This window comes from Corvus moneduloides, chromosome W (assembly GCF_009650955.1).
Source record: "Corvus moneduloides isolate bCorMon1 chromosome W, bCorMon1.pri, whole genome shotgun sequence".
Classification (NCBI taxonomy): domain Eukaryota; kingdom Metazoa; phylum Chordata; class Aves; order Passeriformes; family Corvidae; genus Corvus; species Corvus moneduloides.
In genome coordinates, this window is record NC_045510.1 from 20977664 (window position 1) to 21119855 (window position 142192).

General features: G+C 50.0%; 2 protein-coding genes, 3 long non-coding RNA genes and 1 pseudogene across 5 annotated transcripts; 3 read left to right on the forward strand and 3 right to left on the reverse strand.

Moving 5' to 3' along the window:
- Positions 1 to 393: 393 nt before the first annotated feature.
- On the reverse strand, positions 394 to 1382 carry LOC116437416 (olfactory receptor 14J1-like). Its single transcript, XM_032095074.1, has one exon. It carries the CDS (start codon positions 1374 to 1376, stop codon positions 414 to 416), a length of 963 nt encoding a protein of 320 aa, XP_031950965.1. The 5' UTR covers positions 1377 to 1382; the 3' UTR covers positions 394 to 413.
- Positions 1383 to 15890: 14508 nt separating this feature from the next.
- LOC116437418 lies at positions 15891 to 18888 on the forward strand. The gene is made up of 3 exons (XR_004237287.1): positions 15891 to 15909; positions 16249 to 16409; positions 18011 to 18888. It is a non-coding gene; the product is annotated as an uncharacterized LOC116437418 (long non-coding RNA).
- A 41097-nt stretch (positions 18889 to 59985) lies between these two features.
- On the reverse strand, positions 59986 to 66747 carry LOC116437420. Its single transcript, XR_004237289.1, has 3 exons — positions 66712 to 66747; positions 60485 to 60494; positions 59986 to 60066 (listed from the first exon to the last, which is right to left on the reverse strand). It is a non-coding gene; the product is annotated as an uncharacterized LOC116437420 (long non-coding RNA).
- A 20535-nt stretch (positions 66748 to 87282) lies between these two features.
- LOC116437417 lies at positions 87283 to 88524 on the forward strand (annotated as a pseudogene).
- A 37772-nt stretch (positions 88525 to 126296) lies between these two features.
- On the forward strand, positions 126297 to 129010 carry LOC116437419. Its single transcript, XR_004237288.1, has 3 exons — positions 126297 to 126414; positions 128045 to 128047; positions 128704 to 129010. It is a non-coding gene; the product is annotated as an uncharacterized LOC116437419 (long non-coding RNA).
- Positions 129011 to 133332: 4322 nt separating this feature from the next.
- LOC116437395 (serine/threonine-protein kinase pim-1-like) lies at positions 133333 to 136446 on the reverse strand. Its single transcript, XM_032095061.1, is given in 7 exon segments — positions 133333 to 133436; positions 133761 to 133937; positions 134340 to 134706; positions 135033 to 135083; positions 135175 to 135445; positions 135753 to 135936; positions 136203 to 136446. Coding segments are annotated over 7 exon segments (1398 nt in total).
- Between the last annotated feature and the right edge of the window lie 5746 nt (positions 136447 to 142192).

Genomic DNA, 142192 nt, shown 5'->3' on the forward strand with positions numbered 1-142192 from the left:
CTGAAAGCACTGAGTGCTGCTGCTCCCTGGCCCTGCTGCTGTGCTGGGACTCAGCTTCTCTCCCCCTCTGCACACAGGCACTGCCCTGCCAGATTCAGATGAGGTTTCAAAGGAAGCATTTTTGACAAAGAAGTTGCTGCAGGATCCTTTCTTTTGCTAAAGTGCACAGAGGAGGCAATTCCTCATTTCCATTGTCTGTGGGTAAAATTTGAGGTGTAAGCAGTGAATTCTAAATAGGATGAATGATCCCAGTAATGGGATGATGATGGGATAAATAAAGTTTCATTGTGCACAACATTATCACAAAATGAAAAAGGAAACCCTGCACACACACAACCACTATGAAAAACTTGAGCAAACAGGCTGGGCCTGCACTGAGTTACACTGCAGCTGTGGAGAACAAAACCGGCACTTTATTGCTGCTGAAAAAATCCAGTCATCATTTTCCTCAGGGCATCCCTGAGCTCCTGGTTCCTCAGGCTGTAGATGAGGGGGTTCAGGGCTGGAGGCACCACCGAGTACAGAACTGACAGTGCCACATCCAGGGATGGGGAGGAGATGGAGGGGGGCTTCAGGTGGGCAAACATGGCAGTGCTGACAAACAGAGAGAGCACAGCCAGGTGAGGGAGGCACGTGGAAAAGGTTTTGTGCCGGCCCTGCTCAGAGGGGATCCTCAGCATGGCCCTGAAGATCTGCACATAGGAGAAAACAATGAACACAAAACAGCCAAAGAGCAAACAGACACTGACAGCGATGAGCCCAAGTTCCCTGAGGTGGGATTTGGAGCAGGAGAGCTTGAGGATGTGTGGGATTTCACAGAAGAACTGGCCCAGGGCATTGCCCTGGCCCAGGGGCAGGGAAAATGTATTGGCCGTGTGCATGAGAGGGTAGAGAAAGGCACTGGCCCAGGCAGCTGCTGCCATGTGGGCACAAGCTCTGCTGCCCAGGAGGGTCCCATAGTGCAGGGGTTTGCAGATGGACACGTAGCGGTCGTAGCACATGACGGTGAGGAGGGAAACCTCTACTCCCATAAAGAAGACAAACAGAAACACCTGAGCAGCACATCCTGAGTAGGAGATGTGCCTGATGCCCCAGAGGGAATTGTGCATGGCCTTGGGGAGAGTGGTACAGATGGAGCCCAGGTCGGTGAGGGCCAGGCTGAGCAGGAAGAAGAACATGGGGCTGTGCAGGTGTTGGCTGCAGGCTCCGGCGCTGATGATGAGGCCGTTGCCCAGGAGGGCAGCCAGGGAGATGCTCAGGAAGAGGCAGAAGTGCAGGAGCTGCAGCTGCCGCGTGTCTGCCAATGCCAGCAGGAGGAAGTGGCTGATGGAGCTGCTGTTGGACATTGGCTGTCTCTGGGCATTGGGTTCTGCCATGGACAAAAAGACAGTGAACAGTTAGAGGAGATATGTAACCACAATCAAAGCCATTTCCCATCCACCCTCCCTGGAACACACACAGACACCCTTTTGTGTTTAAGAATTCTGAGGTTTTTGTTTTTAAGCTCCCCCCATATCTCTCCTGGTATTCTTGGATATCAGAAGCACTCAGCATTTCTGCTGCCCTCAGGGAGAACAGAGCAACTTTTGCAAGGCAAGATGATGAGTGGAGACTCAGGGGAGGTGCTCTGTCGTTATGACCTGTTCAGAGTTTCTCTGGGCTTTCACTTTTCTCAAATGCAGAATGTTCACCCTCCCATGTTTCCCTTAAAGATCACCAGGTGCTGCTGGGAGCAGATGGATCCACCACAGACCCCCAAATGTCCGTCCCTCTCTCAAGGTCTCAGCACCACATTCGTAGCCGAGGACACCTGTCTTGGGGTGACCTTATGATGTGTATCCCATATCGCTGCCTATGCCCAGAAATTAATTATTGGCCTTTCTATGCCTCTGAACTGAGCCTGAGAGGGGGAAGAAAAAACTGAGCAAAACTTTCTCAAAGCAGTTTGAAACTTGTTCAAGGTCACATAAAGATAGCAGGTTTTTTTTTCCAGCTGGGGCAGGGGGGGAGCGAGGAAGCACCCGGCTGGCAGTTTTTTTTCCAGTCAGCTTTTGGCCAGTTTTGTTCCAGTTCCTTGTTCTCTGGAGAGAGGCTGAGAGCTGAACTTTTCCTTCTCTGGAATTTCGGATTTTCTCCCTTTTCTACTGGACTGCCTGATTGCTGTAACGTCAGAGCACATCGGGAGGACTTTCCACCGGGCACAGAGGGCCTGGCCCTGGGCCAAGCCCCAGCTCCGAGGAGACCAAAGGGAGGACTCGAACACTTTCCCAGGTTTTTCCTCTACAGCGAAAGATTTTACCATTTAACATTATTTTCCTTTCCCGTGTGCTTGTTAAATAAATAGTTTTATCTTCTTCACTTTCCTTCGAGGAAAATTTATTTTTTTTTCCCGAACCTGGTGGGGGGAGGGGTGGTTGTGCCTTCTCTCAGAGTATATATACATTTCTAAATTTGGCCAAACCGGAACAACACCCCTGGCTCATTTCACCAACCCAACAGCATTTTCACACTTGTAGCATCTCTGCTTTTCTCCTCTATCTGGGCCTTTCAGATAACACAAAGATGCTACAGGACAGATTTGCATCCTGGAGGAAACTCCCAGCTTGGAAGGAAACCTTGGGGAGAGAGCCAAGAGTCCCAGAGCTGGCACTGGATGAAGGGAGATTGAGCTGCTGCCCTGGCTGCACTGACAGCCCTGCCCACAGCCGGGCACTGGGGCCAGCGTCACCCTGAGCCAGCTGTGCCCTCTCCAAGAGCCCCCAGTGCCGGGTAGCTGCTCCCAGCCCTGTGCTCTGCAGAGGAAACTGGGCCCGGGGCTGCAGAGCTGCCCCACGGCTCTGCTGCAGCTCTGCCTGCCCAGGAGGGGCTTCACGCCTTGGACCCCCGGCCCTGAGGGCAGAGGCTTGGCTGGGGGGCACAGGAGGGAGGGGGCTTGTTCAGAGGGAAGGGCTGCACTGGAGGGGATCCTGTGGGAATCTCTAAACTCTCCCTGACACATTTCTGGGTTTGTTTTCTCTCCTTCCCTGATCTCATCTCTGCTTCCTGGGGATTTTCCTCCTGAAGCTGTTTCCCTGTGCCTGATCTCTCCCTGCCAGCACTCACAGACCCCAAATCTCTGTGCACTCTCCTTGGCCCTACAGAAACCTGCCTGTGTGCAGGGCACTGGCTGGGGGCAGGTTCTGTTTGCAGCTTGGAGAAAGGACAGCTCAGACTGAGCCTGATGGGTCCAGCCAAGGTGATGTTGGTGCTGTCCATGGGCACAGGAGTGGCTGAAAGCACATGAGGGATCTCCTGTGCACCTGCTGATCACTAAAAGTAACAGTTCGGATGTCCCAGGGACCTGACAAAATTCATAACACCTTTAATATTTATCCTCCCTCCCCACCATTTTCCAATGGTAGGAAACTGAAAACAAAGTCTCAGGAAATTTCCTCATTCCGATCAAAATCCTTGTATTGGAAATATTCTGGGAGTGATCAGAAACGCTCAGCACATCAGAGCCTCATGAGCATTTCACCTCCCCTGCACTCGAGATGCTCTGAGTTGTACTCACAGAATCCCAGGCACTGGGATGTTGCAGCTTTAGGAGATCCCTCCAGGGGCTGCAGCTGCCGCGTCCTGCAGCCAGAGGCTTCCTGTGCCAGGAGCTGGGAGTGATTCTCCTGCAGTCACTTCTCAGCCCCTTCCCAGCCTGTAGGAGACGGTCCGAAGATCCCTCATCTGCCTCACGATCATTGCCAAGGACAGAGACTGAGCACAGGAGTCCTGGCCTGGCTGAGGTGGGATGTCTGCCAAGTGTTGCCTGCAGGTGTGCCCGTTGGGAACTGGTACGCATTCCTGAGGAAATTAGTGCAGGTCCCAATGGACTGCGCCGTTCTTGCTGCCCAGGCGGGAAGGACTGCGCTGAAGTGGAAAGGAATGACCTGTCCTGTACACCTGTCCTGTACGCCTGTCCTGTGCCTGTTTTCCCAAAGCATCGAGCCCCATAACAACGGCTGTAGATTTCCCCCACCTCTTGGCCAGTTGCCCCTCGCTTCTGAAAAGGACTATAAAGGGACTTTCTGAAATAACCGAGTCCGAGATCTCCCCATGGAAAGAAGACGAATCTATTGGCGGAAGACCACGAGGACTTCGTCTCATCCGTTGGTAGCTATTCCCCCCCATTTTCTTCCTCTCTATTCTTTTTACTTTTTTTTTCTTTACCTCTCTCTCTCTTTCTCTCCTCTATCACATTACCGTGTTGTGGGCACTTAATAAAGGTGCACTGTTCTGATTAAAACTGAAATCCCTTGTGTCCTTTTGCACTCTGAGATCGATAAACGAACCATCACGACCCCCGCTTGTATTAGCGGATCGTGACATTAAACTGGCGTCACGGACAGGATTTCTGACAGACAGAAGGGGTTGCAATGTTGTGTGTAGTCTGTAATAGGGGAAGGACGTTTCACTCCAGCCGCACCTAGCCCGACATCCCGAAAAGGGTGAGCGGTGTCTAGAAAGCAAGGGGGGTGACTCGAATTTCCTGCAAACTGCACACGCCTGGGTAAAAAGCACCCCATACTCAGCTGAGGGCTCTGTCTTCAGATGTTTCACAAAAAGATCTCTTAGTGTAAAAGGGGGAACTGTTTTGGTGGGCGTGTGTGAATTTGGACTGCTTGGTGTAACGAAGAGACAACCATAAGTAACTGAAGGAGTACCTCCCAGGCAGATTTGGTCTCTTCACCCACCCAGGGAAGCGAAGGGGGACATGGCGAAGCTGTTTGTGTCGCAGCGTATAATTAAGTTTTACCTCCCTGTGGTGATTTTGATCCCTTCATAAAATGACTGAAAACCCCAGTGCAAAAGTTAAAGCTGCATTTTATGCTCTGCTAGCAAAACATAATGCCCGGCCCTCTCCGGGAGGGGAAGAATGGGCTCAAAATAACTGGTTTAATTTGGAGAGTGTGACTGATAGAATATGTTCATTACAACATGAGACAAAGTTTAAATTTGGCCAAAATAAAACCATAATCTGCTCTGTTTTAGGAGCATGCCTTACAGCAGCTATAGATCACCGCTTTAAGCGATGTAGTGAAGAGAAAGCAATCATAGATTCCCTTCAAAATCTAGTGGAGATTTTACAGAAACAATTAGATGAGGAAAGGAATGGAAATCATTTGCTGTGGGCTGCTTTAAAAGAAGAATATTTTAAGAATTCAAAGAATGCTGACTCACCAAAAGAGACAGAGGAAAAGGAAGCTCCTCACATTAACCAAATATACCCCCAGGAAGAACTAGTGCTAGTGAAAAATTGTGGGGAAAACTGCTGCCCTCGTATGAGACCTCTGATTAAAACAGAATATAATTAGAGCAATGATGAAGATTTTGAACCCCATATCACCACTAAACAAATACCATACACTGCTACTGAATTGGCTAAGTTAAAAAAGGAGTACGGGCAGCTCCCCCATGAATCTGAGACTGAATATGTTTTCCGAGTGTCTCTCACTGGAGGAGACCAAATCCTATTAACTGAACAGGAGGCCAGTGGATATTGGGGACATGGAGTTTTCTTAACAACAGGAGACAAACGTAACACATGGTCCCTGACTCAGCGCGCGGCTTTCTGGGCCGGGGGACTCAATCCTTTAGAAAGGGGAGAGACCCTTTTGCTATAGTTGGTACCCCTGATCAACTTCTAGAAAGCGTCCACAAAGCCGCCTGTCTGCAAATGATCCATGAAAGGAAATTAACTCCTGGATATGAATCCCCCATGCAATTACCTGTTAAACCTGAACTGATGACCCCTTTAATTCGAGGCCTTCCAGAATCACTCAAACCTACAGCAATTGTCCTTCAAAAAACTATAGCTGCTGTAGGTCCTGTAGAGAAGTTGGATAGATTCCTTGGAAACCTGAGCAACCAAACTGCATCTACAGATCCTGGGTTTACTCCATATTCAACCCCCTCTCAGCCGCCAGGTTCACAATCGAATTCACCTGCCGGTGATCACAAAGTTTGGACATGGAGTGAGGTTGCAGAAGATCTGATTAATTACAGTAGAAAATATGGACCTATAAAAATCCCAGAGGAAAAATCAGACAAAACAAAAGGTGTCAGGTACATTAGGGCTCCTCATAGCGAAAAGCCAGAGAATGTAAAACAGATCCCTGACCGTCAGCATTGGTGGTTATTAGGTATCAAAAAGGGGGTCCCCAGAAATGTGATGGATGGCTTACCCCTTGATAAATTGAGTAAGGTAGTGTCTAACTGGCACTGCCGAAAACCCATTCTACCGAATCCGTCACTTCAACCCAGTGCACTCCTCCTCCCTCAGAATCAGTGCAGTGAGCCAAAGCAACTTCTTCCTCAAAACCAGGGAAACTAGACCCTCCGTCTCTTGTCAGTGGGCGAAGAGACGGAGCATAGGTATACCTGAGAACGCTCACTAAAAATAAAACAGGAGATATAATGATCACAGCTATTAGAGGCCCTAAATGGGCACCTGTAACATTTCTGATTGACACTGGGGCACAAATTTCTGCGCTGACAAAGAAAGATGCCCAGAGGTGTGGAATTGTTCCAACAAAGAACCGATATTGTGTTTTAAGTGCCTTGGGAACAACAGAATCTATGAATGTGGCCTTAGTCAAGCTCACTTTGCCTGGAGAGGAAAACCAACTCTCTATTAATATGGTGATTGGAGATATTCCAACCAATTTATTAGGGATGAATGCCCTTGCTAGGAGGCAGTGGGAGGACTCAGAGGGTCTTTTGTGGTCTTTTGGCACACCACATTTTAACATCAGACTGCTCCAAGCTACAGCCTCCCTACCATTCAGCAAAGTAACTAATGTGAAACAATACCTCCTTCCCCTGGGTGCCAAAGAGGGTATCAAGCCAGTGATACAGGAGCTACGACAACAAGGAGTAATACTTAATGTCCATTCTCCTTTCAATTCTCCGGTGTGGCCAGTGCGAAATCCTAATGGGAAGTGGAGGCTGACAATAGATTTTCGCAGGCTAAATGCTAACACAGACCCTCTTACAGCAGCAGTCCCAAATCTGGCAGAATTGATAACATTGATTCAAGAAAAGGCTCATTCAATCATGCCACCTATAGATGTCAAAGACATGTTTTTTATGATACCTTTACAGCCAGAAGATATGGACCATTTTGCGTTCACATGGGAAGGTCAGCAACACACTTTCACTAGGCTTCCCCAAGGGTACAAACATTCCCCCATCATGGCTCATCACGCTTTAGCCCAAGAGTTAGAAAAAGTACCCAAAGCTGACAATGTGGCTGTTTATCAATACATTGATGATATCCTTGTGGGAGGAGATGAAATAGAAGAAGTGAGAGATACCCAACAGAAAATAATCTCCCACTTAGAAAGCCTTGATTTGAAAATTCCCTCAGAAAAAATCCAAAACCCTTCACATGAAGTGAAATTTTTGGGAATTTGGTGGAAAGGAGGTATGACATGTATCCCACCTGATACCCTAACCTCTTTAGATCAGATTAAAATGCCTGAATCCAAAAAAGATCTCCAACATGCTTTAGGATTATTAGTGTTCTGGAGAAAACACATCCCAGATTTTCCATAATTGCCAGACCTCTTTATAACTTGTTAAGAAAAGGGGTAAAATGGGAATGGACTGCTTCTCAAGAAGAAGCATTGCAATTGTTGGGTTTTGAAGCAACAGCTCACCAAGCCCTGGGCCCTATTCATCCTACAGATGCTTTTCACGTGGAATGGGGATTTGCCTCCTCAGGGTTGTCAGTACACATATGGCAGCGGGGTCCTGAGGGTCCGATGAAGCCTGTTGGTTTTTACTCCCGTGGCTTCAAAGATGCTGAAAAAAGGTACACTACCTGGGAAAAAAGATTGTTTGTGGTTAGCTTAGCTCTCATAGAAGTGGAGAAGATTGCACGACAACAACCAATTGCTTTGAGAGGCCCTTTCAAAGTTATTAAGACAGTCTCTACCAGCATCACCCCCACCTGACGGGGTGGCCCAGAGGGCCTCAGTAAGGAAGTGGTATGCTCAGATTGAACATTATTGTAGCGTCTTCTCAGTAACTGAAGGAGCTGTAAAAGATCTGGCAATCCAAGAAACTGAAAACTTGGGTAGCAGCCAGGACAAACCTGCCTCAGTCATTAAAGTAGCCCCTCCTTTTTCCCCCAAACAGTCAGCAAATTCTTGGTTTACGGATGCTTCTGCCAAGCGAGAAGGAAAGGTGTGGAAATACAAGGCTGTAGCCCTCCACACTTCCTCAGGTGAACGAATTATCACAGAGGGGGAAGGCAGTGCCCAAGTTGGCAAGCTGATAGCTGTTTGGAGTGTTTTCCAACGTGAGGCACAGAATACTTCTGTCTGTATCTACACCGATTCCTATGCTGTGTTTAAGAGATGGACTGAGTGGCTTCCTTTTTGGCAGCAAAATGATTGGGAAGTTAACAGAATCCCAGTATGACAAAAGGAAAAGTAGCAAGAAATTCTAAATATTGCAAGTCAAGGGAATTTTGCCATGGGGTGGGTAGCCTCTCACCAGACAGATGGAAATCCAGCAGGAGAGTGGAACAATAAAGCTGATGAATTAGCAAGACTAAGTCCTATGAAAAAGATCAGATTCCAGAGGACTGGGAGCACTTCTTAGAATGGTTGCATGTAAAAAGACAACGCACAGGTGCAAAAGATTTGTACAAAGAAGCCCTTGCTCGCGGTTGGTCTGTTACCAGAGAAATGTGTAAAACATGCATATCAGCCTGTGAACAACGTTGCAGACGGCTAGAAAGACACCCTTTGGAAGATGACCCTCTGCATTTAAGAAAGGGTAAAGGCTTATGGGATGCGTGGCAGGTAGATTATATCGGCCCCTTTAAAAAGTCAGGAGGTAAACACTTTGGGCTGGTAGGAGTAGAGATTATATCTGGGTTAGTCCAGGCCGATGCCTTTAAAAGAGCTACAGGAGATAATACTGTTAAAGCATTGCAGGGATGGTTTGGAACTTTCCCAAAACCACAAGAAATTCAATCTGATAATGGGTCTCACTTTACTGCCAAAGTTGTACAGGACTGGGCAAAAGGTGAAGGGATCAAATGGACTTTTCACACCCCTTACTACCCTCAAGCTAATGGCATTGTAAAAAGGACCAATGGTCTCTTGAAACGACTTTTGAAACCACAGGAGGGAAATTGGGATGTTCGGCTATGGGAAGCTGTGAAAGGTGTGAATGATAGATGGGGGGTAAACGGGTGTCCCAAAATCACTGCCTTTTGCCCAACAGCTCCAAGCATAATTCCCTCACTACGGGACCAAATGATCCTAAGAATCCTGCACACTACCCTGGACAACCTGTTTTGGTAGACCTCCCTACCGTAGGAGAAGTACCACTAGTGCTAAAACCCCCTCTGAATAAATATCCATGGGTAGCCTCTGATGCCCTCGGGAGAGAGCATCGGATACATACACGCTGCATAATTCCATCATTCTAATTTTCTGCCTTTTGGTGGCAAACTCTGTTGTGTTTACTTTTCACAGAAGAACTCCGAGGGACATGAAGAAGACCACATAAACCATGATAAGACTAGTGATACTTTTCTGCATCCTACCACAACACCAGGGCCAAAAACCAGCTGCGTGGCCATGGTCTGAAGCTACCATTAGGTACACCAGTGCTCTGGGATCCTATCCCAGAGATCATTGCCCGAACCCAGCCACTGTAGTACTGCACGACTCTGAGGTATACCGTCCAAGTGAATGGGGATGGGACTTGAAGGATTGGACTAGAATCCTAAAAGGAACAATTGGTGAAAAAATTAAGGTAGGATGCAGAAAAGTAGAAGGATCTCTTTACGAGAAAGTTTCCACCATTGCAATTGCCGGAAATTTTCTAAAACCAGATGGGAAAAGTGATTTGCACCCCAACATTACGGCCAAACTCTGCTCTACAATGGAGTGGGCTTGTGACAAACAAACCCCCTTCATCCTGTATTGTTGCCAGAAGAATGTCGGTAACTACACCTTAGACCCCAGTACCAACAATGTTGAAATCACAAAGCTTTGCAAAAACGAACCGACTGCTGGTATAACTTTACTCTAACCAAACCAACCTATGTAACATGCAATTGGCAAAATAACCCGGCAGATCAGCCAAGTCTGAAAGGTTTAACTTATAAATTCAAAATAAATGCCGTAGCAAAGCCCATACTGAGTGCAGTAATCACATACCACGGTATAAGTAACCTCCCTTGTGTTAAATGACAAGAATAAAGTTTTTCCACCCTTTATGGTAACCCGAGGTGACGATGTTACAATACGATGTGGATTAATTGCTGAATTTTTTACCGAACCTATACACAGTTATAGCATTGGACCTCATGGCCGTGTTTTGTTTTGTGAAATTCAAAATCAAGATTGTTGGCTAAACTTAATTGCTGTACAATTTTCCCATAAAGTCACGTGTGGTAAAAACAATACAAAATACTGGGGGGAACTCAAAGTCGATGTTGCAATACCTACCACCCAACCACCGGTTACGCTAAGCCCAAGAATTTTTGAAATTGGACCATGTATAATCACAAAAACAGGCCAACAACAAATATTGTTCAATCCGGCATGGTCCCTTAAACAAGTTAAATTGCTGCTGCAAAACAATGTCTCAGAAATTCAGCCAGCTTGTTCACCTTTCTTGCAAACTTCCTTCGAGGGGTGGACAACCTGGTTGCGAAAGCGGAACCCTTCTAAGAAACGAACGCAAAGAGACATAACCGGTGTTGTGGGAACAGGATTGGGAATTTTAAATAGTATTGATTCAGAAGTACTAATGAATAAATTGGCTGCCACAACTAGAGATTTGACTAAAATGCAACAACCACTGCAGTCGTCCTTATTAGCCTTGGGAACCCATCAGTGGTTGTTATCAAACATATTACCAAATTGGGAAAAGGTAAATGTGAATGACCACAAATTGATAATTGGCATGCTCGGTGCTACACAAAACATTTCTTTGGCTCTCAGCTGTGTCCAGGCTCAATTGTGGATGCAGTCAGTTGCTGCCTCAATTATGAGAGAAGGCGAAGAAGGCACTTTTCCTACTGAAATTCGGAAAATAATCTGGGACCGTGCCACTGATTTTGAAAGAGAATTCCAATCCTGGTGGAATTTAGTGAATTTTACCTACAATCCCATCACAAACACAGCCACAGCCTTTGTACTAACCATACGTAATGCTTCAGTGCATTTGATATTCCCTATCATTGCATTAGGGCTGAACCATGATGCAGCTATTCTCTACCCTTTCCAGCATAGAGAATGGGCCCGTCAAATTGGTGTGAAGTGGCAAACTGTTAATTTGGAAACTTGTATTGTCCGAGAACAACAAGGGTTCATCTGTGAAAGTAGTGCAATTAGAGCTCAAGACATTTGTTTGGACACAGAACAAAATATCTGTCATTTTGAAATTCATCCTAACAAGATTCCTGAAACAGTGCTTGTGTATATAGGCAATGGATGTGCATGCTTAAGAACTGCTTGTGATAAGGTATTTATAGAAAATTTAGTAGTAGATACTAAAACATTCAAATTTTTGTGTTTGTAACTTTACTAAAAGCACAGGATGTGATTTCTCTTATTTAGCCCCACTTACTTCTTATTGTATTTTACAGCCCAATTACACACTGATCCACCAATTATTGCCTATCCCCACTGGGATGAACCTTACTTTGGTAAAGCACTTGTTGCTTCACCAAGATTTCATTGAAATTTTGGAAAAGATCAAGAAAAATGGACAGAAAACCTTGGTAACTGTTCATCACAATGTGAAAGAAACACATTGTGTTCTAGAAAGAGGAAAGAAAGATGCTGAACGCAGGTGGTGGGATACTCCTTTTGGGTGGTCACCTACTGCTACAGGTGTCCTGAACAAATTGTGTCATCCCATCATTGTTCTCTTGATTTTAGTTTTGATGGGTTTTATCAGCAATTTTATACATCATGAATTGCAGAATGATGAAACGGTTAACACAATTGACATCTGTAATAGATGTGCACAATTTGGACAATATCCCATCCACTGTGGACACCCCTAAGGTTATTGACACGAGACAAACTACACGAGTATTAAAATAAGATGTGATAAGAAAATTAGAGGTGTATTTTGATTAAAAAATTACATGTGTATTCTAATTTAAAAAATTACTTATTCCTTCTTTTGTTTCCTTCTTTTTTCTTTTCTTTTCTTTTTCTTCCTTTCTTATTTTCTCTACCCTTTTCTGGGATATGCTACCAAGATTGACGAGTCCTGAAGACTTTGCAACAACACTATGAAATCGTGCTGATGGAGCTCTCTTGACGACAATCATGAGTCACGGGGTGGTGTAAGAGACGGTCCGAAGATCCCTCATCTGCCTCACGATCATTGCCGAGGACAGAGACTGAGCACAGGAGACCTGGCCTGGCTGAGGTGGGATGTCCGCCAAGTGTTGCCTGCAGGTGTGCCCGCTGGGAACTGGTACGCATTCCTGAGGAAATTAGTGCAGGTCACAATAGACTGCACAAACACCCGCTTCTTGGACTTTGTCTGGGAAGTGTCTCTTGGCCCGGTTTGGGGCGAATCATAGAGCTGCCGGAGGGGCCTTTTTGGTTCAGCTGAGAGCAGTCCTGCTGCAAGGCTGTCCTCGAGCTGCTTGGGCTGCACATGTGCCCAGGGAATGCTCATTGCTTGCAGTCTCAGGCGCTGTGGGTGTGCAGGTGTAACTACTGCAGGAGGGAACAGCTCTGCTGGGGGCAGTTCTCTTTTTCTTGGTGGTTTTTCTGTTTAATGAACGTTCCCTGTCAGCCCTGGGCAGAGCTCTGTACCTGTATGTGACACTTGTCTGTGGCACTGTGGCTCAGGAGGTGGCCAAGGGGAGCTTGGCCGAGGTGTGGGCAGAGGAATGGCCATCAGGCCAGGCTGGGGGGTCAGCGGCCGGTCAGTTCCGTTGCCTGGCCGCGGCTCTGGACGCTTCTGTGGGAGCGTCTCCAGGGATGGAAGGCTGGGGCTGCCGCCGCTGTGTCCCAGAGCCGGGAAGGCCGAGGCTGGCCCAGCCCTGGCCCGGCCCCGCCAGCTCTGCCAGCTGCCGGCAGGGACACAAAGGGCAGCTCCGAGCTCCATCCACTGTGCTGCGGCCACAATAACGCAGCGCCCGCAGAGCTCCAGGGCAAGGTCCTGGCCCTGGCTCAGGGCTGGGCCGGGGCCAGCGGCAGAAAATCAACTTGCAGCTTGGGCCCCGCAGCAGGGAGGAGCAGCAATTGCTGGGTGAGAGAGACTCTTGCCAAGGGCCTGCGGGGCCGGGCCCCAGGGAACGGCTTCCCGCTGCCCGAGGGCAGGCTGAGATGGGATGTGGGGCAGCAATGGTTCCCTGGCAGGGCGCTCAGGGCCTGGCACAGGCTGGCCCGAGAAGCTGCAGCTGCCCCCGGATCCCTGGAAGTGTCCCAGGCCGGCTCGGCCATTGGGGCTTCCTGCCCAGGAGGGCTGGGCTGGAGCTGCTGAGGGCAGGATGGGCTCTGGCTGAGAGAGCTGAAGGCTGGGCATGATGATGCTGGGGGGACCCCGTTCCTGAGTGGGTTCTGGGGTATCCCACATTCCTGAAGGGATTTCAGGGTATGTCCTGTTCCTGAGGCAGTTTTGGGGTGCCCCAATGCTTAGGGAGGGATTTTGAGAGGGGGGCTCTGGTACTTGGAAGGGGGACCTATTGGCAGGGAGCCGGGGAGCCCATTTTGGGAAGGATGCTGCTGTTTCTGGCAATGTTGAGAGGTTCTGAGTGGGCTGTGGGGCCCTGGCTCTCATTTTCGGACTTGGGGTGAGCTCATGGGCACAGCAAGGGCAGAGGAGAGGTTCCAAGCTCCCATTTGGGATGGAGGGATTGAGCGGGTGCCTCCAATAAACTCAATGCCAGCCCCAATGTGTCGATGGCAGCCCCAAATGGCTCGATCCGTCAGCCCCAAGGCCCGGGTGTGGGGAGTCTGGAACCACAGAAGGGGAATTGGTGTCCAGGAGGGGTGGGATGGGATGGGATGGGATGGGATGGGATGGGGGTGGGGTGGGATGGGGTGGGGTGGGATGGGGTGGGATGGGGTGGGTGTGGGATGGGGTGGGTGTGGGATGCGATGGGATGCGATGGGATGCGATGGGATGCGATGCAATGGCGTGGGGTTGGGATGAAGTTTGGGAGGGATGGGGTTGTTTTGGGCACGTGGAGTGGGGCACTCCAGGGAGGGAAACCAGGAGCTGCTTTTGGGGAGGCTCCCTCTGCTTTTTGACAATTTTGGGGCCTCTAAGTGGCTTCTGGGACATTGCAGTGAATTTGGGGAAGGTGCCATAAACTCCCCGCAATTTGGGGGGCTGAGGTGATGTCCCCACATTTTGGGAGGGTGAGGTAACCCCAATATGGAAGGGATCCTGCTGCTTTGCACCCCTTCAATGGGGTGAGAAGCAGCTTATGAAGGAAGGATTCCAGGAAGGATTCCAGGAAGGATTCCAGGAAGGAAGGTTTCCAGGAAGGAAGGATTCCAGGAAGGAAGGAAGGAAAAACTCCAGGAAGAAATCCAGGATTCCATGATTCCAGGAAGGAAGGAAGGAGTCCCGGAAGGAAGGATTCCAGGAAGGATTCCAGGAAGGATTCCAGGAAGGAAGGATGCCAGGAAGGAAGGATGCCAGGAAGGAAGGAATAAAGGAAGGATTCCAGGGATTCCAGGACGGAAGGATTCCAGGAAGGACGGATTCCAGGAAGGAAGGAAGGAAGGAAGGAAGGAAGGGAGGAAGGATTCCAGGAAGGATTCCAGGAAGGATTCAAGGAAGGAAGGAAGGATTCCGGGTAGGATTCCCGGGAGGAAGGAAGGAAGGATACCCGGAAGGATTACAGGAAGGATTCCAGGGAGGAAGGAAGGATGCCAGGAAGGAAGAAATAAAGGAAGGATTCCAGGGATTCCAGGACGGAAGGATTCAAGGAAGGAAGGATTCCAGGAAGGAAGGGAGGATTCCAGGAAGGAAGGAAGGAAGGAAGGAAGGAAGGATGGATTCCAGGAAGGATTCCACGAAGGAAGGAAGGATGCCAGGAAAGAAGGAAGGAACAAACGATTCCAGGAAGGAAGGAAGGAAGGATTCCAGGAAAGAAGGATTCCAGGAAGGAAGGAAGGATTCCAGGAAGGAAGGATTCCAGGAAGGATTCCCGGAAGGATTTCAGGAAGGAAGGAAGGATTCCAGGGAGGAACGAAGGAATGAAGGATTCCAGGAAGGAAGAATTCCAGGAAGGAAGGAAGGAAGGATTCCAGGAATGAAGGAAGGATTCCAGGAAGGAAGGAAGGAAGGGATCCTAAATAATGTGTAACAAATGCGAAAATCGAAAATATAAAAAAGAATGAAATAAAGGAGGAAAGAAGAAAAGAAGTCAGAATACAACAAGAAATAAAAAAACCAAAGATTTGAAGCAGAAATCTAGAATTGAAAAATAAAAAAGAAAGAAAGAAAGCAACAAGTAACAGAAAAAGAAAACAAAAACAAACAAAGCAAAAAGATAAAAAAATTTAAGAGCAGAAGAAAGAAAGAGAAAAAGAAAGAGCGAATGAAAGCAAGAAAGAAAGAAGGAAAGAAAAAGCAAGCAAGCAGCAAGTAATGGAAAGAGAACAGAAAAAACGGAAAGGAAAAAGGAAAGCAGAATAAAAGTAAGACTAAAAAGAAAGAAATCAATAAGATAGAAATATGAAAGAAAGAAATGGGGAGAGAAAGCGAGAAAGGGAGAGAAAGAGAGAAAGACAGGAAGAAAGGCAGAAAGAAAGAAAAGCAAAAAGAGAAAAGTGGGATAGGCGGGTGACCTCAAGGATGACAAGCTCTTCCTCAGCCTGACTACCTTCTTCAGAGACACGCTCCACGGCCAGTGTGCAGGTGAGTCCAGAGCCAGGGGGATGCTGCCAGAGCTGGGCATGGCACGGCCTGGCCGGGCACCAAAGGTTCCCCCTTTGCTGGGGCGGCTGCAGGGAATTCTTCAGTGGCTGCCAAGCTGCTTTTGGGCTCTGGGCAGCTGCTGAGGAGGTGGATGTGCCATGGCTGGCTGCAGGCTGGGCACATGTCCTGCCCTCCTGCTCTGCTCCCAAAGGCAGCAATGCTGGGCAGCTTTGGGCCCAGCTCTGAGCACGGCCAGCACGGCCTGGGCACTGCGGGCGGCTGGGACAAGGGGACAGGAGGCTTCAGCTGACGGGCGGGTTCTGGTTTCTCTCCTCACAGCCGGGCTCTGCGGATGCTGAGGCTGCTCCGGGCTCTGCCAGGGCTCTTCTGGGGCTCAGCCCCGGGCACGGCTGGGCCCGCTCTCCCCTCACAGGGCTCTGACAGCTTTGCATCAGACGAGCCCCTTGCGAGCACAGCGACGGAGCTTTCTGCTTTTGCAGGTGAGTGAGACTCTCGTGCAGGCCAAGAGATTGCAGTCAGGGACACACATCCCACTGGCAAGAACCCAAACTCTCCACAGTCCCAGCTGAATGCCTGGATCTGCACAGGGTGTTCTCTGTCCCACTCTTCCTTCCTTTTGGGCTGGAATTGTGCCATTGCACTTTCTTCCTCCTCTGGAAGTGCCACGAGCAGGCCCAACCTGGCGAGTGGGCCGTGTTCCTGAGGCAGTGCAGTCTGGAGCTGATGGATGAAGAATTGCCCTTCTCCACTGCCAAACCAGAGCAAAAAGCCCTGAGTGGGACTTTGCGTCTTTAAGAACCCCCTGACAATTTCCAAGGGAATGTGCAGCTCATTGCAGGGTGAGAAGGAAGGGCATCTTCTCCATGAGTTGGGGTGGGACAGAGTTTAGATTGCCAGTCCTGCTCGGAGCTGGCAGGGCACAATCAATTTCCTATTGCTTCAACCACAATTTAAAATAACAGTGTTGGAAACAAAGCCCAAAATCTTTAAAAAAGGGCTGCTGAGGTCAGTAAGATGGATCAATGCCATCAGCATATTTACAAATACCTGAGTTGTCTTTTTGAAAAGATCAGTTACCTCTTAATCCAGAGTTACAAAAGATTTTTCACTCCACATTTGGGTTTTGGGTTTATGTTTCATAATTTTTTCTAGGTTTTTTCTTTTTTGTTTTTCTATTAATTTTAACAGAAAACACGTCCTAAATGATGGAGCAGCACTGCTGAACACGGAGACATGCAGAGGGAGCAGAAGCAGCTGCCTTTGTCCCCCTGCAGCTCCAAGGCCCAATCTCTGAGCAGACAAGGCTGGCAGAGACTCGCAGGCTCCCTGTTTGCTGTGCTGCCCCACTTGTGAGCGGCCCAGCTTTGCGTGAGGCACAGGGAGAACAAGGGGCAGCTCCCTGCCAGCCCCGCAGCCCAGGCACCCTTCGGGCCCCGGGGCTTGGGGCACTGTCAGCACCTGCTGCTCCAGTGCCCGCTCCTGCTGGCACTGACAGCAACACCCAAACTGTGGCTGATCCCGAGGGAGCAGCAGCAGGGCCTGGATCTGATCCCTGACTCTGGGGCAGGGCTGGACAAATGACCCCCACAGCAGCAGCAGCAGCAGCAAATGGAGCTGACTTTCAGCACAGCCCCTGCCACTGTTCCCTCCCGTTGGCAGCGGTGTCACAGCAGCCTGGGGCACCTGGGAGCCCTCAGTGCCAGCAGGGACTGGAGATGGCAGCCCTGGGCTCCTGGAGGGTGTGCAAGGAGCAGAGGTGGGCACTCCCTGTCCATGTGGAGCTTCCAGGTGGAAAAGGCTGCTGTGAGCAGGCAGCTCTAAGGGCAGAGAAAAAGGGTCTCGAGCACTGGATCTGTGCCAGCGCCACAGCCCTGGGCAGCAGCCACCAAGCCCCGGGGGCACAGAGGGCACAGCAAGAGGGACAAAAGCAGTCAAGGGCAGAGACTGGGAAGGGCGAGAGCTGGGAGCAGGAATAGCTGCTTCATTGCACTCCTGGAGAAAGCTCTTGGCTGTTTCAAAGCACTGAAAGGCGTGAAGGGCACAGAGGAGGCCACAGCAAACAATGCTCCTGTTTTCACAGCCTCCCCTCTCCGTGTCCCAGAAGGAATTGGATGAACTGTATTCTTCTCTCCGAGTCATCTCGTTCAGCTTGAGCAGCTCAGCACCAGGAGCTGAAGGAGCTGAAGCCTTAGGCCACAAGAGCTGAGCAAGAGGAGAATTTTGGGCAAAGTAATGCTGCTACCATGGACCTGGCTGAATGCAGCAGACAGAATCCTGGAATTACAGAATCCTTTCTGTTGGAAAAGGCCTCTGAGCTCATCGAGTCCAACCATTAACCCAGCACAGTCAAGCCCAGCACTAAAACGCATCCCTGAAGTGCCAAGGCCTGAACAAGAGGCCCTGAGCCAAAGGTGACTTCTGGATGAACCTTCCAACCAAAGGTTATCTTTGTATCTGCTCATTACCGAAATTTGCATGATCATTAGCGTTGTGATAGATGTATCCCCTCATTAGTGAAACGTGTATTGACCTTTCTGTGTTTAGAAGCCGGACAAGGCCATGAAATCCGACATCTGGCCTTGTTTGGGGCTGTATGGTCAAAGTCAGCTCCCTTGGCTCCTCCTTGAGCCCTGGCCAGGCTTAGGAGGAACCCAAGAGGAGGATGAAAGCAGATGTTCCCGCACTAGAAGTGCTGTCAGTTTGTTTCTCCAGCACTGTCAAAGCTGGGCCCTCTCCCAGCGGGGTTGGAGCCTCAGCTGTGGCTGGAGGCAGCTGCAGGAATTCCCAGTGTCCGCGAGTGGCTCTCCAGTCCTTGGCTGGGACAGCTTCCCCCAGCTGATGGGTGGCTCTGGGTGATGGTAAAGTCTGAGGGGAACTGGGGCTGGATCTTGGTTAATCACTGCAGGCAATCTTTGGCAGTGATGATTGGGGGCATTGCTGAGCTGCTCCTTCTGTGATTCTTTGCCAATGATTATGTGCTTTGCTGAACTTTTGCTTTTGTAATTCATTGCAAATTTGCATTTTGTAAATTACACAATTCCTTCAGTTGGTGTTTGTGTCTTTGGTGCTGACCCTGCCCACTGGCAGAACAGGGCCCCATCCTGCCTAAGTGTTACCTGGGAAGACAAAAACCCTCACTCCAAATATCCCCCCTTCCTCCTTGTTCCCCCCACTTTATACACTGAGCATGATGTCCTGTGGTCTGGGATATGCCTGAGGTCAGTTGGGGTCAGCTGTCCTGGCTGTGACCCCTGCCAAGCTCCCCCGCACCCCCAGCCCCTCCCCAGCATGGCCGGACGAGGGGCAGGAAAGGCCTTGGCTCTGTGCAAGCTCAGCAAGAACAAAACCATCTCTGTGTGAGCAATGCTGTGCTCAGCACAGAGCCAAACACAGCCCCAGAGAAAGGCCTGGCAAGGAAATTCCCTCTGCCCCAGCCCACAGCAGCACCCCATGGCCATCCACCATCACCACGGCTCCACGGGTTCCTTTCCATGCCCCTGGCCCTGGCCACGGGACCTTGGGCTGGTTGCCATGGCAGCCGACTGTGGCACAGGGCTCCGTGCCCATGTCCATGGCAGCAGTGCCCGGTCACGGGCCCTGAGTGCAGGTGACTGTGCCAATGCCCATGGCAGCAGGGCCAAGCGTTGGTGTCCGTGGCACCAAAGTGAGGAATGGGTCCCTGTGGCCGCTGCCGTGGCACCTGAGGGCATCAGCGAGTGTCACTGCAATTGTAGCTGGCACCAGCCCCAGCACCGCTCTGTCCTGAGGGCTGCCATGGCAGTCGAGGGCAGCCACAGGTCTGCGGGCAAGTGGCCATGGACCCTGACTGCAGCAATGGGTCCAGGGGGGGTTTCCAAGGGAACTGGAACTGATGAGGGTTGCCATGGCATCCAACCCCCTGGGATGTCACAACCACTCAGTGATGTCACAGTCTGCTCTATGATGTCAGACCTCTGCCCTGTGATATCACAGCCATATCTGTGATGTCACAGCTCAGTCTGTGATGTCACACAGCCACCCTGTGATGTCATAGCCACTCTGTGATGTCACACCACCAAACTGTGATGTCACAGTCCTCTCTGTGATGTCACAGCTGACTCTATGATATCATACAGCCACCCTGTGATGTCACGATTGCTCTGTGATGTCACAGCCTGTTCTGTCATGTCACATGGCCACTCTGTGATGTCACAGAAGTGCCCTATGATGTAACAGCCCTATCTGTGATGTCACAACTCTGCACTGTGATGTCACAGCCTCCTCTATGATGTCACAATTGCTCTGTGATGTCATAGTCTGCTAGATGATATCTGACCTCTGCCTTGTGATTTCAGAGCCCAAGCTGTGATGTCACAGCCCACTCTTTCATGTCACAGCACCACTCTGTGATGTCACACAGCCCCTTCCTGACATCACAGCTGCTTTGTGGTCTGTGACACAGAGGTGTTTCCAAAACTTCAGTGAAACAAAACCTCCTTAGCACCAGCGCAGCACGAAACAGCAGCATTCTTTATTGGGCTGGATGCACGAGGGGAGAGACCCTCCCAAAGTCGTGTGTGCCGAGTTCAGGAATGTTCCTGTTTGCAGACTGTGTTTCACAGACACATTCCCAGATTGTCCCACAAGAAACACACACATGATCATCATTGCCCCAAAATCATTGCATATTTCCCCACCCCTTTGCACATCTGTTCTTCTGCCCTGGGGGTCTCTTTGGGGGTCCCTGGTGGTCGCTGACCCCAAAGCCAGCCCTGACTGCCCGGTGAACTGGTGAAAGTTGGCACACCTGGGCTGGTTGCTGCCTACAGAATCAGCCTTGGGCAGTTCCATGGCCAGTGGCTTTTGGAGAACAAGCATTGTATGAACCCACCAGGTGCAAACGGTTTTTCATCTGGCAAATTTCCCCCCCTTGGAGGGTTGGGAAACTTCTCTTCCCTTCAAGCCTTCCTAAGCCTCACTCTGCTCCTTTACTCACATCCCACGAGTTCCTCAGCTGCTTTCACAACCATGTTCTTTACACAGCTCAAAGCAAGTGTCATAAGCACAAGTATTGCTGTGATCCCAGTTAAACTTTGCAAAAGTGAGGCCAACCATCAGTCAGGGAAAATCCAAGTCCTTTAAATATTTTATCCAAACAGTTACCCGTTTTATTTTAATAAAAGGAGAATGAAAACAACTGGATAAACATAACAAGAACAGTTTCAAGACAAAACAAGCCACCCTCCTGAGTCCTTAAATGTCCAAAGAGATTCTGTGGAACATCTTAGGGCTGACAGAAGGGAGACAGAACTCTCCAGGCATGCTTTGTGGGGAAACTGAGGCAGGAGAGGGTTTAATTTCTTCCCTCCCCCTTTTCATCCCCCCCTCGGCATCGGAGAGGAATTGTAGGGAAAGGGAATTGTATAGGGAAGCCATGGGGTGAAAAACGGATTAGGAATAAACTGGGGATAGGGTAAACTTAGGAAGGGGTTCATATTGGGTATAGGATAAAAGGGGAAAGTAGGCTGTGGGCAGGGAAGTTGCTGGGATGGATATTGTTTATAATTTTGTGCATAACGGCTGCCTTTGACTGGAATACCCCCAGGCCCAGTAACATTTGCTGCTTGTAAACCCTTCTTTCCTTGCACTATATCAAACTGTACAACTTCTCCATCTCCTACACTTTGCAGGTAATTTTTAGGGTTATTCCTTTTAATGGCAGTTCTATGGATGAATAGATCTTCCCCTGTATCATCTCGTGTTATAAACCCATAGATGTTTTTGACATTGTGCCATTTCACAGTTCCTGTGACTTTCGTGGCTACAACTCCTCCTATCACGTGCTTGCGTGTTTGTCGTGGCTGCTGGTCCCGCGTGGCCGCCGCCTCGCCGACTCCGACGTCTCGGCCGGGCCCCCGCATTGCGGCTGCTCCGCGCTCTCCGAGGGGCGCTGCTCCGGCGCGTCTGGGCTCTGCGCGGCCCTGCGTTGCCATCGCCGCTGGCTCCGTGCCCTGTGAGTGGTTCCGCTCCGCAAACTCCACGCTGCTTTGAGTACGGCCCTGTTTCTGCTCAGTGCTGCGCTGCGCGCCTTCTCGTGTTGCTGTGGAAACCGCCGCTTCTCCCTCCGCAGGGCTCTCCGAGCCGTGTGCTCAGAGTGGCCTGCCACGCCGATCTCCGGTTCCTGGCTGCTCGTGGCCCACGGCACCCGCGGTGCCTGCGGCATCTCTCCCTCACTCGCGGCCGCGTGGCCGGGGACCCCGAGACAGGGATGGGATCTGCCATACGGCGCGCGCTCCCGAGGGGGCCGGGCGCATCCAGCGCAGGCACCTCCGCCGGCGTGTGCCACAGGGATGGCGGCCGCGCGGCCTCGACCGTGGGACTATGGCCATCCTTTGCTTTAATAGGACCATATAAATGCTCCTGAATAGCTTCACTGACCACCATGGATCCACGCAAGGGTTCAATCACTAATACATGTTCTGTTTCATCTTTCATCTCCCGCAAGATCTCGTCCCAAAAACACCCCTGACAAGATCCAGGAGGTTCAATATCAAAAAGTAAGTCTCGAGAAATATAGGAGAAATTTTTGAAAAGCCAGTTAAAAAAAAGTTCTAGATCTCCCGGTTCCATTACTTTTTTTGTTTTGTTGTTCAAGGATTCCTTTAACTTCTAGGTACATTTCTTTCTGTGGCTCAGAGAGCCCCATTTCCCACGATTCTTCCATAGTCCAGAGAGAATATCCAAACCGAGAAGAGAGAGGTGGTTATTTTACTCACGAATTTTCGTCAGGGATTGGTATCTTGCATTCCTCCACCAGTTTGTCGCAGCGGGGATTACTGCAACGCATATATCAAACCAGGAGTCTCGTAGAAACGAAGTATATATGGACAGATTCGTGGTAGATGTTTCAGAGATGTTTATTTCTCCAGCCGCATGGCCGGGGCTCAGCTCAGGAACTCCGCAGTCACGGGACCCCAGGGTCCTTGGCCACACCAGGGAACACAAACCAACCAATGGGGAATGAAGCTGACCAGGGGCAGGGAAACCCCGTGTCTCCCCCCAGGGCCCCTCTCCCAGGGTTCCATGGCAGGGGGAGGGACCCCAACATCTACCCCCCCACTAGGTTGAGACTTATCAGGGTAATTCATAACAACAACTGAAAGGGAGATAACTGAATCTCTCTTCTGGGTCGGGCCCTCATTCTCGCCAAAGCCAATGTCCAAAGCCCTACCCATGGCATCTTGGTTTCTATTAGCAGCTTCAAAAGGTGTTTATTTCTCTATTCATTGTTTTCTACCCGAGCTGAGCTCTGGGGGTGCCAGGGCCTATGGAGGTTCCATTGTGTTCCTAAAGAAGCCAAAACCCCTTGAAGGATCTTTCCTGTAAAATGAGTTCCCCTATCTGAGTCTATTGCTTCTACAATGCTGTATCTTGGAATGATTTGTTCCAAAGATGCCTTAATAACTGATCCTGTCGTTGCTGAAGCAGTTGGAAATGCTTCTGGCCACCTTGCTAGCTGACATACCATTACCAGAAGATATTAAGCCTTCCCACTTGGGGCATCTCAGGAAAATCCACCTGGCATTTTGGAAGAGACATGCAGCCCAAGGCCTCCCTCCCCTGGCAAGTTACTTTGTAACTTGGCTGTTTGCTTTAGCACAGATCGAGCAACCTTCAACTGCTCATTTTGCCAGTCTAAAAAGACCCCCAGCAACATGAGGAAGGCTTCTGCCAATCCTCAGGAAGTGCAAGGACTCTCTTCACGGAGTTCTTTTAATATTGGTAGGGTCAAAGCTTCTGGTATCTCTTGTTTGCCATCCCTTGTAAACCAATTATTGTCTTTTTTCTCTGCCACACGGCTTTTAACTGTATCTCGAACTCCTCTGGTAGAAAAGACAGCTTCCCGGGCAGTGATGGAGTCGCTGGGAGCAAAGGGGGCATCTTGGAGAGTTCTGGCAGAAGTGTTGCTTTCTGAATTTCTTCATCCACCAAAAAGGAGACAGAGGAGTCCTGTAACATTCTTCAACTACAGGGAGAGGCCATGGGGCTTTTGCCATGGAGTCTCTCAAATGATTGCAGGATGCAGTCCCCTTTTTATGCTAAGTTCCTGGCAACAGCACCCTCTGTGGTACTCGGGAATTACAGACTTCCGGAACTGCCTACTCTATGCCCCCCTCTAATATGCACCCCCATCTTGGTATGGATAAGGAAGAAAATGGAACTATTCCTAATGCTATTAAGTCTTTGCTGCCTTGCTCTAGGTTCAGGAATTTAATGCAGCCTTGATTAATCAACAGTCTCGATTGATTAGTAGCAGTTTCTAGAACTAATACTTTCTTCTGTTACTTCCCTCCCTGTAAATTCCGAGCCTTGTCTAAGGACGGATTCACACGGTCTCTTTGTAAAGACACATCTATGTTACTCCTTTCACTCCCACACCTTCTTGGCGATAGGACGGCTCCCCCCGGCACAGCACCTGGCACAAAACCCCGTATGCACACACACACACCTGCACTTACCCTGCACTCCGCTGCACACACACACACACACACACCTCCCGCACACTAACACCCCCCTCCACATCCCCACCATGCTACTTGCAGTGGCCCTGCCCCTGCCATCCCGGCCGGCTGGCAGCGCTCACTCCTCACATGCTTCCCCATGCCTTGCATTTCCTTGCTGCCCCCTCTGTAGCCTTCCGTCAACCTGCCTTTTCTCCTCTGCCTTGCATTGACTTGCTCACCCATCCCCCACCTGACTTCCTTTCACATTCGTCTAGGTCTGGCCTCACCTTTCCTTTTCCTTCTAGGACCCTCATTGCCTTGCCTCGCCTCACCTCGCAAAGCCACCACTTGCCTTGCCCTGCCCTTGAACCCCTCCCTTGCCTTGCATGACCTTGCTCACCCCTCCCCCACCTGGAATTCAAGACCCCTTTTCAATGACATTTCATGGCCTTGCCCTGCCCTTTCTGCTCCTCCTAGGAATCTCAAAGCTCTCAAGCATCTCCGGTGTTTCAGGCTCACAGGAGAGGAAGACCAGGGGAGGACGCATGTTGCCACACTCATCTGTATGGGCAGCCTTTGTCTGGGAGCAATCCTTGCATGTCTTGAATCTTGGAAGGGCAATTCACATTTTGCCCTTGAGCTCCAGGACCAGAATGAGAGTTCTTTTGCATACAAAGGAAAGCAGGTAGCTCAAGTCTTTTAGGTGCAGAGGAGACATGACCCACGCGGGATGAAGGCCACACAGAGCACTGGGTCCTGGCCACTTTTGTGTACCAGCAGTCCTTGAATGTACTTCTCACCTGCCTTGCCTTGCCTTGCCTTGCCTTGGCAACACAACAGTTTACTTGCCTTGCCCTGCTAGCCCTCTGTAGGTCTCTGTAGCCTTGCATTCCTTTGCATGGCCATGCCCCGCCCTTGACCTGCCTACTGCTTTCCTCCAGGGCCTTGGCTTGCCGAACCCTTCCTGTTTCTGCCTGGCCTTCCCATCAGTGGACTTTCCTTCCTACGGCCAGCCTTGCCTCTAACTTCTGGGCCTTCTCTTGCCTACCACTCCATTTGCTTTCCCCTCACTGCTCTGGCCTTGCCTACCTCTCGCTTGACTTGCCCACAATTGCCTGCACTTGGTTTGCAGCGCCTTGCCTGCATGGAAGGCAAGGGCAAGAGTGGTAGGCAGGGCAAAGCAAAGCCAGCAAGTTGTAGGTAGTGCGAGGCAAGGCAGACGTAGGCAAAGGAAGCAGAGCAAGGGTAGCTTAAGAAGAACTAGACAAGGTACTGAAGGCAAGGCAAGGCCAAGAGACTCGGAGTGCCAGTGTTGCTGGAGCAGATGTTAAGGTACCATGGGGAGGAATAGTCCAGCAAGACATTTCTCTTCTGGCCCCTGGGCGAGTAGGGGCAATTGTTGGACATATTCAATACTGGAGGTGGATCAGTGGCTGGATGTGTTGTATTTTGGAGGAGGGGATGCCGTTTCTTTGGAGATGGGCTTGTAGTTGCTCTCTTTGGCAAGGAAAGCAGGTTTGGATGTGCACATCAGGTGCTCTTAGGGATTTTAAAGGCTTTTCCCAACAAGCAGTTCTCTGGGTTAGAGCTCTTGAGCTGTTAGTGGGAATGCAAAGGCCAAGCTCATGAGCCTTTTGTCCTGGTGCCTTTAGTGTGTGAGCAGTCCCTGGTGCCGTTGTCTTTGGATCCTTACTCTGGGAGAGGGAAGGCTTAGGATGGTATGTAGAGCTGAGAAGGAAAGTGCTGAGAGCAGCGTGTGTGCTTCAAGTTTGAGGGGTGTGGTTGAAGTTGTAGGCAGCAAGAGGTTTCACAGCTGGCACTGTTGTGAGCTCTGTTTTTGCCAGATGGTTTCAAGTTGGTGGGCAGACTCTGCGAGAGGGAAAAGATTTGTTTGGGCCAAAGAGGTTTGTCTGGCTCTTGGAGTGTGGTGTAAAGAAGAGTCTGCTCTTGGAAGGGGAAGATGAGGGAAATCTTTTTGTCCTGACACCGTTGATTTGAGTGCAGGGACGTTTCCAACTTGCCTCTGCCCTTGGGGTGGTTTCGAGCAGCGTCAGGTGCTTGGCCTTCTTTTGCAAGTCGTCAGCGCCATCGTGTGGTTGTTTCGATGAGCGCTGACAGTGCCCGGCAAAAAGCCAAGCGCTTCGCTGGCGCGGCCCCAGTCGTGTGCGAGCAGTTGGTGGAAGAGCTCCGCTGTGCATCCTGCCTCTTGGAGACATAAAAGGATGTGATCCTGCGCGTAGCGGGGAAGCAAGAGGAATCTTTTCATTGTTGGCTGTGCAGTTTCTAAGCGGCAAAAGTCAAGGCAGTTCCAGCACGGCCTCTTTCTTTCAGAACCTTTTCTGTGCCATCATGAACATGCACAACGTGTAACTTGCACCCACTGAACTGCATCAAAGGTCCTGGAGATACGCACTTTCCTTCAAGCTCTATGTAGCATCCCAAAGCCTTTCCAAACATCGAGCAGCTGCACGCAGAGAACAAGTGCTAGAACAAGGTGTTGACATTCATAGGCCCTCTAAAGTCTGTAAACTAGGCGAAACATTGCAGTGACCAGCACTTTCCTTCGCAACTATCTATAGAGCGTCATCACATTCTCTCAGAGTGGCTAAGTCCACCCTTGCAGCCCAGCGTTTCCAGCCACAGTTCGGACTGAGAGATGGGCCAGGTGAGAAAGCATTTGTTGACTATCCCTCGTCTCTGGAAGACTTGATACTCGCAGCGCAATCACGTCCACACACCTTCAGTGTGGCCAAGTTCAAGCAGCTAGAGCTCACAGAGATGGGAGAGTCAAGGACAGAAGATGTTCCAAAAGTACCGTGTAGTGACAGCAGCATTAAAACTGTGCACAGCAGTCTGCAGCACTGTAGACCACGGCTTCTCCGACAGACATGCCATCCCATTGTTGGCTCTCGCAGCTCGGTTGCTAGCTGCTCTCCTGAAGAAAAGAACTAGAAGGAAAAGCCAATGCTGGGCTGCACCTTCCCCTTGCCTCACGTAAAGCCACTTCAACTCCCCGCTGCACTCTCTACTTCCCCTCTCCTTGGCATCGACCACTGTGTTTTCTGCATCTCAGAGCCGAAAGGTAAGCGCCAGTGTGTCCAGGGATGGTTGGAAGAGGAATAAGTAGTAGCACAAGTAGCTGTCGTTGAACTTCCTCCTTCTCAATGGTAACGTGAATTCGGCAGGCAGGTGAGTGCCAGCTATGCTCCATTCTCAGTTTGGACGCTGCGGACACAAGCCCGGTGCTCTGCGCCTTCGTTCGGCCTCTTTAGAACCCATGTCGCGCTTTCATTCTGCCAGAGTCGAACCGTCGTCTACCTCTTGCAGAGAGAGCACTGTGCCGGCAGTGAAATGCTCCAGCCAACTGCTGCTGGTGAAACACGCCTGGGCTATGCACTTTCCCTCGCAGTGCTAGGTAGCACCACATTCTGTTTGCGTTGTAGCCTGAATCTTAACGGAAAGAGTCTCAGCTACGTCTCGCACAGAGAACAGTTTTAGGTCAACAAGCTCACCCAGAGCTTACCCTAGACACGTGGAAACCTGTATTTGCACCACATTCCAGTGGCAGCCCTCTTTCCTTTACAGCCGGCACAGCGCAGTCAGATCGTGGTGCTCTCTGCACCTTCCTACTCAGTTCCAAGTACCACCGCGAACCTTACAGCCTTGCAGGAAGCAAAGACGCGGGTAATCGCTTCGCAGAGAAGAACGTGCCAGGACGAAAAGATGTTCTTCCTTTGTCCTCCCCGACACCCAGATTGTGGCGCTGTGCTGAAAGTCTTGGCCAGCGAAAGGCCAATCCAGCAAGTGTTTCTCTCCTGACACATTTCGCTGAGCGAGGGCTACATGGACAGTTTAGACACTATGAAACAGCAAGAAAATGATTGTACATCGAGCTGAGGAAAATCCATGCACCTAACCCTAGACGTAACCATTACCCTAAACATAAACAAAATCCCAGTTTGAGTCAGAAATCCCCCATTTGGCTGTGGTGAGTTCCGAGCAGAAAGAAGAGGGAGCAAGGTTTTGGCTGTGCCGTGCTCAACTTGGCCTGCCTTTTGCATGGTGAGTATCCCTGGAGCTCCTGGCTTTGTGGTTTTCTAAACCCTAACGCTAGGCGTAACCCTAACCCTAGCTTGAGGGCGAAACACAGCAGTGGGCTGTGGTGAGTTCTGAACAGAAAGAAGAAGACGGAGCAAAGTTTTGGCGTTGCCCTGCTCAACTTGGCTGGCTTTTGCATGGCCAGTGTCCCTGGAGCTCCTGGCTTTGTGGTTTTCTCAATCCTAACACTAGGCGTAACCCTAACCCCAACCCTAGTTTGAGAAAGAAATCGAGCATTGGGTTGTGGTGAGTTCCGAGCAGAAAGAAGAAGAGGGAGCAAGGTTTTGGCTGTGCTGTGCTCAACTTGGCCTGCCTTTTGCATGGTTAGTGTCGCTGGAGCTCCAAGCTTTGTGGTTTTGCTAAACCCTAACCCTAGGCGTAACCTTTACCCTAACTCAAGTATGAGTCAGAAATCCCCCATTGTCTGTGTTGAGTTCCAATGGGAAAGAAGAAGACGGTGCAAGGTTTTGTCGTTGCTGTGCCAATTTTGGACTGCCTTTCGCATGGTCAGTGTGCCTGGGGGTCCTGGATTTGTGGTTTTCTCAACCCTAACCCTAGGCGTAACCCTAACCGTAACCCTAAGCCTTCCTTGAGTCAGATATCCAGCATTGGGCTGTGACTAGTTCCGAGCAGAGAGAAGAAAAGGGAGCCAGGTTCGAACTGTGCTGCGCTCATCTTGGCATTCCTGTAACATGGCGAGTGTCCCTGGAGCTCCGGGCTTTGTGGTTGTCTAAACTTTAACCTCACGCGTAACCCTAACCCTAACCCTACTTTGAGCCAGAATTCGAGCATTGGGCTGTGGTGAGTTCTGAGCAGAATGACGAAGAGGGAGTAAGGTTTTGGATGAGCTGCACTCACCTTGGCATGCCTTTCACATGGTGAGTTTCCCGGGAGCTCCTGGCTTTGTGGTTTTCTCAATCCTAACCCTACGCGTAACCCTAACCCTAACCCTAACCCTAGCTTGAGCGTGAAACACGGCAGTGGGCTGTGGTGAGTTCCGAACAGAAAGAAGAAGAGGGAGCAAGGTTTTGGCTGTGCCCTGCTCACCTTGGCATGCCTTGCGCATGGTGAGTATCCCTGGAACTCCTGGCTATGTGGTTTTCTCAACCCTAACTCTAGGCGTGACCCTAACCCTAACCCCAGTTTGAGTCAGAAATCGAGCATTGGATTGTGGTGAGTTCCAAGAAGAAAGAAGAGGGAGCAAGGTTTTGGTTGTGCCGTGCTCAACTTGGCCTGCCTTTCGCATGGTCAGTATCCCTGGGGCTTTGTGGTTTTCTCAACCCTGACTCTAGGCGTAACGCTAACACTAACCCTAGCTTGAGCCAGAAATCAGGCAGAGGGGTTTGACGAGTTCTGGACAGAAAGAAGAAGAGGCAGCAAGGTTTTGGCTGTGCCCTCCTCACCTTGGTATGCCCTTCGCATGACGAGTATCCACAGAGCTCCTGGCTTTCTGGTATTCGCAATCCTAACCCCAAGAGTACGCCTAACCCTAACCCTAGATTGAGTCAGAAATTGGGAATTGGGCTACGGCGTGTTCCGAGCAGAAAGAAGAAGAGGGAGAAGGTTTTGGCTGTGCCGTGCCCAACTTGGCCTGCCTTTCGCATGGTCAGTGTCCCAGGAGCTCCTGGCTTTGGGGTTTTCTCAACCCTAACCCTAGGTGTAAACCTAACCCTAACCCTAGCTGGAGCGTGAAACACGGCAGTGGGCTGTGGCGAGTTCCCAACAGAAAGAAGAAGAGGGAGCAAGGTTATGGCTTTGCTGCACTCATCTTGGCATGCCTGTAACATGGCGAGTGTCCCTGGAGCTCCTAGCTTTCGGGTTTTCTCAACCCTAACCCTAGGCGTGACCCTAACCGAAACCCAAATTTGAGTCAGAAATCTCCCATGGGGCTGTGGTGAGTTCTGAGCAGAAAGAAGAAAAGGGAGGAAGGTTTTGGCTGTGCCGTGCCCAACTTGGCCTGCCTTTTGCACGGCCAGTGTGCCTGCAACTCCTGGCTTTGCGTTTTTCTCAATCCTAACCCTAGGCGTAACCCTAAACCCAACCCTAATTTGAGTTGGAAACCAAGCATTGGGCTGTGGAGAGTGCCGAGCAGAAAGAAGAAAAGGGAGCAAGGTTTTGGCTGTGCCGTGCTCAACTTGGCCTGCCTTTTACGTGGTAAGTGTCCCTGCGGCTCCTGGCTTTGTGTTCTTCTCAACCCTAAACCCACGCGTAACCCTAACCCTAACCCTAACCCTAACCCTAGCTTGAGCCAGAAATCAGGCAGAGGGCTTTGGCGAGTTCTGATCAGAAAGAAGTAGAGGGAGCAAGGTTTCAGCTGTGCCCTCCTCACCTTGGTATGCCTTTCGCATGGACATATCCAGAGAGCTCCGGGCTTTGTGGTTTTCTCAATCCTAACCCCAAGAGTACGCCTAACCCTAACCCTAGATTGAGTCAGAAATTGGGAATTGGGCTACGGCGTGTTCCGAGCAGAAAGAAGAAGAGGGAGAAGGTTTTGGCTGTGCCGTGCCCAACTTGGCCTGCCTTTCGCATGGTCAGTGTCCCAGGAGCTCCTGGCTTTGTGGTTTCCTCAACCCTAACCCTAGGCGTAACCCTAACCCTGACCATAACCCTAACCCTAAACCTAAATGGAGCCAGAAATCAAGCATTGGTTTGTGGGGAGTTCCCAGCAGAAAGAAGAAGAGAGAGCAAGGTTTTGGCTTTGCCGTGCTCAACTTGGCCCGCCTTTCGCATGGTGAGCATGCCTGCAGCTACTGGCTTTGTGTTTTTCTAAACCCTAACCCTAGGCGTAACCCTAACCCTAACCCTAGCTTGAGGGTGAAACACGGCAGCGGGCTGTGGCGAGTTCCGAACAGAAAGAAGAAGAGGGAGCAAGGTTTTGGCGTTGCCCTGCTGAAGTTGGCTTGCCTTTCGCATGGTTAGTGTCCCTGGGGCTCCTGGCTTTCTGGTTTTCTCAATCCTTATCCTAGGCATAACGCTAACCCTAACCCTACCCCTAGCTTGAGCCATAAATCCGGCAGAGGACTGTGGCGAGTTCCGAACAGAATGAAGAAGACGAAGCAAGGTTTTGGCTGTGCCCTGAACACCTTGGTATGCCTTTCACATGGCGAGTATCCCTAGAACTCCTGGCTTTGTGGTTTTCTCAGCCCTAACCCGAGGAGAACGCCTAACCCAAACCCTAACCCAAATCCTAACGCTAGTTTGAGCCAGAAATCGAGCATTGGGCTGTGGCTAGTTCCAAGCAGAAAGAAAAAGAGGGAGCAAGGTGTGGGCTGTGCTGTGCTCACGTTGGCATGCCTTTCGCATGGTGAGTATCCCTGGAGCTCCTGGCTTTGTCGTTTTCTCAACCCTAACCCTAGGCGTGACCCCAACCCTAACCCCAGTTTGAGTCAGAAATCGAGCACTGGGTTGTGATGAGTGCCAAGAAGAAAGAAGAGGGAGCAAGGTTTTGGCTGTGCCGTGCTCAACTTGGCCTGCCTTTTGCATGGTGAGTATCCCTGGAGCGCCTGGCATTGTGGTTTTCTCAACCCTAACCCTAGGCGTGACCCTAACCCAAACCCAAATTTGAGTCAGAAATCGAGAATTGAGTTGTGGCGAGTTCTGAACAGAAAGAAGAAGAGGGAGCAAAGTTTGGCGTTGTCAAGCTAAACATGGCCTGCCTTTTGCATGGCCAGTGTCCCTAAAGCTCCTGGCTTTGTGGTTTTCTAAACTCTGACCCTACGCGTAACCCTAACCCTAACGCTAACCCTAACCCTACTTTGAGCAAGAAATTGAGCATTGGGCTGTGGCGAGTTCTGAGCAGAGTGACGAAGAGGGAGTAAGGTTTTGGATGTGCGGCACACATCTTGGCATGCCTTTCGCATGGCAACTTTCCCTGGAGCTCCTGGCTTTGTGGTTTTCTCAACCCTAACCATAGGCGAAACCCTAGCCCTGACCCTAACCCTATCCCTAACCTTAATCCTTATCCTAAATTGAGCCAGAAATAGAGCATTGGGCTGTGGAAGTTCCGAGCAGAATGACGAAGAGGGAGCAAGATTTTGGATGTGCTGCGCTCTCCTTGGGAGGCCTTTCGCATGCTGACTATCCCTTGAGCTCCTCACTTTGTGCTTTTCTAAACCCTAATCCAAAGCATAACCCTAACCGAAAATCAAATTTGAGTCAGAAATCCCCCATGGGACTGTGGTGAGTTCTGAGCAGAAAGAAGAAAAGGGAGCAAGGTTTTGGCTGTGCCGTGCTCAACTTGACATGCCTTTCGCATGGTTAGTGTCCCTGGGGCTCCTGGCTTTGTGTTCTTCTCAACCCGGAACCCACACGTAACCCTAACCCTAACCCTAACCCTAGCTTGAGCCAGGAATTGGGCATTGGGCTGTGGTGAACTCTGAGCAGAAAGAAGAAGACGGAGCAAGGTTTTGGCTGGGCCGTGCTCTACTTGGCCTGCCTTTCACATGGTCAGTGTCCCTGGAGCTCCTGGCTTTGTGTTTTTCTAAACCCTAACCCGAGGCGTAACCCTAACACTAACCCTAGCTTGAGCCAGAAATCCGGCAGAGGGCTTTGGCGAGTTCCGAACAGAAAAAACAAGAGGGAGCAAGGTTTCGGCTGTGCCGTGCTACACTTGGCCGGTCTTTTGCAATGTGAGTGTCCCAGGGCCTCCTGGCGTTGGGGTTTTCTCAACCCTGACCCTAGGCGCAACCTTTACATTGACCCTTAACCTTGTTTGTGTCATAAATCCCTCATTGGGCTGTGGTGAGTGCCGAGCAGAAAGAAGAAGAGGCAGCAAGGTTTTGGCTGTGCCGCGCTCACCTTTGCGTGCCTCCTGCATGGTGAGTATCCCTGGAGCTCCTGGCTTTGTGGTTTTCTCAACCCTAACCCTAGGCGTAACCCTAACCCTAGGCTGAGCCAATAATCGGGCATGGGTCTGTGACGAGTTCCAAGCAGAAAGGAGAAGAGGGAGCAAGGTTTTGGCTGTGCCCGGCTTAACTGCCTGCCTTTCGCATGGTTAGTGTCCCAGGAGCTCCTTGTCTTGGTGGTTTTCTCAACCCTACCCCTAGGCGCAACCCTAACCCTAGTTTGCGGCAGAAATTGATCATTGGGCTGTGACGAGTTCCGAGCAGAATGAAGAAGAGGGAGCAAGGTTTTGGCTGTGCCGTGCTCAACTAGGCTTGCCTTTCGCATGGTTGTAAGAGACGGTGCGAAGATCCCTCATCTGTCTCTCGATCATCGCCGAAGACAGACAGCAGTCCTGGCCTGGCTGAGGTGGGATGTCTGCCAAGAGTTGCCTACGGGTGTGCCCACTGGGAACTGGTACGCATTCCTGAGGACACCTGTCCTGTACACCTGTCCTGTACGTCTGTCCTGTACCTGTTTCCCGAAGCAACGGACCCCGTAACAACGGCTGTAGATTTCCCAACCTCTTGGCCAGTTGCCCCTCGCTTCTGAAAAGGACAATAAAGGGACTTTCTGAAATAACCGAGTCCGAGATCTCCCCATGGAAAGAAGACGAATCTATTGGCGGAAGACCACGAGGACTTCATCTCATCCGTTTGTAGCTATTGCCCCTCTTTTTCCCCCTCTCTACTTTGTTTTTCTCTCTCTCTCTCTCTCTTACTCTCTTCTATTGCATTACTGTGTTGTGGGCACTTAATAAAGGTGCATTGTTTTGATTAAAACCTAAATCTCTTGTGTCCTTTTACACTCTGAGATCGATAAACGAACCATCACGACCCCTGCTTGCATTAGCGGATCGTGACATTAAACTGGCATCACGGACAGGATCTGACAGACAGAAGGGGTTGCAAGGTTGTGTGTAGTCTGTAATAGGGGAAGGACATTTCACTCCAGCCGCACCTAGCCCGACACCCCGAAAAGGGTGAGCGGTGTCTAGAAAGCAAGGGGGGTGACTTGAATTTCCCGCAAACTGCACACGCCTGGGTAAAAAGCACCCCATACTCAGTTGAGGGCTCTGTCTTCAGATTTTTCGCAAAAGATCTCTTAGTGTAAAAGGGGGAACTGTGTTTTTTGCTGTGTGTGTGAATTTGGACTGCTTGGTGTAGTGAAGAGACAACCATAAGTAACTTAAGGAGTACCTCCCAAGCAGATTTGGTCTCTTCACCCACCCAGGGAAGTGAAGGGAGACACAGCGAAGCTGTGTGTGTCGCAGTGCGTAATTAACTTTTACCTCCTTGTGGTGGTTTTGATCCCTTCATAAAATGACTGAAAACCCCAGTGCAAAAGTTAAAGCTGTATTTTATGCTCTGCTAGCAAAACATAATGCCCGGCCCTCTCCGGGAGGGGAAGAATGGGCTCAAAATAACTGGTTTAATTTGGATAATGTAACTGATAGAGTATGTTCTTTACAACATGAGACTAGATTTAAATAAAACCATAATCTGCTCTGTTTTAGGGGCATGCCTTGTGGCAGCTATAGATCACCGCTTAAAGCGATGTACTGAGGAGAAAGCAATCATAGATTCCCTTCAAAACCTAGTGGAGATTTTACAGAAACAATTAGATGAAGAGAAGAATAAAAATCATTTGCTAGAGGCTGCTTTAAAAGAGGAATATTTTAAGAATTCAAAGAATATTGACTCACCAAAAGAGACAGAGGAAAAGGAAACTCCTCACATTAACCAAATATACCCCCAGAAAGAACTAATGCTAGTGAAAAATTGTGGGGAAAACTGCTGCCCTTGTATGAGACCTCTGATTAAAACAGAATATAATTATATCAATGATGAAGATTTTGAACCGCATATTACCACTAAACAAATACCATACACGGCTGTTGAATTGGCTAAGTTAAAAAAGGAGTACGGGCAGCTCCCGCACGAATCTGAGACTGAATATGTTTTCCGAGTGTCTCTCACTGGAGGAGACCAAATTCTATTAACTGAACAGGAGGCCAGTGGATATTGGGGACATGGAGTTTTCTTAACAACAGGAGACAAACGTGGCACATGGTCGCTGACTCAGCGTGCAGCTTTCTGGGCCGGGGGACTCAATCCTTTAGAAAGGAGAGACCCTTTAGCTATAGTTGGTACCACCGATCAACTTCTAGAAAGCGTCCACAAAGTCGCCTGTTTGCAAATGACCCATGAAAGGAAATTAACTCCTGGATATGAATCTCCAATGCAATTACCTGTTAAACCTGAACTGATGACCCCTTTAATTCGAGGCCTTCCAGAATCACTCAAAACTACAGCAATTGTCCTTCAAAAAACCATAGCAGCTGTAGGTCCCGTAGAAAGGCTGAATAGATTCCTTGGAAACCCGAGCGACCAAACTGGATCTACCGATCCTGGGTTTACTCCATATTCAACCCCCTCTCAGCCGCCAGGTTCACAATCGAATTCAGCTGCTGGTGATCGCAAAGTTTGGACATGGAGTGAGGTTGCAGAAGATCTGATTAATTACAGTAGAAAATATGGACCTATAAAAATCCCAGAGGAAAAATCAGACAAAACAAAAGGTGTCAGGTACATTAGGGCTCCTCATAGTGAAAAACCAGAGAATGTAAAACAGATCCCTAACCATCAGCATTGGTGGTTATTAGGTATCAAAAAGGGGGTCCCCAGAGATGTGATGGATGGCTTACCCCTTGATAAATTGAGTAAGGTAGTGTCTAACTGGCACTGCCAAAACCCCATTCTACCGAATCCGTCAATTCAATCCAGTGCACCCATCCTCCCTCAGAATCTGGGCAGTGAGTCAAAGCAACTTCTTCCTCAAAGTCTGTGCAGTGAGCCAAAACAACCTCTCCCTCAAAACCAGGGAAACTAGACCCTCCGTCTCTTGTCAGTGGGCGAAGAGATGGAGCATGGGTATACCTGTGAATGCTCACTAAAAATAAAACAGGAGATCTAATGATCACAGCTATTACAGGCCCTAAACGGGCACCTGTAACTTTTCTGATTGACACTGGAGCACAAATTTCAGTGCTGACAAAGAAAGATGCCCACAGGTGCGGAATTGTTCCAACAAAGAACCGATATTGTGTTTTAATTGCCTTGGGAACGCTCTCACTACAGGGACCAAATGATCCTAAGAATCCTGCACACTACCCTGGACAACCTGTTTTGGTACACCTCCCTACTGTAGGAGAAGTACCACTAGTGCTAAAACCCCTCTGAATAAATATGCATGGGTAGCCTCTAATGCCCTAGGGAGAGAGCATCGGATACATACACGCTGGATAATTCCATCATTCTAATTTTCTGCCTTTGGCGGCAGACTCTGTTGTGTTTACTTTTCACAGAAGAACTCCGAGGGACATGAAGAGTCCGGCATGGTCCCTCAAACAAGTTAAATTGCTGATGCAAAACAATGTCGCAGAAATTCAGCCAGCTTGTTCACCTTTCTTGCAAACTTCCTTCGAGGGGTGGACAACCTGGTTGCGAAAGTGGAACCCTTCTAAGAAACGAACGCAAAGAGACATAACCGGTGTTGTGGGAACAGGATTGGGAATCTTAAATAGTATTGATTCAGAAGTACTAATGAATAAATTGGCTGCCACAACTACAGATTTGACTAAAATACAAAAACCACTGCAGTCATCCCCATTAGCTTTGGGAAGCCATCAGTGGTTGTTATCAAACATATTACCAAATTGGGAAAAGGTAAATGTGAATGACCTCAAACTGATAATCGACGCACTCGATGCTACACAAAACAACATTTCTTTGGCTCTCTGCTGCATCCAGGCTCAATTATGGATGCAGTCAGTTGCTGCCTCAATCATAAGAGAAGGCGAAGAAGGCACTTTTCTTACTGAAATTCAGAAAATAATCTTGGACACTGCCACTGATTTTGAAAGACAATTCCAATCCTGGTGAAATTTAGTAAATTTTACCTACGACCCCATCACAAACACAGCCACAGCCGTTGCACTAACCATACGTAATGCTTCAGTGCATTTGATTGTCTGTGGTGAGTTCTGAGCAGAAAGAAGAAGACAGAGCAAGGTTTGGCTGTGCCGTCCCCAGCTTGGCCTGCCTTTCGCATGGTCAGTGCGCCTGGGGCTCCTGGCTTTGTAGTTTGCTCAACCCTAACCCTAGGCATAACCCTAACCCTAACCCTAGCTCGAGCCAGAAATCCGGCAGAGGGCGGTGGCGAGTTCCGAACAGAAAGAAGAAGAGGGAGCAAGGTTTCGGCTGTGCCATGCTCCACTTGGCTGGGCTTTCGCATGGTCAGTGTCCCTGGGGATCCTGACTTTGTGGTTTTCTCAATCCTAACCCTACGGGTAACCCTAACCCTAACCCTAACCCTAAATTCAGTTGGAAATCGAGCATAAGGCTGTAGCGAGTGTCAAGCAGAAAGAAGAAGAAGGAGCAAGGTTTTGGCTGCGCTGTGCTGAACTTGGCATGCCTTTCGCATGATGAGTATCCCTGGAGCAACGGGCTTGGTCGTTTTCTCAACCCTAACCCTAGGCGTAACCCTAACCCCAACCCTAGCTTCAGCGTGAAACACGGCAGCGTGCTGTGGCGAGTTCCGAACAGAAAGAAGAAGAGGGAACAAGGTTTTGGCTGCGCCGCGCACAACTTGGCCTTCCTTTCGCATGGTGAGTATCCCTGGAACTCCTGGCTTTGTGGTTTTCTCAATCTTAACCCTAGGTGAACGCCTAATCCTAACCCTAGATTGAGCCAGTAATCGGACACTAGGCTGTGGCGAGTTCTGAGCAGAAAGAAGAAAAGGGAGCAAGGTTCCGGCTGTGACCAGGTCAACTTGACATGCCCTTCTCATGGTGAAAGTCCCTGGAGGGCCTGGCTTTGTGGTTTTCTCAACCCTAACCCTGCACGTAACTCTAACCATTAGCCTAGTTTGACTCAGAAATCCCACATTACGCTATGGCGAGTTCCGAACCCAAAGTAGAAGAGGGAGCAAGGTTTTGGCTGTGCCCTGCTCACCTAGGCATGCCTTTCGCATGGTGAGTATCACTGGACCTTTTGGATTTGTGGTTTTCTAAATCTTAACCCTAGGAGAACGCCTAACCCTAACCCTAACCCTAACCCTAGCTTGTGCCAGAAATCCGGCAGAGGGCTTTGGCGAGTTCTGAGCAGAAAGAAGAAGAGGGAGCAAGGTTTTGGCTGTGCCCTGGTCATCTTGGCACGCCTTTCGCATGGTGAGTGTCCCTGGAGCTCCTGGTTTGGTGGTTTTCTCAACCCTAACCCTAGGCGTAACCCTAACCCTACACTGAGCCAGTAATCGGGAACTGGGCTGTGGCGTGTTCCGAGCAGAAAGAAGAAGAGAGAGTGTTGGGGTCTCCTCCCCTGCCATGGAGCCTGGGAGAGGGGCCCTGAGGGGACAGACACGGGGTTTCCCTGCCCCTGCTCAGCCTCGTTCCCATTGGTTGGTTTGTGTTCCCCTGCGCGGGCAGAAGGACCCTTGGTCCCGTGACTGAAACAGTTCCTCGGCAGAGCTCCGGCCATGCGGCTGGAGAAATAAATCTCTCTGAAACAGCTATCAAGAATTTGTCTGTCCATATATATTTCCTTTCCACGTGACTCCTGTTTGATATATGCGTGTTGCAGTATCCCCACTGCAACATAATGGTGGACAATTGTGAGCAGAACAATCCCTGATCCCTAAGCGACTGATTTGTGTGAGTAAACCCTGGAAACTTTGGATTCCTCTTCTTGGTTTTGCTTTGCTATTCCGTATCTAAACTATGGCGGAACCGTGGGAAGACTCTTGGCTCTCAGAGCCGCATATGGACATTTATCTTAAAATGATTCTTGAACAACGATTTGTAAATTTTAGCTTGATTCAAGCTCAAAAAGAACTGAAACACTTCCTGGCATGGTTGTTTAAGAACTTTTTCTATGTTTCTTGGGATTTAATTCTTACGAAGGGCTTTTGGAAAACCCTTTGGACACAGTTAATATTGGTGTCAAAATACATGCCGATGGAAGAATATTTTCGTGAATATTATTTAATTACCGAGACTGTTGAGCAATGTCAGCTGTGTCTTGGCGAAGGGAAGCCTGGCGCAGGGACTGTGCGACCCAGGCCACGTGCACCGAGTGCTCTGCGAGCAGCAGCGAGGCAGTTCCCGCGTGCGGGTGGAGCCGCGCGAGCCGCAGTGTCGGCAGCAGAGCGAGGCGTGGCGGGAGGGGCGGGACCCGGCGGTGCCCACCCGGCCCCGTGCAGCGCATGGTGGAGCTAGCCCCATGAACGCCCGACCGAGAGGGGCGGCGCGCGGGCAGCGGCTGGCAGCGGTGGCGGTGGAGCAGAGCCGCGCCCAGCCGAAGCGCGCGCTGGAGCAGAGTGCAGGGGGGCTGCCGCTCGGGGGCCCGGCCGAGACGTGGGTACAGCGGCTGGCATCAGCAGCGAAGCTGAGACCAGAGGAGGCGACGCACGGAGAACTGAGCGGCGCGGCCAGGCCGGGCCCGCGCAGCCTTGAACGCAACCCCGGGAAGAGCACGCAGGCACGAGAAGCCCCGACAATTCCAACACGGGAGCTACCGAAAGAGAGAGCAAAGATGCAGCGAGACAGAAAACAGCAGCCACTTGAAAAAAGGAAAAAATCATAGTAGCTAAGATCGTAGGGATAGTGAAATGGTATAATGTTAAGCAAAATTATGGTTTTATAACAAGGTGTGACAACCAGCAAGACATATTCGTGCATAGAACTGCTATTAAAAAGAATAACCCTGAAAAATGCATCCCAAGCTTGGGAGATGGAGAGGTGGTGGAATTCAAAATTATACAAGGTAGAAAAGGGTTACAAGCATCGCAGGTCACTGGGCCTGATGGTGTTTCTGTAAAAGGCAGTATATATGCAAAAAATCGTAGTCATGTTAGACAGTATCTCCATTGTAAACCCCCCCTACAGTCTCCCTTTCCTAATCCCACCTTTCCCTTTTACCCTATGTCCTATTATCCCCAGTGTATTCCAAATCCGTTTTTTCATCCATGGTTTCCCTCACAAAACCATGCTTTTGCCAATTGTTTCCCCAAAAATCCCTTTCCAATGCCGAGTGGGGGATGAAAAGGGGGAGGGAAGAAGTTAAACCCTCTCCTGCCTCAGTTTCCCCACAAAGCATGCGCAGAGAGTTCTGTCTCCCTTCTGTCAGCCCGAAGATGTTCCACAGAATCCGTTTGGGCATTTAAAGACTCAGGAGGGTGGCTTGTTTTGGTTTGAAACTGTTCTTGTTATGTTTATCCAGTTGTTTTCATTCTCCTTCTATTAAAATAAAACGGGTGAGGTGTTGGGGTCTCCTCCCCTGCCATGGAGCCCTGGGAGAGGGGCCCTGAGGGGACAGACACAGGGTTTCCCTGCCCCTGCTCAGCCTCGTTCCCATTGGTTGGTTTGTGTTCCCCTGCGCGGGCAGAAGGACCCTTGGTCCCATGACTGGAACAGTTCCTCAGCAGAGCTCCGGCCATGCGGCTGGAGAAATAAACATCTCTGAAACAGCTATCAAGAATTTGTCTGTCCATATATATTTCCTTTCCACGGGACTCCTGGTTTGATATATGCATGTTGCAGTATCCCCACTGCAACAAGGGAGCAAGGTTTTGGCTGTGCCGTGCCCGAATTGGCCTGCTTTTGCATGGTCAGTGCCCCAGGAGCTCCTGGCTTTGGGGTTTTCTCAACCCTAACCCAAGGAGAACGCCTAACCCTAACCCTAACCCTCGTTTCAGCCAGAAATCGAGAATTGGGCTGTGGCGAGTTCTGAGCAGAATGACGAAGATGGAGTAAGGTTTTGGATGTGCTGCACTCACCGTAGCATGCCTTTCACATGGTGAGTTTCCCTGGAGCTACTGGCTCTGTGGTTTTCTCAATCCAAACCCTATGCGTAACCCAAACCCTAACCCTAACCCTAGCTTGAGCGTGAAACACGGCAGTGGGCTGTGGTGAGTTCCGAACAGAAAGAAGAAGACGGAGCAAGGTTTTGGCTGTTCCCTGCCCACCTTGGCATGCCTTGCGCATGGTGAGTAACCCTGGAACTCCTGGCTTTGTGGTTTTCTCAACCCTAACCAGAGGAGAACGCCTAAACCTAACCCTAACCCTAACCCTCACCCTAGATCGAGCCAGAAATTGAGCATTGGGCTGTGGCTAGTTCCAAGCAGAAAGAAGAGGGAGCAAGATGTGAGCTGTGCTGCACTTACGTTGGCATGTCTTTCGCATGGTGAGTATCCCTGAAGATCCTGGCTTTGTGGTTTTCTCAACCCTAACCCTAGGCGTAACCCAAACCCTAATCCTAAGCCTATCCAGCATTGGGCTGTGACGAGTTCCGAGCAGAGAGAAGAAAAGGGAGCCAGGTTTTGACTGTGCTGCAATCATCTTGGCATTCCTGTCACATAGTGAGTGTCCCTGGAGCTCCGGGCTTTGTGGTTGTCTAAACACTAACCTCACGTGTAACCCTAACCCTAACCCTAACCCTAGCTTGAGCGTGAAACACGACAGTGGGCAGTGGTGAGTCCCGAACATAAAGAAGAAGAGGCAGCAAGGTTTTGGCGTTGCCCTCCACACCTTGGCATGCCTTTCGCATGGCGAGTATCCACAGGGCTCCGGGCTTTCTGGTTTTTGCAATCCTAACCCCAGGAGTACGCCTAACCCTAACCCTAGATTGAGCCAGTAATTGAGCACTGGGCTGTGGTGAGTTCCGAGCAGAAAGAAGAAGAGGGAGCAAGGTTTTGGCTGTGCCCTGGTCATCTTGGCATGCCTTTTGCATGGTCAGTGTCCCTGGAGCTCCTGGCTTGGTGGTTTTCTCAACCCTAAGCCTAGGCCTAACCCTAACCCTACACTGAGCCAGTAATCGGGAACTGGGCTGTGGCGTGTTCATAGCAGAAAGAAGAAGAGGGAGCAAGGTTTTGGCTGTGCCGTGCCCAACTTGGCCTGCTTTCGCATGGCCCGTGTCCCAGGAGCTCCTGGCTTTGGGGTTTTCTCAACCCAAACCCTAGGCGTAACCCTAACTGAAACCCAAATTTGCATCAGAAATCCCCCATTGGGCTGTGGTGAGTTCTGAGCAGAAAAAAGAATAGGAAGCAAGGTTTTGGCCGTGCCCTGCTCACCTAGGCATGCCTTTCGCATGGTGAGTATCGCTGGAGCATTTGGCATTGTGGTTTTCTCAATCTTAACCATAGGAGAACGCCTAACCCTAACCCTAACCCTAACCCTAGCTTGTGCCAGAAATCCGGCAGAGGGCTTTGGCGAGTTCCGAGCGGAAAGAAGAAGAGGGAGCAAGATGTGGGCTGTGCCGTGCTGAACGTGGCATGCTTTTCACATGAGGAGTATCCCTGGAGCTCCTGGCTTTGTGGTTTTCTCAACCCTAATCCTAGGCGTAACCCTAACCCTAGCTTTAGCGTGAAACGCAGCAGTGGTCTGTGGCGCGTTCCGAACAGAACGAAGAAGAGGGAGCAAGGTTTTGGCGTTGCCCTGTTAAACTTGGCATGCCTTTCGCTTGGTGAGGGTCCCAGGGCCTCCTGGCTTTGTGGTCTTCTCAACCCTAACCCTAGGCATAACCCGAACCATAACGCTAAGCCTAGATTGAGTCAGAAATCGAGCATTGGGCTGTGACGAGTTTTGACCAGAATGACGAAGAGGGAGGAAGGTTTTGGATTTGCTGCACTCACCTTGGCATGCCTTTCGCATGGTGAGTTTCCCTGGAGCTCCTGGCTTTGTGGTTTTCTCAACCCTAACCCTAGGCGGAACCCAAACCCTAACCCTAAGCCTAGCTTGAGTCAGAAATCCAGCATTGGGCTGTGACGAGCTCCGAGCAGAGAGAAGAAAAGGGAGCAAGGTTTGGACTCTGCTGTGCTCATCTTGGCATGCCTGTAACATGGCGAGCGTCCCGGGAGCTCCAGGCTTTGTGGTTTTCTAAACTCTAACCCTACACGAAACCCTAACCCTAACCCTAACCCTAACCCTACTTTGAGCCAGAAATCGAGCATTGGGCTGTGGCGAGTTCTGAGCAGAATGATGAAGAGGGAGAACGATTTTGGATGTGCTGCACTTACCTTGGCATGCCTTTCGCATGGTAAGAGTGCCTGGGGTTCCTGCCTTTGTGGTTTTCTCAATCCTAACCCTACGTGTAACCCTAACTCTTGCTTGAGCATGAAACGCGGCAGTGGGCTGCGGCGAGTTTCGAACAGAAAGAAGAAGAGGGAGAAAGGTTTAGGCTATGCCCTGCTCAACTTGGCCTGCCTTTTGCATGGTCACTGTCCCTTGAGCTTTTGGCTTTGTGGTTTTCTCAACCCTAACCCGAGGAGAAAGCCTAACCCTAACCCAAGTTGGAATCAGAAATCCCCCACAGGGCTGTGGTGAGTTTCGCGCAGAAAGAAGAAGGGGGAGCAAGGTTTTGGCGTTGCCGTGCTCCTCTTGGCCTGCCTTTCGCATGGTCAGGGTCCCTGGAGCTCCTCGCCATGTGGTTTTCTCAACCCTAAGCCTGGGCGTAACCTAACCCTAACTCTAACCCTAACCCTGGACTAAGCCAGAAATCGGGTATTCAGCTGTGGCGAGTTCCAAGCAGAAAGAAGAAGACAGAGCAAGGTTTTGGCTGTGCTGAGCTCACCTTGGCCTGCCTTTCGCATGGTCAGTGTCCCTGGAGCTCCTGGCTTTGTGGTTTTCTCAACCCTAACCCTAGGCGTAACCCAAACCCTAACCCTAACGCTAACCTATTACCGCAGGCCTGGTTCCTACGGCATATCACCGTGTCCCGCAGCCATAGGGAGGAGGAGGAGGAAAAGATCCAGCAGGCAGGAATTGTGCAGCAAGATTGATTTATTTAATTATTTTACAAACCTTTTATAGACTTTTTTCTTCATAGTCTAATTGGACAAAGGACCAGCCACCCCTTGGGGGTGATTGGCCAAAATCCTAAAACATCCATTATCCAAATATTTGCTACTATACCATAAACAAGACTTTTCAAGGTTGCAGGTGGCTTGGTTGTTTACATTCCCTGCTACCTCTTCTGTGAGAGAGAAAAGTCTCTCACGGACTTAGAAAATAGCAAGAAAATCCTCGCTAGCAGCATTTTTGTACCTACAATTCCCACTTTTGTTTTATAAGATAACAGCTCTACTATTCATCCTAAATAGAAATCTACATCAGTTATTAATTCTAAATATGTCCTTAAGGCTTTAACTATCTGACTCCATGACAAGAAATTTAAAGTTCAGTATCTGCTTGTGGAAGGACCAACCCAGTCTCTGTTTGTAGAAGGACCATCCGCCTGATGGTTGACATCCTGGTCATCATCAGAAGAGTCATTAGGCTGATGATCTACATTCTGGTTGCCATTTGGATGGTTGGCATTCTGGTCATCATTTGGAGGTTGCCTGTTCTGCCTCTGGTGCCGTAGGTCAGGGCGAACACATTTTGCAGGTAGCCACCGTACCCCAGTATCTGTAGAAACGCAAGCATACCCACGACCCCAAACGATAAGCTCATGTGGGCCTTCCCACTGGTTAGTGAGTAAATTCTGTACCCAGACTTTTGCCCAGGGCAGTTGTATGTCGCCTGCAGACTGCAATGAGAGAAAATAATTCAGTATAACAGGATTATTTGAATTTTGTGGTACTGTAAGGTGATTAATTGTATACAAAGCTTTTGCTAGCCGGCTCTGTGGGGTTTCCCCATGCATTCCCCTTTTCTGTTTGTCCAAAACACGCTTCAAGGTACCATGAGCGCGTTCGACAATGGCTTGGCCAGTAGGAGAATGTGGGATACCAAAGGTATGGTCTACACCCCATAGGTGTAAAAACTGCCGCGTCTTCTCCGAGGCGTAGGCAAGACCATTATCGGTTTGCACAGAAGCTGGCACGTCCAGGACTGAGAAAGCCAATTTCCAATGGGCAATGACATCACGGCCCTTCTCTCCAGTGTGAGCAGTAGCCCACATAGCCAAGGAGAAAGTGTCAATAGACACGTGCACATATTTCAGCCGACCAAATTCTGGGACATGAGTTACATCCGTTTGCCAAATCTGCAAGGCTTTTAGCCCTCTGGGGTTTACCCCCGCTGGCAAAGGCGCAGCGAGTCCGTGACAGCACAAGCGCTGACAATGTCGCGCGCCTCGTTTGGCGTTAAATGAAACTGCTTCTGCAGGGTACGTGCACTTTGATGGAAGAAACCGTGCGATGCCTTGGCTTGTGCAGTTTTGTCAGGCTGAGGCCCTACCCACGCAGGGTTGGCCAGCATGTCAGCCCTGGCATTGCCTTCTGTTAGAAACCCTGGTAAATTGGTGTGGCTTCGAATGTGCAGAATGTAATACGGATGCACTCGAGCCTGAATCGCAGACCACAAGGTTTGCAACAGCGAAAACAGAGCCGCATTGTTCACCTCCTTCAGAAGTGAACAACCTAAGCGTTGGGTTATATCTGCTACATAAGCAGAGTCAGTAACCAAATTCAAAGGTTCCTGTGAGAATCGCTGAAAAGCCATGGTAACAGCCCTTAATTCAACTAACTGAGCAGAGCCTGACTCATGTTCCTTCAGCACCTGCCATTCCGACCCCTCCTTCCAGGCAACAATGGCTTTCCCAGTTTCCCCTGAACCATCCGTAAAGACGGTGGGTCCTTGCACCGGCACTCGGCTATTTCTTTGCCGCGAGGAAAGTACGGTTGATTTTGCCAACTGCAGTAATTTATGGCTGGGCAGATGGTAAGTGATCTGCCCTGAAAAATTTTGCAGCGCGCTTTGCAAAGGAGCACTATGGATGAGGCTCCACTCAAAGTATTCCTTTGAGATCGGAATGACAATTACTGCAGGATCCGCAGCCATCAGTTGCAAACACCGTTGACGGCATTTGATTATCAGAGAAGCGACCAATTCAAACACTGTGGTCACAGTCCTTTTTGGCTGGTGAGGCAAAAAGACCCATTCTAGGATATGCAAAGGATCAGGCCATTGTGCATTCCACTGGCCAATGATACTTGTAGGATGGAGGTCTGGAATAGTAATGAAAACAGTGATAGCAATGGAGGGATCCCCTCGATAAACCTGACTAGCGGAAACAGCCCGTTGGACCTCCTGCAGCGCTTGCCGCGCTTCAGGAGTCAACTCCCGAGGTGAATTCAGGTCAGGATCCCCTTTTAATGTACTAAAAAGAGGGGAAAGCTGCTTTGCAGTTAGACCTAAATAAGGTCGTAACCAATTGATGACACCCAACAGCTTCTGAGCATCATTCAAGGTTTTAATCGAATCCGGGAATTGCACCTCTTGGCGTTGGATAGTTTGGTCCAAAATTTTCACTCCTAAATATTTCCAAGGAGGATGCTGTTGAACTTTCTCCAGAGCTACCTCTAATCCATAGGCATGCAGAGCAGCGAGCAGCTGAGGCTGTATTCTCAGCAGCTCGTCCCGAGTGGATGCTGCCACCAGGATATCATCCATGTAGTGGTAGCAGCGTGCATCAGGAAACTGCTTGCGAACTCCGGCTAAAGCTTGGGCGACATACTACTGACAGATAATTGGGCTGTTCCTCATCCCTTGAAGGAGGACCTTCCATTGGTATCTCTTAGCAGGTTCAGCATTGTTAATGGCAGGCACAGTAAAGGCAAATTTTGGTTTGTCATCAGGATGCAAAGGAATTGTGAAAAAACAATCCTTTAAATCAATGATCAGGATGTCCCACCCCGTAGGAATCATGGTGGGAGAGGGCATGCCAGGCTGCAATGCCCCCATACCTTCCATTACTGCATTAACTTTCCGGAGGTCCTGCAATAATCTCCATTTCCCTGATTTCTTCTTAATTACGAAAACAGGAGTGTTCCAGGGGCTAGTAGAAGGTTCAAGGTGCCCCTGTTGAAACTGATCCTGAACCTGCTGATGAAGGGTGTCTAACTTCTCTTTTGGTAGGGGCCACTGCGGCTCAAAGACTGGTGTGTTAGTCAGCCACCGCAAAGGCAGTGTAGGATGCTGTGCGCCCTTACACACAGTAACCCCTGCTAAAAATTTGTCCCAATCCGTACGCCCCAAGCTGCCAACACATCCCGTCCCCAAAGGTTAAGGGAAGTGGTAGCAACATAAGACCTAATTGTACCTGGGTGCCCCTCTGAGTCCTTCACCGTCACAGGCCGTTCGCTTAAATAGCTCTGTGTGGTTCCTCCTAATCCTGCGATGGCCGATCCCACCGGGGCTAAAGGCCATGAGGGAGGCCATGCAGGAAAGGAGATGATCGTTACATCAGCACCAGTATCAATCAAACCTCGAAGCTGAGTCCGGGGTGGACGGGCGTTCGGCAGGACCAGGGTACATGTCATCTGTGGCCTTTGGTCAGAGATGTCTGCAGTCCAGAAGACCTGCAGAAGTCCCGTAGATCCACTGCCGTTATCTTCATGAGTTTGTTGTTCTATCCTGGGGACACAAGACTTAAAAGGCACTAATTTAGCAAGGCAGGTCTTTTCAGGAATAGTTACAGGGGGTTTTTGCGTGGAAACCATAGCGCAAATCTGACCTTTAAAGTCAGCATCAATAACTCCTGAGTGCACTAAGATTCCTTGATGGGCAACATCAGGTTTTCCCACCAGCATCGCACTGGATCCTTGGGCTAAGGGTCCATGTGCGTCCAAGGGAACCTTATAAATACCGCTAGAGTCTAAGACGACTGCGGCTGTGGTGTGGACGTCAAACCCGTCTGATCCCTGGGTGCTGTCTCTAGGGTGGCTGGGTAGGCCTGTGCCTGTACCTGTGCCACTCTCTGGGGGAGCGACTGCATCGGAGAGCAATTCCTCCTCCTTGCACCCCGGCGGAAGTTTCCCGGCAACAGCCGACCATCAGCATGAGTCCGGGATCTACAGTAGCCCGTGCAATGCCCTGGCCTGCCACGCCTCTTGCACTGGGGGATCGGTGTGTTCTCTTTTTGGCTCGGCTTAGGCCGCTTCCGTTTCTTCACCTGTTTTGGTTGCTTTGGTTCACGACCAGAAGATGTGTGAACAGGCTGCAGGAACGCAGCCAAAGCAGACCTTTTCTGGTTCCCAGATCCCACCTTAGCGCAGGCTTCGACCATGTCTGTTACCTCAGGATCCCCTGGTAAGGCATCTATGATTTTTCTGCACTCCTCGTTTGCGTTATGTCTCACTAACTGCCTTAACAACAACTGTCTTAACCCGTCATCCTCAACCTGCTTCTCGAGAGAAGCAGCGACTTTCTCTACAAAAGAAAGGAATGACTGATTTGCCTTGAACTATTTCAGCATATCGCTTTCTGGGTGCTGACAACTCTATGGTTTTCAACAGGGCAGCCATGTCGACCTGTTGAGCTTGCAGCAGGACACTAGAGGACAAGTTACCCTGTAGACTGGGATCAGAGAAGGGACCAGTCCCCATCAAAGCATCCACTCCGGCTGTCTGTCTAGGATCAGCAGCAGGGAGCTGCATATTCGCTAATGCAGCCTTGTTGGCCAGCTTTCTCCAGGTTTTCTCAAAAACTGTAAATTGTACAGGTTGAAATAGAATTTGACCTAAGTGTCTGATATCAAATGGAGAAAGCAAATCTGTATTTATCACCCTTATTATCTGCATAACCTCAGCAGAACCTAGCCCATATTGTGCCACCTTGGATTGGAGGTCCTGGGCAACTTTCCAAGCAATTACCTCATGCTTATCACGCTCGCCAGAATCTGGGAGAGCCTTATACACTGGGAAAGCTTGGATCTCTCCTTTTGGGGAACCAGTACCATCCTGAACTTCTGGCACAGCCTGCTGATGGAGTGTAACAGCTCCCCAGTTATCCCCAGAATCCTCAGATCAATTTGGCATTCCAAGCATTTCTAATAACCTCCAGTCACCCTCCTCCAATGCTCGCATCTTAATAGACTCTTGGAAGCGATTATAGTGCGTCGGATGTACTGTTACGGTGCAGTCCGGAAAGGTCCAGGGGCGAGACCGGCGCAGCCTTTTTCTTCGCTACAGCCGCCTGACGACCTGGGGCCAGAACCTCATCTGCCTCACTTCCTGACGAGGAATCATCAGGCAAAGGCAACTTTGGGGTGCTGGGAGTGAACAGAAATGTGCGGGGAGGAGTGGCACTTTGGCTAAGTTGGCCAGAGCCAGAACAGACAGCACAGACTGCAGCTGGCTGTGCGGCAGTTTTTACAGCAGTTTCTTTACGGGAGGCCGTCTCGGCCAGTTCCAACGGAGCCGGTACTGAAGCTGCAGCCACCGTCTCTTGGGCTATGGCTGCTCCCTGCGCCGCGGCTGGCACTGCGGCCGGCACTGCGGCCGCGGCTGCACTCGTCTCTCGCACAGCAGCCGCGTTCGGTGCGGTTGCTGCTTCCGCTGCAGTTTCGCGCTCCCCGGGCGCGCTCGGCGCTACTGTCTCTGGCCCGCGCTCTGCGGACGCGCCCGTGGAGCCGGGGGGGTTATTCCGAATCCACCATCATTTGCCCTGGAAGCCCAGTCAGCGCGGCCCCCCTCGGACATTCCTCCATCACTCATCACCGAGATAGGCGATCCAGCCCTGCTATCACAGTCAAGTTCTGTGAGCTGCTGTTCGCCATTTTTCAGTTCTGTCAGACCTCCCGGTCCCGGGGGGGGGAAAAGGAACAGCGTATCTCTAGAGGAATTCGGCGTGGCTCGCAGCAGCAGGACATGTCAGAGAGTGCAGAATCACGTCAGGCAGCACCAAATATTACCGCAGGCCTGGTTCCTGCGGTATATCACTGTGTCCAGCAGCCATAGGGAGGAGGAGGAGGAGGAGGAGATCCAGAAGGCAGGAATTGTGCAGCAAGATTGATTTATTTAATTATTTTACAAACCTTTTATAGACTTTTTTCTTCAAAGTCTAATTGGACAAAGGACCAGCCACCCCTTGGGGGTGATTGGCCAAAATCCTAAAACATCCATTATCAAAATACTTTCTACTATACCATAAACAAGACTTTCCAAGGTTGCAGATGGCTTGGTTGTTTACATTCCCTGCTACCTCTTCTGCGAGAGAGAAAAATCTCTCACGGACTTAGAAAATAGCAAGAAAATGCTCGCTAGCAGCATTTTTGTACCTACACTAACCCTAACCCTAGTTTGAGCCGGAAATAGAGCATTGAGCTGTGGCAAGTTCCAAGCAGAAAGAAGAAGAGGGAGCAAGATGTGGGCTGTGCTGCGCTCACCTTGGCATGCCATTTCCATGGTGAGTATCCCTGGAGCTCCTGGCTTTGCGGTTTTGCCAGCCTGTACTAGTTTGAAAACAAACCAGTGGGAGGCACCAAGTCAGAATAACAATTTAATGGGGAAGTTAAAGAAAAGGAAAGAAAAAAACTAAAAGAAAACACTGGTTCAAACTGACAGAGTCAAGATACAACCTGAGTCCCTGTTAGGCAGGGTGGTGGTAGCAGTGTGGTAGAATGGTGGCTGCAGTCCTCTGAAGCAGTGATCCTGTAGAAAAAAAGGGTCTGCTCTTCCTCAGAAGGTCCAGTGGTTGCTGTGTAGCTCCTGTCCTCTGGAAATCCAGTGGAAAGGCGTTGTCTCTGGTGTTCAGCCTCAGCTTATATCCACGATGGGATGCTTGGTTCCTCCCTCTGGGTGGAGCATCTCACAATGGGGTAATGAGTCATGAGGCCAAGTGTTGATTAGGCTCATTAACAGAAGATAGTCCAGAGGGAGTTATCTATGAGTCATGCGGCAGGACAATGATGGGCCATTAACAGCAAGATGGTCTGGGGGGAGGAGGCAAGGAAACACTGCCCCTCCTGATTTCAACACCTCATGAGGATGGTGATAGAATACACTGCAACCCAGGACATTATCCACCCCTTATTCTATTACCATCTACATCATCCCAAATCAATACCTTCTTTAAACTCTACACACACATACATATATATACAATGAAACCCTACACACAGTTCTCACCTAAGATTAGGTCTCCTTGTGGTACACAATGGGTTTCCCCATCTTTTTGCATTACCCACCAAGTGCAACCAGGTCCTTGAGCAAAGACAATCCCACGGATGGGTTTGCCTTTGCCTGAGGTGGGATTAAACCAAACAGTCTTTCCTAAAATACCTCTCAGGTGTACCACAGGGACTCTATCTCCATCCACTGTGTGCAAGGGTTCAGACTCGGCGGGACCAGCTCGATTGATGGACCCTCGGGTATTGACCATCCAGGTGGCCTTTGCTAAGTTTACTTCCCAATTTTTGAAGGTCCCCCCACCAAGTGCCTTTAGGGTAGTTTTAAGTAGTCCATTGGAGCGTTCAACTTTTTCGGCAGCTGGTGCATGATAAGGAATATGATATATCCATTCGATACCGTGTTCTTTGGCCCAGGTGTTGATGAGGCTGTTCTTAAAATGAGTCCCGTTGTCTGACTCGATCCTGTCAGGGGTGCCATGTCTCCACAGGACTTGCTTTTCCAGGCCCAGGATGGTGTTCCGGGCTATAGCATGAGGCACAGGGTAGGTCTCCAGCCATCCAGTTGTCGCTTCAACCATGGTCAACACGTAGCGCTTGCCTTGGCGGGTTTGGGGAAGGGTGATGTAATCAACCTGCCAGGCTTCCCCATACCTGACCATCGTCCACCATACCACAGAGGCTTCACCCGCTTGGCCTGTTTGATTGCAGCACAGGTCTCACAACTGTGGATGACCTGTGAGATGCTGTCCATGGAAAGGTCCACCCCTCGGTCACGGGCCCATCGGTATGTTGCATCTCTCCCCTGATGACCAGAGGCATCATGGGCCCAACGAGCTAGGAATAATCCTCCCTTGTGCTGCCAGTCCAGATCCACCTGTGATAGCTCCTTGGCAGCTTGGCAGCTCGGTCCACCTGCTCGTTGTTGCGATGCTCTTCATTAGCCCGACTCTTGGGTACGTGCGCATCCACATGCCGAACCTTCACGGTCAGCTTCTCTACTCGGGCAGCAATGTCCTGCCAAATCTCAGCGGCCCAGATGGGTTTCCCTCTGCGCTGCCAGTTGGCCTTTCTCCAGCGATCCAGCCATCCCCACAGAGCATTAGCTACCATCCACGAGTCGGTGTAGAGATAGAGCCTCGGCCACTTCTCTCGTTCAGCAATATCCAAAGCCAGCTGGACGGCTTTAAGCTCTGCAACCTGACTCGATCCACCTTGTCCCTCGGTAGCTTGTGCAATTCGTCGTGTGGGGCTCCATACTGCAGCTTTCCACTTTCGGTTAGCGCCTACAATTCGGCAGGAACCATCAGTGAAGAGGGCATAACGTCTTTCAGTCTCCGGTAGCTCATTATATGGTGGGGCTTCCTCAGCACGAGTCACTTGCTCTTCCTCTTCTTCAGAAGATAATCCAAAAGTCTCACCTTCAGGCCAGTTTGTTATAATTTCTAGAATCCCAGGGCGATTCGGGTTTCCAATACGGGCACGCTGTGTGATGAGGGCGATCCATTTGCTCCATGTGGTGTCGGTGGCATGATGCGTGGAAGGAACCTTTCCCTTGAACATCCAACCCAGCACCGGTAGTTGGGGTGCCAGAAGCAACTGTGCTTCAGTGCCGATTACCTCTGAGGCAGCTTGGACTCCTTCATAGGCTGCCAAGATTTCCTTCTCTGTGGGAGTGTAGTTGGCTTCAGATCCTCTGTAGCTTCGGCTCCTGAATCCCAGTGGTCGGCCCTGAGTCTCACCAGGCACCTTCTGCCAGAGGCTCCAGGACAGACCATTGTTCCCGGCTGCAGAGTAGAGCACGTTCTTCACCTCTGGTCCTGTCCTGACTGGGCCAAGGGCTACCGCATGAGCGATTTCCTGCTTGATCTGGGCAAAGGCTTGCTGCTGTTCGGGGCCCCAGTGGAAATCATTCTTCTTGCGGGTAACCAGGTAGAGAGGGCTCACGATCTGGCTGTACTCGGGAATGTGCATCCTCCAGAAACCTATGGCGCCTAGGAAAGCTTGTGTTTCCTTCTTGCTGGTCGGTGGAGACATCGCAGTGATCTTATTGATGACCTCGGTGGGAATCTGACGTCGTCCATCTTGCCACTTTACTCCCAGGAACTGGATCTCTTGGGCAGGTCCCTTGACTTTGCTCCTTTTGATGGCAAAGCCAGCTTCCAGGAGAATCTGGATGATTTTCTCTCCTTTCTCAAACACTTCCTTTGCTGTGTTTCCCCACACAATGATGTCATCGATGTACTGCAGATGTTCTGGAGCCTCACCCTTTTCCAGTGCAGTCTGGATCAGTCCGTGGCTAATGGTGGGACTGTGCTTCCACCCCTGGGGCAGTCGGTTCCAGGTGTATTGCACACCCTTCCAGGTAAAAGCAAACTGGGGCCTGCATTCTGCTGCCAAAGGAATGGAGAAGAAGGCATTGGCAATGTCAATAGTGGCGTACCACTTCGCTGCTTTGGACTCCAGCTCGTACTGAAGTTCCAACATGTCCGGCACAGCGGCGCTCAATGGTGGCGTGACCTCATTCAGGCCACGGTAGTCCACCGTCAGCCTCCATTCTCCACTGGACTTACGCACTGGCCATATTGGGCTGTTGAAAGGTGAATGGGCCTTGCTGACCACCCCTTGGCTCTCCAGTTTGCGAATCATCTCATGGATGGGAACCACAGAGTCTCTGTCGGTGCGGTATTGCCGATGGTGCACTGTTGCTGTGGCGATTGGCACCTGTTGTTCTGCAACTCTTAGCAGTCCCACGGCAGAGGGGTCATCTGAGAGGCCAGGCAATGTACTCAGTTGTCTGATATCTTCTGTCTCCACAGCAGCTATCCCAAAAGCCCAACGATGTCCTTTTGGGTCCTTGAAATACCCATTTCTGAGATAGTCTATGCCGAGAATGCACGGGGCCTCCGGGCCAGTCACGATGGGGTGTTTCTGCCACTCGTTCCCAGTTAAACTCACTTCAGCTTCCAGTACAGTCAGCTGCTGGGATCCTCCTGTCACCCCAGAAATAGAAATGGGTTCTGCTCCCACATACCTTGATGGCATCAAAGTACATTGAGCACCGGTGTCAACCAAAGCCGTGTATTTTTGTGGGTCAGATGTGCCAGGCCATCGGACCCACACAGTCCAAAAGACCCGATTCTCCCTTTCCTCTACCTGGCTAGAGGCAGGGCCCCTCTATTCCTGGTCATGTTGCATGTTGCTCCCTTCCGGTGAATACATTCCTGAGGTCCCTTCAAGAGGATCGGTCATATTATCATTCCGGTACCGTCTGGAGTTCTGTGTGCGAGAGACCGGAGCAATGTTGACTCTAGATGCGCTTCTTGTGGTAGTTGCCCCTTTTTAGTTCACGTACCCGAGCTGCTAAGGAGGAGGTGGGTTTTCCATCCCACTTACTCATGTCTTCTCCATGTTCCTGAAGGAAAAACCAGAGGTTACCTCGTGGGGTGTATCCTCTCTCCCTGGTTGGGGGACGCCGGCTCCTAATGGCAGAGACTCTTGTTGGTTCTGGCGAGATCGGGTAAACCTTAAGTTCCTTTTTCAATTTCTGATGGCCTTCTTCAATCAAGCTTCCGGACTTGCTCAGCCAAAAGACTTGTTTCCACGGATGAGACATGGGTGCGAAACGGGGCTGTGACGGTGTCCTCGTAAATCCTCAGTTTGTTCACCAAGACGCCCACCCTGTCCTCGCCTTCCCTCCATTGCAGCGTTGCCAGGTAACGGGAGTATATCTCTGGTCCAAGGCGTGCGAACCTCAACCACATCTGTGACGTGCACTGGACGCCATCTGGGCTCTTAGGAAATCTCTCGTCTTCTGAGAAAATGATCTCCAGCACAGCCAATTCCCTCAGACACCGGATACCTTGTTCCATTGTGCTCCATTTTCCTTGGTGCACCTGGAGGTCTTCTTTACAAAGGTACCTGTCCCTTACACTTGTAAGCAGTCACCGCCAGAGGCTGAGAGCTTCTTGGGTTCTCCCGATCCCCTGGTCAATGACCACATCCCGGGACAGAGATCCCAGTTGCCTGGCCTCACTTCCGTCCAGAATGGTGTCATTGGCTGCAGCGTCCCAGATGCGAAGCAGCCAGGTCAGGATAGACTCGTTTGTCTGGCGGGTGAATTCCCTCCGCAGGTCTCGCAGCTCACCCAGGGATAGCGACCGAGTGATGATCTCTGGCTCTGCCTCTTCTGCTGGGTGCGAAGGTCCTGCTGCATCCTCGTCAGTCACTATGCGGACTGATTTGCTTTTTGATTTCTTCTTCTGAACGGGGGCAACTGCAATCGGTTTAGGCTGTTCTGGTTCAGTGATGGTTTGCATGGGGACACTGACAGTGTTTTTGGTTCCCTTCTCCTCTGTGTCAGTCTGCGTGGACATGGACGCTGTTGTCTTGCATCTGGGTTCTTTCTCCTCGGTGACAGTCTGCGTAGACATGGATGCTGTTGCTTTGCATTTGGTTCCTTTCTCCTCTGTGTCAGTCTGCGTAGCCATGGTGTTTGTTGCTCTGCTCTTTTTCCCTCCCTCATCCTGAGGATGCTGTGCCATAGCTCTGATTCTAAGCATGGTGTACATGGTGCAGGCTGTACAGAGAAGACAAAGCAGAACTGACAGCAAGTTTATGCCGTCTTTGACATCCAGAGGGAATTCAATATTTTCAAAAACTGCTGTGCCTGGCCTGAAAGGCTGGAAGAAACCACTCTCTACTCCTCCCACCAGGGGCTGGGTGCGATTGTTGAGGAGATCCCAGACATAGGAGCCCAGACTAGGACAGCCAAACAAAACTGAGTATATACTCCGAATGGTATTCATCGCCTCACAGGTTATTATGCTATAGACATAATAAACCATTAAAGCAATACTCATACCATTCCCTGGTTTTAACAGGAGTAATACTACAGGCAGGTAGTTCCCCATGTGAGGAAAAATATAGAGAGCAAGATACAGTACCCACGTAGACAAGCTGAGCACCATGGTGAATAGGTTTCCGTTAACACAAAATTGTAATTCTGACTTTCTCTCAGAGCCGCCCCACATTGGGCGCCAAATTATGTACTAGTTTGAAAACAAACCAGTGGGAGGCACCAAGTCAGAATAACAATTTAATGGGGAAGTTAAAGAAAAGGAAAGAAAAAAACTAAAAGAAAACACTGGTTCAAACTGACAGAGTCAAGATACAACCTGAGTCCCTGTTAGGCAGGGTGGTGGTAGCAGTGTGGTAGAATGGTGGCTGCAGTCCTCTGAAGCGGTGATCCTGTAGAAAAAAAGGGTCTGCTCTTCCTCAGAAGGTCCAGTGGTTGCTGTGTAGCTCCTGTCCTCTGGAAATCCAGTGGAAAGGCGTTGTCTCTGGTGTTCAGCCTCAGCTTATATCCACGATGGGATGCTTGGTTCCTCCCTCTGGGTGGAGCATCTCACAATGGGGTAATGAGTCATGAGGCCAAGTGTTGATTAGGCTCATTAACAGAAGATAGTCCAGAGGGAGTTATCTATGAGTCATGCGGCAGGACAATGATGGGCCATTAACAGCAAGATGGTCTGGGGGGAGGAGGCAAGGAAACACTGCCCCTCCTGATTTCAACACCTCATGAGGATGGTGATAGAATACACTGCAACCCAGAACACAGCCCTAACCCTAGGCGCAACCCTAACCCCAGTTTGAGTCAGAAATCCCTCATTGGGCTGTGGCAAGTTCCGAGCACAAAGAAGAAGGGGGAGCAAGGTTTTGTCTGTGATGAGCTCGACTTGGCCTGCCTTTCACATGGTCAGTGTGCCTGGAGCTCCGGGCTTTGTGGTTTTCTCAACCCTAACCCAAGGCGTAACCCTAAACCTAACCCTAACCCTAACCCTAACCCTAACCCTAGTTTGAGCCGGAAATCGAGCATAGGGTTGTGGCGACTTCCAAACAGAAAGAAGAAGTGGGAGCAAGATGTGGGCTGTGCCGTGCTGAACTTGGCATGCCTTTCACATGATGAGTATCCCTGATGCTCCTGGCTTTGCGGCTTTCTCAACCCTAACCCTAGGCGTAACCCTAACCCTAGATTGAACCAATAATCGGGCATTGGGCTGTGGCGAGTTCCGAGGAAAACGAAGAAGAGGGAGCAAGGTTTTGGCTGTGCCGTGCTCAACTTGGCCTGATTTTCGCATGATGAGTATGGCTGGAGCACCTGGCTTTATGGTTATCACAACCCTTACCCTAGGCATAACCCTAACCCTAGCTTTAGGGTGAAACACGGCAGTGGGCTGCGGTGAGTTCCGTACAGAAAGAAGAAGAGGAAGCCAGGTTTTGGCTGTGCTGGGCTCACCTTGGCCGGGCTTTTCCATGGTCAGTGTCCCTGGAGCTACTGGCTTTGTGGTTTTCTCAATCCTGAGCCGAGGCGTATCTTTAACCCTGACCCTAGCCTGAGCCAGAAATCTGGCAGAGGTCTGTGGCGAGTTCTGAACACAGAGAAGAAGGAGCCAGGTTTGGGCTGTGCTGCGCTGCGCTCACCTTGGCATGCCTTTCACATGGTGAGGGTCCCTGGAGCACCTGGCTTTATGATTTTCTGAACCCTAATGCTAGGCGTAACCTTAATCCTGACTCCATTTTGAGACAGAAATCCCCCATTGGGTTGTGGTGAGTTCCAAGAAGATAGAAAAGGGAGCAATGTTTTGGCTGTGCCGTTCTCAACTTGGCCTGCCTTTTGCACGGTCAGTGGCCCTGGAGCTCCTGGCTCTGTGGTTTTCTAAACCCTAAACTTAGGCGTAACCCTAACCCTAACCCAAGTTCGTAGGAAATCCCCCATTGGGCTGTGGTAAGTTCCAAGAAGAAAGAAGAAGGGGGAGCAAGGTTTTGGCTTTGCCGCGCTCAACTTGGCCTGTGTTTCGCATGGTCTCTGTGCCTGGTGCTCCTGGCTTTGTGGTTTTCTCAATCCTAACCCTACGTGTAACCCGAACCCTATCCCTAACTGTAGTTTCAGCAAGAAATCGAGCATTGGGTTGTGGCGAGTGTGAAGCAGGAAGAAGAAGAGGGAGCGAGATGTGGGCTGTGCCGTGCTTAACTGGGCATGCCTTTTGCATGGTGAGTATCCCTGGAGCGTCTGGCTTTGTGGTTTCATCAACCCTAAGCCTAGGCATAACCCTAACCCCAACCTCAGTTTGAGTCAGAAATCCGGCATTGGGCTGTGGTGAGGTCTTAGAAGAAAGAAGAAGAGGGAGCAAGGTTTTGGCTGTGCCGTGCTCAACTTGGCCTGATTTTCGCATGGTGAGTATGGCTGGAGCACCTGGATGTATGGTTTTCTCAACCCTAACCCTAGGCATGACCCTAGCCCTAGCTTTAGGGTGAAATACGGCAGTGGGCTGCGGCGAATTCCGTACAGAAAGACGAAGAGGAAGCAAAGTTTTGGTGTTGCGCTGCTCACCTTGGCATGCCTTTTGCATGGTGAGTATCCCTGGAACTCCTGGCTTTGTGGTTTTCCCAACTCTAAACCAAGGAGAACGCCTAACCCTAACCCCAACCCAAACCCTAACCCTAGTTTGAGCCAGATAATGAGCATTGGGCTGTGGCGAGTTCCAAGCAGAAAGAAGAAGGGGGAGCAAGGTTTTGGCTGTGACGTGCTCAACTTGGCCTGCCTTTCGCATGGTCAATGTGCCTGGAGCTCCTGGCTTTGTGGTTTTCTCAACCCTTACCATAGGCGTAACCCTAACCCTAACCCAATTTCGAGTCAGAAATTCCCCATTAGGCTGTGGTGAGTTCCGAGCACAAAGAAGAAGACGGAGCAAGGTTTTGGCATTGCCCTGCTCAACTTGGCATGCCTTTCGCATGGTCGGTGTCACTAAAGCTCCTGGCTTTGTGGTTTTCTAAACCCGAACCCTAGGCAGAACCCTAACCCTAACCCAATTTCGAGTCAGAAATCCCACATTTGGGTGTTGTGAGTTCCGTGCAGAAAGAAGAAGAGGGAGCACGGTTTTGGCGGTGACGAGCTCAACTTGGCCCGCCTTTCGCATGGTCAATGTGCCTGGAGCTCCTGGGTTTGTGCTTTCCTCAACCCTAACCCTATGCGTAACCCTAACCCTAACCCTAACCCAAACCCTAGTTTGAGCCGGAAATCGAGCATTGGGTTGTGGTGAGTTCCAAGCGGAAAGAAGATGTGGGAGCAAGATGTGGGCTGTGCCGTGCTGAACTTGGCATGCCTTTCACATGATGAGTATCCCTGAAGCTCGTGGCTTTGTGGTTTTCTCAACACAAACCCTAGGCATATCCCTAACCCTAGATTGAGCCAATATTCAGGCATTGGGCAGTGGCAAGTTCCGAACAGAAATAAGAAGAGGAAGGAAGGTTTTGGCCTTGCCCTGCTGAAGTTGGCTTGCCTTTCACATGGTTAGGGTCCCTGGGGCTCCTTGCTTTGTGGTTTTCTCAATCCTCAGCCGAGGCGCAACCTTAACCCTAACACTAGCTTGAGGCAGAAATCTGGCAGAGGGCTGTGGCGAGTTCCGAACACAAAGAAGAAGAAGGAGCCAGGTTTGGGCTGCGCTGCGCTCACCGTGGCATGCCTTTCGCATGGTGAGTATCCCTGGAGCCCCTGGCTGTGTGATTTTCTGAACTCTAACCCAAGGCGTAACCCTAACCCTAACTCCAGTTTGAGACAGAAATCCCCCATTGGGTTGTGGTGAGTTCCAAGAAGATAGAAAAGGGAGCATGGTTTTGGCTGTGCCGTGCTCAAGTCGGCCTGCCTTTTGCACGGTCAGTGTCCCCGGAGATCCTGGCTTTGTGGTTTTCTCTACCCTAACCCTGGGCTTAACGCTAACCCTAGCTTGAGCGTGAAACACGGCATTGGGCTGTGGCGAGTTCCAAACAGAAAGAAGAAGACGGAGCAAGGTTTTGGCGTTGCCCTGCACAATTTGGCATGCCGTTCGCATGGTGAATGTCCCTGGGCCTCCTGGCAGGGTGGTTTTCTATACCCTAACCCTAGGCGCAACCCTAACCATAACCCAAGTTTGCCAAAAATCCCCCATTGGGCTGTGGTGAGTTCCAAGCAGTAAGAAGAAGAGGGAGCAAACTTTTGGCTGTGACGTGCTCAGCTCGGCCGGCCTTGCGCATGGTCAGTGGGACTGGAGCTCCTGGCTTTGTGGTTTTTTCAACCCTAACCCTAGATGTAACCCTAACCCTAGACTTAACCCTAACCATAACCCTAACCCTAACCCTAACCCTAACCCTAACCCTACTTTTAGCTGGAAATCGAGCATTGGGCTGTGGCGAGTTCAAAGCAGAAAGAAGAAGAGGGAGCACGATGTGGGCTGTGCCGTGCTGAACTTGGCATGCCTTTCACATGATGAGTACCCCTGGAGCTCCTGGCCTAGTGGTTTTCTGAACCCTAACCCTAGGCATAACCCTAACCCTAACCCAAGTTTGTCAGCAATCCCCCATTGGTCTGAGTTGAGGCCCGAGCAGAAAGAAGAAGACGGAGCAAGGTTTTGGCTGTGCCGTGCTAATCTTGGCCTGCCTTTCGCATGGTAAGTGTGCCTTGGGGCTCCTGCCTTTTTGGTGTTCTCAGTCCTAACCCAACGTGTAACCCTAACCCTAACCGTAGTTTGAGCAATTGAGCATTGGGTTTTGGCGAGGGTCAAGCAGAAAGAAGAAGGAGGAGCAAGATGTGGGCTGTGCCGTGCTGAACGTGGCATGCCATTAACATGATGAGTATCCCTGGTGCTCCTGGCTTTGTGGTTTTCTCGACCCTAACCCTAAGCGTAACCCTAACCCTAACCCTAACCCTAACCCTAGCTTGAGCGTGAAACACGGCAGTGGGCTGTGGCGAGTTCCAAACAGAAGGAAGAAAAGGGAGCAAGGTTTTGGCTGTGCCGTGCTCAACTTGGCCTGCCTTTTGCACGGTCAGTGTCCCTGGAGATCCGGGCTTTGTGGTTTTCTAAACCCTAAACTTAGGCGTAACCCTAACCCTAACCCAAGTTCGTAGGAAATCCTCCATTGAGCTGTGGGGAGTTCCAAGAAGAAAGAAGAAGGGGGAGCAAGGTTTTGGCTTTGCCGCGCTCAACTTGGCCTGTGTTTCGCATGGTCTCTGTGCCTGGTGCTTCTGGCTTTGTGGTTTTCTCAATCCTAACCCTACGTGTAACCCGAACCCTCACCCTAACTGTAGTTCGAGCAAGAAATTGAGCATTGGGTTGTGGCGAGTGTGAAGCAGGAAGAAGAAGAGGGAGGGAGATGTGGGCTGTGCCGTGCTTAACTTGGCATGCCTTTCACATGATGAGTATCCCTGGTCCCCCTGGCTTTGTGGTTTTCTCAACCCTAACCCTAGGCGTAACCCTAACCCTAAACCAAGTTTTTCAGAAATCCCCCACTGGGCTGTGGTGAGTTCCGAGCAGAAAGAAGAAGAAGGGGGAGCAAGATTTTGGCTGTGCCGTGCCCAACTTGACCGGCCTTTCGCTTGGTCAATGTGCCTGGAGCTCCTGGCTTTGTGGTTTTCTCAGCTCTAACCCTAGGGGCAACCCTAACACTAACCCTAATCCTAGTTTGAGCCGGAAATCGAGCATTGGATTGTGGTGCGTTCCAAGCAGAAAGAAGAAGGGGGAGCAAGATGTGGGCTCTGCCGTGCTGAACTTGGCATGCCTTCTGCATGGTGAGTGTCCCTGGGGCTCCTGGCTTTGTGGTTTTCTCAATCCTAACCGGACGTGTAACCTTAACCCTAACCCTAACCGTGGTTTGAGCAAGAAATCTGGCAGAGGGCTGTGGCGAGTTCCGAACACAAAGAAGAAGAGAGAGCAAGGTTTGGGCTGCGTTGCGCTCACCTTGGCCTGCCTTTCGCATGGTGAGTATCCCTGGAGCTCCTCGCTTTGTGATTTTCTGAACCCTAACCCTAGGCGTAACCCTAACCCTAAACCAAGTTTTTCAGAAATCCCCCACTGGGCTGTGGTGAGTTCTGAGCAGAAAGAAGAAGACGGAGCAAGGTGTTGGCTGTGCTGCGCTCACCTTGGCATGTCTTTTGCATGGGGAGTATCCCTGGAACTCCTGGCTTTGTGGTTTTCCCAACCCTAAACCAAGGAGAACGCCTAACCCTAACCCTACCCCTAAACCTAACCCTAGTTTTAGCCAGAAAATGAGCATTGGGCTGTGGCGAGTTCCAAGCAGAAAGAAGAAGACGGAGCAAGGTTTTGGCTGTGACGTGCTCAACTTGGCCTGCCTTTCGCATGGTCAATGGGCCTGGAGCTCCTGGCTTTGTGGTTTTCTCAACCCTTACCATAGGTGTAACCCTAACCCTAACCCATGTTTGAGTCAGAAATCCCCCATAGGGCTGGGGTGAGATCCGAACACAAAGAAGAAGAGGGAGCACGGTTTTGGCTGTGCCCTGCTCACCTTGGTATGTCTTTTGCATGGTGAGTATCCCTGGAGCTCCTGGGTTTGTGGTTTTCTCAACCCTAACCCGAGGGAAAGCCTAACCGTAACCCTAACCCTAGTTTCAGCCAGAAAATGAGAATTGGGCTGTGGCGAGTTCCAAGCAGAAAGAAGAAGAGCGAGCAAGTTGTGGGCTGTGACATGCTCAACTTGGCCTGCCTTTCTCATGGTCAATGTGCCTGGGGCTCCTGGCTTTGTGGTTTTCTCCACCCTAACCCTAGGCTTAACCCTAACCCTAACCCTAACCCTAACCCTAACCCTAGCTTGAGCGTGAAACACAGCAGAGGGATGTGGCGAGTTCCAAACAGAAAGAAGAAAAGGGAGCAAGGATTTGGCTGTGCCGTTCTCAACTTGGCCTGCCTTTTGCACGGTCAGTGGCCCTGGAGCTCCTGGCTCTGTGGTTTTCTAAACCCTAAACTTAGGCGTAACCCTAACCCTAACCCAAGTTCGTAGGAAATCCCCCATTGGGCTGTGGTGAGTTCCAAGAAGAAAGAAGAAGGGGGAACAAGGTTTTGGCTGTGCCGTGCTTGACTTGGCCTGTGTTTCGCATGGTCTCTGCGCCTGGTGCCCCTGGCTTTGTGGTTTTCTCAATCCTAACCCTTCGTGTAATCCGAACCGTAACCCTAACTCTAGTTTGAGCAAGAAATCGGGCATTCGGTTGTGGCAAGTGGGAAGCAGGAAGAAGAGGCAGCGAGATGTGAGCTGTGCCGTGCTAAACCTGGCATGCCTTTCACATGGTGAGTATCCCTGGAGCTCCTGGCTTTGTGGTTTTCTCAACCCTAAGCCTAGGCATAACCCTAACCCCAACCTCAGTTTGAGTCAATAATCCTGCATTGGGCTGTGGTGAGTTCCTAGAAGAAAGAAGAGGGAGCAAGATTTTGGCTGTTCCGTGCTCAACTTGGCCTGATTTTCGCATGGTGAGTATGGCTGGAGCACCTGGATGTATGGTTTTCTCAACCCTAACCCTAGGCATGACCCTAGCCCTAGCTTTAGGGTGAAATACGGCAGTGGGCTGCGACGAATTCCGTACAGAAAGACGAAGAGGAAGCAAAGTTTTGGTGTTGCGCTGCTCACCTTGGCATGCCTTTCGCATGGTGAGTATCCCTGGAACTCCTGGCTTTGTGGTTTTCTCAACCCTAAACCAAGGAGAACGCCTAACCCTAACCCCAACCCCAACCTAAACCCTAACCCTAGTTTGAGCCAGATAATGAGCATTGGGCTGTGGCGAGTTCCAAGCAGAAAGAAGAAGGGGGAGCAAGGTTTTGGCTGTGATGTGCTCAACTTGGCCTGCCCTTCGCATGGTCAATGTGCCTGGAGCTCCTGGCTTTGTGGTTTTCTCAACCCTTACCATAGGCGTAACCCTAACCCTAACTCAAGTTTGAGGCAGAAATCCCCCATTAGGCTGTGGTGAGTTCCGAGCACAAAGAAGAAGACGGAGCAAGGTTTTGGCATTGCCCTTCTCAACTTGGCATGCCTTTCGCATGGTCGGTGTCACTAAAGCTCCTGGCTTTGTGGTTTTCTAAACCCTAACCCTAGGCAGAACCCTAACCCTAACCCAATTTCGAGTCAGAAATCCCCCATTGGGCTGTGGTGAGTTCCGAGCAGAAAGAAGAAGAGGGCGCACGGTTTTGGCTGTGCCCTGTGCACCTTGGCATGCTTTTCGCGTGGTGAGTATCCCTGGAGCCTGGGTTTGTGGTTTTCTCAACCCTAACCCGAGGAGAACGCCTAACCCTAACCTGAACCCTAACCCTCATTTTAGCCAGGAAATGAGCATTGGGCTGTGGCGAGTTCCAAGCAGAAAGAAGAAGGGGGAGCAAGATGTGGGCTGTGCCGTGCTGAACTTGGCATGCCTTTCAGATGATGAGCATCCCTGGTGCTCCTGGCCTTGCGGTTTTCTCAACCCTAACCCTAGGCATAACCCTAACCCTAACCCTAACCCTAGCTTGAGCGTGAAAAACGGCAGCAGGCAGTGGCGAGTTCCAAACAGAAAGAAGAAGAGAGAGCAAGGTTTTGGCTGTGCTGCGCTCACCTTGGCCTGCCTTTCGCATGGTGAATGTCCCTGGAGCTCCTGGCTTTGTGGTTTTCTCAACCCTAACCCTAGGCGTAACCCTAACCCTAACCCTAGTTTGAGTCAGAAATCCGGCATTTGGCTGTGGTGAGTTCCAAGAAGAAAGAAGAGGAAGCAAGGTTTTGGCTGTGCCGTGCTCAACTTGGCCTGCCTTTTTCATGGTCAGTGTCCCTGGAGCTCCAAGCTTTGTTGTTTTCTAAACCCTAACCCTAGGCTATAGGAGAAAATTTCACGAAGGATGTCTGGACTTCAGGTGGCTCTCTTGAAAGCTGTTTATTGCATAGGCGAAGTTACAGCATTTCAGGGAGTGGGTATCCAGAGCAAGCCCTACAGCTGCCAGCCACAGCTGTAGGCATACCTGAAGCCCCTTTCTGTTCAAGATACAAAGCATTATATACTTTTCTTTGCAGAGTATTTTAACACATAACAACCAATAAGCACCATAGACAATACCTTTACATTTGCCTATAGCCTATCATAGCTACTACCATCACCATATTATAGTCATTATTATCCAATCACAAGAGTAAGTAATTTGCAATTTAAGCTTACATTGGAAAATTCTTAGACCTTTCTCCTTCTTGCTATATCAACATTTCTTGTCTGCCTGCCATATCTTTCTTTTTGGTAAAGACATGTTTTCTATTGACTTATGCTCTTCTTGAGACTTATTTACTTGGTGAAAAACATGTCTTTGTTTGTAATCACATACCTTTGTCCTGCGCCTAAAAATCTCCTTCCAACTCATCTCCAACCTTTGTCTTCTCAGTTACTCAGCAATCACTGTTTCAGCAAAACATCCCTTATTCTATATCAAAACTATATCAACCTATCAATTCTATATCAACCCTAACCCGAGGCGTAACCCTAACCCTAACTCAAGTTTGTCAGAAATCCCCCATTTGGCTGTGGTGAGTTCCGAGCAGGAAGAAGAAGACGGAGCAAGATGTGGGCTGTGCCATGCTGAACTTGGTATGCCTTTCACATGATGAGTATCCCTGGTACTCCTGTCTTTGTAGTTTTCTCAACACTAACCCTAGGCACAACCCTAACCCTAGATTGAGCCAATAACCGGGCATTGGGCTGTGCCGAATTCCGAGCAAAAAGAAGAGGGAGCAAGATTTTGGCTGTGCTGCGCTCACCTAGGCATGCCTTTCAAGTGGTGAGTATCGCTGGAGCTCCTGGCTTTGTGGTTTTCGCAACCCTAACCTGTGGCGTAACCCTAACGCTAACTCAAGTTTGAGTCAGAAATCCCCCATTGGGCTGTGGTGAGTTCCGAGCAGAAAGAAGAAGACGGAGCAAGGTTTTGGCTGTGCCGTGCTAATCTTGGCCTGCCTTTCGCATGGTAAGTGTGCCTGGGGCTCCTGCCTTTTTGGTGTTCTCAGACCTAACCCTACGTGCAACCCTAACCCTAACCCTAGTTTGAGCCGGAAATCGAGCATTGGGTTGTGGCAAAGGTCAAGCAGAAAGAAGAAGAGGGAGCAAGATGTGGGCTGTGCCGTGCTGAACGTGGCATGCCATTCACATGATGAGCATCCCTGGAGCTCCTGACTTTGTGGTTTTCCCAACCCTAACCTGAGGCTTAACCTACACCGTAACCCTAACCCTAGCTTGAGCGTGAAACCCGGCAGTGGGCTGTGGCGACTTCCAAGCAGAAAGAAGATGTGGGAGCAAGATGTGGGCTGTGCCGTGCTGAACTTGGCATGCCTTTAACATGATGAGTATCCCTGAAGCTCCTGGCTTTGTGGTTTTCTCAACCCTAACCCTAGGCATGACCCTAGCCCTAACCCTAACCCTAGCTTGAGCATGAAACATGGCAGTGGGCTGTGGCGCGTTCCAAGCAGAAAGAAGAAGAGGGAGCAAAGTTTTGGCATTGCCCGGCTCAACTTGTCATGCCTTTCGCATGGTGAGTGTCCCTGGGGCTCCTGGCTTTGTGGTTTTCTGAACCCTAACCCTAGGCGTAACCCACACCCTAACCCTAGATGGAGCCAGAAATAAGGCACTGGGCGGTGGCGAGTTCCGTGCAGAAAGAAGAAGAGGGGGAAAAGTTTGGGCTGTGCTGCGCTCACCTTGGCATGCCTTTCGCATGGTAAGTATCCCTGGAGCTCCTGGCTTTGCGGTTTACTCAACCCGAATCCAAGGCGTAACCCTAACCCTAGATTGAACGAGAAATCCAGCAGTGGGCTGTGGTGAGTTCCGAGCAAAAAGAAGATGGAGCAAGGTTTTGGCTGTGCTGAGCTCAACTTTGACAAGCTTTCGCATGGTCACTGCGCCTGGGGCTTCTGGCTTTGTGGTTTTCTCAATCCTAACCCTAGGCGTAACCCTAACCCTAACCCTAACCCTAAACCTAAACTTAGTTTGAGCTGGAAATCGAGCATTATGCTGTGGCGAGTGTCAAGCAGAAAGAAGAAGAGGGAGAAGGATGTGGGCTGTGCCGTGCTGAACTTGGCATGCTTTTCACATGATGAGTATCCCTGGTGCCCCTGGCTTTGTGGTTTTCTCAATCCTAACCCTACGCGTAACCCTAACCCTGGCCCTAACCCAAAACCTAGATAAGCCAGAAATCCGGCAGAGGGCTGCGGAGAGATTCAAGCAGAAAGAAGAAGACGGAGCAAGGTTTTGCCTGTGCCGCGCTCATCTTGGAGTGCCTTTCACATGGTGAGTATCCCTGGAGCTCCTGGCTATGTGGTTTTCTCAACCCTAACCCTAGGCATAACCCTAACCCTAACAATAACCCAAGATTGAGCCAGAAATAGGGCATTGGGCGGTGGCGAGTTCCGAGGAGAAAGAAGAAGAAGGAGAAAGGTTTTGGCTGTCCTGCACTCACCTTAGCATGCCTTTTGCATGGTGAGTATCCCTGGAGCTCCTGGCTTTGTGGTCTTCTCAACCCAAATCCTAGGCGTAACCCTAACCCTAACCCTAACCCTAGATTGAGGAAGAAATTGGTCATTGGGCTGTGACGAGTTCCAAGCAGAAAGAAGAAGAGGGAGTGAGGTTTTGGCAGTGCCGTGCTCAACTTGGCCTGCCTTTTGCATGGTCAGTGTGCCGGGGGCTCCTGGCTTTGTGGTTTTCTCAGTCCTAACCCTATGTGTAATCCTAACCCTAGATAGAGACAATAATCGGGCATTAGGCTGTGGCGAGTTCCGAGCAGAAAGTAGAAGAGGGACCAAGGTTTTGGCAGTGCCGTGCTCAACTTGGCCTGCCTTTCGCATGGTCAGTGCCCCAGGAGCCCCTGGCTTTGCGGTTTTCTCAAGTCTAACCCAAGGCGTAACGCTAACCAAAATCCAAGTTTGAGTCAGAAATCACCCATTGGGCGGTGGCGAGTTCCGAGGAGAAAGAAGAAGAGAGAGCAAGGTGTGGGCTGTGCGGCGCTCACCTTGGCATACCTTTCGCATGGTGAGCATCCCTGGAGCTCCTGGCTTTGTGGTTTTCTGAACCCTAACCCTAGGCGTAACCCTAACCCTAACCCTAGATTGCGGCAGAAATTGGTCATTGGGCTGTGGAGAGTTCCAAGCAGAAAGATGAAGAGGGAGCAAGGTTTTGGCTGTGCCCTGCTCAACTTGGCCTTCCTTTTGCATTGTGAGTGTCCCTGGAGCTCCTGGATTTGTGGTTTTCTCAGCCCTAACCTGAGGAGAACGCCTAACCCTAACCCTAACCATAAACCTAGCCTGAGCCAGAAATCCGGAAGAAGGCTGTGGTGAGTTCCGAGAAGAAAGTAGAAGACGGAGCAAAGTTTTGGCTGTGCCGAGCTCAACTTGGACTGCCTTTCGCATTGTCAGTGTGTCTGGGGCTCCTGGCTTTGTGGTTTCTCAATCCACAACCTTACGCCTAACCCTAACCCTAACACATGTTTGAGACGGAAATCAAGCATTGGGTTGTGGCGAGTGTCAAGCAGAAAAAAGAAGAGGGAGCAAGGTGTGGGCTGTGCGGCGCTCACCTTGGCATGCCTTTCGCATGGTGAGTATCCTGGGAGCTCCTGTCTTTGTGGTTTTCTGATCCCTAACCTGAACAGAACGCCTAACCAAGGTTTTTGCTGTGCTGTGCTCAACTTGGCCTGCCTTTCACATGGCTAGTGTCCCTGGAGCTCCTGGCTTTGCGGTTTTCTCAACCCTAACCCTAGGCGTGACCCTAACCTTAACCCTAGTTTGAGCCAGAAACCTGCATTGGGCTGTGCTGTGTTCCCCAATTCTTAACAAAAATGAAGTTAACAAACCCCTAAAAATCGGTTTTGCAAAACTTCAGGGATTTTTCCTACTAGTACTGTAGAGACAACCATAGTCACCTTGGCTTTCCAAAAGTGAAGGTTTCCTATTTCTGTCCAAGAGCATCAAGTGCTTTTGATCAGCGTTTGTGTGCATGCATTAGCCTTGTTCTTGTTCTTCCTTGGAGAACTTTTACAATACTCAGATATTCTGTGTAGGCTGCAGACTGCAGTGGTGAACTTCAAGGCTTCCAGCAGAAGGGAGATGCTGTCCACGTTTTGGATTCTCCTTAGTCTGAACCTTCAATGTCCAAGGCTTCACTTTTCAAGCAGTTGGAAGAGCTCCAAATTAAGATATGAACAGGTCTTAATTGACCTTGTCACCGCCTCAGTTCGTCAGGTAATGCTGTGCACTGGATTTAATTGCCTAGTGCAACATGTGCTAAAAATATGTAGAGTATCTCCTCGATTACCCTCCCAGAAGGGTTTGAATGGAGAACAAGGAGTTCTGAAGACAAATATTTGGCATACGAGAATTAGAATTTAGTTGATTGCAGGGCACTGCATGTACAAATGTCTAAGGAGGATCCATCTTTTTATGTCCCATCTATGCTTGTTCTCATTTGAAATCCTGAACATTCTGCCGGTTGGTTTTGTTAGGGTTGTGGCTGGGGAAGGGGTGGTGGTGGGGGAGGGGTGGGTGTTGTTTCTGATCTTTTTAATTTCCAGAATAATGTACAAAGAACTTGTACCCAAAACCAGCAGTATGAAGCAATGCAGGTATAAAAGAAGGTCACCGAAATGTCGGATAATATGAATCTGAAAGCGCTTCAGTATTTTACCCAGGAGTTTCACTCCAACAAGGTGATTGTCCTTCACAGAAATGTAGTGGCAGGCTTATGCCATGCTAGAAGTGATGACCTTTCTCTGCCCCAAATTGACCAGCAAGATATTTTGGCTCTTGATTTAAACCCCTGAGCCAGCTGTGTTTCAGGCTGCAGAAGCTGCAGGTGTTGTGGCAGACGCGGGGTGCAGCCCTGCCTGCTGGTCCCGACCTGGCGCACGCCGGTGGCAGCCGTCAGCGCCCGGGGTCCCCTGTGCCGCCCACGCCAGGGCTCTGCCTGCCTGCTTCCCACCCCTGGTGGCCTCAGGGAAACAGAGGACTACTCCATCTGCTTTAAAAACAAACAAGCAAACAAAAAGCCCACTGTAAAAATATGTAAAAGTCTTGAAACTAATTATCAGTGCTTGCTCGGAGTTTGTCGATGGAGCAAACAGATTTTGGATAATCTGGTATTGCTAGTACTACTTTTAAATTAGGTTCCTAAACTTCAGAAAGGAGGAGATGGTGGTCACATACCCCTAAGGAATGTTTGAAAAAGTAAGACTGCTCAGTCATTTAAAGGTGGCCAGAAAACGGGTGTGGCAGTGGAGTGGACACTCTGCGAGTAGGTAGCCTTAAGTCATGCAGCGACTGGCCCTTCAGTGGGAATTTTGCATCAACACCTAGAGATCATGTCATGACGTGTTGCATAACAGCAGATTGGGCCAAAATTCTGCTGACTCTGATCAAGGTGGACGGGCCACCTTCACTTAACCTGGCAAAGGGACGTAAGTCGATGTTTGAAAAGCAGCCATAAAACATAGCTCCCTTAGTTTGTTGGACCGTTGCAAGTCTGCAAAGCTCTGTTGACAGGTCATTGGAAGTAGCTGTTGGAATCTATTTGCGGTTGGACGCTTTGTCAGTCAGCATCACCAGGAGGCTTAACGGTTTAGGTTGAGAGGTGGTGCACGTTTTTTTCAGAGGAATGGCCCAGTGAAGAGCAGTGTTCACTGCCTTGACTGCCGTTGTAGCCTTCAAGAGAAATGAGCTAGGCTTAGCACTGTGTGAGAATTCTTGGTTCATTCAGAGAGAACTTCCTTGGTTCTGTTGGTTTGGTTTCGCAGCTGGAGCAAAGGTACAGCACTGGAAGCAATTCCTAGGGCAGAAGCGGGAGATATCCAAAGCTCTGGACTTCATTGTCCTCAGCACAGTGTAAGTGAGCGTAGTCTAATTGGAGGAGTGGTGAGCATCAGTGATATCAGATTTTTTACAAGTTCTTAATTCTGTCAAAACAAGAAAGAAGGAAAGTGATGAAGATGAAATCCTTTCCTCTTAAATCTGCCTATGCAACAACTTCAGGGGTAGTTGTAATGTGTATTCACCTATTTTGAATTCCCCAAAACCAGGCCTAGAGATGCTTTAGGGACAGAGTCAGAGAAGTGGGTATTTGCTTTATTTGGCACTGGGTGCGTGGGGGATCGCTCCTCCTAACGCACACACGCAGAGCACTCCATACAGTCCAGCATTATGTGTAAAATTTATGAATATTCATCACATTCTTTGGGATAGGAGTGGTTATAGAAATTACTTCTCGGAAGTCATTAATATCATTAGCAGACGTGCCACGCATGCGCTGTGTACCCAGGAGGTCGCACTGAGGAAGGTTCCTCTTCTTCCTTGGGGGTCTTTCTGATGAAAATCAGTAGTCTTCGTCACAATGCACTTTTTACCTTTCTTTCTGGCACATGCGCAGTTCTTCGCTGGATGATTCAGCGATCTCTGTGCTGGTTTTCAAAAGATCCTGTTCCTCTTATCTTGACAAGATTAAGGCGAATCCTGCTGCTTAGGTTTTGTGATTAACATTTGCTGTCTCTTAATAGTTTATTCGTGTTTACATGAGTTAACTATGGATCATCCCCTTTCTCAATCCCTCCTTTTCCTTGATCGTTTGTAATTCTTTACAAACCTTGCATGTCTTGAATGAAAGTACCCTTCTCTATCTTGTTTCTAAGTTTGTGCTTTTGCCATTGTGTATACGCATTGAGGTACTAAGTACCTAATATCATATAACAATAACTACTAATACAATCAGTAAATAAGAACAACACAAGACAAATAACTGTTACAAACAATTGTTTAAGCCAGGATAAGTTGGGTAACCATGCTGTGAGTTTATCTTCTATCTCTTTAAACTTGCAAGCAGCGTTACCTAAGGTAATCTGATGCAAGGTTTGCGTTTTGTCCCAAATTGTAAGGTCCTTCCCGTTTTTCCTGGAGTGGATTTCCGGAAGGAGACTTAATATAAACCCAGTCTTTTGGATTCATATTATGGAAGGGTTTATCAGGTGGTGGTGGTTGACAATGAACAGCTGTAGCGCATATTGATTGTAATTCTGGACGTAAATGCTTAGCAAAGCCATGGGCAGAGCCTGATACCAATAGAAATTAGTTTTTTGACAAATTTTGGCTCATTGTTGCTTTATAAAGTGATTCATCCTTTTTGCTTGTCTACTTGCTTGTGGCCTATATGGTGTATGTAGTCGCCACTGTATACTTAGTAGATGACTCACTCCTTGCACTACCTGGGCTACAAAGTGTGATCTCCTATCAGAATTTGTTTCCCTCGGTACCCCAAATTGTGGAAGAATTTCTTGTACTAAAGCTTTAACAATTTTTCTCTAGCCTCGTTTGTTCTACAAGGGAAAGCTTCTGGCCAACCTTAAAAAGTATTTGTGCGGACTAAGAGGTACTTGTATGTCCCTTTTCTAGGGAATTCCGAGAAGTCAATTTGCCACACATCTCTTGGTAAAACTCTTTTAGGGATAGTCTCTGTGCTTAGCCTAACAGTGGTATTAGGGTTGTTTTTCCTCCTTTGTCTCCTTTAATTTCAGTGCTATTACTTTGTCTTCTAAGTGGTTATGTAAGGCGTCAACTCCCTAATGTGTTTTAGAATGTTTGCTTTGGATAAATAATTTTAACAGTTTTCTGGGTATGACGATGAGATCTTTTATTTTAGCTCACCCGTCTGTTCTTACTTGTCCCATTTCTTCCTGTATCCAATTTAAATCATCAGTGTTGTATGGTGGGGGTTTTTTATTCCTAAGGATGCTAGAAGGGATTCAAGCTAGGGCTTGAACTTGAACCTTACTAGCCACTGCCTTTGCTGTTTTGTCTGCCATAGCATTTGTCAGTTCGGGGATGGTGTTACCTTGGGAGTGTCTTTTACAGTGCATTATAGCTACTTTTGAAGGTTTTGACAGTGCTTCCAGCAAGTGTAAAATTTCAGTAGCACGCTTGATTTGTTTCTTCTGTGAGGTCCATAAACTTCTTTCTTTCCAAATAGCCCTGGGAGCGTGTACTACTGCAAAAGCATACTTTGAATCAGTCCAAATGTTGATAGGTTTTCCTTCAGCTGATACTAAGGCTCCAGTTAGGGCTATTATTTCAGCCTTATGAGCTGATGCCCGCACAGGTAACAGATTTGCTTCAAGGACAGCGTCTGTGCTTGTAATTGCATAGCCAGCAAACCGCTTACCATTCTTGACATAGGTGCTTTCATCAGTGAACCAGTTGTCTGCATTTTCTAGTGGAGAGTCCTTCAAGTCTGGGTGGCTAGAGTAAATCGCCTCCATGGTTTCAATGCAGTCATGCTGTACAGGCTCCTCAGCGGCCTTGCCCTGGAAGTAAGCTGCTGGATTGAAGATGTTAGTTACTTGGATAGTCACGTCCTCCGATTCTGTTAGGACAGCTTGGTGTTTGAGAAAGCGAGATGGGGTTAACCAGTGATTTCCTTTCTGTGTGAGCACTGCTGACACTGTATGTGAGACAAAAATGGTTATCTGCTGGCCCATTGTGAACTTGAGGGCTTCCTCTATGTTCAGGGTCCCAGCTGCCACTGCACACAGGCAGGCGGGCTATCTTTGGCTGACCACATCCAGCTGCTTGGAGAAATAAGCCACTGGCCTTTTGTACGATCCTAGCTTCTGTGCCGGAAGTCCCAACACCAGTCCTTGCCTTTCATGTGAAAACAACAGAAAAGGTTTAATGACATCCAGTATGCCCAATGCTGGAGCTTGCATTAACTCACGTTTTAGAGTTACAAGTGCATTATTAGTCTCTGGTGTCCAGCATAGGTGAGTCCCCTCCGTTTCTTTTAGGAGAGTTTCACAATTAGTCCATAGCTGTAGATCCATAACTTACACTGTCTTGTCATTCCCAGAAAAGTTCTTAGTTTTGTTTTTTTTTTTATTGTAGTTGTCTGGGGCATCTGACAAATTGTCTCTTTCTTGTTATTTTCCAAGGCTCTCTCTCCTCCTGCCAGTTCATATTTCACTTTTTGAAGTACTAGCTGAGCCTTTTCAGGGGAGAGCCTATATCTGCTTAGTCCCAGAACATTTAAAAGACTTACAGCTCATTCCTTGCAGTCTTCATGGGTTCTTGTTGTTATTAGTAGGTCATCAATGTACTGCAGAAGTGTACCTTCCCAGAGTGGCGGTGTCCAGGCTTCCAGTTCTTTAGCTAATGATCTCCAATTCTTGTGAGGCTATTTTTGGAATCCTTGTGGCAATAGGGTCCATGTAAGCTGGCTTTTTTCCCTGTTTTGGGGTTTTCCCATTCAAAGGCATAAATTTCCTGACTGCTTTCAACTAATGGCAGACAAAAGAAAGCATCTTTTAAATCTAGAACTGAAAACCACACCGAATCACATTGTAATTTTGTAAGTAAAGTGCAAGGATTGGCTACTACAGGATGCAGTGTTCTTGATATTGTATTTATCGCTCTCAGGTCTTGAACTAATTGATAATTTCCATTTGGCTTTTGTATTGGTAGAATTGGGGTATTGTAGGGAGACCTATACTCTCTTAACAACTCTTGATCAATAAATTTAGCAGTTATTGGTTTTATTTCTACTGGTGCTTCATGCTTTAGAGGATATTGCTTAATTGACTCTGGTTGTGCCCCTTCCAGGCGTTCAATAATCAGTGGGGAAGCCCGTTTTGATTTCTTTGGAATTTCAACATCTCCTACTAATGGGATCACTTGATCTGTTATTTCATTATCTATGGGTTTTTCTCCTCTTTCAGCCTTGTTTGTTTGTTTGTTTGTTTTCCTAGGCCTGAGATGATTAAGGAATGGGTTTTCCCTTTATCTAATCTTAGTGGTTTAACTTACACTTTAAAGTCTTAGTCAGGTATCTTCGGGGAGACTTCTTTGGTTGTAGCTTCTTTAGACAGTTTTTGTCACATTAATATTTTTACTCTGCTGGATAATTTTAGACATTATGAAGGATTAGTTTTTAGGATACAAATCAACACACAAAACATTTCCATACAAAATGTTCTCATGCAAACATATCTTTACATCAGGGCTATGCTCTGTTTTCTAGGAGACCAATTATAGCACTGTTGTAATGTAATCTTGACACAAACTAGAAACTGGGGCTTTACTGTTGGTGGGATTAAAAAGAAATTAATTCTCTTTCAAAATTAGTTTCATTAATCCAGGTAGCCTTTTTTTTTTTCTTTGAATTTTAGTGACTAAATTGCCTTCATCACATTCTGCATGACAAACATTAATAAACTGACAATGCAAGCAATTATGGTGACACTTTACATTTCATTGGTTTTCATGCAGCTCCATCCCATGTGTTGGTAGGTTCTTAAAAAGTGAAAGTTTGGCCCACTAGATCTATTATTAAAAAGAAATAAAACTTCTTGGGGCTAACACAAAGTGACAGCGTCCAGGTGAATAAATGGTTATCACATTTAGGTGTGATTCTGCTGCTTGCACTTTCTCTGCCCTCAAACTGCTTTCTTTATCATCAATGCAGGGATGTTTGACATTCTTAGAAAAGAGAAAAGAAACAAATTTCCTCAAAAACAAAAAAAAAATCCAGGTGAAACAAGTTGTTAATTGCATTAATTTATTCAGGTGGAGTTTTAGTTTTTATTCTATGAAGTGCTTGTTGCACCACTTTTGTTGTTTCCCACAGATTTTGAGTGGGATTTCCTCCAGTTGATTGTTCAGCAGAGAGAGTGAGACTGCCTTCAAAAGTTTTGCAAGAGTTGCATCTGTGAATCGGGCACGTGAGTTGCCTTTTTTTTTTTCCCAGATATTCGTAGGCTTCTGTTTTTCACCGTGGATCAGTTCACCTTGGATCAGTTTGCTCTTTTTGTTCCAGTGATTTTTTCTTTTGGACATGTGTCATGATCCGTTAATACAAGTGAGGGTCGTGATGGTTCGTTTACAGATCTCAGAGTGCAAAAGGACACAAGGGATTTCAGTTTTAATCAAAACAGTGCACCTTTGTTAAGTACCCACAACACGGTAATGCGATAGAGGAGAGAAAGAGAGAGAGAGATAAAGAAAAACAAAGTAAAAGAGTAGAGAGGAAGAAAGGGGGGGTAATGGCTACCAACGGATGAGACGAAGTCCTCGTGGTCTGCTGCCAATAGATTTGTCTTCTTTCCGTGGGGAGATCTCATCTCAGTTATTTCAGAAAGTCCCTTTATAGCCCTTTTTAGAAACGAGGGGCAACTGGCCAAGATGATATCTGTGTTTCGTAATAACATTGCAAAACTAAAAGCTAGCCCTAACTATCACAGGTACATACCAAGCACGCCTTTCTCCTGTGCTAACTATACTGCCTGCCATGGTTCGCGGCCTAGCAGCGTTAGCGCGTCTACTTCTGGCATGAGTTTAGCAGTGCTCTCGCTTCTGCTTTCTAACTGTATCCCCACATCTCCCCCTTTTCCCCAAGAGGTGGGGCAAATCTACAGCCGTTGTTATGAGGCCCGTTGCTTTGGGAAACAGGTACAGGACAGGTGTACAGGACAGGTCATTCCTTTCCGCTTCAGTGCAGTCCTTCCCGCCTGGGCAGCAAGAACGGCGCAGTCCACTGTGACCTGCACAAATTTCCTCAGGAATGCGTACCAGTTCCCAGTGGGCACACCTGCAGGCAACACTTGGCAGACATCCCACCTTAGGCAGGTCGGAACTCCTGTGTTTAGCCTCTATCCTTGGCGATGATCGTGAGGCAGATGAGGGATCTTCAGACCGTCTCTTACACCACCCCATGACTCACAATTGTCATCAGGAGAGATCCATCAGCACGATTTCATAGTGTTGTTGCGAAGTCTTCAGGACTCGTCATTGTTGGTAGCATATCCCAGAAAAGGGTAGAGAAAATAAGAAAAGAGAATGAAAAGAAAAGGAAAAAGAAGGAATAAGTAATTTTTTAAATTAGAATACACATGTAATTTTTAATCGTCTTATTTTAATACTCATGTAGTTCATCTTGTGTCAATAACCTTAGGGGTGTCCACAGTGGATGGGATATTGTCCAAATTGTGCACATCTATTACAGATGTCAATTGTGTTAACCGTTTCATCATTCTGCAATTCATGATGTATAAAATTGCTGATAAAACCCATCAAAACTAAAATCAAGAGAACAATGATGGGATGACACAATTTGTTCAGGACACCTGTAGCAGTAGGTGACCACCCAAAAGGAGTATCCCACCACCTGCGTTCAGCATCTTTCTTTCCTCTTTCTAGAACACGTGTTTCTTTCACATTGTGATGAACAGTTACCAAGGTTTTCTGTCCATTTTTCTTGATCTTTTCCAAAATTTCAATGAAATCTTGGTGAAGCAACAAGTGCTTTACCAAAGTAAGGTTCATCCCAGTGGGGATAGGCAATAATTGGTGGATCAGTGTGTAATTGGGCTGTAAAATACAATAAGAAGTAAGTGGGGCTAAATAAGAGAAATCACATCCTGTGCTTTTAGTAAAGTTACAAACACAAAAATTTGAATGAGTTTTAGTATCTACTACTAAATTTTCTATAAATACCTTATCACAAGCAGTTCTTAAGCATGCACATCCATTGCCTATATACACACTATATACACAAGCACTGTTTCAGGAATCTTGTTAGGATGAATTTCAAAATGACAGATATTTTGTTCTGTGTCCAAACAAATGTCTTGAGCTCTAATTGCACTACTTTCACAGATAAACCCTTGTTGTTCTCGGACAATACAAGTTTCCAAATTAACAGTTTGCCACTTCTCACCAATTTAACGGGCCCATTCTCTATGCTGGAAAGGGTAGAGAATAGCTGCATCATGGTTCAGCCCTAATGCAATGATAGGGACTATCAAATGCACTGAAGCATTACGTATGGTTAGTACAAAGGCTGTGGCTGTGTTTGTGATGGGATTGTAGGTAAAATTCACTAAATTCCACCAGGATTGGAATTCTCTTTCAAAATCAGTGGCACCGTCCCAGATTATTTTCCGAATTTCAGTAGGAAAAGTGCCTTCTTTGCCTTCTCTTATAATTAAGGCAGCAACTGACTGCATCCACAATTGAGCCTGGAAGCAGCTGAGAGCCAAAGAAATGTTGCTTTGTGTAGCACGGAGCATGCCAATTATCAATTTGTGGTCATTCACATTTACCTTTTCTGAATTTGGTAATATGTTTGATAACAACCACTGATGGGTTGTTGTATTTTAGTCAAATCTGTAGTTGTGGCAGCCAATTTATTCATTAGTACTTCTGAATCAATACTATTTAAGATTCCCAATCCTGTTCCCACAACACCGGTTATGTCTCTTTGCGTTTGTTTGTTAGAAGGGTTCCGCTTTTGCAGCCAGGTTGTCTGCCCCTCGAAGGAAGTTTGCAGAAAAGGTGAACAAGCTGGCTGAATTTCTGAGACATTGTTTTGCATCAGCAACTTGACTTGTTTAAGGGACCATGCCGGATTGAACAATATTTGTTGTTGGCCTGTTTTTGTGATTATACATGGTCCAATTTCAAAAATTCTTGGGCTGAGCATGACCGGTGGTTGGGTGGTAGGTATTGCAATATCGACTTTGAGTTCCCCCCAGTATTTTGTATTGTTTTTACCACACGTGACTTTATGGGAAAATTGTACAGCAGTTAAGTTTAGCCAACAATCTTGATTTTGAATTTCACAAAACAAAACACGGCCATGAGGTCCAATGCTATAACTGTGTATAGGTTCGGTAAAAAATTCAGCAATTAATCCACATCGTATTGTAACATCGTCACCTCGGGTTACCATAAAGGGTGGAAAAACTTTATTCTTGTCATCTAACACAAGGGGGGTACTTATACCATGGTATGTGATAACTGCACTCAGTATGGGTTTGCTACGGCATTTATTTTGAATTTATAAGTTAAACCTTTCAGACTTGGCTGATCTGCCGGGTTATTTTGCCAATTGCATGTTACATAGGTTGGTTTGGTTAGAGTAAAGTTATACCAGCAGTCAGTTGGTTCGTTTCTACAAAGCTTTGTGATTTCAACATTGTTGGTACTGGGGTCTAAGGTGTAGTTACCGACATTCTTCTGACAACCACACAGGATGAAGGGGGTTTGTTTGTCACACACCCACTCTGTTGTAGGGCAGAGTTTGGCCGTAATGTTGGGGTGCAAATCACTTTTCCCATCTGGTTTTAGAAAATTTCCGGCGATTGCAATGGTGGAAGCTTTCTCGTAAAGAGATCCTTCTACTTTTCTGCATCCTACTTTAATTTCTTCCCCAATTGTTCCATTTTGGATTCTAGTCCAATCCTTCAAGTCCCATCCCCATTCACTTGGACGGTATACCTCAGAATTGTGCAGTACTACAGTGGCTGGGTTCGGGCAATGATCTCTGGGATAGGATCCCAGAGCACTAGTGTACCTAATGGTAGCTTCAGACCATGGCCACTCAGCTGGTTTTTGGCCCTGGTGTTGTGGTAGGATGCAGAAAAGTATCACTAGTCTTATCATGGTTTATGTGGTCTTCTTCATGTCCCTCGGAGTTCTCCTGTGAAAAGTAAACACAACAGAGTCTGCCACCAAAAGGCAGAAAATTAGAATGATGGAATTATGCAGCGTGTATGTATCCGATGCTCTCTCCCGAGGGCATCAGAGGCTACCCATGGATATTTATTCAGAGGGGGTTTTAGCACTAGTGGTACTTCTCCTACGGTAGGGAGATCTACCGAAACAGGTTGTCCAGGGTAGTGTGCAGGATTCTTAGGATCATTTGGTCCCTATAGTGAGAAAATTATGCTTGGAGCTGTTGGGCAAAAGGCAGTGATTTTGGGACACCCATTTACCCCCCATCTATCATTCACACCTTTCACAGCTTCCCATAGCCGAACATCCCAATTTCCCTCCTGTGGTTTCAAAAGTCGTTTCAAGAGACCATTGGTCCTTTTTACAATGCCGTTAGCTTGAGGGTAGTAAGGGGTGTGAAAAGTCCGTTTAATCCCTTCACTTTTTGCCCAATCCTGTACAACTTTGGCAGTAAAGTGAGACCGATTATCAGATTGAATTTCTTGTGGTTTTGGGAAAGTTCCAAACCATCCCTGCAATGCTTTAACAGTATTATCTCCTGTAGCTCTTTTAAAAGCATTGGCCTGGACTAACCCAGATATAATCTCTACTCCTACCAGCACAAAGTGTTTACCTCCTGAACTTTTAAAGGGGCCGATATAATCTACCTGCCACGCGTCCCATAAGCCTTTACCCTTTCTTAAATGCAGAGGGTCATCTTCCAAAGGGTGTCTTTCCAGCTGTCTGTGGCATTGTTCACAGGCTGATATGCATGTTTTATATATTTCTCTGGTAACAGACCAACCGCGAGCAAGGGCTTCTTTGTACAAATCTTTTGCACCTGTGCGTTGTCTTTTTACATGCAACCATTCTAAGAAGTGCTCCCAGTCCTCTGGAATCTGATCTTTTTCATAGGAGTCTTGCTAATTCATCAGCTTTATTGTTCCACTCTCCTGCTGGATTTCCATCTGTCTGGTGAGAGGCTACTCACTCCACGGCAAAATTCCCTTGACTTGCAATATTTAGAATTTCTTGCCACTTTTCCTTTTGCCATACTGGGATTCTGTTAACTTCCCAATCATTTTGCTGCCAAAAAGGAAGCCACTCAGTCCATCTCTTAAACACAGCATAGGAATCGGTGTAGATACAGACAGGAGAAGTATTCTGTGCCTCACGTTGGAAAACACTCCAAACAGCTATCAGCTTGCCAACTTGGGCGCTACCTTCCCCCTCTGTGATAATTTGTTCACCTGAGGAAGTGTGGAGGTCTACAGCCTTATATTTCCACACCTTTCCTTCTCACTTGGCAGAAGCATCTGTAAACCAAGAATTTGCTGACTGTTTGGGGGAAAAAGGACAGGCTACTTTAATGACTGAGGCAGGTTTGTCTTGGCTGCTACCCAAGTTTTCAGTTTCTTGGATTGCCAGATCTTTTACAGCTCCTTCAGTTACTGAGAAGACGCTACAATAATGTTCAATCTGAGCATACCACTTCCTTACTGAGGCCCTCTGGGCCACCCCGTCAGGTGGGGGTGATGCTGGTAGAGACTGTCTTAATAACTTTGAAAGGGCCTCTCAAAACAATTGGTTGTTGTCGTGCAATCTTCTCCACTTCTATGAGAGCTAAGCTAACCACAAACAATCCTTTCTCCCAGGTAGTGTACCTTTTTTCAGCATCTTTGAAGCCACTGGAGTAAAAACCAACAGGCCTCGTCAGACCCTCAGGACCCCGCTGCCATATGTGTACTGACAACCCTGAGGAGACAAATCCCCATTCCACCTGAAAAGCATCTGTAGGATGAATAGGGCCCAGGGCTTGGTGAGCTGTTGCTTCAAAAACCAACAACTGCAGTGCTTCTTCTTGAGAAGCAGTCCATTCCCGCTTTGTCCCTTTCCTCAACAAGTTGTAAAGAGGTCTGGCAAGTATGGAAAAATATGGGATGTGTTTTCTCCAGAATACTAATAATTCTAAAGCATGTTGGAGATCTTTTTTGGATTCAGGCATTTTAATCTGATCTAAAGAGGTTAGGGTATCAGGTGGGTTACATGTCATACCTCCTTTCCACCAAATTCCCAAAATTTTTACTTCATGTGAAGGGTTTTGGATTTTTTCTGAGGCAGTTTGCAAATCAAGGCTTTCTAAGTGGGAGATCACTTTCTGTTGGGTATCTCTCACTTCTTCTATTTCATCTCCTCCCACAAGGATATCATCAATGTGTTGATGAACAGCTAGATTGTCCGCTTTGGGTACTTTTTCTAACTCTTGGGCTAAAGCGTGATGAGCCAGGGTAGGACAATGTTTGTACCCTTGGGGAAGCCTAGTGAAAGTGTGTTGCTGTCCTTCCCATGTGAACACAAAACAGTCCATATCTTCTGGCTGTAAAGGTATCATAAAAAACATGTCTTTGACATCTATAGGTGGCATGATTGAATGAGCCTTTTCTTGAATCAATGTTATCAATTCTGCCAGATTTGGGATGGCCGCTGTAAGAGGGTCTGTGTTGGCATTTAGCCTGCAAAAATCTATTGTCAGCCTCCACTTCCCATTAGGATTTCGCACTGGCCACACCGGAGAATTGAAAGGAGAATGGGTATTAAGTATTACTCCTTGTTGTCGTAGCTCCTGTATCACTGGCTTGATACCCTCTTTGGCACCCAGGGGAAGGAGGTATTGTTTCACATTAGTTACTTTGCTGAATGGTAGGGAGGGTGCGGCTTGGAGCAGTCTGATGTTAAAACGTGGTGTGCCAAAAGACCACAAAAGACCCTCTGAGTCCTCCCACTACCTCCCAGCAAGGGCATTCATCCCTAATAAATTGGTTGGAATATCTCCAATCACCATATTAATAGAGAGTTGGTTTTCCTCTCCAGGCAAAGTGAGCTTGACTAAGGCCACATTCATAGATTCTGTTGTTCCCAAGGCACTTAAAACACAATATCGGTTCTTTGTTGGAACAATTCCACACCTCTGGGCATCTTTCTTTGCCAGTGCAGAAATTTGTGCCTCGGTGTCAATCAGAAAAGTTACAGGTGCCTGTTTAGGGCCGCTAATAGCTGTGATCATTATATCTCCTGTTTTATTTTTAGTGAGCATTCTCGGGTATACCTATGCTCCGTCTCTTCGCCCACTGACGAGGATGGAGGGTCTAGTTTCCCTGGTTTTGAGGAAGAAGTTGCTTTGGCTCACTGCACTGATTCTGAGGGAGAGGTTCCTCTGACTCACTGCCCAGATTCTGAGGGAGGAGGGGTGCACTGGGTTGAAGTGACGGATTAGGTAGAATGGGTTTTCGGCAGTGCCAGTTAGACACTACCTTACTCAATTTATCAAGGGGTAAGCCATCCATCACATTTCTGGGGACCCCCTTTTTGATACCTAATAACCACCAATGCTGACAGTCAGGGATCTGTTTTACATTCTCTGGCTTTTCGCTGTGAGGAGCCCTAATGTACCTGACTCCTTTTGTTTTTTCTGATTTTTCCTCTGGGATTTTTATAGGTCCATATTTTCTACTGTAATTAATCAGATCTTCTGCAACCTCACTCCATGTCCAAACTTTGCGATCACCAGCAGCTGAATTCGATTGTGAACCTGGCGGCTGAGAGGGGGTTGAATATGGAGTAAACCCAGGATCAGTAGATCCAGTTCGGTCGCTCAGGTTTCCAAGGAATCTATCCAACTTCTCTACAGGACCTACAGCAGCTATAGTTTTTTGAAGGACAATTGCTGTAGGTTTGAGTGATTCTGGAAGGCCTCGAATTAAAGGGGTCATCAGTTCAGGTTTAACAGGTAATTGCGTGGGGGATTCATATCCAGGAGTTAATTTCCTTTCATGGATCATTTGCAGACAGGCGGCTTTGTGGACACTTTCTAGAAGTTGATATGGGGCACCAACTATAGCGAAAGGGTCTCCCCTTTCTAAAGGATTGAGTCCCCCGGCCCAGAAAGCTGCGCGCTGAGTCAGGGACCATGTGTTACGTTTGTCTCCTGTTGTTAAGAAAACTCCATGTCCCCAATATCCACTGGCCTCCTGTTCAGTTAATAGGATTTGGTCTCCTCCAGTGAGAGACACTCGGAAAACATATTCAGTCTCAGATTCATGGGGGAGCTGCCCGTACTCCTTTTTTAACTTAGCCAATTCAGTAGCAGTGTATGGTATTTGTTTAGTGGTGATATGGGGTTCAAAATCTTCATCACTGATATAATTATATTCTGTTTTAATTAGAGGTCTCATATGAGGGCAGCAGTTTTCCCCACAATTTTTTACTAGCACTAGTTCTTCCTGGGGGTATATTTGGTTAATGTGAGGAGCTTCCTTTTCCTCTGTCTCTTTTGGTGAGTCAGCATTCTTTGAATTCTTAAAATATTCCTCTTTTAAAGCAGCCCGCAGCAAATGATTTTCATTCCTTTCTTCATCTGATTGTTTCTGTAAAATTTCCACTAGGCTTTGAAGGGAATCTATGATTGCTTTCTCTTCACTACATCGCTTAAAGTGGTGATCTATAGCTGCTGTAAGGCATGCTTCCAAAACAGAGCAGATTATGATTTTATTTCGGCCAAATTTAAACTTTGTCTCATGTTGTAATGAACATATTCTATCAGTCACACTCTCCAAATTAAACCAGTTATTTTGAGCCCATTCTTCCCCTCCCAGAGAGGGCCAGGCATTGTGTTTTGCTAGCAGAGCATAAAATGCAGCTTTAACTTTTGCACTGGGGTTTTCAGTCATTTTATGAAGGGATCAAAACCATGACAGGGAGGTGAAAGTTAATTACACACTACAACACACACAGCTTCACTGTGTCTCCCTTCGCTTCCCTGGGTGGGTGAAGAGACCAAATCTGTCTGGGAGGTACTCCTTCAGTTACTTATGGTTGTCTCTTCACTACACCAAGCAGTCCAAATTTGCACACACCCAGCAAAACAGTTCCCCCTTTTACACTAAGAGATCTTTTTGTGAAAAATCTGAAGACAGAGCCCTCAGTTGAGTATGGGGTGCTTTTCACCTAGGCGTGTGCAGTTTGCGGGAAATTCGAGTCACCCCCCTTGCGTTCTAGACACCGCTCACCCTTTTCGAGGTGTCAGGCTAGGTGCGGCTGGAGTGAAACGTCCTTCCCCTATTACAGACTACACACAACATTGCAACCCCTTCTGTATGTCAGAAATTCTGTCCGTGATGCCAGTTTAATGTCATGATCTGCTAATACAAGTGAGGGTCGTGATGGTTCATTTACAGATCTCAGAGTGCAAAAGGACACGAGGGATTTCAGTTTTAATCAGAACAGTGCACCTTTATTAAGTGCTCACAACACGGTAATGCGATAGAGGAGAGAAAGAGAGAGAGAGAGAAAAACAAGGTAAAAGAGTAGAGAGGAAGAAAAGGGGGAAAATAGCTACCAATGGATGAGACAAAGTCCTCTGTTGGAATTGTAAAAAGAAGAGAGCCCGGCGATTCCGGCGGGGGGGAGTTACTTGCAGACCAGCCAATATGGTTGATAAGAGCAAAACTCCGTTTATTAGCAATCCAGAGGCACTTATATAGTATACCAGCTTGTTAACTCTTAAGTGGCTTAAAGCTTATCAAAGCGAATTTCTACTTCTACATGATTGGACTTACATTGGTAAGCTTCTACAGTTATGTTATGATTAAAAGAATTCAGTGTTCACCCTCCTCCCTCCGGGTCTTATCTCCACAGCTGTACCTTTTCAAAACTCCCTCTTTGTTCCCAGCCTTGCTTGTTTTCTTCACACAAGAATTTTCTCATGGAGAGTTTTTTCTCATACACAGGCCTTTTGCTTCCAGGCCTATTGCTTGTACATTTCTTCTATTGATCCCATAATTCTATCAATGATCCATGCCCCGGATCCTTTAATAATTGCAACAGTCCTCATGGCCTTCCACCAATAGATTTGCCTTCTTTCCGTGGGGAGATCTCATCTCAGTTTTTCCAGAAAGTCCCTTTATAGTCCTTTTCAGAAGCGAGGGGCAACTGGCCAAGAGGTGGGGGAAATCTACAGCCGTTGTTATGGGGCCCGTTGCTTTGGGAAAACAGGCACAGGACAGGTGTACAGGACAGGTCGTTCCTTTCTGCTTCAGCGCAGTCCTTCCCGCCTGGGCAGCAAGAACGGCGCAGTCCATTGCGTCCTGCACTAATTTCCTCAGGAATGCGTACCAGTTCCCAACGGGCACACCTGCAGGCAACACTTGGCAGACATCCCACCTCAGCCAGGCCAGGACTCCTGTGCTCAGTCTCTGTCCTTGGCAATGATCGTGAGGCAGATGAGGGATCTTCGGACCGTCTCCTACAGGCTGGGAAGGGGCTGAGAAGTGACTGCAGGAGAATCACTCCCTGCCCCTGGCACAGGAAGCCTCTGGCTGCAGGACACGGCAGCTGCAGCTCCTGGAGGGATCTCCTAAAGCTGCAACATCCCAGTGCCTATGCATTCTGTGAGTACAGCTCAGAGCATCTCAAGTGCAGGGGAGGTGAAATGCTCATGAGGCTCTGACGGGCTGAGCATTTCTGATCACTCCCAGAATATTTCCAATACAGGGATTTTGATAGAAATGAGGAAATTTCCTTTGTTTTCAGTTTCCTACCATTGGAAAATGGTGGGGAGGGAGGATAAATATTAAAGGTGTTATGAATTTTGTCAGGTCCTTGGGACATCCAAACTGTTACTTTTAGTGATCAGCAGGTGCACAGGAGATCCCTCATGTGCTTTCAGCCACTCCTGTGCCCATGGACAGCACCAGCATCACCTTGGCTGGACCCATCAGGCTCAGTCTGAGCTGTCCTTTCTCCAAGCTGCAAACAGAACCTGCCCCCAGCCAGTGCCCTGCACACAGGCAGGTTTCTGTAGGGCCAAGGAAAGTGCACAGAGATTTGGGGTCTGTGAGTGCTGGCAGGGAGAGATCAGGCACAGGGAAACAGCTTCAGGAGGAAAATCCCCAGGAAGCAGAGATGAGATCAGGGAAGGAGAGAAAACAAACCCAGAAATGTGTCAGGGAGAGTTTAGAGATCCCCACAGGATCCCCTCCAGTGCAGCCCTTCCCTCTGAACAAGCCTCCTCCCTCCTGTGCCCCCCAGCCAAGCCTCTGCCCTCAGGGCCGGGGGTCCAAGGCGTGAAGCCCCTCCTGGGCAGGCAGAGCTGCAGCAGAGCCGTGGGGCAGCTCTGCAGCCCCGGGCCCAGTTCCCTCTGCAGAGCACAGGGCAGGGAGCAGCTGCCCGGCCCTGGGGGCTCTGGGAGGGGGCACAGCTGGCTCAGGGTGACGCTGGCCCCAGTGCCCGGCTGTGGGCAGGGCTGTCAGTGCAGCCAGGGCAGCAGCTCAATCTCCCTTCATCCAGTGCCAGCTCTGGGACTCTTGGCTCTCTCCCCGAGGTTTCCTTCCAAGCTGGGAGTTTCCTCCAGGATGCAAATCTGTCCTGTAGCATCTTTGTGTTATCTGAAAGGCCCAGATAGAGGAGAAAAGCAGAGATGCTACAAGTGTGAAAATGCTGTTGGGTTGGTGAAATGAGCCAGGGGTGTCCTCAGCTACGAATGTGGTGCTGAGACCTTGAGAGAGGAAGGGACATTTGGGGGTCTGTGGTGGATCCATCTGCTCCCAGCAGCACCTGGTGATCTTTAAGGGAAACATGGGAGTGTGAACATTCTGCATTTGAGAAAAGTGAAAGCCCAGAGAAACTCTGAACAGGTCATAACGACAGAGCACCTCCCCTGAGTCTCCACTCATCATCTTGCCTTGCAAAAGTTGCTCTGTTCTCCCTGAGGGCAGCAGAAATGCTGAGTGCTTCTGATATCCAAGAATACCAGGAGAGATATGGGGGGAGCTTAAAAACAAAAACCTCAGAACTCTTAAACACAAAAGGGTGTCTGTGTGTGTTCCAGGGAGGGTGGATGGGAAATGGCTTTGATTGTGGTTACATATCTCCTCTAACTGTTCACTGTCTTTTTCTCCGTGGCAGAACCCAATGCCCGGACACAGCCAATGTCCAACAGCAGCTCCATCAGCCACTTCCTCCTGCTGGCATTGGCAGACACGCGGCAGCTGCAGCTCCTGCACTTCTGCCTCTTCCTGAGCATCTCCCTGGCTGCCCTCCTGGGCAACGGCCTCATCATCAGTGCCGGAGCCTGCGGCCAGCACCTGCACAGCCCCATGTTCTTCTTCCTGCTCAGCCTGGCCCTCACCGACCTGGGCTCCATCTGTACCACTCTCCCCAAGGCCATGCACAATTCCCTCTGGAGCATCAGGCACATCTCCTACTCAGGATGTGCTGCTCAGGTGTTTCTGTTTGTCTTCTTTATGGGAGTAGAGGTTTCCCTCCTCACCATCATGTGCTACGACCTCTACCTGTCCATCTGCAAACCCCTGCACCATGGGACCCTCCTGGGCAGCAGAGCTTGTGCCCACATGGCAGCAGCTGCCTGGGCCGGTGCCTTTCTCTACGCTCTCCTGCACACGGCCAATACATTTTCCCTGCCCCTGTGCCAGGGCAATGCCCTGGGCCAGTTGTTCTGTGAAATCCCACACATCCTCAAGCTCTCCTGCTCCAAATCCCACCTCAGGGAACTTGGGCTCATCGCTGTCAGTGTCTGTTTGCTCTTTGGCTGTTTTGTGTTCATTGTTTTCTCCTATGTGCAGATCTTCAGGGCCATGCTGAGGATCCCCTCTGAGCAGGGCCGGCACAAAACCTTTTCCACGTGCCTCCCTCACCTGGCCATGCTCTCTCTGTTTGTCAGCACTGCCATGTTTGCCCACCTGAAGCCCCCCTCCATCTCCTCCCCATCCCTGGATGTGGCACTGTCAGTTCTGTACTCGGTGGTGCCTCCAGCCCTGAACCCCCTCATCTACAGCCTGAGGAACCAGGAGCTCAGGGATGCCCTGAGGAAAATGATGACTGGATTTTTCCAGCAGCAAAAAAATGCCGGTTTTGTTCTCCATAGCTGCAGTGTAACTCAGTGCAGGCCCAGCCTGTCTGATCAAGTTTTTCATAGTGGTTGTGTGTGTGCAGGGTTTCCTTTTTCATTTTGTGATAATGTTGTGCACAATGAAACTTTATTTATCCCATCATCATCCCATTACTGGGATCATTCATCCTATTTAGAATTCACTGCTGGCACCTCGAATTTTACCCAGAGAAAATGGAAATGAGGAATCACCTCCTCTGTGCACTTTAGCAAAAGAAAGGATCCTGCAGCAACTTCTTTGTCAAAAATGCTTCCTTTGAAACCTCATCTGAATCTGGCAGGGCAGTGCCTGTGTGCAGAGGGGGAGAGAAGCTGAGTCCCAGCACAGCAGCAGGGCCAGGGAGCAGCAGCACTCGGTGCTTTCAGAGCTGCTCTGTTTAGCCTTCCACGCTGTCCTTCTGTCCTTGTGTGAGTCCTCAGCTCTGGCTGCTGCGCTGCTGTCCTGCTCTGTGGCTGTCCTGTGACCACAGGAGGGGTAGACAGTTTTGTGTTATTTAAAAGTAGACAGCAGAGGCTGGAATTGCTGGGCTGATCAGTGAAGTTTTTCAGAATTTTATGGCCCTGGGATGTGAGTCACAGGTGGATCACAGCGAGTCCTGTAGCTGCCAACCTGAACATGAATAACAGAATGGACAAAGCTGCAGCTTAAACATGACTTAAAAATAAATTCCCAGAGTCGCCAGCCCAGAGATCGTGGTCTGTGAACTGGAACAACCACATTACAACAGGGACTGCAGACCCACCAAAACCCCACTCAAACCCAGCTCAGAGGGGCCATGGGGGCCCCATGGCAACCACTGGGTACCAAAGCAGTGAAGCCGTGGAGAGCGAGAGGCTCAGTCGCTGACATTTCTGTGGGACAGGGCTGTCGTGTGAGGGGTGGGGGCTTTAGATCACAGGGGAATCATTGCCCAGGGAGTTTTTGTTCAGGTCTGTAGTGCATTGATGCTGCCTGGACTCCAGGCACCCACCAAAGCTGCTCTCTCACTCCTGTCCACAGTTGGACAGGAGAGAGAAAATATAACAAAGGGTTCATGGGTTGAGATAAGGATCAGGAGAGATCCCTCATCCAACACCATCCTGGGCAAAACAGGCTCAACTCACAGATATAAAGTGAATTTATTAATAACAAAATCAGAGCAGGATAATGAGAAGTGAAAGAAGAGCTTTCAGAACACCTTCCCCCACCCCTCCATCCTTCCCACCGATGGCGCAGGAGACAGGGAATGGGGACTGTGGTCAGTTCATCTCCTGTGGCTTCTCCCGCTGCTCAGGGAGAGGAGTTGTTCCCCTGCGAGACCGTGGGGTGCCTTCCCACGGGAGACAGTTCTCCGTGAGCGTCTCTGACGTGGGTCCAATCTGACGAGCAGCAGTCCTCCCAAAACTGCTGCGGTGTGGGTCACTCTTCCATGGGGGTCAGTTCTTCAAGGCCAGGCTGCTCCAGCCTGGGAGCAGGGCCCCTCTGCACCGGGTCTGCCCCTGGATCACAGTCTCCTGCAGGCATCCGCCCACTCTGGCATGGGCACCTCCCCCAGGGGCTGCAGGTGGATCTCTGCATCCCCCATGGATCCCCAGGGGCTGCAGGGGCACAGCTGCTCCACCATGGTCTCACCATGGCCTGCAGAGGAATCTCGGCTCTGGCTCCTGGAGCACCTCCTCCCCCTCCTTCTCCACTGCCCTTGGTGTCTCCCTGTTGTTTCCCTCACATGTTCTCCCCTCCTCCTCTTCTCTGACTACAAAAACACTGTGTCCCACTTTGTTTTCATTTCCTTCTGAAATCTGCTATCACAGCGGCGTTACCAGCCTCTCTCAGTGGCCCAGCCTTGGCCAGTGCCATGTCCATCTTCAGACCCATCGGGGATCGGGTCTGCCAGACACGGTGGAAACTTCCAGCAGCTTCTCACAGAAGCCACCTCTGTGGCCCCCCCCCCGCTACCAAAAACCAGGCTGTGCCAAACCAACACACACAGGAAGGAAAGCACGGAGCCCCAGCGCTCCAGGGCAGGTGAGAAGCAGCTCTCGCCATGCCAAGGTCAGCCGGAGCTGTCAGGCGGCCCCAGGAGCCCAAGGCAGCCAGAGCTGTTCCATGTTCCCTTGGTTCCGTGGGCCCTGCAGTGTCACAAAGGCCCCTCAGTTCTTTGGGCCCAGCAGTGCCACAGTGGCCCCTTGGTTCCATGGAATGCCACAGGGTCACAATGGTCCCCTTGGTGCCCCCAGCCCTGCTGAGTCACAATGGCCCCTGGGTTCCACGAGGCCACGCAGGGTCACAGTGGTCTCCAGAGGAAGGGCAGCACCGAGCCCCAGGGTTTCAGAGGCAGATGAGACACAGCCACCAGAGGCCAAGGCCAGCCAGATCTGTCTGTCCTGCCAGGTTTGTCTGGGAGCAACCCTTGGATATTGGGAGTTTGGGAGGTGGAATCCCAGTTTTGGCCATGGGCACCGAGTAACGCAGTTCTGTGCTCGCTGCACGAGCTCTGGCGTGCCCTCGGTCAGAGAGAGTCCAGCTGCGTTACTTCTGTGCGTCGCAGAAGCGACTTCGGCATCAGGAAAAGTGCTGCTGGCTGAGCTCGCTGGCTTCTTTGCAGAGGAGACACGGCGGGAGCTGATGATATCGGCTCACGTTAGTTCGGAGATAAGAGAGAGAGGGTTCTGGTCTGGCTTCCAACAGGTTTATTGTCAGAAGTTTAGCAATCAGAACATGGCAATGGTCTTAATCTGAGATCCCGCCAAGAGGCTTCTCCCTCAGTTTTAGAGGGGGTTTGAAAACTGTGGGCAAAGGGGAAAGCAACCAAATGAGTTACAAGCCAGGGGGAGGATACAATTTAACAAGAACTACTGGGAGATACAACAAAGAACCAGTGAACAACCGAGTAAGAGGGAATTTTCCCGAACAGGGAAAGGCAGTTTGGAGCCGGGCGCAGCCCCGGGGGGATGCAGCTTAAGCTTCTGAGCGGCCCATAGACCCACCCTGCGAGTCTGTGTCCCGGGGAAATTCGATCCACGGGGGGGTCCGGGGTTGATCAGCATCTCATTGCCCCAGCCCAGCAGTGGGCTGGCTCATAGCAACAGCTGAGAAGGATGGGTTTTTCCACATGAAAGAAAAGCACAAAGTCCAGGTGTTTTGGGAGAAGATGAGAGGTGGCCACCATGGGCGAGGGCAGCCAGACCTGTCTGTCATGGCAGCTTTTGTCTGGGAGCAATCCTTGGATAGACAGAATTTGGGAGGTAGAATCTCAGTTTTGGCCATGGGCGCCTGGAGGAGAAGGACGGTTCTTTTTCTTAGGAAGGAAAGCATGGAGCCCCAGGAGCCCCAGGGCTCCTGAGCCAGCCCCTGCTGCCCCCGGGAGGGAATTTGGGGAGGGGGCAGAGGGGGTGCGCCCTTCGTTCAGCACCGAGCTGGGCTTGGGGCCACAGGAGGAAGAGGCCGATGGGAAGCAGATCCTGCAGGGGGGACAGGGCTTGGGCTCAGGGCAAGGTCCTGCCCTGCACACCTGGCTCATGTGTGACCCTGCCCTGGGAAGGGAGCGGGACATTGCCATCCCCACGGATCAGGGCTGGGAGCAGCACTGGGACCACAGACATGGAAATACTGGGAGCCACTGGGACCGCACTGGGGGCTACTGGGAGCTACTGGGAATGACGGGTGTGTGCTGGAGGCAACTGGGATATACTGGGAATGAATGAGATCATGCTGGGGGCAACTGGAACCATGCTGGGGCAACTAGGGTGACTGGGAATGAGCATGCTGGGGGAAACTGGGAGCAACTGGGAGTCTGTGCTGGGGGCCACTGAGATCATACTTGCAGTGACTGGGACTGTACTAGGGGCAACTGGGACCAACTGGAACCATGCTGGAGGGAACTAGGATCGCACTGAAGGTGACTGAGATACTGGGAGTGACAAGGAGCATGCTGGGGGCAACTGGAACCATGTTGGGGGCAACTGGGATATACCGGGAGCAACTGGGACATCACTGAGGGTGACTGGGAGTGGCTGTGGGCAACTGGAATCATGCTGGAAGCAACTGGGAGGAAGTGGCAATGACCAGGAGCATGCTGGGGACAACTGGGATATGCTGAGAGAGACTGGGAGTCACTGGGATCATGCTGGGAGTGACTGGAAGCGTGGCAATGGCCTGGGCTGGCTGATGTGGGGCCTCAGAGTGCGCAGGGAGCACTGTGACACTGCGGGGCCCCTGGAACTGTTATAAACGACCCAGATCTGATATGGAAATGAGTTCTTAAAATTTATTGAGAACTCAATAAAAATGGCAAAGCAAAAGGGGCAGCGCTGGGAGTGTGGCTGGGTGCCAGAGGCTCGCCCACAGAATGGTGATCCTGCCTTTTATACCCCTGTGATTGCCTCAGCCTGATGCATATTTATTTCCTGGTTTGCATAGTCCCGCCCCCTTGTCAATCTTTTGGGAGCCCACGCTGTTCTGGTGCTGGGCCTTCAGGGTCCTCACTGGTTGGAGTCCCATTCCTTTTGTGGTGGTGCCTTCCAAGTCTGGCTGGCAACAGCCCAGCCCTTTGCACACCCCACAGAACTGATGTTACAGCACACAGATCATACAGCCCCTGTAAAAACCAACCCATAACCAGAGCACCCCAGCAACCATTAAACAGCTCTTACCCTGCAATGTTAAAACTCATGATTAATTCATAGCCCATACAACAGATGGCAAAAGCCAACTCTCAATAATTCATCTGTAACAACTGAGATTCCTCCCAGCATTCTCCTGGAGTCTTTTGACCTCTAATTTGGGCACCTGAGTTGATAACCACAGGCCCACAAGGCCTTCCTTCTTCCAAGGAAGGTTTCCAGTATGTTTTTTCTCCTTTTGAGTTACATTTTTGCTCTGGAACCCACCCGAGACTCCTCCCAGGTAGTTCCCAGAGCCTTCACACCTCCTGGAGGAAGCTGAGCTCCCAAGAAACAGGCCCAGATTCCTCCAGGGAAGGTTCCAAAGATGGTTTTGCTGTTTTGGAAACAGCTCTCTGTTCCGAGGTCCACTGGAGACTCCTGGAATCTCCCAGAGTCTTTCCATCTCTGGTTTAGGTGCTTTATATCCCAGCTGGGATCCCAAGACTGCTCCCAATCAGGTACCTGAGGTGATTTTTCTCTTTTGAAGGAAAATGCATCCCTTGGGATGCAGATGGAGCCTTCTCAAACATTGCCTGGAGGTTTCAACTCTGATTCCAGGACCTGAAGTCCTGGGTAGCAGCCCCACACTGCTCCAGTGCTGGTACCAGAGATGATATTTTGGTTTTTGCAGTTCCTGGATCTTCCTGGATCAACCTGAGGCTCCTGCTGGGATTCTCCTGGAGGCTTTAAGATGTGATTTCAGGATCTGAAATGTCTTCTGTCAGCCCAAGACTCCTTCAAGGCAGGTACCAGAGATGATTTTTTGTTTTTATAGATTCTACAGGCTCTGTGTGCGGGCTGCTGCTGGACACAGAGGCTGCCTTGGCCTCCTGGTGCGGGGCAGGCGCAGGGCTGGGCAGTGCCCCTGGTGCTGCTGAGCGTCGGGCAGGGCTGGCTGAGGCTGTGGCGCTGGCCGGGCTGCCCGGCTGCAAGGGCCGGCCAGGACAGCAGCTGCCCCACTGCGGCCCTTGTCCCCGCCAGGGCCCCCGGGCCAGGCCGCGATGGCTCCCGCTGCTGGTGGAGCTGCGGGGCTGCGGGGCCATGGCGGCCCGTCCCTGTCCCCATGGAGGGATGAGGCCCAGCCCTGGCTGCCCTGAGGCTGCCGCTGCTGCAGCTGCAGACGGACCAGGAGGAGCAGGAGCAGAAGGAGGCGGCTGAGAAGAGGGAGGAGGAGGACAGGGAGGAGGGGCACGATGGGGAGGAGGACGATGAGGAAGACGAGGAGGAGGACGAGGAGGAGGAAGAGGAGGAAGACGAGGACGAGGACAATGAGGGTGAGGATGACAAGGATGAGGAGGGGGAGGAGGGGGAGGAGGAGGAGGACGTGGAGGAGGAGGATGATGACGAGGAGGACGAGGAAAAGGAGAACAATGACAACAACGAAGACGAGGAGGAGGATGAGGAGGATGAGGAGGAGGATGATGAGGAGGATGAGGAGGACGATGGGTAGGAGGAGGACGAAGTGGAGGAGAAGGAGGACGAGAAGGGGGAGGACGAGGACGAGGAGGAGGAGGACGAGGAGGACAAGGAGGTGGAGGAGGAGGAGAAGGAGGAAAATGAGGACGAGGAGGAGGATGAGGAGGAGGAGAAGGACGCGGAGGAGGAAAAGGGGGACAAGGAGGAGGAGGATGAGAATGAGGATGAGGAGGATGACGAGGAAGACGAGGAACAGGAGGAGGACGAGGACCAGGATGAGGAGGAGCAGGAGGAGGAGGACGGGGAGGAGGACGAGGAGGAGAATGAGGACGAGGAGGAGGACAAGGAGGATGAGGGTGAGGACGAGGAGGCCGAGGAGGTGGAAGAGGAAGAGGAGGACGCGGAGGACGAGGAGGAGAAGGAGGACGAGGAGGAAGAGGATGAGGAGGAGAAGGAGGAAGAGGAAGAGGAAGAGGAAGAGGAAGAGGAAGAGAAGGACAATGAGGGGGAGGAGAGGGAGGAAAAGGATGGAGAGGACAAGTAGGAGGAGGAGGACGAGGAGGAGGAAGAGGACGAAGACGAGGAGAAGGAGGAGAAGGAGGAGGAGGAGGAGGATGAGGAGGAGGTCGATGAGGAGGAGGATGAGGAGGATGATGAGAAGTATGAGGAGGAGGAGGAGGACGAGGATGAGGAGGAGGACGAGGATGAGGAGGAGGACAAGGAGGAGGAGGAGGAGGTGGAGGAGTAGGAGGACGAGGAGGATGAGGACAAGGAGGACGAGGAGGACGAGGAGGAGGAGGAGGAAGAGGACGAGGAGGAGGAGGACAAGGAGGAAGGGAGGATTAGGAGGAGGAGGGCCAGGAAGAGGAAGAGGAGGAGGAGGCGGACAAGAACGAGAAGGGAGAACGAAGACGAGGAGGGAGAACGAGGACGAGGATGAGGATGAGGACGAGGAGGAGAACGAGTAGGATGACGAGGAAGACGAGGAGGAGAACAAGGTGGATGACGAGGAGGACGACGAAGAGAAGGAGGGCGAGGAGAAGGACGAGGAACCGGAGGAGGACAAAGAGGAGCAGGAGGAGGAGGACGGGGAGGAGGATGAACAGGAGAAGGAGGAGGACCAGGCAGAGGATGAGGAGGAGGACGAGGAGGGCGAGGATGAGGACGAGGAGGAGGAGGAGGAGGACAAGGATGAGCAAGAGGAGGAGGAGGAGGATGACGAGGAGGGGGAGGAGGGGGAGGAGAAGTATGAGGAGGAGGAGGACGAGGAGGAGGAGGACGAGGATGAGCAAGAGAAGGAGGAGGAGGATGACGAGGAGGGGGAGGAGGGGGAGGAGAAGTATGAGGAGGAGGAGGACGAGGAGGAAAAGGATGAAAATGAGGAAGAGGAGGCAGAGGTGGAGGCAGAGGAGGACGAGGAGGAGGACGAGGAGGAGCAGGAGGAGGAGCAGGAGGAGGAGGATTTAGAGGAGGAGGAGGATGACGAGGAGGACGAGGAGGACGAAGAGGATGTGGAGGAGGTCGATGAGGAGGAGGACGAGGAGGAGGATGAGAAGTACGAGGAGGAGGAGGACGAGGAGGAGGAGGAGGAGCACAAGGACGAAGAGGAGGATGAGGACAAGGAGGAGGACGAGGAGGATGAGGAGGAGGAGGACGAGGACGAGAACAAGGAGGAGGACGAGGAGGACGAGGAGGACGAGAAGGAGGAGGACGAGGAGGAAGAGAGGAGGAGGAGGGCCAGGAGGCAAAGGAGGACGAGGAGGAGGACGAGGAGGAGGACGAGGAGGAGGACGAGGAGGAGGACGAGGAGGAGGACGAGGAGGAGGATGAGGAAGACAAGGAGGAGAACGAGGTGGATCACGAGGAGGATGACGAAGAGAAGGAGGACGACGAGGAGGACGAGGAGGAGGAGGAGCACGTGGAGGAGGAGGAGGACGAGGATGAGGAGGAGGACGAGGAAGAGGAGGAGGATGAGGAGGAGGACACGGATGAAGAGGAGAACGAGGAGGAGGAGGAGCAGGAGGAGGAGGAGGAGGTTGAGGAGGAAGACGAGGACGATGAGGATGAAGAGGAGAAGGAGGATGAGGAGGAGGACGAGGAGGAGAAGAAGGACGAGGACTAGGAGGAGGACGAGGAGGAGGAAGAGGGGGAGGAGGGGGAGGAAGAGGACACAGAGAACAAGGAAGAGGATGAAGAAGACGAGGACGAGGAGGAGGACGGGGAGGAGGTTGAAGAGCAGGAGGACGAGGAGGAGGAGGAGAAGAAGAAGGAAGGAGGACAACGAGGGGAACGAGGAGGACAAGGAGGGGGAGGAGGGGCAGGAAGAGGACGCAGAGGACGAGGAGGAGGAGGAGGATTAAGAGGAGGAGGACGGGGACAAGGAGGAGGAGAAGGAGAAGGAGGAGGACGAGGACGACGAGGAGGACGAGGTGGACGAGGAGGAGGAGGAGGAGGACTAGGATGAAGACGAGGAGGACAAGGAGGAGGAGGACGATGACACTGAGGACGATGAGGAGGACGAGGAGGAGGAGGAAGAGGAGGACGAGGTCGACGAGGAACATGAGGAGGAGGAGGACGAGGACGATGAGGAATATGAGGAGGAGGACAAGGCCAAGGAGGAGCGGGAGGAAGAGAATGGCGAGGAGGACAAAGAGGAGGAGGAGGAGGAGGAGGGCGAGGACGAGGACGAGGAGGACGAGGAGAAAGACAGGAGGAGGAGGACGAGGACGAGGAGGAGGGCGAGGTTGAGGTGGACGAGAAGGAAGAGACAAGGAGGCGGGGGAGTACGAGGAGGAGGAGTAAGAGGTCCAGGAGGAGGAGGAGGAGGAGGAGGAGGAAGCGGACGAGGACGAGGACGAGGAGGATGAAGACGAGGATGAGGGAGACGAGAAGGAGGAGGGCGACGATGAGGACGAGGAGGGGGGGGGGGGAGGAGGAGGAGGAGGAGGAGGAGGAGGAGGAGAAGGACGAGGACGAGGATGACGAGGAGGAGGATGAGGGCGAGGAGGAGGAGGAGGACGAGGAGGAGGAGGAGGAGGAGGACGAGGAGGAGGAGGACGAGGAGGAGGAGGACGAGGACGAGGAGGAGGAGGACGAGGAGGAGGAGGAGGACCAGGACGAGGACGAGGAGGATGAGGAGGAGGACGAGGAGGAGGAGGAGAAGAAGGAGGACGAGGACAACGAGGAGGACGAGGAGGACAAGGAGGGGGAGGAGAGGGTGGCAGATGACACAGAGGACGAGGAGAAGGAGGAGGATGAAGAGGAGGAAGATGAGGAGGAAGACGGGGACAATGAGGAGGAGGAGGAGGAGGAGGAGGAGGAGGAGGAGGAGGAGGTGAAGGAGAAGGAGGAGGAGGAGGATGAGGACGACGAGAACGAGGAGAAGGACGAGGACGAGGAGGCGGAGGAGGAGGAGGAGGACGAGGACGAGGACGAGGACCAGGAGGAGAACGAGGAGGTTGAGGAGGAAGACGAGGAGGAGAACGAGGCGGACGACGAGGAGGACGACGAAGAGGAGCAGGACGTTGAGGAGGAGGAGGACGAGGAGGGGGAGGACGAGGAGGAGGACGAGGAGGAGGAAGAGGGGGAGGAGGGGGCGGAAGAGGACACAGAGAACAAGGAAGAGGATGAAGAAGACGAGGACGAGGAGGAGGACGGGGAGGAGGTTGAAGAGCAGGAGGACGAGGAGGAGGAGGAGAAGAAGGAGGAAGGAGGACGAGGACAACGAGGAGGACGAGGAGGACGAGGAGGGGGAGGAGGGGCAGGAAGAGGACGCAGAGGACGAGGAGGAGGAGGAGGAGGAGGATGAAGAGGAGAAGGAGGACAAGGAGGAGGAGGAGAACTAGGACGAAGACGAGGAGGACGAGGAGGAGGAGGACGATGACACTGAGGACGATGAGGAGGACGAGGAGGAGGAAGAGGAGGACGAGGTCGACGAGGAACATGAGGAGGAGGAGGATGAGGACGATGAGGAATATGAGGAATATGAGGAGGAGGACAAGGCCAAGGAGGAGCAGGAGGAGGAGAACAGCGAGGAGGACAAAGAGGAGGAGGAGGAGGAGGAGGAGGAGGGCGAGGAGGAGGACGAGGAGGACGAGGAGAAAGACAGGAGGAGGAGGATGAGGACGAGGAGGAAGGCGAGGTTGAGGTGGACGAGAAGGAAGAGACAAGGAGGCGGGGGAGTACGAGGAGGAGGAGTAAGAGGGCCAGGAGGAGGAGGAGGAGGAGGAGGAAGCGGACGAGGACGAGGAGGACGAGGACGAGGACGAGGAGGATGAAGACGAGGATGAGGGAGACGAGACGGAGGAAGGCGACGATGAGGACGAGGAGGAGGGGGGGGGAGGAGGAGGAGGAGAAGGAGGAGGAGGAGGAGGAGGAGAAGGACGAGGAGGAGGACGACGAGGAGGAGGATGAGGGCGAGGAGGAGGACGAGGACGAGGATGAGGACGAGGACGAGGAGGAGGAGGACGATAAGGAGGAGGAGGAGGGCGAGGAGGACGAGGAGGAAGACGAGGATGAGGACCAGGAGGAGGACGAGGTGGATGAGGAGGAAGACGAGGAGGAGAACGAGGCGGATGATGAGGAGGAGTACGAGGAGGAGGAGGAGGAGGAGGACGAGGACAACGAGGAGGACGAGGAGGACAAGGAGGGGGAGGAGAGGGTGGCAGATGACACAGAGGACGAGGAGAAGGAGGAGGATGAAGACAAGGAGGATGAGGAGGACGACGGGGACAATGAGGAGGAGGAGAAGGAGGTGAAGGAGAAGGAGGAGGACGAGGACAACGAGAACGAGGAGAAGGACGAGGACGAGGAGGCGGAGGAGGAGGACGAGGACGAGGACCAGGAGGAGGACAAGGAGGTTGAGGAGGAAAATGAGGAAGAGAACGAGGCGGACGACGAGAAGGACGACGAAGAGGACGGGGACGAGGAGGGGGAGGAGGACGAGGAGGACGAGGAGGATGAGGGTGAGGACGAGGAGGAAGAGGAGGGGGAGGAGGAAGAGGAGGATGCGGAGGATGAGGAGGAGGAGCAGGAGGAGGAGGACGAGGACGAAGACGATGAAGACGAGGAGGAGGATAAGGACGAGGAGGACGACGAGAATGAGGAGGAGAAGGACAAGGAAGAGCAGGAGGAGGAGGAAGAGGAGGAGGATGAGGAGAAGGATGTGGATGACCAGGAGGACGTGGAGGAGGAGAATGAGGAGTAGGAGGAGGAGGAGGAGGAAGAGGAGGAGGAGGAGGAGGACCAGGACAAATAGGAGGACGAGGAGGAGGAGGAGGATGAGGGTGAGGACGAGGAGGAGGAGGAGGTGGACGAGGAAGAGGAGGATGTGGAGGATGAGGAGGAGGAGCAGGAGGAGGAGGACGAAGAGGAGGACAAGGAGGACGAGGAACAGGAGGAGGAGAAGGAGGAGGAGGACAAGGAGGATGTGGAGGAAGACGAAAATGAGGACGAGGAGGAGGACAAGGAGGAGGAGGAGGACGAGGAAGAGGAGAAGGATGAAGAGGAGGGGGAAGACGAGGAGGAGGACCAGGAGGAGGAGTAGAAGGAGGACGAGGAGGAGGATGAGGAGGAGGACGAGGAGGAGTACGAGGTTGACGACGAGGAGGACGATGAGGAGGAGGAGGACGAGGAGAAGGAGGACGAGGAAGAGTAGGAGGACGAGGAGGACGAGGAGGAGTAGGAGGATGAGGAGGAGCAGGAGGACGAGGAGGAGCCGGAGGAGGAGGATGGGGAGGAGGACGAAGAGGAGGAGGAGGAGGATGAGGTGGAGGATTAGGAGGTCGACGAGGAGGGCGAGGAGGACGAGCAGGAGAAGGAGGAGGAGGACGAAGAGGAGGACGAGGAGGACGAGGAGCAGGACGAGGAGGAGGAGCTGAAGGAGGAGGAGGACGAGGAGGATGTGGAGGAAGATGAAAAGGAGGAGGAGGAGGTGGAGGAGGAGGAGGACGAGGAGGATGAGGACGAGGAGGAGGAGAAGGAGGAGGAGGAGGACGAAGAGGAGGAGGAGGCGGAGTATAAAGAGGAGGAGGAGGATGAAGAGGAGCAGGAGGACGAGGAGGAGGACGAGGATGAGGACGAGGAGAAGGACGAGAATGGCGAGGAGGAGGAGGCGGACAAGGATGAGGAGAAGGAGGAGGATGAGGACGAGAAGGATGAGGAGGAAGACGAGGAGGACAACGAAGAGGAGGACGAAGAGTAGGAGGACGAGGAGGACGAGGAGGACGAGGACGAGGCGGAGGACGAGGACGAGGACATGGAGGAGTAGGAGGAGGAGGACGGGGAGGAGGACGAAGAGGACGAGGAGGAGGACGAGGCAGAGGATGAGGAGGAAGACGAGGAGGACGAGGAGGAGGACAAGGACGAGGAGGACGAGGTGGAGTACGAGGAGGATGAAGACGAGGATGAGGAAGACGAGGAGGAGGAGGAGGAGGAGGGGGACGAGGACAAGGACCAAGAGGAGGAGGAGGATAGGGAGGAGGACCAAGAGGAGGAAGTGGACGAGGAGGAGGATGACAGGATGAGGAGGAGGAGGAGGACAAGGACGAGGACGAGTACGAGGACGATGAGGAGGACAAGGAGGAGGATGAGGAGGAGGATGAGGAGGAGGACAAGAATGAGGAGGAGGACGAGGAGGATGAGGAAAAGGAGAAGCAGGAGGAGGACGGGGAGGAGGACGACGAGGAGGAGGAGGAGGACGCAGCGGAGGAGGAGGAGGACAAGGAGGGTGAGGAGGATGAGGAGGACGAGGACAAGGACAAGGATGGAGAGGATGAGGAGGAGGTGGAGGAGGACAAGGAGGAGGAGGAGGACGAGGATGAGGACGAGGAGGAGCAGGAGGAGGAGGAGGAGGACGAGGAGGATGACGACGAGGAGGTAGAGGACGAGGAAGACGAGGAATAAGGGTGGAGATCTTCCTCATCCTGCTCCTCCGCTGCTGACGCCAGGGAATTCCCTGGAGCTGCAAACACCTGCCTTTGCTGCTGGAGGATCTTGTCTGGCAGCTCTCTGAGGCTCTTCACCTTTGGCAGTGCCGCAGCTTCCTTGGAGTCATGGACTGGCAACTGGCAGCTCCAGGACACTTGCTGCTCCTAGGATGCTTTTCTCCGGGAAAATCTTCTTGGACATGGCCTGGCTCCAATTTTTACTTCCAGGCCTTTCCTGGCCATCTGCATCCTCAGCCACAAGCAGGTTCTGCAGATCGACGTGGCTCTGATGGAGCAGGGACTCCTGTCTGTGGGCAAAGAAAACAAAGACAACTTGTAAGAAGAGAACCTGGAGCTTCTAGTTAGAAGAGAAAGGACTATTCAATCAAGGCAGGGCCGATGGAGGAAACTTTCTAAAATGGACCAAGCAGCAGAAGCACAGGAGTTTTGCAGAAGAAATTCTCCTTCCAGCACTTGGCTTAGGGAAAAAGCCTGATGTTGCTAGGAGAGACTTGAGTTCATGTCTAGTATTGGGTAGCAGACATCTGAACATTTAGACTATTGGCTGTCCAGGCTCACGCTATTCCAACCTGAGAGTGAAACTATTCTAAAAGCTAGAGATGCTTGGAAGAAATGTTTCTGCTCTCCCCACAACTGGGGACCGTGCATCATTCATACCTTGCACCTGTCCAAAGGCCTTCCTCTGTCTGCGCTCCGGCAGCTCTCACCGAGGCTCTGGCAGGGATGGAGGCTCTTGCCAGAAGTATCCCAAGCGTGGAGATCTTCCTCATCCTGCTCCTCCACTGCTGACATCAGGGAATTCCCTGGAGCTGCCAACACCTGCCTTTGCTGCTGGATGATCTTCTCTAGCACCATGCCAAAGGCCTTCTCCTATGGCAGCGCTGCGAGTCACGGACTGGAACTGGCACCTCCAGGAAAGTTCTGCTGGGAAACACCCGTCAGCCATTCCCTGACTGCAATGAGCTGGCCTCCTATTCCTCTGCAAGGCTCTTCCTGGCCAGGTGCATCCTCAGCAATGACACGGTTCTGCTGAGAGCCGCAGCTCGGAGGGAGCAGCGAGTCCTGTCCAAAGGGCTTCCTCCGTCTCCAGTCCTGCAGCTCTCACAGAGGTACCAGGTATGGTCAAGTGTCCTGCCAGGAGTATCCGACCTGTGGAATTCATCCTCATCCTTCTCCATTGCTGATGGCTCTAACTGCCCTGCAGATGGGAACATCCGCCTTTGCTGCTGGAGCATTTTTTCCAGCACCACACCAAAAGTCTTCTCTTACGGTACTGCCACATCATCCTTGGAACCTTGATTGGGGAACTGGCGGCTCCAGGAGAATCGCTGCTCTACCTCTGGCTTCTGGGAGTGCCTTACTGGAGGCCTCCTCTTTTCTCTATCCTGCTTAAACAAGAAAGGCTTCATAACTTGCCTGCTCTATGCCAGCTTTGAATACATCATCTCTTCTGGAACTCTTTTGTAGTGGACACAGAGTTTGTTGAAGCTCATTCTCACAACTCTTATCGTGACTATGCCTCATAACTCTTACAACTCTTATTAGTTCATAACCTCAATTACACATAGTCTCTGTCCAGATTAGAATTTTAAAATATACAATACAATTCTCAATATCCTCTAGCTACAAGATGTAACCACACATATTTATCATTTTTTATTTTTGCAAAAACATTGGCAATTGTTTCTCTCTTTAATATTTTTCCCTTCGGAACTCATCTGTTTCCTGTTTTCGCTTCCTCTTCTCAGAAGACCTTTCCTTTGGTTTATTCTTGTAATGATTCTCCAATCTTTCCAGGCTACTTTATAGAGGTGCAGCTGGTGCAGCATATACTTATTAGATAATTTTTGTTGTATTGATTTATACTACAGGAAGATGATAAAACACGTATTTTACGTTACCTCGGACGGCAACAATTTTTTGCATTTTTAATGGAAAATAAATTTTTAAAGTTTGGATAGCATAATTTTAAAAAAAGTTTCATTACCTGTCCAGTAGCCATAACATACATCTGTTTCCATCATCTAAAAGTAAAGCCAGCTTTTGATTTGATACACACATTTAGACTTTATCCTGTATGAAATAAAGCAGAAAAAATATGCTATTACAGTTTTATCTTCGACTGCACATCACTTCTAACCTTGAGTGAAGGCTCTGCATTATTGAATAGAACCAACTGAGGCAGTGCAGCTCTCGGTTAACACATGATCAGAACCTTAGACTGCTAAGTAAGAGCAGGAAATAGTTTGGCTGCCACCACGAGGCAACAGCACATTGTCCTGTTGACATTCTCACGGTCAGAGTGAAACTGGAACCGAGCAATCCCATTCCTCTACAACCACCCTTATGCTGCAGAGATGGAGCCCTGAGCTCAGCAATGCCATTTGTGACAGAGCTTTCCCAGGTGGGAAGGCATCCTCCCTTCCCAGAGGTATTGCAAGTTCGCCTCTCCCCACTCCATTCCATCCGTAAATGGAATGCTGACAATCCATAAAGGTTATACACTACAACACTGGCATGGATTCTTTTCCTTAGGTAGATCTAAGGCAGTCTGGGAGTTGCTCAGCCTCTTGTACCCTCCTCAAGTGAGCATTTGTAACTTTTCTTCCTACAATAATCCAACCAAACAACTTGGTTACTGCTCCAAGTAATTACCGGCAGCTTTGGCTGTGTTTTCCCATTAGATTTTATTTAACCCAATATTTTGCAAATATTGACACTTCTATATTTGAAATTCCCAGCATATTACAGAGATTTGATAGGTGATCTTCAAACTTGAGAGGTGACATTGACCACAGAGTACCAATAAACAGGAAATATCAGGACAAAAGTTAATCCAATACACACCCCCAACAATTCTCCATTTTTTTTTTAATTTTTTCTTTTTTTTATTCTGGAAGAAACAAATTTAACAGCACTGCCATGCATGCAACAAAGTGACCCAGGCATGAAGATGAGCAAGCTGTTGGTCCTTCACATTCCAGTTTTCAAGGGTGACGTTAGTGGGACACTGCTTGGAGCACTGCAATGATATCAAAGTAATCCCTTAAACTTCCTGCTAACTGGAAATTTCTTTTAAGATGCACAGATAATATATGGCTCATTACTTACACATACAGGCAAAAGGAAAAAACAAGTTTCACCACATTCTCATAAACCTCTGGAAATAAAGTCCTGTAAACTTAACTGCCTTTCTCAATTTGAGAAATTGCTACTGCTATAACATTACCTGTACTGGACCTTGTCAATTGGATGCTTTTGCCCAGACTCCTTGCTCCAATTTACACCACAAAAAACAAGACAGAATCCTATCCAAGCAAAAATCAGTGGGAATGGAGAATGACTTACTCGGCAACGCCTAATTCTCTCTGTGCAACATGCACTACAGCTTTCTTTCGGTCTGATCAAGCACTTCTTATGGTAAAGATCATCATCCTATAATCTGAACTGCGGACTGACTTCCCTGCTCGACGTGCCTCATCGCCGCCAACCTGATCCATTATCTGGACATTGACTGAGCCTGACCGTACCCTCTGCAACCACCACCTCCCTGGGCAACCTGTTCCAACGCCTGACCACCCCAACAGGAAAAAAACAATTTTAATATGTCATCCGAATCCCCACTGTCTCATTTGAAGGCCACTCCCTCTAGTAGCCCGTAGGCTTCTTTTCAGAAGCGATGTGAGGGGAAGGCGGATCGCCGCTCCCCTTTGCCCACACGGCTGGCTCCCTTCCAGGCTCGATCCCACCCACCCACGGCAAAGAAGGAACGCACCCACCCACACGCCCGGGGCCACTCCTTCACCGGGGCTCTGTCAGTCCCCCGCCGGGGGCCGGTCACTCCCTCGCCGGGGGTCACTCCCCCACCAGAACCAGAACCAGAACCAGAACCAGAACCAGAACCCGCTCCCGCGCCCGCCCCGCCGCCGCCGCTCCCGCTCTGCCGCACCAACGGCCCCTCAGCGGCACCGGCCCCTCCGGGCCCCGCCCCCGCCCCGCGGCCCCGCCCAATCCCCGCCGAGCCCCGCCCGTCCCGCGGCTCCCCATTGGTGGCGCGTGCTCCACCCGTGGGCCGAGCAGCGTGAGCGACGCAGGCTCCGCCCCCTGTCCCGCTGCGCGCGCGGAGCGCTCGGCCGTGCCCTGGGGAGCGGCGGCCGCGGGGCCCGCGCGGAGCGGCCGTTCCTCCGTGGCTGCGCCGCCAGCACGGCCGGCAACGCGGGCGCGCAGAAGGCGCTTCGGCCACCGGGCAGGAGGGATCACTACATAAACCCAAACGTTCTGGAAGAGTGGGAATTGGTGTCCAAGGACATAGTTTACACCTGCACTTGGCTCGCAACATCCCCCTGCAGCGCTACGGGCTGGTTACTTTAGGCGGCCACAGAGCCCTTAAAGGGAACTGGGCCTCCTTGACTTGTTAGCAAAGCGGCCACAGAGTCCCTAAATCAGATTGGGCTGCCTGGAATTGTTACTAAACTCCCCACATTGCACTGACCGTTCTGTGCAATTTCCAATGGCCCCGTAGAAAAAGCCCTGGGGGTGGTGGCCAAGAGCTGCTGAACATGAGCCCAGGTGTGCCCAGGTGGCCAAGAAGGACATTGGCATCCTGGCCTGGGTCAGCAACAGTGTGGCCAGCAGGACCAGGGCAGTGACTGTCCCCCTGTTTTGGGCACCGCTGAGGCCCCATCTCGAATCGTGGGGTCAGTTTTGGGTCCCTCATTGCAAGAAAGACTTTGAGGTGCTGGAGCGTGTCCAGAGAAGGGAATTGAGCTGGGGCAGGCTCTGGAGCACAAGTCTGAGGAGAAGCGGCTGAGGGAGATGGGGGGGTTCAGCCTGGAGAAAAGGAGGCTCGGGGAGGACCTTCCCTCTCTGCAACTCCCTGGAAGGACACCGGCTTGGGGGGGATTCCTAACCATAAGGTATGGATGATCTTTTACCATGATCTTTTGCGCCAAAAAGATTGTCACTGTATCTTTAGGATTTGGCAGCTGGGAAACCTTGGGGAGGATGGAGGGCTTTGCTTTAGGGCAGGTGTTTTTAAAGGCTGCCCAGGCAGCCGCACATTGTACAAAAGGTGTACGCTCTGCGCGAGACTTACAGGAATCCTGGAATTCAGTGACTGCAGTGTAAAACTGCCTGCTTCCCTTCCGCCGGCGGATCGGGGCAGTCGCTTGCGTGGTTGCTGCGGGAGCTTTTGTGCATTCGGCTTCGGGACTTTGCTACGCTGCAATTCGGCAATGTGATCGAATGTGCCTGCTTTCCCTGCCTCCTTGCCGCTCGGGAATGCACAGACGGTGCATGGTGTGCCGCCTGGAGCCAGGCTGTGTCCACTGTCCCCTTAGTGCCTGGGGAATCGCTCCCTTTGCTCCGTTGTGTCCGAGCCGCCGCTGCCCCCGCCCCGGTGAGGGTCCAAGCGTGCAGCGGAGCGCCCGCTGCCGGACGCAAGTGACCCTGGCCCCGCCCCCTGCCGGCCGCAACGGCCTTAGCCCCGCCCCCAGCTGGCCGCGTGGGATCTCGGTCCCGCCCCGTGCCCGCCGCAGACACCAGCAGCCCCTGCGGGGCGTGGCCATAACTACAGCAAAGGGCAAACACGGCCCTGGGCGGGGGAACCTCCTGTGCGTGTGCTGGGGTTTGTTCTGTGCATATTCTATTCTAAAGAACTGCTACTCCTTTCCTGCATTTTTTAAGCCCCATAATTTTTGAAGTTATAATGATTTGGAGAGAGCGGTCTTCTTGCCATTCCAGGAAGGTTCCCACCTTCCTTAGCAGTCATTTGACTTTTAAAACAAGACACTTTGTTAAAAAAACCAAACCTGGGAATGTAGATACAAAAATGCTGCTAGCAAGGATTTTCTTGCTATTTTCTGTGAGAGACTTTTCTCTCTCACAGAAGAGGTAGCAGAGAATGTAAACAACCAAGCCACCTGCAACCTGGGAAAGTCTTGTTTATGGTATAGTAGAAAAATATTTTGACAATGGATGTTTTAGGATTTTAGCCAATCACCCCCAAGGGGTGGCTGATCCTTTGTCCAATTAGACTATGAAGAAAAAAGTCTATAAAAGAGTTTGTAAAATAATTAAATAAATCAATCTTCCTGCACAATTCTTGCCTGCTGGATCTTCTCCTCCTCCTCCTCCCTATGGCTGCGGGACACGGTGATATACCGTAGGAACCAGGCCTGCGGTAATATTTGGTGCTGCCCGACGTGATCTGCACTCTCTGACGTGTCCTGCACGTTGCGAGCCAAGCCGAATTCCTCTAGAGGTACACTGTTCCCCTTCCCCCCCGGGACCGGGAGGTCCGACAGAACTGAGAAATGGCGAACAGCAGCTCACAAACCGATGCTGTGGTACTGGTCTGGAAAGGTGTGTTTAGCATATTGCACACCTCCATTCCTGAAAACTCAGTTCGGGAATTATTAGACTGGGCTACTTTAAAAGGGATTTCCATGGAGAGAGATACTGCCCTGGACTTTGCCTTATGGCAGGAACTTGGCTGTGCTGTCCGACACGAGCTCCCGACTGGGGACCCAGCAGCGTTAGAATTATACAAAACCTGGTGTTCATTATTTATCCTGCTGACTGACCCTGACTGTGACAGCAGAGCTGGATCGCCTCTTTCAGTGATGAGTGACAGAGGAATGTCCGAGGGGGGCCCCGCTGACTGGGCTTCCAGGGCAAATGATGGTGGATTCGGAAAAACCCCCCCGTCTCCACAGGCAGAGCCTGCGCCAGCTCACCCTGCACAATTGCAGGACTCCGCGGCCCCCAGGGACCCCGCGCCGCCAGAGGCGAGGGGGTCGGGGCAGCGGGAGGGTGCACAGCCTGCCTTACCGCTCAGCTTGGCAGCGGCCACGGCTTATCCAGGGCCGCAAATCAGCGGTTTAGCAACTTGGACCCCCAGAGCGGCTCCTAGCCCGGTTGCGTATGCACCTGGATCTAACTTCTTAGCGGGCGTAGCACCAGGCGTGCCTGCTCCGAGACTGCCTGGGTGTGGTCTGCTGCCCTCCTTGGCGCTGGACTGTTCTGCACCTCTGCAGAACCGAGCCATTGACCTTTTACTACAGCACCTGCCTTTGCTGACAGAGTTTCCGAACATATCCCGAAAGATATGGACCTGTTCAGCTTGTTAGAGCAGCGGATGCCAGAGGCACCCTGCAGTGCGGGGCGCGCCGTGCCCACGCTGCCAGCACCGCCTGTGCCGCCCGCGGGAGCCGCAGCTCCGAACCAGGAAGCAGTGCGGCCGGCAGTGAACCCGGAAGCAGCGCTGCCGCGGGAAAAACCAGAAGCGGCAGCGGCTGCGGAGCAGCGACCGGGGGCGGCGGCGCCAGGCGCGGCTGCAGAACACGGGCCAGCAGCAGCGCCGGACGCGGCCGGGGAGCGCGAAACATGAGCGGTTTCGGCAGCAACCGCGCCGAACACGGCTGCGGTGCAAGAGACAAGCTCGACGCCGAGCGCGGCTGTAGCCCCAGAGATGGCGGCAGCAGCTCCACTACCGGCTCGGTCAGAACTGGCCGAGAGAGCATCCCGTAAAGAAACTGCTGTCCAAACTGCAGTGCAGCCAACTGCAGTCTGTGCTGTCTGTTCTGGCTCTAGCGAACTTAGGCAAAGTGCCCCTCTCTGTCCATTTCTGTTCACTCCCAGCACCTCTGAGTTGCCTTTGCCTGATAACTCATCGTCAGGCAGCGAGGCAGATGAGGTTCTGGTCCCAGGTCGTCAGGCGGCTGTAGCCGCGTGGCGAAGGAAAAGGCTGCGCCGGTCTGGCCCCTGGACCTTTCACGACTGCACTGGAACAGTGTGTCCGACCCATTACAGTTGCTTCTTAGAGTCAGTTGCGAGCACTGGAGGAGGGTGACTGGAGGTTATTGGAAACACTTGGAATGCCAAATTGATCTGAGGATTCTGGGGGTAACCGGGGAGCTGTTACACTTCATCCACAGGCTGTGCCTGAAGTTCAGGATGGTAGTGACTCACCAAAAGGGGAGATCCAAGCTTTCCCAGTGTATAAGGCTCTCCCAGATTCAGGCAAGCGTGATAAGCATGAGGTAATTGCTTGGAAAGTTGCCCAGGACCTCCAATCCAAGGTGGCACAATATGGGCTAGGTTCTGCTGAGGTTATGCAGATAATAAGGGTGATAAATACAGATTTGCTTTCTCCATTTGATATCAGACACTTAGGTCAAATTCTATTTCAACCTGTACAATTTACAGTTTTTGAGAAAACCTGGAGAAAGCTGGCCAACAAGGCTGCATTAGCGAATATGCAGCTCCCTGCTGCCGATCCTAGACGGACAGTGGGAATGGATGTTTGATGGGTACTGGTCCCTTCTCTGATTCCAGTCTGCAGGGTACCTTGTCCTCTAGCGTCCTGCAGCAAGCTCAACAGGTCGACATGGCTGCCCTGTTGAAAACCACAGAGATATCTGCACCCAGAAAGCGATATACTGAAATAATTCAAGGCAAATCAGAGTCATTCCTCTCTTTTGTAGAGAAAGTTGCTGCTTCTCTCGAGAAGCAGGTTGAGGATGACAGGCTAAGGCAGATGTTGTTAAGGCAGTTAGTGAGAGATAACGCAAACAAGGAGTGCAGAAAAATCATAGATGCATTGCCAGGGGATCCTGAGGTAACAGACATGGTCGAAGCCTGCGCTAAGGTGGGATCTGGGAACCAGAAGAGGCCTGCTTTGGCTGCGTTCCTGCAGCCTGTTCACGCATGTTCTGGTCGTGAACCAAAGCAACCAAAACAGGCGAAAAAACGGAAGCGGCCTAAGCCGAGCCAAAAAGAGAACACACCGATCCCCCAGTGCAAGAGGTGTGGCAGGCCAGGGCATTGCACGGGCTACTGTAGATCCCGGACTCATGCCGAAGGTCGGCCTTTGTCGGGAAACTTCCGCCGGGGTGCAAGGAGGGGGAATTGCTCTCCGATGCAGTCGCTCCCCCAGAGAGTGGCACAGGTACAGGCACAGGCCTACCCAGCCACCCTAGAGACAGCACCCAGGGATCAGACAGCACCCATGGATCAGATGGTTTTGACGTCCACACCGCAGCCGCAGTCGTCTTAGACTCTAGCGGTATTTATAAGGTTCCCTTGGATGCATATGGACCCCTAGCCCAAGGATCCAGTGCGATGCTGGTGGGAAAACCTGATGTTGCCCATCAAGGAATCTTAGTGCACTCAGGAGTTATTGATGCTGACTTTAAAGGTCAGATTTGCGCTATGGTTTCCACGCAAAAACCCCCTGTAACTATTCCTGAAAAGACCTGCCTTGCTAAATTAGTGCCTTTTAAGTCTTGTGTCCCCAGGATAGAACAACAAACTCATGAAGATAACGGCAGTGGATCTACGGGACTTCTGCAGGTCTTCTGGACTGCAGACATCTCTGACCAAAGGCCACAGATGACATGTACCCTGGTCCTGCCGAACGCCCGTCCACCCCGGACTCAGCTTCGAGGTTTGATTGATACTGGTGCTGATGTAACGATCATCTCCTTTCCTGCATGGCCTCCCTCATGGCCTTTAGCCCCGGTGGGACTGGCCATTGCAGGAATAGGAGGAACCACACAGAGCTATTTAAGCGAACGGCCTGTGACGGTGAAGGACGCAGAGGGGCACCCAGCTATGATTAGGCCTTATGTTGCTACCACTTCCCTTAACCTTTGGGGACGGGACGTGTTGGCAGCTTGGGTCATACGGATTGGGACAAATTTTTAACAGGGGTCACTGTGCATAAGGGCACGCAGTATCCTACGCTGCCTTTGAGGTGGTTCATTAACCCACCAATCCGAGTCAGACTCTGCTTAGTTAGTTGAATTAAGAGCTGTTACCATGGCTTTTCAATGATTCTCACAGGAACCTTTGAATTTGGTTACTGAAGCCAACTAGCAAAAGCTTTGTATACAATTAATCACCTTACAGTGATGAGCGGAAAGGACTCCACTACTAAATAAGTAGTAAAGTAGGTATGTTTATTCCAGCGCTCCTCCAAAATCATGCGTGCCGACAGCTGCATTCAGCTCGGTATTTATCGGGTTACAAGTTCCATATTCATTAAGTTTCCCAATACATTTATACATATTCATCACCTAGCCCCCCCAGCCTCACTTCGTATTATAATGAACCCAAAAGTCATTTACATCTGTGTTTCCCTTGCACAGTGTTGTTTGGTGGTTTTGGTAGGGGTCTTCCAAGGGTCTTTTTGATGAAGTCAGGAGTCTTCCTCATCCTGAACTTTTCACCTTTCTTCCCTGCGCATGCTCTTTTATACCCCTGGCCTGAGTTTAAGCTTCGAGACTTGTTTGAGCTAGTTTTGGGTTGAGCGCAGGATGTCTGTCTGAGACTCCCCCTGGTCTTATCAGTGGTCTCTTATCTTTTCTTCCTGCTCTGGTATGCTGACCAAGCTAGATGCATTGTTCCTAACAAACTAATTCTTTGCTTCCCATCCCCCTGATTCAGTCCCCCCTTTTCTAAAGAGTTAGTAAATTCTTTTACTAATACTTAAATTCTTTTCCTAATGAATTTTTTGGTAGGCATCCCTTAATGTTTTTCCATGTGTGTTTGACAAAGTAGTTAGAACTGATAACCTTTTTAGTACTCTATAGTTCCAAATAAGTAACGTGATAGACAGCACGAGGCAGGTACTAACCAAGGTTAATAAGACAATGATGGGGTGACATAACGTATTTAGGATACCAGTTGCGGTAGGTGACCACCCAAAAAGCGAGTTCCACCAGTTATGGCTTGCGTCTTGTTTTACTCTTTGCAAGGTTCTGCTGATTTCTTGTGTGTCATAATGGACGGTGATTAAGGTCTTTTCCCCGTTTCTTTGGATTTCTCTTAAAATCTCCATTAGGTCCTGATGTTTCACTAATTGCTTTACTAATGTTAGGTCCATCCCAATAGGTGTGGGTAGCAATTTATGGTAAATGGTATAGTTAGACCTTATTAATTGATGAGACACGACTGGTGCTAAATATGAAAAGTCACACCCAAGAATCTTGGTAAAATTACAAATACAAAAATTAGAGTGATTCCCGGCAGCTACATTTATATTATTGTCATCTATCATCATAGAAGTGCAGATAGTTCTTAAGCCTACACAGCCTTGACCAATATATACAAGTACAGTTTTTGGTGAAGTGTCTGGGTGGATCTCAAAGTGACAAATGCCTTGTTCGGCATCAAGACATATGTCTCTGGCATCAAGTGTATTACTTTCACAGATAAATCCTTGTTCTCGTGTGATGCAAGATTCTAAATTCACCGTTTGCCTTTTTTTTTTTTTACCATCCGAGCCCATACTCTATGTTCAGAGGGGTAAAAAACTGTCCCTTTATGGTTTAATCCCAATGCAACAATAGGATGAATTACATAAACTGTGGCATTCCGTATCGTAAGCACGAAGGCAGTAGCTATGTTAGTCATTGGGTCATAGGTGAAATTTACCAAGGTCCACCAGGATTGGAGCTTTCTTTCTAATTTAGTAGCATTGTTCCAAACAGCCTCTCGGATTTCAATAGGGAAAACACCTTCATTACCTTCCCTTATGATTAAGGAAGCTGTGGACTCCATCCATAATTAAGCTTTTATGCAGCTAAGGGCTAATGAGACATTGTCTTGAGCTGTGCCAAGTTGTGTTTAATATCAGTTCATGGTCCAGGTCGCTGATTTTTGCTAGGTCTAGGAGTATTTTTGAGACTTGCCACTGGCTGTTTCCTAATGCTAATAGGGAAGATTGTAGGGGCTGTTTTAATTTGGTCAGGTCACTGGTCACCCTGGCCAATTTATTCATCAGTATCTCTGAATCAATCCCATTTATGACTCCCAGTCCTGTTCCCAGCATGCCAGTCAGGTCTCTCCACATTCTGCCTTTGAGGGGTGTTTGCTTCTGCAGCCAGGCCGTCCATCCTTCAAGGGATGTTTGAATTAAAGGGGAGCAGGCTGGTTGGATTTCAGAAATGTTAATTTGCATTAGTAGTTCTACACGCTGAAGAGACCATTCTGGATTAAACAGCAGTAATTGCTGGCCTGTGTTCCTTACTACATAAGGGCCAATCTCATAAACCTTTGGCTCAGATTTAAGTGATGTGACCTGGGTTTGGATCTGATTGCCAGAGTAGATCGTAGTAGGCCTAGCCATGGCATTTATCTGGAATTTGAAGGAGAGCCCATTACTGTCCTGGCCCCAAAGACAAACCACTTCAACGGTCTGTACTAATGTAAAATTATACCAACAATCTGCTTTACTTGAATAACTACAGTTTTCACGGTGTCTGTCTGTAGGAGTAGTTGAGACACTGATTTGGGTTGCTTTTCTATGAGTAGTTCCATTAATCGTTCAGCATCCTATTTTGATTTCCTCTCCTACAGTTCCCTGGCGCTGCCAAGTTCTTTGTTTTTCCCATTCTTGCTTTGTATACACTTGATTTCCGTGCATGACCACAGTCAACAGGTTTAAATTTTTCAAATCAGAATATTTCCCCATGAGTCCAGTAACCTGCATAAAGGCTTGGGACCATATGTCCTCTCTCCTATGAATAACTTCCCAGCTGAAGGTTACAATTATAACTGTGAGAAAAACAATTTTCTGGGTTATACTTGCGTGCCACCCTAACATTTTCATTTTGTTCGGGTAAACTTCAATTTCAGTTCATCATCCCCAGGGGTCACTTTCCAAGGGGTCTCTGGAGCCTTCTTTACTCGGGTATGGTGAATCCAGGCACTCTGTTCTCTGATCTTAATCGCGGTGTAAGTGGTGAGGAGCACCTGGAATGGTCCTTCCCACTGTGGTTCCAGAGTCTTTTCTGTAAGAGACTTAACATATACATAATCTCCAGGCTGAATGTCATGTACAGGACCATCCAAGCCTCGACTTTGAGTTCCAGCCACGTTTTCCAATTTCTCTAAGCTGTTTATCTAAAGCAATCATATAGGTGGTTAGCGTCTCTTCCCCTATTTGGGTAGATATTCCTTTCTGTACCCCATATGGTCTCCCATAGAGTATTTCAAAGGGACTTAACTTTTCCTTAATTCTGGGCTTGGTCCGAATTCGTAACAACGCAAGTGGAAGAGATTGGGGCCAGGGTAGGTTAGCTTCTTGCCCTAATCTCACAATTTGCTGTTTAATCAAATGGTTCATTTTCTCTACTTGGCCACTTGACTGGGGATGGTATGGAGTGTGGAGTTCCCAGTCTATGCCTAAATGTCGGCTGGTTTGTTGTACCACCCTTGAAATAAAATGTGGTCCCCTATCTGAGGATATTGTGGCTGGAACTCCGAAGCGCGGTATTATTTCTTGTAGTAACACCTTGGTTACTTCTTGAGCCTTAGCGGTCCTAGTAGGAAAAGCTTCTGGCCATCCTGAAAAAGTATCTGTTAGCACTAATAAATATCGGTACCCCCCTTTTCTTGGAAGTTCTGTGAAATCAATTTGCCACTGCTGTCCAGGCCCATGGCCTCTCCCAATCTGGCCCATTTTTGGTTTGGGGGTGTTTCTGGGGTTAGTCTGGAGGCAAAGGTTACACTGTCGAGTTACTTGCACAACAGTTTCGTATCAGTTTCTGGCAATAATTTTCCCAATTAAGTAGCTATGTAAGGCATTTGTTCCCCAGTGTGTTTTCTGGTGTTCCTCTCTAACTACGGCCCATAGCAAATGAGAGGGAATAACTACTTTTCCCTCTGCATTGATAGCCCATCCCTCTTGGTTAAATGTTCCCCTTTCATCTTTAATCAATTTCTTGTCTTTTTTATTATATGTTGGCTTACCCTCTAGGGAAAGTTGTCCATCTGGGATCAAGGCTCCAGTTGTTGTTACCTCACCTTTTGCTGCTTTTTTTGCCTCTCTGTCCGCCAGTTCATTTCCTTCTTCCAATTCTGAGCTCACCTTTTGATGCGCCCTTATGTGCATGATTGCTACCTTCTCAGGTAGCTGGACTGCTTCTAACAGCCGCATTATTTCTTGTGCATGTTTGATGTTCTTTCCATGCGAATTTAACAGTCCTCTTTCTTTCCAAATGGCCCCGTGTGCGTGCACAACTCCCAAGGCATACCTTGAGTCTGTATAGATGTTTATTTTCTTTCCTTTTGCCATCTCTAAGGCACAGGTTAGGGCGATTATTTCAGCCTTCTGCGCAGAGGTGTTTGTTGGCAGGGGTCCGGATTCTATCACCTCGCGGCAGGTGGTAACTGCATACCCAGCATGTCGCTTTCCACTGATGACGTAGCTGCTTCCGTCAGTAAACCAGGTCTCTGTGTTGTCTAAAGGGGTATCCTTTAGATCCAGGCGGCTGGAGTAGGTAGCTTCGATAGTCTCCAGGCAATCATGGCGTACCGGTTCCCCTTGATTTCCACTGAGAAAGGAAGCTGGGTTGACAATGTTAGTTACCACTATTTCTACATCATCTTGTTCTACCATGATGGCTTGATATTTCAGGAACCTTTGTGGGGAGAGCCAATGCCCACCTTTCACTTCCAGCACCACGGACACCGTGTGGGACACCAGCACAGTCATTCTCTGGCCCAAGGTGAATTTGCGTGCTTCCTGGATGTTTAGCACGACTGCTGCAACAGCTCTGAGGCACCCAGGCCATCCTTTGGCTGCTGCATCTAGCTGCTTAGAGAAATAGGCAACTGCCTGTCGGTATGGGCCCAGGTCCTGTGCTAGTATTCCCAAGGCAATCCCTTGTTTCTCATGGGAAAATAGAAAGAATGGCTTATTCACGTCTGGAAGTCCTAGAGCTGGAGCTGACATGAGGGCATTCTTCAGCTGGCTGAAGGCCCGCGTGGCCTCCTTTGTCCACTGGAGATCTCTGCTTTCCTTTGTAATGAGTTCATATAGTGGTTTCACGAGCAGCCCGTAATTGTAAATCCACAGTCTGCACCACCCTGTCATCCCCAGAAAAGTCTGTAACTCTTTCACTGTCTGGGGTTTCGGGGTTTGGCATATCGCTTCTTTGCGATCTTGCCCCAAAGTTTGTTGCCCAGCACTGACTTCATAGCCCAGATAGATCACTTTTTGTTTCACCACCTGAGCCTTTTTCTTGGATACCCTGTACCCTTGGAGTCCCAGGAAGTTTAAAAGGCTTACCGTCCAGGCTGTGCAAGCTTCCTCTGTTCGGGTAGCTATTAGGAGATCATCCACGTACTGCAATAGCTTCCCTTCTCCTGGTGGGGCTTCCCAGGACTCTATGTCTTTTGCGAGCTGTTCTCCAAACAGGGTGGGACTGTTCTTAAATCCCTGAGGCAACACCGTCCATGTGAGCTGGGTTTTGCGCCCACTCTTAGGGCTTTCCCATTCGAATGCAAAAATTTTCTGGCTGGCTTCATGGAGAGGGAGGCAAAAGAAGGCATCCTTTAGATCTAAAACGGTAAACCAAGTTAGCTCTGGTGTTAAGCATGTTAGCAGAGTGTAAGGGTTTGCCACCACAGGATAGAGGTCCTCAGTTATCTTGTTAACAGCCTGTAAATCCTGTACCACCCGGTAAGACCCATCAGGTTTACGGACAGGCAGGATAGGAGTATTGAAATCAGACTGGCACTCTTTTAGTAATCCCAACTGCAAGAATTTTTCAATTATCGGGCCAATTCCTTCCCTGTCTTCCCTTTTAAGGGGGTACTGTTTAATTCTAACTGGTTGTCTCCCTTCTTTGAGTTTGATCTGTATTGGGGTTGCATTTTTGGCTCTCCCAGGTACATCTGTGGCCCAGACTCCTGGGAACACTTGGCTCATTATCTCTTCCCTAATTTCCTCTGCAGGGTCTTTGGTTGTTAATATTAGGCTCAGTATTTCTACATACTGTTGGTCATTTACCTCCAGAATAACTTCCCCATTCCTAAAAATAATGGTTGCTTGTAATTGTTCTAATAAATCTCTTCCCAAGAGTGCTTTTGGAGAATTGGGTAAATATAGAAACTTGTGAATACCCCATTGTTTCCCAATTTTATATTTCAATGGCTTACAAAAATAAGCTTTTTCAGATTGGCCAGTTGCTCCATGTACCACAATATAGTCATCCCCCACAGGCATTAAAGCTTTATTTAAAACTGAATATGCTGCCCCCCGTATCCACCAAAAATTCTATTTCTTTTTCTTTGTCCCCTAGCTTCATTATAACCAGTGGATCTGCTAGGGTGGAATCCCCCGGTCCTCTTCAATCTTCTTTCACATGTGCAACCACCCTCCCCCTTCCTCGGTTTCCCTTGTTCTGGTGGTCTTCTTGTCTTCTTTCTGGGCACTCATTTTTCCAATGGCCGGACCTTCCACAAATCGCGCATTGGTCTCTACCTAGCCGAGGTGGGCCTTGTCTGGGAGGTCCTCGTCTGGGGGGTCCTTGTCTAAGTTTTTCTCTATTCCTTTCTTTTACTACTGCTACTAATTTCCTCATCCCTTGCTTGTAACCTTCTTCTCGATTACTGAATACCCTCCAAGCTGCATCTAATAGAGTTTTCAGGTTCCTCCCTTCTGGCCCCTGAAGTTTCTGCAATTTACGTCTGATATCTCCTGTGGATTGTCCTAGAAACAAAGATACCAGCTGTTGTACCTCTACTTCGGTCTCAGGATCCAGCGATGTGTTACGGCGCATTGCATCCCTCAGACGATCCAGGAATTCGGATGGTGACTCAGAAGGACCCTGCCTTATTGCGTACAAAGCTGACCAGTTTAGGGTCTTGGGAATAGCCCTTTCCACCCCTTTTGCTATCCATTCTTGATAACCTTTTAATTTCTTTAATTCAGCTGTTCTATTCGGATTCCAGTGTGGTTCCTGGAGTGGGAAGTAATCTTTTAAATCTAATTGTTGTGTTTTGTAATAGTCCTCTGCCAAGTCTCGAGCTGTTTTCAAAACTAGCTGTCTTTCTGTCTCTGTTAGTCCACCCAATAATAACTGTATATCAGCCCAATCTGGATTATGCTGTTTAATTATAAGTCGCAAGCGCTCAGCAGTACCTGCTGGATCACTTCGGAAATTTTTGACAACGTTATAACATGCATCTAGGTCAGCAGTAGAGAAAGGTACTCTAATTAACATTGTATCCCCATCAGGTGCCACTGCCTCTCTCAGAGGTGCCATCAGTACCTCTTTCCTGGTTCGGGACAAGACAGGACTGCCCGGGGGAGAGGAGGTTGGCGTTGGTGTTCCTTCCGAGTCCGCATCCTCTTCCTGTCTCCTAAGGGGAGGCTTAAGCAAATTGGTTAATTCATCATCATCTTGTCCCTGAGCTGCTGCTTGATAGACTTTGTCTGACCTTGTACGTCTCTGGCCTATACTGCATGATGAACAACACCGCTTAATTCTTCTTTGGCCCTTTTTATTTTCTTTTTCCAGAGCTAACACCATAGGATCACTGGGGGGTTTGATTCCACAATCTCTCTGCCATTCAGGGTGTTTTCGGAGAGAGAAAAATGCGTCAGCGTAGGAAACTTCTTCCCATTTACATTCCCGCCTCAGAAACAGCATTAACTGAAGCAAGGTATTATAATCTAAAGTTCCATTAGATGGCCATTTGGCTTCATTTTCTAATTTATACAGTGGCCACCACTGGGTACAATATTTTATAAGGGTTCTTTTATTTTCTGTGCCTCCAGCTCCTACTATCTCCTTCCAATGTACCAGAATACAGCCGAGCGGGCTTGCTCTGGGGATTTCCTTACTTTGTCTGGTTCCCATCCCATTCAGAGTTTGAGTTTACTCAAATACTGTGCCACCCCCTTCGGGTCACCTGTATAGTGTATAGGTCACTCTTTGTAAGTTCTCCTGTGCCTTCTGCCAAGCCTGCTTTGCTGCCACTTGAAATCCTTTTTTTTTTTTTTTTTCCCCAAAGTCTTTACTATCTCCTCCCAATCTGTTATTGGCACACTATTTTAGGAATGTGATGCTCCTTGCCACACAAAAGTTTCAACACAAAATGTTCCTTGCTTTCCCAACACTCTGGGCACAGATCTCTCGTTTGCCAAATAAATAGAATTATAACATTTCCGACTTCCACAAAATCCGCACTGAGCTAAAATCCACAGCTGGTGTGGGGCTGGAGTTTTCTTACACCCACACACAAAGCAGGGAGTCCTTTCTAGCACTCATGCAGATAGGACATGAACGGAAAGAGTCAGGGCTATGCTTTTACTATATAGCTACTGGGGGGTAACGACCTCCCTCCCCGCTTAGCTGCTGTTGTTTCTATCTTCGTCTCCTAGTTTTATCTCGCTTCCACCCAAATCTTTCTTCACACTCTCTCACAGTTCTTTCCCAATTTTCTTCCCGAACCTCCCAAATCTCAGGTACCAAATGCGACTTCCCACACACAATCTTTAAAATCTCAGGCTCAAAATCAGCTTCAGAGTACCCCTGATAGCACTGAGAACACAGGCTCTGCCGCCTGGCAGAAGAGCAGTACCACCTCCTCTTACAAACTTTACACTGTATTAATACCCATGCAACATGCCACCCTCCCTTTGAATAAAAGGTTCTGATACATCCACAAAAACAAGTTATTCCACGTACTCTTTCAAACTCTAAATTCTCTGCTGCTGGTTGTTCCCAATCAAGAGCCACTAATCTTCCTGCAGAGGTTCCATATATTCCCTCTAAAGGGACTAGTTCGCCTCTCTTCTCTATCCAGTGTCTTATTGGATTTATAAACTCCCATAAATCCAAACTGAACCACTGAGGGGAAGGGGTTCTCCCAGCCACGATTCCAAATTCAACAAGCAAGCACCCCCCCAAACAAATGCCTCAATATCACACTCTCAAACAACACACGGCAACACGCACACTCCCGTTTTACAAACGAATAGGCAACCTAATACACATCCACACACACATAAAAGCAGTCCGACAACAACCAATATCCACACAGACATATAAGCAACACAACAACATTCAAACCAGCTACTAGTAGCAAAAATGTTCACAACACTCGCTTGTAATAGCTTCAGGGTCCCGCTTATATTTTCCCAACACGGTAACAAGTTTCGGTGAGACCCCCCCCCCCCGGAATCACCCGATCCGCTCTCAGGATCACTGGCAGCCACTCTGTCGGTCAGTGATTCCCCCTTGCCGGCTCCGGTAGCTGGTTGCTTGCAAGCCCCACCTTTACCCTCACAGGGACTGCGCTATGCGCGGGACGTCTCCTCGCGGCTTACCAGCAGCCCTGGCCACGCGTACGACTTATAGGCACCCTAAATGCAAAACATACCGTTTATCCGCAATTCCAGGTCGTTGTCTGTCCGCCGCAGTGAGCGAGCCGAGGGGCGGAGATCCTCCAGGAAAGCCCTGGGGCGCGCCTAGGACATCCGCTCCTCAGCCGATCCTGCAGCCGGACAGAGTTTCTCCTGGCTGCCCACCAAAATGATGAGCGGAAAGGACTCCACTACTAAATAAGTAGTAAAGTAGGTATGTTTATTCCAGTGCTAGGACGCACGGGGGATAGCTCCTCCAAAATCATGCGTGCCAACAGCTGCATTCAGCTCGGTATTTATCGGGTTACAAGTTCCATATTCATTAAGTTTCCCAATACATTTATACATATTCATCACCTAGCCCCCCCAGCCTCGCTTCGTATTATAATGAACCCAAAAGTCATTTACATCTGTGTTTCCCTTGCACAGTGTTGTTTGGTGGTTTTGGTAGGGGTCTTCCAAGGGTCTTTTTGATGAAGTCAGGAGTCTTCCTCATCCTGAACTTTTCACCTTTCTTCCCTGCGCATGCTCTTTTATACCCCTGGCCTGAGTTTAAGCTTTGAGACTGGTTTGAGCTAGTTTTGGGTTGAGCGCAGGATGTCTGTCTGAGACTCCCCCTGGTCTTATCAGTGGTCTCTTATCTTTTCTTCCTGCTCTGGTATGCTGACCAAGCTAGATGCATTGTTCCTAACAAACTAATTCTTTGCTTCCCATCCCCCTGATTCAACAGTACCACAAAATTCAAATAATCCTGTTATTCTGAATCATTTTCTCTCATTGCAGTCTGCAGGTGAGAGACAACTGCCGCAGGCAAAAGTCTGGGTGTGGAATTTACTCACTAACCAGTGGGAAGGCCCACATGAGCTTATCGTTTGGGGTCGTGGGTATGCTTGCGTTTCCACAGATACTGGGCTACGGTGGCTGCCTTCAAAATGCGTTCGCCCTGACCTACGGCACCAGAGGCAGAACAGGCAACCTCCAAATTATGACCAGAATGCCAACCATCCAAATGGCGACCAGAATGTAGATCATCAGCCTAATGACTCTTCCGATGATGACCAAGATGTCAACCATGAGGCAGATGGTCCTTCTACAAGCAGAAACTGGGATGGTCCTTCCACAAGCAGAGACTGAACTTTAAATTTCTTGTTATGGAGTCAGATAGTTAAAGCCTTAAGGACATATTTAGAATTAATAACTGATGTAGATTTCTATTTAGGATTAATAGTAAAGTTGTTATCCTATAAAACAAAAAGGGGGAATTGTAGATACAAAAATGCTGTTAGTGAGGATTTTCTTGTTATTTTCTAAGTCTGTGAGAGACTTTTCTCTCTCACAGAAGAGGTAGCAGGGAATGTAAACAACCAAGCCACCTGCAACCTTGAAAAATCTTGTTTATGGTATAGTAGAAAAATATTTTGACAATGGATGTTTTAGGATTTTAGCCAATCACCCCCAAGGGGTGGCTGATCCTTTGTCCAATTCGACTATGAAGAAAAAGTCTATAAAGAGTTTGTAAAATAATTAAATAAATCAATCTTGCTGCACAATTCCTGCCTGCTGGATCTTCTCTCCTCCTCCTCCCTATGGCTGCGGGACACGGTGATATACCATAGGAATCAGGCCTGTGGTAATACGGGAACATTTCATGATTTCATGTACAACATGATTTCACATCTAAAGAAACCGGGCTGTCTGCCTTTTTCTTCTCAGGCAGTGTGTTCCTCTCTCTTCAAGTACAAAAGCAACAAAGTGATTATAGGTAACAGTGGCAAAATACTCTGTGTTACTGTCACAGGGACTCCCGGCTTATTTCACCAGCTCCTGTCTGTTGTTTATTGCTGCCCACTAAAGAAGTGTCACATTTTCTTTGTCTGGTTGGTGAACATCATATCCTGCTTCTACCAGTTCTTTGCATCGCTCTGCCATTCCATACCTTAAATGAGACAAAACCCATTTACTTACCGTTTGTTAAATATCCTCCAGTTTGGAGATAGTCACATCCTAAAGAAAAAACACATCTCAATAAGCATCACCCAGCAGTTCCTACTTGAGCAGATTCCACACTGCATTCAATGGAAAGCTTGTAAAAAGAGCGGGGCTGTGCCTTGAGGAGTAGAAGTTTCTACTTAACAAATCTGTCTGATATGCTTTTGGTTTATTTACAATAGTAGCTGTAAGTGATGTTTCTTCTTCCACTTCAGGCAGAAAATGAAACTGAAGATGTTTCCTCTGTAAAAATGGAAGCTTTGTAACAATGGACCTCCTGCTCCCAGAGGAAATGTGCCATGGCCCTTGGAGAATTGGCAGTCACCACTCACAGGCCACCGGAAAAGGGATAATTGTCATCTCCAGCTCAGCCTCCAAACCAGGGCTGACACACAGGACTCTCGCCATCCCCTCACAATGGGATCCTGGCTGGAAGCATCACAGCTTGGGTCAGGACTTTGGGTATGGACTTGGAGAGGCATTCAGGGCACAAGAGGGTTGGCAGCCCTCAGAAAAGAAAAGAAAAATGAAAGAGCAGGCGCATTTATGAAAACACTTTTTTTTTACCAACCCCTGTTTCGGTAGGTCAGGGCAGTAGACAGAAGGTAGCACAGATTTGTAGCTGGCACCCGGGCCTGTTCCTATAACTAGACTGGTTACTGCACTTTCCATCTCCATCAGTTGTTTTTAGGGTAGAGGAAGATACTTGGGAGGGGCACAATGGGCCCAACACCATGGGAGCAAGTCCAGGATGTCAACAGCTTTCAGTTGTGAATGAGCAGGAAAGCTAAGAGACAAAGTCAGGCTTTTTTCTCATCCTGAAGGTGGAGAAGGGAAAATTCAGAGCTGACAAAAATATACCGTATTGGAGTGCACAAGTGCAGGGAGAACCCTCCCTTGCTGGACAGGAGGTGCTACGAGCATTCAGTGATCCTTTGTTGGCATAGCAAAGTCTCCAGAAGGGAGCTGGGGAGAAATACCACTCCTTCCACCAAGTGTTCTGAAGCTCTGGGCTACACGGTGCAACAAAGTTATCAAGAGTTGCTCTGTTACATAACACAACTCCCGAATGTGAGGTGGGGTTAGAGGCTGGTAACACCAGGGGGGTTCCCTTGGAGTCCCTAGGGATCACTTTCTCTGCCGCTCCTTCCTCTGCCGCGGGGGTCTCCTCACGTTCTTTCCCTGCCCCAGGGTGGGAGGTTGAGCCTGCTGGAGCGTGTCCATCTGTCCTAGAGTCTCTTTTGGCATCTGCGCATCCCTGCACAGCTCCTTTAGATGCTGCTGTTGAAGAAGGGGCAGTCAATAACTAACTCATGTAAGCACAAATTAACTATTGGGAGACAGCAAATGTTAGTTCAGACAGAAGATGTTAATTACAAAACCTAAGAAGCTGAATTCACCCTAATCTTGTCAAGATAGAGGGGACAAGGATTATCTCAGAGACTGCTGAATCATTCCTCAAAGGACTACGCATGCCCAGGGAGAAAGGTGAAAAGTGCACTGTGAGGATGACTACTGGCCTTCATCAGAAAGACCCCCGAGGAAGAAGAGGAGCCTTCCTCAGTGCGACCACCAGGACACACAGCACATGCGTGGCCCATATGCTAATGATATTAATGACTTCTGAGAAATAATTTGTATAACCACGCCTGTCCCAAGGAATGTGATGAATATTCATAATTTAACCCATAATACTGTGTTGTAGGGAGCACCGGTGTGTGTGTTTGGAGGAGCGATCCCCACACACCCAGCGCTCCGAGTAAAGCAAATACCCACTTCTCTGACTCTGTCTCTGAAGTGTGTCCTGGCCCGGTTGCAGCGCAATTCATCTGGCACCCCGAGATGGGACCCTCTCTGCCCGGCTGCCGGATCCAGGGGTAAGCAGACCTCCCAGTCACGACCCTGAATTTTCAGGGGGAGCTCAGCTGTCCTTTGGCTCACGGTGGGGGCAGACAAGGACCATCTGCACCAAATTAAGGTATTTGCTATTCCTTTTAAACACAGAAATACCTGCAGGTCCAGGGTTCGAGTCCCTGAGGGTAGGTTGAAAGTCCCGAGGAAGACTGGGTCTCCCAAAATTAATCCTGGGCAAGAGGAAAAGTACTTTTAAGGGGTTGGACCCCGACTTTTAAAGGGGTTGGACCCCCAGGGGTTGGACCCCACTGTGAAAGGTACCTTTAAGGGGTTGGACCCCACTGTCATGTGCTATTGTACTGCTATTTTTCTTTTGTCTGTTGCTATTCTGCTGCTGTGTGAGTGAGAGTGGATGAGACGTGCTGTCAATGTACGAAGCGAGTGGAGGGCTCTATCTGCGGTTCCGTACCCTGGCGACGGGCTCGGCCAGAGAAAAGCGAAGTTTGGCAAAGAGTGAATGAGTATAAATCATATAAACTGTTGGTTTGGAACTCAACCTTACTGTCCGAAGGGGGGCGGATTTTAGAGGAGAAAGGTTTTAGTTACTGAATTGAGAACACCCAGGCCCCAACGCTTTTCTAATATAGCCCCAGCTAATTTCCCTTTTAAAATCCCGTGCCTAGCGTGGAAACAGTTGTGAAGCTTGGGTTTGGTTTGTTTTGTTCTGTTTTGTTTTGCTTTGTTTTTGTTTTGTGCATGTATTAGAAAATGGTGTTGTCTATTAGAAAGAGTGAACAGTGTCCAGGTTGCTGGAGGAAAGAGCTTGGTATTAGACAAGAGTGGCAGAGCATGGCTTTGTGGAAAGAAGGAGTTGGTTCTCTGGTTGTGGGGGTTTTTGGCCGTGGAGAGAGAAAAGAGGGGGAGAAAGGACGAAAGGGGCAATGGGATCATCAGAAAGTAAGGAAATAACCCAGAAAAGTCTGCTAGGATGCGTGCTGGCACATTGGAAAGAGCTGGGGGGAGTCCCTGGAGGGAATATGAAAAAGACCACCCTAATTAAATATTGTAACCAGTGGTGGCCACTCTACAGAATGGATGATGGTGAAAAATGGCCAGAGAATGGCTCTTTAAGATATAACACTATATTGCAATTAATGTTATTTTTAAGGAGGGAAAATAAATGGGATGTATTCTCCTATGCAGATTGGTTTTTTACCTTAAGACGCAAACCAGAGTGGCAGAAACAATGTGGCATCAATCTGGCACCACAGGACTCTATGGTCCTCCTCCTAGAAAAGGAGGAAAAAGGAAAAAACTGCATGAAGAGGTGTTGCTCATCATGCAGTATTGGGCAAAGATGTTAAAGCTCAAAGCTGAGAGAGACCAGGATCCCTTGGAAACCCAGGAGTTAATGGGGCGCAGTGGTGGCACCCTAACATCGGGAGCAATGTCCCCAGCGCCCCAAACATCCTCAGAGGATAGTGGGGATGAAGGAACAAGTGAGACTGGCTCAGGAATATCATCTAGAACTAGGAGCAAGACCCCTGTAGAGAAGAAGCTCATAGCACCACTTAGACAAGTGGTGGGGCCAGATGGGGGAATAACAAAAGTTAAAACACCATTTACAGCTTTGGATTTAGATACCTAGAGGGAGGCAGCCAGAATGCATAGAGAAGACCCTGAAAAGGTAGAAAAGAGGTTTGAATTGGTTGTTAGAAATCAAGATATTGATTGGGAGGATATAGACCTCGTGCTGTCAGAATTAACTGAGACAGAAAAAGCTGCTGTAGTATCCACAGCAAGAACACACGTGCAGGGACAGATAACTGCTGGGACATTGCATGGAAATGTAGATAACATTTTTCCTACAGGAGATCCACACTGGGACCCCAATGATCCACAAACATACCCGTTCTTAGTTCGATACAGGAAATTAGTACACTGGGGGCTTCTAAATGCTATACCTAAAACAGTTACCTGGTCATTGTTATTCAGTATTCACCAAGAAACCACTGAATCCCCAGGTGCATTTACAGAAAAATTAAGGGATAATATGAGAAGACACACTACACTAGACCCAGCTTCTGAAATTGGGCAGCAACAGTTAATATCCTTATTGATGGGGCAATCAGCACCAGATATACGTAGAAAACTGCAAAAGATTAAGGAACCAGATAACCGAAACTTAGAGAAACTTCTGGCAGTGGCATGGGAAGTTTATAAAAACAGGGCACAGCCCCACACAGTTGAAGTGGCCCAGGTCAGGGGATTGGGATTCCCCAGGGGCGGGAGAAGGCCCCCACCCAGAGAACAACGGCAGCAACGCCCAGGCTCAGACCAATGTTTGTTATGCGGTCAGCCCAGGCACTGGAAACGAGATTGTCCTATGAACCGTGCCGCGACCCCAGTGCCACAATCATCAGCGCCACCGGGACCAGTGACTGTAGCACAGATGTACCAGGAGTGACAGGCACCGGCGGGTCCCTCCCTAGCTGACCCGCTGGTCAAAGTTAAGCTAGGGGAACGGGAGGTGGAGTTTTTGGTGGATACTGGAGCCACATTCTCAGTCCTGAATCAGACTTTGAGTCCTGTAAGTAATGAAGTTGTTGGGGCTACAGGGAAAACTGAGAAAGCCTATTTTTTGAGACCCTTAAAATTTACATTAGGCAAAAGGATGGGACTATACCAATTTCTATATCTTCCAAACTCACCTAAACCCCTGCTAGGCAGAGATCTATTAACCTGGTTACAAGCAAAAATAGAACTCACAGGGCGAGGAATAAGACTACAGGTTCCTGAAGAAAAATTAATTTTGGCCTTAAGTTTAGCAAATATCCTTGAAAAAGAAGGAATACCCATAGATTATGAGATAAGAGATCAAGTAATCCCACTAGTATGGGATGCCAAAATCCCGGGAAGATCAAAATGAGCTTCCCCAGTGGTTATTGAATTATTAGAAGGGGCACAGCCGGTGTCAGTCAGACAATATCCACTAAGGCATGAAGCACGGGTGGGTATAGAACCAATAATTGCAAAATTTATTGATCAAAGGTTGCTGAGAGAGTGTAGGTCCCTCTACAACACCCCAATTCTACCAGTACAAAAGCCAAATGGAAGTTAGCGGTTAGTTCAGGACCTGAGAGCAATAAATGCAATAACAAAAACACTGCATCCCACAGTAGCCAATCCTTATACTTTACTTACAAAATTACAAAGTGATTCGGTGTGGTTTTCAGTTTTAGATTTAAAAGATGCTTTCTTTTGTCTGCCATTAGATAAAGAGAGTCAGGAAATTTTTGCCTTTGAAAGGGAAAACCCCAAAACAGGGAGAAAGAGTCAGCTCACATGGACTGTATTGCCACAAGGATTCAAAAATAGCCCCACGATATTTGGAGGTCAATTATCCCAAGAACTGGAAGCCTGGACACCACCACTTGGAGAAGGTACATTTCTGCAGTACGTTGATGACCTACTGATAGCAACAAGGACCCGTGAAGACTGCAAGAACTGGACTGTAAGTCTTTTAAATTTTCTAAGTGGATATAGAGTCTCTCCTGAAAAGGCTCAGCTAGTCCTCCAGAAAGTTACATATCTGGGGTATGAACTGGCAGGAGGGGAGAGAGCCTTGGGAGACAACAGGAAGGAGGCAATTTGTCAAATGCCCCTATTACCGCAGGCCTGATTCCTACGGTATATCACCGTGTCCCGCAGCCATAGGGAGGAGGAGGAGAGAAGATCCAGCAGGCAGGAATTGTGCAGCAAGATTGATTCATTTAATTATTTTACAAACTCTTTATAGACTTTTTTCTTCATAGTCTAATTGGACAAAGGACCAGCCACCTCTTGGGGGTGATTGGCCAAAATCCTAAAACATCCATTATCAAAATATTTTCTACTATACCATAAACAAGACTTTTCAAGGTTGCAGGTGGCTTGGTTGTTTACATTCCCTGCTACCTCTTCTGTGAGAGAGAAAAGTCTCTCACAGACTTAGAAAATAACAAGAAAATCCTCACTAACAGCATTTTTGTACCTACATGCCCCAGCCAACTACAACCAAAGAACTGAGAACTTTTCTGGGAATGACAGGATGGTATAGATTATGAATCTACAACTATGGACTCATTGTGAAACCTTTATACCAACTCCTAAAAGAGACTGGGGGAACTCACCTATGCTGGACACCAGAGACTAATAATGCATTGGTAACTCTGAAACGTGAGTTAATGCAAGCTCCGGCACTGGGCATACTGGATGTCACTAAACCTTTTCTGTTGTTCTCACATGAGAGACAAGGACTGGCGCTGGGACTTTTGGCACAGAAGCTGGGACCATACAGAAGGCCAGTGGCTTATTTCTCCAAGCAGCTGGACGTGGTCAGCCAAGGATGGCCCTCCTGCCTGCGTGCAGTGGCAGCTGTGATCCTGAACAGAGAAGAAGCCCGCAAGTTCGCACTGGGCCAGCAGATAACTGTTTTTGTCTCTCACACAGTGTCAGCAGTGCTCACACAGAAAGGAAATCACTGGTTAACCCCATCTCGCTTTCTCAAACACCAAGCTGTCCTAGCAGAATTGGAGGATGTGAGTATCCAAGTAACCAACGTTTTAAACCCAGCAGCTTACCTCCAGGGCAAGGCTACTGAGGACCCCGTACAGCATGACTGCATTGAAACCATGGAGGCAGTTTACTCCAGCCGCCCAGACCTAAAGGACTCTCCACTAGAAAATGCAGACAACTGGTTCACCGATGGGAGCAGTTATGTCAAGAATGGTAAGCAGCTCGCTGGGTATGCAGTTACAACCACAGACGCTGTCATTGAGGCAAAACCGTTACCTGTGGGGACATCAGCTCAAAAGGCTGAGATAATAGCCCTAACTCAAGCCATGGCATTGGCCGAAGGAAAACCTATCAACATTTGGACTGATTCAAGGTATGCTTTTGGGGTGGTACATGCTCACGGGGTTATCTGGAAAGAAAGAGGTTTATTAACCTCACAGAAGAAAGAAATCAAGCATGCTACTGAAATCATGCAGTTACTGGAAGCAGTGGTAAAACCTTCAAAAGTGTCTATAATGCATTGTAAGGGACACTCCCAGGGTAACACTATCCCTGAACTGGGAAATGCTATGGCAGACAAAACAGCAAAGGCAGTGGCTGGCGGGGATCAAATTCAAGCTCTTGCTCTAATCCCTTCTAACATCCTTATGGGTGAAAAACCCCCACCATATGACACTGATGATTTAAATTGGATACAAGAAGGGAAGGGACAAATAGGATCTGATGGGTGGGCTAGAATAAAGGATCTCATTGTAATACCCAGAAAACTGCTAAAATTATTCATCCAAAGTGAACATTCTAAGACACATTGGGGAGTTGATGCTTTATATAACCATTTGAAGGACAAAGTGACAGCATCAAAATTAAAGGAAACAATTGAGGACATAACTTCCACTTGTGAAATCTGTCTTAAAAACAACCCTAACACCACTGTTAGGCTAAGCACAGGAACTATCACTAAAGGAGTTTTACCAGGGGATGTGTGGCAAATTGACTTTTCTGAACTACCTAGGAAGGGGGGATACAAGTACCTTCTAGTCCTCACAGACACTTTCTCAGGTTGGCCAGAAGCTTTCCCTTGTAGAACAAATAAAGCTAGAGAAGTTGTTAAAGCTTTAATACAAGAAATTATTCCACGATTTGGGGTACCCAGAGAAATTAATTCTGACAGAAGATCACACTTTGTAGCCCAGGTAGTGCAGGGAGTGAGTCATCTACTGGGCATACACTGGCAGTTACATACACCATACAGGCCTCAGGCAAGTAGACAAGTGGAAAAGATGAATCACTTAATAAAGCAACAATTAGCCAAAATTTGTCAAGAAACTAATTTATATTGGTATCAGGTTCTGCCCATGGCTTTGCTAAGAAGTAGGGTAAAACCACGGCTCAAAGAAAAATTAAGTCCCTTTGAAATTCTGTATGGAAAGCCCTATGGAACAAACGTGATTCACAATGACAGTGTGGCTCTGGGAGGGCAAAGCTACTTAATAGATTATGTAAAGCATTTAGGTCAAAAATTACAATCAATACGCACTACAGTTGTTAATTTTCAACCACCACCACCTGATAAACCCTTTCATAATGTGAAACCAGGGGATTTGGTTTATGTTAAGTCTCTTTCAGGGGATCCACTCCAGGAGAAATGGGAAAGACCTTATCAGACACTGCTGACCACTCATACAGCAATTAAAATAAAAGGAAAACCGACCTGGATCCATTATACCAGGACCAAACCTGCGCCAAAGCCAGAGTGGGAGGCAAGAAGAACAGGACCCCTGCGCCTTCAACTATGAAAAATCAACACAACATGATTTGGACCATACTAGTAACGTTGGTAATTGGAGCAGGTGCATGGGACCAGAATACATACCTTCGATTGCTCAAAGGTGTTGTTGAGAATTTTAATCTGATTGCTGGATATGTTCCCAGCTGCCTGAGAATTCTGCTAGAGGCTTTCCTTTGGTTGGGGCAACATTCCCTAATACAACAACAATCTATGCTGCACTTAGTACTAACAGGCTTTCACATTATGTCAACATATCCCTAGATCAACTTCAGTGGAAATTAGAGTTTGAAGAGCCAATAATTGGGTCCTCACCAGTATCCTGCGTGCAGCGGTGCTGGGAAGAATCTGTACCTAAAAACTCAGGAGGGAATAAGACAGACTCCAAATGCGGGAACTTAACGTTTATAGGGAGTTATGCTAACTGCTCAGAATTCTGGACCTATGGGGGGGCCAACATGTGGAATAAGAATCAAACAAGACAAGGACCAAAGCCCAAGGGTTGGCCAGTGCCCACAGGGTGGGGTTGGTACTGGATATGTGGTCACAACACCTATAAAGTTTTACCCTTGGGGTGGCAAGGCCGCTGTGTCATAGGACCGGTATTTCCCCACATTACGGTTGTTTCTCAACTACAAGGCTTGCTCCGAACTTTTATACAGAAGACCAAAAGGACATCAAACCCTTTAATAGATAGGCCCACTAGATTTCACAGCTTTGCCAGATGGTTTATACCGGGACTCGGAGTAAACGAACTAGAGAAAGCAATAGTGAACCGTTCTGCTACTGTAGAAACCATAATGAATGCCAATGCAGATGCCATAAGAGCACAGCAAATCGAGATTAATAGCATCTCACAATTAGCCATACAGAATAGACTTGCATTAGATTTACTGTATGCCAAGGAAGGAGGAGTATGTACAGTTATAAATACAAGCTGTTGTAGTTATGTTGATTTAGACAAACGAATAGAAAGAGATTTACAGAAAATTCTGGTAGAAAACATGGACACTACATCAGATCACCTTGAATGACACTTCTTGGGGGTTTAAAGAGGTATGGGACAAACTTACATCATGGTTACCCAACTTATCCTGGCTTAAACAATTGGTTGTAATAGCTATTTCTGTTATTGCATTGTTACTTAGTGTTTGTATTAGTAGTTACTGTTGTATGATATTAAGTACTTGGAATCGCGATGCTTATGCTCAATGGCACAAGCATAAACTTAGAAATGATAGAGAAGGGTTCTTACTTTAAAGACATGCAAGATTTGTAAAGAATTACAAATAACCAAAGAAAAGGAGGGATTGAAGAAGGGGCAGTCAATAACTAACTCATGTAAGCACAAATTAACTATTGGGAGACAGCAAATGTTAGTTCAGACAGAAGATGTTAATTACAAAACCTAAGAAGCTGAATTCACCCTAATCTTGTCAAGATAGAGGGGACAAGGATTATCTCAGAGACTGCTGAATCATTCCTCAAAGGACTACGCATGCCCAGGGAGAAAGGTGAAAAGTGCACTGTGAGGATGACTACTGGCCTTCATCAGAAAGACCCCCGAGGAAGAAGAGGAGCCTTCCTCAGTGCGACCACCAGGACACACAGCACATGCGTGGCCCATATGCTAATGATATTAATGACTTCCGAGAAATAATTTGTATGACCACACCTGTCCCAAGGAATGTGATGAATATTCATAATTTAACCCATAATACTGTGTTGTAGGGAGCACTGGTGTGTGTGTTTGGAGGAGCGATCCCCACACACACCCGGCGCGCTGAATAAAGCAAATACCCACTTCTCTGACTCTGTCTCTGAAGCGTCTCCTGGCCCGGTTGCGGCGTGATTCGCTGTCCCCTGAATCCATGCAGACCAAGCTGCATTTGTCTGCTGCCAGTGTGAGGGGAAGAAAGAGCAAGAGTTCATTGGGGCTTGACCTGAAATGACGTTTGGCACTTCTGCTTCTTCTCACAGCTTTGGCAGCTGAGCAGCATTTCTGTCCCTGCCCCCTGCTGGCCCTTGGAATGCACGCATGAGCCTATGTATCCCTTCTGGTGAACCCAAGTGGCCGCGTCAGTTTGAAAGGGTGGCTGTTGTTTCACTGTTGCATTTCTTGGCTTGTTACAGCCCCTCCTGCCTGTACTACAGCCTGTGCTTGAAGACACAGAACTACCATCCTGGAGGAAAGGCATCAAAAGCTTGACAAAGGCTGAAGGGAACACTCTGATTACCACTTTTCCCAAGAGGTTTCTTTAGCTGAAGTTGCTAAACAGGACTAGACTTGACACCCCGGCATGGGTTTGTGGTTGTTTTATTTCTCGGGTCCTCAGTCCTGCGTGGGACTCGGTAACCGGGTGCTGCAGAGGCTCCAGCAAGGCATCAAAGACGCCTGCCCCGCACCCAAGGGTGGCGCAAGCTCTCCTCCAGCGCTGGCCGGTCCGCGGGGTGCTTGGACAAACACCAGCGGATCCGATGTTGGCACTCTGGGGAGAAAAGCCAGAAAGCGCCGGTCACTTGCAGAAGGCTCCTGCCCAGCTGCTCCCAGCACCTGCAGGGCCCGGGCTGTGCTGCGTGTGCTCAGAGCTGTGCCGGCCTCCTAGCTGACTCTGCCCTTTGCGGGACAGCAGCACGGCAGGACACGCGCCACCTCCTTCAGCCAAGCGGGCCACACCGACCCCATGGTCACGGGCCGCCTCCTGCAGCCAGCCCTTGAGGGCAGATCAGCCTCCCGTGGAGCTGCGTGAGGGCCACGCTGGGCTGCGCGGTGCCATCTGCCAAAGCCTGCCTTCTTGAGGCCGGACACCAACCTGGAGAGACCTGCTGCCAGAAGGAGAGCTGCCCCGACACGATGTCACGGTCCTCCTGGAAGGGCATGTTCCCGCAGACCATGACGTACAGCAGCACGCCCAGGGACCAGATGGTCGCCGAATGGCCATGGTAGCAGCCAAGGCAGATCCACTCGGGTGGGCTGTACATGTGTGTTCCTAGGGGAGACAGGCGGCACTGTCCAGGCGCAGGCTGCTGGCTTCCAGAGCCTGGTGCCAGCCTCCTGGCAGAAGCAGGGGCTGCACCAGTGGCCACAACTTCCCCCCGAGGCCACCCGGCATCCCCTAGCCAATTGGCCAAAGCCAGGAAACCATTCTGCAAGGCAAACAAGGCCAGTGGAGCAGCCCAAGCCCTTGTGGGCCTGCCAAGCCGAGCAGCCGGGGCCTGGCTTTGGCAGCCCTCCTCTGTCAGCAGGGCCGGCAGCTGGCTCCTGGGGCACAGCCTCTGCCCCGTGCCAAAGGGCAGCCAGCAGCTGCCTGAATGCCACACCCCACAGCCCAGGAGGGAATGGGGCCGTGCAGTGCCTGGCACTGGGAGCAGGGCCCGGCCTGTGGGCTCACTGGCAAATCGCATGAAGGCCTGCTCCTGGAGGAAGGTGCCTCAACCGAAGTCGATGAGCTTCAGGTCGCCACTCTCCGGGTCCACGAGGAGGTTCTCCGGCTTGATGTCCCGGTGCAGGACGCCGCAGGCCGTGCAGTGCCACACAGCCTCCAGCACCTGGCAGAAAAGCCAGCGCACCATCTCCTCGCACAGGAACCCCTGCTCCAGCAGGAAGGCCACGAGATCCTGCGATGGCTCCAGACGCTCCATCACCAGCAGGAAGCTGTCAGGCAGCTCAAACCAGTCGAGCAGCTGGATGATGTTGTGGCAGCCAGAGCCCACCTTCTCCATGAGCATGATCTCCATGGGAACACGGGTGCCTTCGGGCTGTGAGGAGGAGACAGTGCCTCCAGCAGGCCTGATGCTGCCCTGTGGCTAAGCTGCCCCGTGGCTAAGCTGCCCCGTGCCTGGGATGCCCCAGTGCCCCCTTGGGCGGCCTCCCTGGTGCTTGGGCTTCCTCCAGCCCAGGGGATGCTTGGGGAGTGTCCCCCTGCCGGGCCCCACCACCGGTGTTTGGCATCCCCAGGCCCGCGATGCTCGCATGCTGAGACCACGCCCGCTCCTCCCGCCCTGCGCCGCCTCCCGCCCTCAGGGCCCCGGCCTTATCCCTGCCCGCCGCGCCCCGCTCTGTCATGGTGGCCCCGCTCACTCACCAGCTCGTACCACTGCAGGACGCTCTCCCGGGCCACACGTTTGATGGCCACCTGCAAGCCCACGAGAGACGGGGCTGAGCTCAAGCCCTGCCCCGCCCCGCCCCTGGCCCTCCTCCCGCGCCCCGCCGTCCCGGCCACTTACCGGGCTCCTGTCCGAGAGGCGGATGCCCGAGAAAACGGTGCCGAAGCCACTGCTGCCCAGCTGCGGGCCCAGCTGGTACAGCTCCTGCAGCTTCTTCTTTTGCCCTGCAACCGAGACCGAGCCATCAGCCTTGCACCCAGGGCCCCCCCGGCCAAGTGCCCGCGAGTGAAGCGGGCCGAGCCACCGCGGGCCACGTTGCTCTGACCCGCTTCCTGCTGCACGCCAGGCAGCGGTCACCACCTTGCAGCCGTCGGGCTGGCGAGTGGCAGAGCTGGGGCAGGGGAGTACGCAGAGGCGGCTGCAGAAGCCAGAGGGCAGCGGGGCAGGGCGGCACCGTCACTGTCCCCGGCGTCGTGGGCTGGACTCTGCTGTTGAGGACAGCCGGGGCTACAGCCCGAGGACTCGCACAGGGGGGTGCCAGGAGCAGCTTCAAACCAGAGAGGGGTTTTTTGAAGCCGTGGCCTCAGAAGCACTGGAAACAGCCAGGGACTCGGCTGCTCTCAAGGGCCCTGGCCTGGCCTGGGGATGCCCCTCAAGAGCCCCGAGGGAGCCTCAGACAGCTCCTCAGAAGATCTCACCTGCTACCAGAAAGGCCTTCCTGGTAGTCGGTGGCCATCTCGGAGCAGCTTCCTGGAGATGGACGAACCTCCTGGGTCTCTTGAAGGTCGTCTCCACCACCAGGCATGGGCTGTTGCCAGCTGGCACAGCTGGCACAGCGTCCTGGGAGCTGTAGGTCAGCAACTGCTGGCTCCAGGATGGAGGCTGTCAGAGATAGCGGAGGCTCCCGGCAGGATGGAGGATCTCTGACAGCCTGAGCTTCTTGCCTGGATGGCGGGTCCCTCATGGTGTGCCATCCTTGCAAGGGTTGAGGCTCTCCCAGGGATGGAGAATCTTGCTGGGAGCAGCCTCTTGAAGGGATGGAGGCTCCTGGAGGAGCTGGACGAGCCACAGCAGGGCAGGTGGCCTCGCATCAGCAGCTCCTCCAGTTCTTTCCACAACGCCTGCCACATCCCAGAGTAGAGCGGCACCCATGTCCCATTGCGAGCCCAGAGCAGCAGCATCGGTTCCTGCAGTTCCTGGGCCACTGCCACGCGGAGGCCACAGCTGCAGGAGCTGTCCAGGGAGCTCGTGGGAGCACGTGGCCGCTTGCGAGGGGTCGCCCAAGGCCTGGAGGACCTGGGAGCCACAGGGGCTCCTCGCTTCCTCCGTGAACCTCTGGGCTGGACCCCGGGGCGCTTGCACCTCTTCGGTGTCCATGTCTGCCACCTCCATGGTTGCCAGTGGCCAACGGCCCACCAGACAGCTCCCCGTTTCATGCCCTTCCAGGAGGACCGTGACATTGTGTCGGGGCAGCTCTCCTTCTGGCAGCAGGTCTCTCCAGGTTGGTGTCCGGCCTCAAGAAGGCAGGCTTTGGCAGATGGCACCGCGCAGCCCAGCGTGGCCCTCACGCAGCTCCACGGGAGGCTGATCTGCCCTCAAGGGCTGGCTGCAGGAGGCGGCCCGTGACCACGGGGTCGGTGTGGCCCGCTTGGCTGAAGGAGGTGGCGCGTGTCCTGCCGTGCTGCTGTCCCGCAAAGGGCAGAGTCAGCTAGGAGGCCGGCACAGCTCTGAGCACACGCAGCACAGCCCGGGCCCTGCAGGTGCTGGGAGCAGCTGGGCAGGAGCCTTCTGCAAGTGACCGGCGCTTTCTGGCTTTTCTCCCCAGAGTGCCAACATCGGATCCGCTGGTGTTTGTCCAAGCACCCCGCGGACCGGCCAGCGCTGGAGGAGAGCTTGCGCCACCCTTGGGTGCGGGGCAGGCGTCTTTGATGCCTTGCTGGAGCCTCTGCAGCACCCGGTTACCGAGTCCCACGCAGGACTGAGGACCCGAGAAATAAAACAACCACAAACCCATGCCGGGGTGTCAAGTCTAGTCCTGTTTAGCAACTTCAGCTAAAGAAACCTCTTGGGAAAAGGGGTAATCAGAGTGTTCCCTTCAGCCTTTGTCAAGCTTTTGATGCCTTTCCTCCAGGATGGTAGTTCTGTGTCTTCAAGCACAGGCTGTAGTACAGGCAGGAGGGGCTGTAACAAGCCAAGAAATGCAACAGTGAAACAACAGCCACCCTTTCAAACTGACGGGGCCACTTGGGTTCACCAGAAGGGATACATGGGCTCATGTGTGCATTCCAAGGGCCAGCAGGGGGCAGGGACAGAGATACTGTTCCTCTCCAATGTTGGGATAACAATCAGAAATGGCAAAATGTTATTTCAGGTTGAGCCCTGACAAAACTCTTCCTCTTTCTTCCCCTGAAATTGGAGGCAGGGCTGGGCCTTTGACCAGCAGGGTCTGCAGGAGCCCACGGGAAATTCTGAGATGCTGGAGTTGCTCCCATGGTGCTGGGCTCATTGTAGCCCCTAAAATATCTTCCTCTGCCCTAAAAACAACTGATGGAGATGGAAAGTGCAGTAACCAGTCTAGCCACAGGAAAGCACCCAGGTGCCTTCCCTTGCCCTGTGGGCAGGTGCCAGCTACAAACCTGTGCCACCTTCTGTCTACTGCCCTGACCTACCAAAACAGGCTTTGGGAAAAAACCATGTTTTTTCATAAATGCACCTGCTCTTTCAATTTTCTTCCTTTTTATGAGGGCTGCTGACCCTCTTGTGCCTTGAATGGCTCTCCAAGCCTCTACCTGAAGGCCTGACCTGAGCCGTGATCCTTCCAGCCAGGACCCCACTATGAGGGGATGGCGAGAGCCCTGTGTGCCAGCCCTGGTCTGGAGGCTGAGCTGGGGGTGATAATTATCTCTTTTCTGATGACCTGTGAGTGATGACTTCCAATTCTCCAAGATCCATGGCACGTTTCCTCCAGGAGCAGGAGGTCCCCATGTCCTCCACAGCCCTGGGACACCTCATGCCCTGTCCTGCTCTGCCCAGGCCCAGAGCCATTGAGAGCTCGCAGTCTCCGGTCACCCCATGCCAGGGTTTCTCCTCAGACCAGAGGAGATGGCATCGCTCTGGGGGCTGCCAGGGTCCCACCTCACCTGGGAAGCTTGTGGGTGTTTGACACCTGTGGGTGTTTTCCCAGGTTATTCCCATTTCTTCGGGGGGGTGACCACTTGTCCCTTGTTATGAGTGGGAGGGGGCTGTCAAGGTTGGCTTTTGTATGGTTAAAAGTGGGCTAGTTGAATTGTTATGCAGTTTATTAAGGTTAATGAAGTTATTAATCAGTTCAAAATAGTTATTAAATGTAATGAGTTGGAGAGGGTATTATCTGTAATATGGTTATAAACCTCGTTATCACAAGGGGATGAGCCCAGGAACGTCATTGGGCAATTGATAATCCAGCAAGAAGACCCCTGGATGACATCGAGGTAACCAGCAAGCCAGTGAGGAGGCCCTAGAGACCAGCGAGCCAACCACGATACCTCCAGAAGGCGGGGCCAGGGGAGGGGTTTCTCTGAACTTTAGGGTATAAAATGTAACCTCCTCCGAAGGCTCTATGCGGAAAAGACTCCACTACTGGAATAAGTAGTAAAGTAGGTATGTTTATTCCAGCTCTGGGATGCATGGGGGATAGCTCCTCCAAAGTCATGTGTGCCGACAGCTGCATTCAGCTTGGTATATATTGGGTTACAAGTTCCATATTCATTAAGTTTCTCAATACGTGCATACATATTCATTACCTGGCACCGCCTAGCCTCACTTCGTATTACAATGAGCCCAAAAGTCATTTACATCTGCGTTGCGCTTGTGCAGTGTTGTCTGGTGGTCATGGGCAGGGGTCTCCGGGATGAAGTAAGAGTCCTCCTCAGATGAAGTAAAGAGTCTTCCTCATTCTGAACTTTTCACCTTGCTTCCCTGCACATGCTCTTTATGTCCTTAGCCCAAGTCCAAACTTCAAGGCTGGTTTAAGTTAGTTTTAGGTTCGAAAACAGGATCTTTGGTCAAGATTTCTTCCCTTTATCAATAGTCTTCTATCTTCTCATCCTTTGTTCTTTGTAGGCCACAATAAGTGTTAAGCAAGCTGTATGCATTGTTTTTAACAGTTTCTTAGCAAATCATTTAACCTCTGCTTCCCCCTCCTCCCCCTGATTCAGTTCCCCCTTTTCTATAGGATCCCAGAGTTCCAGCTGTTGAAGTAGTGGCGTCACTTTCCTCAGGAGCTGATGCTGACTGCGCCTTCTCGCTTCGGGGTCCTGTATGCGCCGCACAGCACCACTTGCTGGGCACCCCTCTGGTCAGTGCTGTGGCGATGACTGCTTGTGAAGGACATTCTGCAGCGTTGCAGTAAAAGCAGCTGTTTGCTCTGCATGGGTAGCGCGTACGAGCATCTCGTCTACTCCTACTCCCTGGGACAGCGTGGCAAGAATCGTCTTAGTTTGCTTATTAGCATTTTCAAATGCAAGGGTCCAGAACATTTGCTCTTGGAGCTCTTCAGAAAGCTCAGTTGCATCCTTCAGGGCTGCTGACAGACGGTCGATGAACTGACCAAATGGCTCCGACAGCCCCTGTCGGACCGCTGCAAACTGAGGTGGCTTCTTCTTTTCATGTACTGACAACAAGGCTTTGTGGGCAAGAGTCTGTGACAACTGATGAATGACTATGGGCATGGTCAGCTGTGTCACCGTCGCTCCATAAGCCCCGCTCCCAGTTAGCATGTCAGCTTGGAGCGCATACAGTGGGTCTTGTGTATCACCTTGGTGTTTGCTAGCTTCTTCTTGTGCTAGCCACTTCCACGTTCGCTCCCAGAGCAGGAACTGTGAAGGGGTTAACAACAATTGTGCGATGCTGATGCAATCATTAGGACACAGGACATCTACTGTAAAGATAAACTGCAGGATGCTTTGTGCAGCTTCAGACCGCAAGCCATGCGTGGTTGACACTACCGTGTCGCAAATCTAGTCCCTCCTGATGGGAGAGAATTTGCTGAAAGTCCTTGCAAGGAGTTTCAAAGGTAAACTGAGACTTTTATTTTAGTTTCAGTGCTTCCAGATAGTTGTTTATTAAGTCTTATCAGAGGAACAGAGCCACTAGCGTGACCCAGGTACAGCATAGAAGGAGGAAAAGTAGGAGTGAGAGCAATTATCAAGATTTACACAGCCTTTTAAAGATATTTTAACCAATAGTTACTTAAAACGTACATTATTTTCACTTTCCTACCAATTATTCAGAAACACGACTAGGAACTGCGGAATTTTCTATCCAATCATTCCAAACCACTTTTACTGCAGAATATGGAGTAGTAGAAGAAGGAAAAGAAGGTTTAGAGAACAACAACAATCCTCCATTTTTATATTTTTTACTCTTATCTATTTACTACAGAGAAGCCTAAAACCTCTAAATTTTCACCCTGTGACAATCTTACATAGTAATCTATCACCTAATTCACACCACTGTATTTTCTAGTTATTGTCTGACTGTTGGTAATTTTTTCCAAGGTTTGAAGCCAAAACAGTGTTGTTCAGAGGTGTAAAAACCCTTAAAAACAGGCAGAGAAATATTCTCGGCACTTTGGGTTCCTACACGTGGTGACTGTTTGCTTGGCTTGCTGCAAGAGTTCCAGTCATGGGCTTCCCACTTTGCAGTGTCCCCTTGTATCTGTACAGGGCAAGCAAGGGCATCCACTGCATGCCAATCACCCTCAACGATTGCATCACGGATAACTCCATTCCATCTCCTTTGCAATGGGTCAGTCCCTCCCGTCGGGGCTGATGGAGGCGATGGCTGCACCTCCCCTTGCAGGAAGGGAGGGGCCATAGGCACTGTGCTTGATACTCCCTACAGGAACGTAGGAGTTCTGGTGGCTATCTTGACCGGTGGGTCCACGGGACGCCACGGTGCTGATGGTGTAATATCACAAGCCTTGGACTCCAGGGCGTCCTGCCGTGTAGACAATTCAGCAAGCTTTTTGATTACTTCTTGCATCATCTCTCTGTGATTCTCTTCCTCTTGGGGCTGACCCCCGGCAGCCCTGGCTGGCTCTGGCTCTGCAGGCGACGAAACCGCAGAGGCTGCTTTGCTGTCAGACGTTGATCCGCTGTCCGGCAGAGGAGTGCGGCGCACCGCCGCTTTCAGCTGGGGGCTAGGACCGCTCTTTTCTCCTTTTCCCGCCTGCGCCCCGCCCCCTGGGTCCGGCTGCTTTGCAGCCATTTCTCCCTTAGACTTCGGAGGGGTAACTTCCTTCCCTGCCGAGTCCAGCAACTCCCGCAATGAACGTACGGGTGCTGCTGTGCCCTTAATCGGTCTGCCCGCGGCCAGCCCGAAGAACCGTGCAACCCTGGACTCCGCCCTGGTCCCCGGCCGCTGCTTCGTAAGACCCCCGTCTGTTCCCTTCCTGGAGCCGCCACTCCCGGAGCTACCACTCCCTAAAGCTTCCATGGCAGCCGCGGCCACTGCTCTCTCTGCTTTCATCTCTGCGAGAGTGTTAGTTATGGCTCTCCAGGTTAAGCCGAGAGCTTTTGCTTCTTTAGCTTCCTTTCCACCCTCAATCGTGGACAGCCACAGTTCGTTCCCAACTTCCCACCACGCTTTGGTCGAAAATAAAAGCAAAGTGTAACTCAATAATCCATGTTCCCGGGCCCACAGAACGAGGGCATTAAAATCTCGGTCTTTTACAGTTCTGCCTCTCATAGAGAGGATACTGGCTAGGAGGCAAGCTCCTGCCTCATACTCCGTAGCTTCTCGGCTGCGGGCACTTGCTCGGCCGCGCGAAAATGCGGTCTCCAGCCACTCGGCTTTGAGGCTTAGCCCCCGGCTTTACTCGGCTTTGGGGCCACCTGCTCTGATTCCCCAGGCTCCAGCACCGATACGATGAATCGGAGTCTTACTGCATTTAAGCGAACCTGCATGTAGCAAAACTCACTCGGGTCCCTGCTGTTCGGGCGCCAGGTTTAGCGGGGGGGACAGGTCCCGGGTGCAGGGGAACCAGCCAGAGTCATGACACAAACACTGATACGATTTGAGCATCGTGCTCCAGTTTTATTGTTTACCTCCACCAAGTTATACTTTGCAAAGTTCACACCCCCTTCCCACAAGAAAG

What these genes read in the sequence shown, in the direction of transcription:
- LOC116437416 (XM_032095074.1), bottom strand. Translation starts at nt 1,376, where the DNA reads ATGGCAGAACCCAATGCCCAGAGACAGCCAATGTCCAACAGCAGCTCC.